The sequence below is a fragment of the Oncorhynchus nerka genome, linkage group LG23 (assembly GCF_034236695.1).
Source record: "Oncorhynchus nerka isolate Pitt River linkage group LG23, Oner_Uvic_2.0, whole genome shotgun sequence".
In the NCBI taxonomy this organism is placed as follows: Eukaryota; Metazoa; Chordata; class Actinopteri; order Salmoniformes; family Salmonidae; genus Oncorhynchus; species Oncorhynchus nerka.
The window spans coordinates 49,962,371-50,106,549 of NC_088418.1; the positions used below are offsets into that span (position 1 = coordinate 49,962,371).

Consider the following 144,179-nt stretch of genomic DNA (forward strand, 5'->3'; position numbering starts at 1 on the left):
TTTCACAGGAACTAAGGGGTCTAGCCCGAACCATGAAACAGCCCCAGACTATTAATCCTCCTCCACCAAACTTTACAGTTGGCACTATGCATTGGGGCAGGTGGCGTTCTCCTGGCATCCGCCAAACCCAGATTTGTCTGTTGGACTGCCAGATGGTGAAGCGTGATTCATCACTCCAGAGAACGTGTTTCCACTGCTCCAGATCCCAATGGCGGCGACCTTTACACCACTCCAGACGATGTTTGGTGTTGCGTATGGTGATCTTAGACTTGTGTGCGGCTGCTCGGCCATGGAAACCCATTTCATGAAGCTCCCGACTAACAGTTATTGTGCTGACATTGCTTCCAGAGGCAGTTTGGAACTCGGTAGTGAGTGTTGCAACCGAGGACTGACGATTTTTACACACTACTTGCTTCAGCACTCAGCGGTCCCATTCTATGAGCTTGTGTGGCCTACCACTTTGCGGCTGAGCCATTGCTGTGCTTAGACGTTTCCACTTCACTATAACAGCACAAACAGTTGACCCGGGGCAGCTCTAGCAGGGCAAAAACTTGACTAACTGACTTGATGTTAAGGTGGCATCCTATGACAGTGCCAAGTTGAAAGTCACTGAGCTCTTCAGTAAGGCCATTCTACTACCAATGTTTGTCTATGGAGATTGCATGGCTGTGTGCTTGATTTTATACACCTGTCAGCCACACGTGTGGCTGAAATAGCCGAATCCACTCATTTAAAAGGGGTTTCCACATACTTTTGTATATATATATATATATATATATATATATATATATATATATATATATATATATATATATAGCATGGATTGTTCTGCCTTGTGTAATTTAATGAGGACACTGCCACAACTGGAGGTCTGCTTGTTGGATTTTTATTTGTCCTGTGCACGAAGAGACAATGTACAAATTTGTTAGCCGTTGGCGGAGTCACAGCTCTCAGGCACCTGAGCGAGCACATCTCACTCAAACACTGTCCCAAGTAACCACAAGTTACAATAGGTACCCTAGCTAGCGAGCTCGTTAAAACTTTTGAACATACAATATGTCAAATATAAATATTGAACAAAACGTATGCAACCATAACAGCACATTGTGTAACATTACCACAGTTTTATATTGAAAAGTAGCAGAGCCAAGGGCAACATACCTCGCTAATTGAAGGTCAGGCAAGAGAGAACAATAGGAGGGTACGCAGAGCGTTTTGTGTGGATTAGACAATGTATTTATTGAACGCATTGACTGTTCACTCTATAAGTCAAATGCATCAAATTTTATGCGTTAATGGCTTGACAGAAGTGGTAGCAGAAGGTGAATGTTGAACTTTTGTTGCACACATATCCATATGGTGCTGCGTACCATTTTGCTCTTTGTACTGTAGGTGTGATCGAGGCGTTAGCATCTTAACGATTTCAAGGCATGCCTTGGAGCTCCTGTATCAAACGTAACATCACTACTTGTTTGATCGAATATGAGTTTCGCAATTATTAGGTTGTTACGAGTATACTGTTATAAATAGAGCACGTAACATCCCGGCAACTTTGCGAACAAATACTTTATATCGGAGTTGTGTCTGTTGTTCACACGCTTATCTGCCCTCTCATTGGCTAGAATGGTACGACCTGATCTTTCCCCCCTAGGTTTTTCTACCTGAAAATACGCGATACCGGAAAGTGTTGTGTATTCGCGAACCAAATTCAGGAGGAGCCTGAAGCGCGGGTGGCTTGACTGGGTTTTGCGAGTCTCGGCTCTCTTGACCGCAGTGGACGATATAGACTACTCAAATCGGTTAATAAGGTTCGAGTTGTCATAGTAATAGCAGGCAGGTTAAACAAATATACAGATTATGATATAATAGATATCAATCGAATGCATCTCTCTCATTTATTCCCAATGCAGAGTGTGGGGGCGTGGCTCCACCTAAAATAAGACTCTGCCTCCTTATGCAGATTGGCCAGACCTGCCCTCTCCTAGAACCGGGTAGTTCAGCGCTCCGGCGATTCTCAGTAGATGACTCTCCGTCTCTTCGCACATTGCACAAGAGGAGTAGACTGGCTAGTGTACGCCAGTTTGAGCCGTCCTCTATTCCAATATCTTTCGGAGCTGTTGTTGACATTCAACCAACACTGAAGGGAACTTGTCAAAAAAGTTAACATTTTGGATTGATCATAACGAGCGCATTTACCCAAACTTGTAGGTCCTCGTTAAAAACTGTCCTCACGGGATGTTCGACCTAACAAAGGAATGGAATCTGTCGTTCGCCGGCTGCGGGTTCCTGGGGATCTATCACATCGGAGTGGCCAGCTGCCTGTTGGAACAAGCGCCCTACCTTATCAAAGGTGCCACCAAGATCTACGGGGCTTCAGCTGGTTCCCTCTCCGCCTCGATGCTCGCCAGCCAGGCATCCATAGGTAGGCTACAGTACCCTACACTGGCCCCTTGATTTCACCGGTCCCTGTCATCAGTTGATTGCCTGGATGGAGACTTTTACGCACAAGGAGTAGTCCTCTCTTTCATGTGTTTAGGGCAACTTCAGATTAGCAGTCAAATTCACTTTAAAGAATAATAACTTGCGGTCTTGAGACATGGGGTGAAATTACTTTAACAATGCTGGAAACTTTGCTCCTATGTAATAGATAGGTTGAATTTAGAATTTTTAAAAAGGCTACACTTTTCTCATGTTAAAAACGGCAAATTATGTATAATTTGAGCCAAAATACATGCCTGTGTATAAATATGGTAGCCTTCCACTCATTGATCATGTCACACCATTGATGAAAGTCATCTGGGTCAGTTATAGTATTGACCTATTGGTCTTTTGGATCAGGGGCCTCCCAATGGTACTGATGGATCTCGCTGACTTGGGACACACACGCAATCACGATTAAGAGCAAATATAACCTTGCATCACATAGAACTGACTTAGAGAGTAGTTCTTAGCTGACTGTCGATACCTGGCCTTTTTCCCTCTCTTAATTTTGAACCCTAGAACCTTTATAGTCAAGAGACTAAGGAGTAGACTGCAAGGTTTCTTGGAATCAGTCCATACCTGTCCCAGTTGTATCATGTTTAAAAGAGAGCGTGTTAAAGAGGGTGAGAGATTGAAAGAAAGAGTAATAGAGGGAGACATTTCGCTACAACCGCAATAACATCTGCTAAACATGTGTATGTGACCAATACATTTATTTATTTATTTGACTTATAGAGTGAACAGTCAATATAGGGGTCATGAACCTTATACCACTGTGGGCTTAAACAGGGGTCCGCACAGAGCGTTTCCTGGTAGTCTTAAACAAATCTACTTTGAGACAAAAGTATACACATCACACATGGTTATGGGCTTAAATTGAAGAATACACCTGTACCATTTATGATATGGAGTTGAAATGTATTCCATTTTGAGATTGCATTCCAATATTACACTTTATATACACTATATCACAGAAGACTAAAATATAACAAAACGCCTGGTTTGTTCATTGAGCTGTACACTAAGGTGACTAGTCAAATATACTCAGCTGGTCACCCTCCAGTGATTCCCCAACATCTTGTCAACATGTGCCTGGAAAAATTATGCTGATATCTTATACCAATCTGACTGAATGTTTTTTTGTCCATACCCAGGCACCTCTCCAAAATGTAAAATTGTGTAAAATTTTTCTGCAGCAATTTTATGGAGAAAAATTACATTATTTGATGTAGAGATTACTTTTTTCATGTGTTCATGAATGTTTGTGTCTAGGCTCGGTGGCCAAAAAAACTCTCCAAATACATTTACGGTTTTAGACCTATTCACAAAATATCTTACAGATATCCTCCAGGCCCTTTCTCACTCTCTCTCATCATGTTACAAGCTGACAGGCACAGACCGTAAAAGCCTCAAGCTCACTCAACTACACCTCCCCTTCTCCAGCCTCGACCAGATAAGAATGTGGCTCCACTGAGTTGACCAATCAGCAGCGAGGAGACTTGACAGGCAATGCACTATTGTGACCCCATCAACGCCAACTTTTATATCACCGACAAGTACATCACCCCATCTAGTGGGGAGGTGTCAATTAAACAGGTCATGACAGTTGAGCTGTGTTGAACATGTAGCTGTACCGAACACAGGCCCACAGCCCATTTGAACTGTTTCAGCTTTACTCAGTTCAGGGGATGTACAGATATCTATAGATGTTTTTATGTGCATGCAAAGGGGAGCTCTGGTCAGGTACTCCGCTGAGGTGTGTAATAGTACTTAGTTTTGTGTAATCCGGGGAGAGGTTGTATCACAGAGATTCCTGTAAAGTGAAATACAATTATGTAAATGTCTAGTATTTTTGGTCTTGGATTTTAAAAAGCCCTGGATGGCCTAAAACACTATAAACAGGGGCCCTTATTGGGACCACAAATGCTTGGCAACATATTCAGGATTTCTTTCAAAAGTGAGTCAGTAGGCTATAACAATTGAATAAACTAGATATTCAAAATAGTGTTGTGCTTGCATAGGCTATAAAACGCTAACTCAGCCAGCCAAAAGTACCTGTGGTAGGTGAGGATGGAGGAAAGTGACTGGTGTGGATCAATTGATTCGTCCAGGAGAGAGGTTTCATATGAGCAGGGGTTTGAACATCATTCCTGAAATAAAATAGATGGCGCGGCAGCTCTTCTTCTTTGTTTGTTGTGTGTTATTTCCTACATAATTAGCCCAGAATGTTTTTTTGTGTTATTACATACAGCCGGAACTAACTTTTTGATATCAGATCGGCGGTAACTCACCAGCATTACGACCAGAATCAAATAACATTTTATTTGTCACAGCGTCACAGCAACCGGTGTAGACCTTACCGTGAAAGGCTTACTTACAAGCCCATAACCAATAATGCAGTTCAAGAAAAATTATTTACTAAATAAACTAAAGTAAAATATATAATAAAAAGTAACACAATAAAATAACAATACAGAGGCTATATACAGGGGGTACCGGTACTGAGTCAATGTGCGGGGGTACAGGTTAGTCGTGGTAATTTGTATATGTAGGTAAGGGTACGACTTTCCCAAATTACGACTTTCCCATAATAGATCCTTTGTTCGTACCCCCCAGGGCAAATGAACTTATCCCAGAGGCTGCTCCAAGACGCAGCCGGTGGAGAAGAGTTATTCGGAGTGGGCTTCTAGTCCGACTCAGGAAGTGTGCACACCATTCACCGCTTCCGAGTTTAATATTCAGTCCCTGGACAATAAAGTAGATGAGCTCAGGGCGAGGATCTCCTTCCAGAGAGACATCAGGGACTGTAAACATACTCTGTTTCACAGAATCATGGCTCTCTCCGGATATACTGTCCCCATCCATACATCCATCTGGGTTCTCAGTACATTGCGCAGACAGGAATAAAGAACTCTCTGGGAAAAAGAAAGGCGGTGGTGTATGTTTCATGATTTACCACTCATGGTGCGATTGTGATAACGTACAGGAACTCAAGTCCTTTTGTTCACCCAACCTAGAATAGCTCACAAATCAAATGTAGACCGTATTACCTCCCAAGAGAATTCTCTTCAGTTATAGTCATAGCCGTGTATATTCCCCCCCAAGCCAATACCACGACGGCCCTCAAGGAACTACACTGGACTTGTAAATCATGCAGTGCCTTGTGTCATCATCACAGATTTTAGAGAAACAAATGTCGGTACATATAAGTGTCTTATATCGTCTGAAATCTTAAATTCTTGTTAATATAACTGCACTGTCCAATTTACAGTAGCTATTACTGCCCAAAAATGCCATGCTATTGTTTGAGGAGAGCTCCTGACAAGAAAACACTATTGTCACCGCAATAGGTTTGATAAATTCATCTCTGAAGGTGAACTGTGTACTTACATTCTGAAATCTTGCTCTGATTTATCATCCAAAGGGTCCCAGAGATAAGATGAAGTGTAATTTTGTTAGATACAATCCTTTTTCATATTTCCACTTGTTCAATTTGCAAAGAAAGGAATCAGTGAAAATCTCACCCTAAACATTGTTTCAACCAGTCAAATTGTGTTCCTAGGTATTCCTCAGAGATCCTAGAACATAACGAGACTTCACTATATGTTACAGGAATTAAATTGCTCTATGTTTTAATACCCAATTCAAATTAAACACTCTGTCAATTCATAAGGATTTGTAAGACCCTTATTCTATAATAATGGACAGAGCCCAGTCTTAAAGTCAATCAGCAGAGTTTATTCATGAGAATACTGAACACGATACAGGTTACCACAGGTTATAAACTGAAAATGACGTCATTAGTTCCAGTACCAACCCATCTCTTCTCCCACCCTGGTACAAAGGCAGTATCTCAAGCCTTCCCACATCGTCTCCCTACCAATTCAATATAATTTATGACTGAGCCAAGGTCTTCCGGTGTAGATAAGCATTCTATTCAGTCTGAAGATTTAGTTAATTCATTTCTACTAAGGAACAGACCGTCATTGTTCTAATCCTTGATTAAATTTACACACATTATATTCAGTACTGGGATTAAGAAAGGAAATTCATACATATACAGTAACATAATAGTATTCTGATTAGTCAGTCCTGATTGAAATGTATACATAATTAGTCATTATTGGTAAGAATTCCCTTAACACTATATCATTAGGGGTGTAGTATATCCTATAGGACACCATATTTGGTCAGCGAGCGACGCCTTCATGGTACGCCGATGACGCGGGCGGTCTTCACTTGATCGACTCGAACTTTGTCAAATAAGCACCAATCGGGGTCAAAGCTAGCTAGATAGCCAATGAGCTGGGCTTTATGGGAGTATCCGAAAAAATGTAATATGAATGCAAATGTATACTTCACGATTTGCCCAAATGTACCTGGGTGACTCCACACTACATGTCATGGAGTTCGCTCATGCTTCAAGTTATCCGTCTGAAACTTTGCACATACACTGCTGCCATCTTGTGGACACCATTGGAATTACAACCAGTGATGGCTGGAACAGGGACCTTTCTGTTGCATTTCAAAGATGGTGGTAGAAAAGAAAGTGTTTATTTTTTCTTTGTATTTTCTTCTACCATATCTATTGTGTTATTCTCCTACATTCAATTCACATTTCCATAAACTTAAAACTGTGTCCTTTCAAATGGTACCAAGAATATACATATCCTTGGTTTAGGGCCTGAGCTGCAGGCAGATTTGGGTATGTCATTTAGGCTAAAATTGAAAAAAGGGGGGCTATCCTTAAGAAGTTTTAACAAAGCAAATTTGAGGAAAACGCTACCAAAGTTCTATCAACACATTACCTGAAGTCCCTGCACTTCAAAAACTCTCAACCATTGTTACTCTTCCTTCCGGAATGGTTACAAGGCCCTCCCCCACCCTCCCTTTGGCTAATCAGATCATGACTCCATTCTGCTCATCCCTTCCTATAGGCAGAAACTCAAACAGGAAGTACCCGTGCTAAAGTCTATTCAACTCTGGTCTGACCAATCGGAATCCATGCTTCAAGATTGTTTTGATCACGTGGACTGGGATATGTTCCGGGTTGCCTCTGAGAATTACATTGACATATGCACAGACACAGTGACTGAGTTCATCAGGAAGTGTTTAGGGGATGCTGTTATCACTGTGACTATTAAAACCTACCCAAACCAAAAACCGTGGATAGATGGCAGCATTTGCGCAAAACGGAAACAGCGAACCACCGCATTTAACCACAGCAAGGTGACTGGGAATATGTTAGAATACAAACAGTGTAGTTACTTCCTCCGTAAGGCAATCAAAAAGGCAAAACGTCAGTACAGAGACGTATTCTCAATTATATGATTCTCAATTAAATGGCTCAGACATGAGACATGTGGCAGGGTCTACAGACGATCACGGATTACAAAGGGAAAACCAGCCACGTCGCAGACACTGACGTCTTGCTCCTGGGCAAGCTGAACACCTTTTTTGCTCTCTTTGAGGATAACTATCGCACTGCACACTGCCATATCCCATCTGGACAAGAGGAATACCTATGTAAGAATGCTGTTCATTGACTATAGCTCAGCCTTCAACACCATAGTACCCTCCAAGCTCATCATTAAGCTTGGGGCCCTGGGTCTGAACCCTGGGTCCTGGACTTCCTGACCGGCCGCCCCCGGGTGGCAAAGGTAGGAAACAACACCTCCACTTCTCTGCTCTTCAACACAGGGGCCCCACAAGGGTGCATTCTCAGTCCCCTCCTGTACTCCCTGTTCACCCATGACTGCATGGCCACACACGCATCCAACTCAATCCTCAAGTTTGCAGACGACACAACAATAGTAGGCCTGATTACCAACAATGGCGAGACTCCTCCTCCATGTAGGCTGAGGGCCCTGGTGGAGTGGTGCCAGGAAAATAACCTCTCCCTCAACGTCAACAAAATGAAGGAGCTGATCGTGGACTTCAGGAGACAACAGAGGGAGCACGCCCCTATTCTTATCGACGGAGCCGCAGTGGAGAAGGTGAAAAGCTTCAAGTTCCTCGGCGTACACATCACTGACAATCTGAAATGGTCTACCCACACAGACAGTGTGGTGAAGAAGGTGCAACAGTGCCTCTTCAACCTCAGGAAGCTGAAGAAATTTGGCTTGGCCCCTAAAAACATCAAACTTTTACAGATGCACAATTGAGAGCATCCGGTTGACCTCTATCACCGTGTGGTATGGCAACTGCACTGCCCGCAACCGCAGGGCTCTCCAGAGGGTGGTGCAGTCTGCCCAACACATCACCGGGGGCACACTGCCTGCCCTCCAGGACACCTACAGCACCCGATGTCACATGAAGGCCAAAAGATCATCGAGGACGCTATCATCCAGAAGGCGAGGTCAGTAAAGGTGCATCAAAGTTGGGACTGAGAGCCTGAAAAACAACTTCTATCTCAAGGCCATCAGACTGTTAAATAGCCATCATTAGCCGTCCGACCACCAGGTTACTCAACACTGCACCTTAGAGGCTGCTGCCCTATGTACATAGACATAGAATCACTGGTCACTTTAATAATGGAACCATTTCATATGTATATATTGTATTCTACTGTATTTTAGTCAATGACACTGACATTGCTCCTCCTAATGTTTATCAATTTCTTAATTCCATTCTTTTACTTTTAGATTTCTGTGTATATTTGTGAGTTGTTATACATTACTGCACTGTTGGTGCTAGGAACAAAAGCATTTCGAAACACCCACAATAACATCTGCTAAACGTGTATGTGACCAATAAAATTGGATTTGAATTATTCAAAAAGCTAAAAATAAATAAAAAATGCATAAGGTCTACACAATATGTGCTTGGTAAAGCCCATGAATGTGTGGTAGCGTTAGCCTGCCAACTAAGACAGATAACATTACCATTAACAAGGCTTCCAATAAAAGATGCACCAAAATGGTTTTGCCGTTGAAGAATCCACGTTGAACAGCTGTTGATTTATGACCGTCAGTGGAGGCTGCTGAGGGGAGGACGGCTCATAATAATGGCTGGAAACCATGTGTTTGATGTATTTGATACCGTTCCACTGATTCCGCTCCAGCCGTTACCATAAGCCCATTCTCCCCAAATAAGGTGCCACCAACCTCCTGTGATGACTGTGTTTTCTGAGGGGAGAGAGGCTGATAAAGATCTCAACTGGTGATTTGGCTGGCTGAGGGACTGTTTGACATATATTAATTTGGGTTGGGCCCCCCAGATAGTATATGAATATGTCATAAGCCATGACATTTTTTTTATTACAGGAAATTTGCTTCACAGCTGCAAAATATTCTCTATGCCCCATGCACATTTGCACATAAAAAAAGGAAATGGGAACACAAAATATACGAGGCTATATAAAAGGAGTACCGGTACCGAGTCAATGTGCTGGGGTACGAGGTAGTTGAGGTGATTTAGGTGAAATGTACAAGTAGGTAGGGGTACAAGTGACTAGGCAATCATAATAGATAATAAATAGAGTAACAGCAGCGTGTGAAAGTGTGTGTGAGAGTGTGTGTGTGATTGTCGCTGTAGTATGTGTGAGTGTATGGGTGAGTCCAGTGAGTGTGCATAGAGCCAGTGCAAGAGAGTCCGTGCAAAAAAAGTCAGTCACTGCAGATAGTCTTGGTAGCCATTTGATGAACTATTAGACTACCTCAGTATTTTCTTATCACCAATAGATTTTCTTTACTAGAACACTGTGTATAACAGTCTTCAGATCCATTCCATCCAAGTATAGATAAGATGAACACACAACTAGCTCAGTACAGGTGCAGAGCAGTAAATAAGTTAAACCAGTGGAGAAATGTTTTGTGAGCTACAGATCACTGTTTAGTTCCCTTGAGAATTAATCTTCCTTTGAATAAAAAACAATTCCTCCCAGCGGAAGGCCCAAACACAACTAACACACTGTCTCTCCGTCTCTCCCCTCCTCTAGCTAAGTGCTGTGAGGATGTGATCGAGACAGTCAAGGAGGCCCGGAAGCGTAACCTGGGTCCCCTCCACCCCTCCTTCAACCCGGTCAAGATCATCAGGTCGGGCCTGGAGCGCGACCTGCCCGCCGACGCGCACACACTCGCCTCCGGGAGGCTGTGTGTGTCACTCACTCGTGTGTCTGATGGACAAAACGTCATCGTGTCCGAGTTCAAGTCCAAGGAGGAGCTCATCCAGGTCAGTGTACCCACTCAACCCACCTGGGCTGCTATTCACAAAACATATCCGAGTTGGAGTACTGATCTAGGATCAGTTTTGCCACTTAAATCATAATGGATTGGAGTTGGGACCTGATCGTAGATCAGCGCTCCTACTATGAAGCACATTGTGAATATGGGCCCTGAACACCCCTGAGCACTTGAGTTTTTCCATATCCCATACATATCCCATACATATTTGTCCTTTCACCTACTGGCCTTGCCATTGACTGTTTACATGAGTTGTATGTAATGTAAACTGGGTTGGACTGTGTAACGTCTCTCTCTCTCTCTCTCTGTGTCTACAGGCACTGCTGTGTAGCTGTTTCATCCCCATATACTGTGGCCTGATCCCTCCATCCTTCCAAGGAGTGGTAAGTGCCCAAGGCCCTAATGCCTCAACTGCTTTCTTACGTTTCTCTGAACACTGTTTCCTTGTTTTCCAAGAAAAAGCAGCAGATGTTAGACTGGGTTTATTATGGTCTCATCTCTAATGCCTTTATTGCTCAGGTCATAGTCATAAGGTGGCTAGGTTCAAGTGTAGCGCAATGTTGTGTTTTTCTGTTTGTGTGTCTGTCTGTCTGTCGGTCTGTGCATACACTCTGGTACTTGTTCATGTGTCAGTCTACCTTACTCTAGGAGCTAATCAGCCCGTGAACCATTTCCCTTGGCAGACCAGTGGTGTATTATATACTTCTAGACTGGTTTTTGGCCTCAGCAGATTGGGACCAGGAAGTCCAGGGTGGCTCCATTCTAAACTGAGTCACTAGGACATAGGAGCACAGTCCTCCAAAACATCAACTACAATATAACAATGACCTATCAAAGTATTCTCTTTCTCTCTCATACCATTCTGACTCAGGGGAAGAACTGGCTCAGAGCCAAGTCTACATTGTGACTGAGCATATTAAGACACAGATCTGTCTAATATGCTAACCACACCGCCCCTCGTTGCATGCATTGCAAAATAAATGTACACATGCATGTTGTTCAACCATTTAATCTAAACTTCTTGCACGCGTCAATGAGCGTCTGCGTAGCCAGGTTGGCTGCTAACCGCCATGTAAAGTCCACAGAAGAAGACTGAAGGAGGAGAGATTACTAGAAACGAACTCGGTTTCCCCTTTTTAAATGGTGGGAGTAGAGAGAACACGATTATATGTGGGACTCAAAATGGGTCAAAATTCTACTAAGATCCAGAAAAAAGGATCTATGTGCATTTCAGGTCAACTAACAACCCAATGTTTTTGCCAACCTCACTGCCAAATTGAGTCTTAATCTGGCTTTGGAACTGGCACTGATATCATTTTTTCCCTTAGATGTCCTAAGTGTCTTACACAAGAAAAATGTTAATTAATGCACAAATCTGTACTTGAAATGGAGCTGCATCGTGCAATTACATAAGACTGGCAAAATTGATTAATTCTCCGAATAGTACTGTCGGTCTGTTTGGTCATGATTTGGCAGTGTGGAGAAGCTGGCTTAGGGGAAATCTTGTGCTGACACACCACTCCTAATATGCCCACAAGGAAAATGTTTCCTTGAATATGTTGTATCGTATACATTCAATTTCAGTGATAACCGAGTTGGGTTAAGTGGCACTTTAAAAAAAAAATATTTAGCAGAAGATATTTATTATAGATTTTCCAAATACTATTATTTACTTCCTCTCTTCTCAAAATACCTAGCGGTCTCTGTCAGTGCTTAAGTGGCCTATGTGCTATATCTATTTCGGTCTCGGGCACAGGGCTGTTGAAAGAGAGCGACCCTCTACATATTCTACTGGTTCGTGACTCACTGACACCTCCCCCGGTTAGAGGGGAATAAAACAGCCCAGAGTTAACACACACAGGAACTTTAAATCATACACAGGAGAAGATGTACATGGGTATGGTTCTGTAATGGACTGAAATAGAGAGGGAGTAAATATGCTATACAGGAGACAAATGCACTGTCCTGGATAGATATGTTCAGAGTACGATAGAATGAGATATGGTATAGAACAACAAGGACTGTATCTAATAATGACTTAATAACCATGCATTACATAGTAACACCAGATTAATGACGAGCATGACAATAGCACAGTAAGAATGATGACAAGGACTGTATATTATACAAATAGTATCCTATTTCACAGCAACACACAAGAGCAAGGACTCTTTGCATACATTATCAGTAGTAACATAATAACAGGAATGAGAACTACATGGAATAGTGCTATTCTAGCACATACTACAATGACAACAGCGACATCAACTTACTTTGTAGTCACAAATCGAATGCACATCTGTTCACCCGCACTCCAGACTGGAATAACACAGTTTAGTTACAGGGCAATATTCACTCCCTTGGAGAGTGTGGGTCAGGCTGGCTAGCCAATCAGGGCCTGGAGAGACTGCATGGCTAGAGCGTGCACAGGGTTGAGACACATTGCTACTGTCTGATTGGCTGAAGCCATGAGCTGGAGGAGATATTGATATCTTAGGTGAGGGGGAGAAAGAGTGAGGATGGGTGAAATTCAGACAGCGTGGCTCTAGAAAGCGAATGAACAAATACTTACACAAAACAGTGAGATAGTGCCCTTGGAAGGGGCATGCTGTAACAGCTACAGTGGGCCAAAAAAATATTTTAGTCAGCCACCAATTGTGCAAGTTCTCCCACTTAAAAAGATGAGAGAGGCCTGTAATTTTCATCATAGGTACACTTCAACTATGACAGACAAAATGAGAAAAAAAAATCCAGAAAATCACATTGTATGAATTTATTTGCAAATTATGGTGGAAAATAAGTATTTGGTCAATAACAAAAGTTTATCTCAATACTTTGTTATATACCCTTTGTTGGCAATGACAGAGGTCAAACGTTTTCTGTAAGTCTTCACAAGGTTTTCACACACTGTTGCTGGTATTTTGGCCCATTCCTCCATGCAGATCTCCTCTAGAGCAGTGACGTTTTGGGGCTGTTGCTGGGCAACACAGACTTTCAACTCCCTCCAAAGATTTTCTATAGGGTTGAGATCTGGAGACTGGCTAGGCCACTCCAGGACCTTGAAATGCTTCTTACGAAGCCACTCCTTCGTTGCCCGGGCGGTGTGTTTGGGATCATTGCCATGCTGAAAGACCCAGCCACGTTTAATCTTCAATGGCCTTGCTGATGGAAGGAGGTTTTCACTCAAAATCTCACGATACTTGGCCCCATTCATTCTTTCCTTTACACGGATCAGTCGTCCTGGTCCCTTTGCAGAAAAACAGCCCCAAAGCGTGATGTTTCCACCCCCATGCTTCACAGTAGGTATGGTGTTCTTTGGATGCAACTCAGCATTCTTTGTCCTCCAAACACGACGAGTTGAGTTTTTACCAAAAAGTTATATTTTGGTTTCATCTGACCATATGACATTCTCCCAATCTTCTTCTGGATCATCCAAATGCTCTCTAGCAAACTTCAGACGGGCCTGGACATGTACTGGCTTAAGCAGGGGGACACGTCTGGCACTGCAGGATTTGAGTCCCTGGCGGCGTAGTGTGTTACTGATGGTAGGCTTTGTTACTTTGGTCCCAGGTCTCTGCAGGTCATTCACTAGGTTCCCCCGTGTGGTTCTGGGATTTTTGCTCACCGTTTTTGTGATCATTTTGACCCCACGGGGTGAGATCTTGCGTGGAGCCCCAGATCGAGGAAGATTATCAGTGGTCTTGTATGTCTTCCATTTCCTAATAATTTCTCCCACAGTTGATTTCTTCAAACCAAGCTGCTTACCTATTGCAGATTCAGTCTTCCCAGCCTGGTGCAGGTCTACAATTGTGTTTCTGGTATCCTTGACAGCTCTTTGGTCTTGGCCATAGTGGAGTTTGGAGTGTGACTGTTTGAGGTTGTGGCAGGTGTCTTTTATACTGATAACAAGTTCAAACAGGTGCCATTAATACAGGTAACGAGTGGAGGACAGAGGAGCCTCTTACAGGTCTGTGAGAGCCAGAAATCTTGGTTGTTTGTAGGTGACAAAATACTTATTTTCCACCATAATTTGCAAATAAATTCATTAAAAATCCTACAATGTGATTCTGGATTTTTTTCTCTCTCATTTTGTCTGTCATAGTTGAAGTGTACCTATGATGAAAATTACAAAGTGGGAGAACTTGCACAATTGGTGGCTGACTAAATACTTTTTTGCCCCACTGTATATTGATCTGTCTTACCCCTTGGAGAAGATTTGTCTGGCATTCATTTTAAGTTGATAGCCTTTATACAGTATAAGAGATGTAGAACAGTCATATCTGTCAGCCCTGAGACATCTTGACCACAGTATGCCTGGGGTCTTGTTCTGTGGAGAGGCTGTGGTCCTGATGTACGGAAATAGTGAAACAGGCTTGTTTAAATTTGTGCATGGGTCCAAAAACACCCAATTATTCTCACTTTCTCGCTCTCTTCCTCCTCCCTGTCTCCCCCTCTTCTCTCTGTAGCGTTACGTGGATGGGGGAATAAGTGACAACCTTCCTCAGTCGGAGCTGAAGAACACCATCAGCATCTCTCCGTTTTCGGGCGAAAGTGACATCTGTCCACGGGACACCTCCTTCAACTTCCACGAGCTTCGTCTCACCAACACCTCCATCCGGTTGAACCTGAGCAACATGTACCGCCTCAGCAAGGCCCTGTTCCCCCCAGAACCCAAGGTCCACACTTAGCACCTATTTTTCTATCTAGAACCTAGAAGGGATCTTCGGCTGTCCACATAGGACTCTCTGAAGAACCCTTTTTAGTTCCAAGTAGAACCTTTTTTGGTTCCATGTAGAACCCTTTCCACAGAGAGTTCGACCTGGAACCAAAAAGGGTTCTCCTAAGAACCACTCAGAGTGGTGGACGCCCGCTATGACTACTTACCAATGCGTTATTTATGGGTTATGAATGTGTTAGGAAGTCGTTATGTATGCCCTGTTGCCAAAGGTAGGATGGAGGATCAGGATCCTCCTTAGTCCCATTCATTAGACGTGGTTGTTTATGCCTGATTGTAAATGTCTTATATATGGGTTATGAATGTAATATTAAATGTTTGGGTTACGGTATGTAACCCAGGTTTCCTGAGGGAGACATCTCACTATGGGACACGCCTTCTTCGGCGGGTCATTGGTTGAAGCCTTATTCAATCACGCCTAACAGGCCAATCAGAGCTTTATGGGTGTATGCCTTGCATGTCTATATAACACCCTGTACTGCTCTGGTTTCCTCATTCTAAGAACTACCTCTTACACAAGTCATGCAAGAGGGGCAATCTGGTGAGATGTCTCCCTCATCGCCTACACTGAACTGGGCTTAAATACGGTAACCCAAAGTTTTCTTTCAGTCGACTCGGTTCGACATCTCACTATGGGATACTTGCAAAACACACTGATTGCCAGTAGTCAGTTTCCTGAGAAGCCTGTTTTGGTACATGTACCTGATCCATCCTACTCAGCTCCAGCACCAAGGACTGTGTGTGCCAGGGAGGGCACAGTAACGTCCAGGTGATAGAACCTCACTATCCACCACACAAATCTCCAAGACGGAGATGCCTCTGAACAGTGCCCATAACGTGGCAATTCCTATAGTGGAATGTGCTGTACGCCTTGGTGATTACCCAATGGGAGACGCGTTGTTTGGGCAAAGCCCTAACCCGAGCAGGGTTGGTGAAGCAAACAAACAGTTGATCACAACTCCAGAATGGCCTATTACTGTCAGACAGATGGTCGCTGCTCCATAGCAAGAGCTCTCTCACCAGAGAGTGAAGTTGAGAATGTTCCTCCTTGGCAGTTGATATATGCCACCGTAGACATATTGTCCGACCTGACCAGGACATTTTGGCCCTGTAAGAATGGACAGAAGTGCCTGAGGGCTAGTAACAGTGTAGAGCTCGAAAAAGTTGATATGGGCTGTACTCATAGAGTCTGACCATACGCTGTTCACTGTACGCCCTTTTTGGACTGCCCCCATCCCTGTAGTGATGCATCCATTGTCACTTCTTTACGCGTGAACACTCTCCCAGTAGGGCAGCCCCACGTCAATAGGGTTGGGTGTTTCCAGCATTGAAGTGCCGATATACACTTTGCAGAGAGAAGCACGCGCCTGTGCCGATGGAGAAACGGGTCCTGGTGAAGTGAGGTCACCCATTGCTGGAAGTCTCTCATGAGGAGACCAAGCGGAACTGCCACAATCATGGAGACCATGAGCCCAAGAAGCCTCAGACACATCCATTACGTGACTGATGTTGCTGGGCAAAACACAGAGGCAGTGGCAAAAATCCGTTGCTGTCTCCACGGTGAGGGCTGCTCAACAGGATACAGTCCAGAGACAATTGCTAAAATATTTCTGCTGGGTCAGGTAGAGTAAGATTTTGGCACGATTTATCCTGAAGCCTAGAGTGAGTAGGCACGATTTATCCTGAAGCCTAGTGAGTATGCACGACAACAGCAGGGCTGTGTGCTCCACTGCCTCCGCCCGAGTGTCCGCGCAGATCAACCTTTCAGATCAACCAGTCATTCGAAATCTGTAGACTTTCAGATGCTTGTTGAAGTGCTATGCTTGTTGAAGTGGGGGGGGTGCAAGAAATACCGTCTGAATAAGCCCAGGTGAGCTTCCTCCCTCAGCACCACGCATATGGCTCCCTTGGCCAACAGAGACTGTATCTTGTCCCTAAGGACTCGGGCAGCTTCCCCCTGTGCAGTGAACATGAAACGCTTTGTAGTCTGTACCCCTGGTCTACGGTGCGTGGAACCCAAGAGGAGACTGCACACGCATGCCACTGCTCTCTGTCAGAAGTAAGGGAACCCGCCTGTCCCCTGGGGGGGACGGGGAGCTCTGTGGCAGTCACCCCACTGGGGCACATCCGCAGGTTGATTGTTTTGCATGGGAACATTCTGAACCATCACCCTCGGACCGTGGGCCGGGATGTGATGGGAACTCTTTATTTGAGAACTATACTTGGGGAAGTGTAGTGTTGACCCACCCCAATGAGGGCTTATAGGTCTTGAGGGGGGCTCCTGTGCTACACCTATACCATGTGTAAACGAGCTTGTGGGACTTGACGCAGGACTCCTGAGAAGACTCTGGTCATTAAGGTCAAAGGAACTCTTCCAGATCTTCGAGCACTAGGTGTGCCGCTTCTTCCCCTTCCCTCCGGATGAAGCTGAGGGTGTCTCCGCTGCTCGTTGCTTGGAGTGACGCCTGTGCCCTGAGGCACTGCGTTGCTGGTGAGCATACTGTGTCTGTCCTTGGGTGGTAAATGCAGGAGAAGCCTGCTGAGGCTTCTTAGGGATCCTCCAGTTCTGGGAGGGAAGGCTCATGTTGACGACCTGGTCAAATGTGGGCTTCTGCGGTTTCAGGGATTGTTTCTGTGGTAACAGGGAGCCCAGTGCCTCAGTCTCCTTTTTCTTAGAGTCAAACCTGGCCTGTATCTCCTATAAGGCTGGTCCAAAAAGTCTGGTGGGATCAATCTGTCCATTGAGAATCTTTTCCTTCTCCCTCTGACACCCTTGCGTTGTTCAGCCAGAGGGCTCTCTGGCCGGCGGTCGCGTGCGCAGTACACTTGAGTGTGCTGGTGGTATGGTCGGCATGGTGACTTAGCTCAATTAGCTTTTCCCGGTCGTCGGTGCCACCGTTCGCCAGGGAGTTGCATAGCTCTCTAACCTGCACCACCATGTAGACGGATATGAGGGCAGCTGCGTTCACAGAGCGTCCCACATGAACTGCAGATCTGTAGATTCTCTCATACACAAATGCTGACCTTGACTTTGTTGTCCTTAAGCCATTTTGCCACAACTTTGGAAGTATGCTTGGGGTTTTCGCACCAAAGTATGTTCAACTCTAGGAGACTGAGCGGTATGACGGTTGCGTGGTCCCATGGTGTTTATACTTGCGTACTATTGTTTGTACAGATGAACGTGGGACCTTCATGCATTTGGAAATTGCTCCCAAGGATGAACCAGACTTGTGGAGGTCTACAATTGTTTTTCTGAGGTCTTGGCTGATTTCTTTAGATTTTCCCATGATGTCAAGCAAAGTGGCACTGAGTTTGAAGGTAGGCCTTGAAATAAATCCACAGATATACCTCCAATTGACTTCTGGATATCAGGACAGCGATCCCTCACCTCAGATTAGACACAGATTTCTTCAACAACAAGCAGGACTCACACGATATTCTCCAAACACCCCACAGGGCAGACATCCCAATTATTTGCAAAAGGAAGCGACGCAGAGGACGAAGAGCCAGATGCCTCATCCTGACCCGCAGAAGGCAACTAGGAAAGCTGCCGTTACCATCAATATTACTCGCCAACGTGCAATCATTGGACAATAAACTAGACGAGGTACGATCATGAATATCCGACCAACAGCACATCAAAAACTGTAATATCCTATGCTTCACGGAATCGTTGCTGAATGATGACATGGATATTCAGCTAGCGGGATACACGCTGTACCGGCAGGATAGAATGGCACACACTGGTAAGACGAGGGGGGGCGGTCTGTGCATATTTGGAAACAACAGCTGGTGCACGAAATCTAAAGAAGTCTCTAGATTTTGCTCGCCTGAAGTAGAGTATATTGTGATAAACTGCAGGCCACACTACTTGCCTAGAGAGTTCTCAGCTATACTTTTCGTGGCTGTTTATTTACCACCGCAGACAGATGCTGGCACTAAGACCGCACTCAGTCCGCTGTATAAGGAAATAAGCAAACAGGAAACCACTCACCCAGCGCTCCTAGTGGCCGGAGACTTTAATGCAGGGAAACCTAAATCAGTTCTACCAAATCTCTATCAACATGTTAAATGTGCAACCAGAGGGAAAAACATTTCTAGATCACCTGTACTCCACACACAGAGACACGCACAAAGCTCTCCCTCGCCCTCCATTTGGTAAATCTGACCACAACTCTATCCTCCTGATTCCTGCTTACAAGCAAAAATGAAAGCAGGAAGCACCAGTGACTCGGTCTATTAAAAAAGAAAATTCAGATGAAGCAGATGTTAAACTACAGGACTGCTTTGCTATCACAGACTGGAACATGTTCCGAGATTCTTCCGATGACATTGAGGAATACACCACATCAGTCACTGGCTTTATCAATAAGTGCATTGAGGACGTTGTCCCCACAGTGACTGTACGTACATACCCCAACCAGAAGCCATGGATTACAGGCAACATTCGCACTGAGCTAAAGGGTAGAGCTGCCGCTTTCAAGGTGCAGGACTCTAACCCGGAAGCTGACAAGAAATCCCGGAATGCCCTGCGATGAACCATCAAACAGGCAAAGAGTCAATACAGGGATAAGATTGAATCATACTACACCGGCTTCAACACTCGTCGGATGTGGCAGGTCTAGCAAACTATTACAGACTATAAAGGGAAGCACAGCTGCGAGCTGCCCAGTGACACGAGCCTACCAGATGAACTAAATCACTTCTATGCTCGCTTCGAGGCAAGCAACACTGAGGCATGCATGAGAGCATCAGCTGTTCCGGACGACTGTGTGATCACTCTCTCCGTAGCCGATGTGAGTAAGACCTTTAAACAGGTCAACATACACAAGGCTGCGGGGCCAGATGGATTACCAGGACGTGTGCTCCGGGCATGTGCTGACCAACTGGCAGGTGTCTTCACTGACATTTTCAGCATGTCCCTGATTGAGTCTGTAATACCAACATGCTTTAAGCAGACCACCATAGTCCCTGTGCCCAAGAACACAAAGGCAACCTGCCTAAATGACTACAGACCCGTAGCACTCACGTCCGTAGCCATGAAGTGCTTTGAAAGGCTGGTAATGGCTCACATCAACACCATTATCCCAGAAACCCTAGACCCACTCCAATTTACATACCGCCCAAACAGATCCACAGATGATGCAATCTCTATTGCACTCCACACTGCCCTTTCCCATCTGGACTAAAGGAACACCTATGTGAGAATGCTGTTCATTGACTACAGCTCAGCGTTCAACACCATAGTACCCTCAAAGCTCATCACTAAGCTAAGGAACCTGGGACTAAACACCTCCCTCTGCAACTGGATCCTGGACTTCCTGACAGGCCTCCCCCAGGTGGTGAGGGTAGGTAGCAACACATCTGCCACGCTGATCCTCAACACTGGAGCTCCCCAGGGGTGCGTGCTCAGTCCCCTCCTGTACTCCCTGTTCACCCACCACTGCATGGCCAGGCACGACTCCAACACCATCATTAAGTTTGCTGACGACACAACATTGGTAGGCCTGATCAACGACAAGACAGCCTATAGGGAGGAGGTCAGAGACCTGGCTGGGTGGTGCCAGAATAACAACCTATCCCTCAACGTAACCAAGACTAAGGAGATGATTGTGGGCTACAGGAAAAGGAGCACCGAGCACATCCCCATTCTCATCGACGGGGCTATATTGGAGCAGGTTGAGAGCGTCAAATTCCTTGGTGACCACATCAACAACAAACTAGATTAGTCCAAACACACCAAGACAGTCGTGAAGAGGGCACGACAAAGCCTATTCCCCCTCAGGTCCTGAGATCCTCAAAAGGTGCTACAGCTGCAACATCGAGAGCATCCTGACCAGTTGCATCACTGTCTGGTACGGCAATTGCTCGGCCTCCGACCGGAAGGCACTTCAGAGGGTAGTGAGTATGGCTCAGTACATCACTGGGGCAAAGCTGCCTGCCATCCAGGACCTCTACACGAGGCGGTGTCAGAGGAAGGCCCTAAAAATTGTCAAAGATCCCAGCCACCCCAGTCATAGACTGTTCTCACTACTACCACATGGGAAGCGGTACCGAAGTGCCAAGTCTAGGACAAAAAGGCTTCTCAACAGTTTTTACCCCAAGCCATAAGACTCCTGAACAGGTAAACAAATAGTTACCCAGACTATTTGCATTGTCCCCCCCCCCCCCCCCCAACCCCTCTTTTACGCTGCTGCTACCCTCTGTTTATCTTATATGCATAGTCACTTTAACTATACATTCATGTACATACTACCTAAATTGGCCCGACCAACCAGTATTGGCTAACCAGGCTATCTGCATTGTGTCCCACCACCCGCCAACCCCTCTTTTTACGCTTCTGCTACTCTCTGTTCATCATATATGCATAGTCACTTTAACGATACCTACATGTAAATACTACCTCAATAAGCCTGACTAACAGGTGTCTGTATATAGCCTTGCTACTCTTTTTTCAAATGTCTTTTTACTGTTGTTTTATTTCTTTACTACACACATACATACATACATACATACATACATACATACCTTTTTTAAACACCATTGGTTAGAGCCTGTAAGTAAGCATTTCACTGTAAGGTCTACACCTGTTGTATTCGGGGCACGTGACAAATAAACTTTGATTTGATTTGAAATTATGTCAATTAGCCTATCAGAAGCTTCTAAAGCCATGACATCATTTTCACAGTCAACTTAGTGTATGTAAACTTCTGACCCACTGGAATTGTGATACAGTGAAATAATCTGTAAACAATTGTTGAAAAAATTACTTGTGTCATGCACAAAGTAGAAGTCCTAACCAACTTACCAAAACTATAGTTTGTTAACAAGACATTTGTGGAGTGGTTGAAAAACTAGTTGTAATGACTCCAACCTAAGTGTATGTAAACTTCCGACTTCAACTGTATCGGTTGTTATATGATTAACAAAATCTCTGTCTTATGGGTATCTTGTGTCTCTTTTATATGAGCAGTATATTATTCAATCTACCTCTTGCATATGATCCCTTACCTCAATAGGTACGATCTATGTGTTTTCTTTGACAGGTCATGGCAGAGATATGTCAGAGTGGCTACAAGGATGCCCTTCGCTTTCTTGAGGAGAACCGTGAGTATAACTAGGTTGCCTTTGACAGTAGTAGTGGGCTGTGCTAAGATCATAAGCTAATGTGACATACATGCAGTGAGCATCAATGATGTCAATTGTACAGGGTTCAACATGAAGTATGGAGTAAACCAACGCTTATTTATGGTGTAATATTCGTATAGACAGACGGGTTGGCTGACAAGGTCACGAAAATGTGCGCGCATCGATGGTGGCGGAAGCCATGCTTTGTTATGATTCTGAACAGTCAGATAGCTAGCAACAATGACAATAAGCTGCCGTGTGGGGACTTGTAGGTGGCTTGTTTCAGCTAGTTTTATCTTGATTACCAGGTCTTGTTTTGAGGTGTTTAGACTGATTTCATGTCAATGCTAATATGGCTAGCTAGCTAACCAACAACTTTAACAATGTATTTAAGTGACAACAAATGCTCATTGTGCAATTGTATCTATGGTTTCAATAAACATTGAGACAAAATATAGTTTACATGTTGTCAACAACCTAAGCCAACCTTGTCTGTTTTGCCCCATAGTTGCCATGCGTCGGTTTAGTTGCTAAACAAACAACTTGTCTATGCTGCATTATAAAGCTTATGAATGTATTGTTTATGATGTCAGACCTGCTGAAGCTGGAGTGTCCGACTGCCGGCCCCAACCCCAACCTATCAGAAGCCGCCTGCTGCAAGCCCATCGCCATGGAAACAACAAAGAACTGGATGTTCTGGCGGCTCCGCCTCCTGAGGAAGCAACACTGGTGGTTGGATGAGCAGATTGTTGACAACCTGCCAACCCAAATCAAAAAAGGTAGATGGGTCAACCTAGACCAGGGATTGGCAACTGGCGTCCCGCGCCCTCCCACGTTTTTATATATATGATATTTTTTTACTCAGCCGGGGTCTCAACTTACTCTTGAGAGTTCGTATAGTAGAATACACAAGGTACAATTTCGTAAGATGGTTGTGCATCAGCGGTTTTTCTCTTGATATGTCAGTCACTAACCAGGTTTCCGTCAACCATTTAATGCAGTTGAATTACCTGAAGCATTAAAAAAGGTCACCACCAGGCTGATGAAAACATGAAATGCCAGTACAATTTTATAGATGCAGACATGGCAGGCACTAACTCATCACAACCAGCCTTTTATCCGCAAAAAGTCAGTTTGATGAAAACACATCTCTGGTGGGAAAATGTGCATATTGTTTTATGCAGATTTGATCATATTCACATGAAAATCTGTCGCAAATTGGATGGAAACTTAGCTACTCCGTCACTCAATTAGCCCATGTCAGCATTTTTTGGGGGGGATTGATAAATTCTAATTTAGCCAACTATCATGATCATGGTTGAATTACAGATCGGGGAGCCCCCAATGATTTTGTTAGTCACTCAGATATCATATTAAAAACTGCTAAATCTTCTCTCCGCCCCATGGCAAAATATGTAGAATTGTAGCAAACTTGGTTGAAAACTACAACATTGTCTCTACGCCCCATGGCAGAATGTGACGAATTGGAGGAACTAAACTCTTAAACTGTGTGGTTGTTCTGTGTATCTGAAAGTCATCTGAGGTTGTGCCCGTGTAAGCAAAGTGTGACATATTGTGTCTCTATGACTGTAGTGTTTTGTGAGGCGTGCCAGCAGAAGCCTGGTCTGTATGCTCAGGTGTCCGAGATGCTGCCGGTCAGAGTGTTCTCCTACATGCTCCTGCCCTGCACACTACCTGTGGTATCAGCCTACTCAGTGGGCAAGAGGTAAGTCTACATCCTATACCACTACTAGTGCTACCTACCACAAACTAACAAGCCCTCAATGAAGTCAATGCAGTCACAGTAGCTCAAACAGCAACCAATGACAACAGTAATGCAAACAAATCAGCTTTTAAAAAGCCCAGAAATATCCTTTAGCATAACTATCCTTTAACATACAGCAACCTCATTAGCCCACCACAGCAACCAAATATCTACCGTCTGTTCTGTTGGCGAACGTGCAATCACTGGAAAATAAACGGAATGAGCTCTGTTCGAGACTATCCTATCAATGTGATCTGAAGAACTGTAATATCCTATATTTCTCAGTTGTGGCAGAACAAGGACATGGTAAATATAAATGTATTTGGACAGAATGGTGGCGTCTGAGAAGCTCAGGGGAGGAGGTGTGTGTGTGTCTCTTTGTTAACAACAGCTGGTGTGCGATCGCTAATATTAAGAAAGTCTCTAGGTTCTGCATTCCTGAGTTGGAATAGCTCATGATAAGCTGTAGACCATACTATTTACCGATGCGACACTAAGACCACACTCAACGAGCTGTATAGGGCTATAAGCAAACAAGAAAATGCTCCTCGTGGCCGGTGACTTTAATGCAGGAAATCTGTTTCACCTCATTTCTACCAGCATGTCACCTGTGCAACTAGAGTCCAAAAAACTCTAGATCACCTTTACTCCACACACAGAGATGCATACAAAGTTCTCCCTCGACCTCCATTTGGCAATTCTGACCATAACTCTATCCTCCTGATTCCTGCTTACAAGCAAAAACTCAAACAGGAAGTACCAGTGACGGGCAAAATATGGAAGTTGTCTGATGACGCGGACAGCACTGTTTTGCTAGCACAGACTGGGATATGTTCCAGGATTCATCCGATGGCATTGAGGAGTTTACCACATCAGTCACCAGCTTCAATAATAAGTGCATCGACGCCGTCGTCCCCAAATTGACCGTACATACATATTTATTGTTGCCATGGATTGTAGGCAACATCCGCACTGGCCTAAAGGCTAGAACTGCCGCTTTCAAGGAGCAGGACACTAATGTGGATGCTTATAAGAAATCCCGATACTCCCTCCGACGAACCATCAAACAGAAAAAGCGTAAATACAGGACCAAAATCGAATCTTACTACTCTGGCTCAGAAGCTTGTCGCATGTGGTTGGGCTTGCAAACAATCATGGATTACAAAGGGAAACCCATCCGCAAGCTGTCCAGTGATGCGAGCCTACCAGACGAGCTAAATACCTTCTATGCTCACTTTGAGGCTAGCAACACTGAACCATGCATGAGAGTGCCAGCTGTTCCGGTTGAATGTGAGATCACGCTCTTGTTGCCGATGTGAGAAAGACCTATAAACAGGTTAACATTCACAAGGCCAGACGGATGACCAGGATGCGTACTCTGAGCATGCGCTGACCAGCTGGTAAGCGTCTTCACTGACATTTTCAACCTCTCCCTGATCCAATCTGTAATGCCTATATGTTTCAAGCAGACCACCATAATCCCTGTGACAAAGCACGCCAAGGTAACCTGTCTAAATGACTATCACAGCACTCACATCTGTAGCCATAAAATGTTTTGAAAGTCATGGCTTACATAAACACCATCATCCCAGACACCCTAGACCCACTCCCATTCACATAACTCCCCAAAAGATCCACAGTTTACGCAATCTCTATTACAATCCACACTGCCCTTTCCCACCTGGACAAAAGGAACACTTACGTGAGAATGCTGTTCATTGACTACAGCTCAGCGTTCAACACCGTAGTGCCCTCCAAGCTCATCACTAAACTAAGGACCCTGGGATTGAACACCTCCCTCTGCAACTGGATCCTGGACTTCCTGCCTGGCCATTCCAGGTGGTGAGGTTAGGCAACAACACATCCGCCACGCTGGCCCTCAACACTGGGGCCCCTGAGGGGTGCGTGCTTAGTCCTCTAGTGTACTCCCTGTACAACCACGACTGGCAGCGCACGACTCCAACACCATCATTAAGTTTGCCAACGATACGACGGTGGTAGCAGACCTGATCACCGATGACAATGAGATAGCCTATAGGGAGGAGGCCAGAGACCTGGCAGTGTGGTGCCAGGACAACAACCTCTCCCTCAACGCCAGCAAGACAAAACAGCTGATTGTGGACTACAGGAAGGGGAGGGCTGAGCATGCCCCCATCCACATCAACGGGGCTGAAGTGGAGCAGGTCGAGAGCTTCAAGTTCCTCGGTGTCCACATCACTAAGGAATGATCATGGTCCACATTACACCAACACAGTCGTGAAGAGGACATGATGCGTCTTCCCCCTCAGGAGCCTGAATAGATTCCTCAAAAAATTCTAAAGCTGCTCCTTTGAGAGCATCTTGACTGGTTTCATCACCGCTTGGTATGGTAGCTGCTTGGCATCCGACCACAAGGTGTTTACAGAGGGTAATGTGTACGGCACAGTACATCACTGGGGCCGAGCTCCCTGCCATCCGGGACCTCTATACCAGCCAGTGTCAGAGGAAGGCCCTAAAAATTGTGAGACTCCAGCCACCCAAGACATTGACCGTTCAGCTTCCACCCCTAAGCTATAAGACTGCTAAATAGTTAAATAATGAATCAATAGCTACCTGGAATATCTGCATTGACCCTTTTCGTACTAATCTCTTTTGATTTAACACATAGGCTGCTGTTACCGTTTAATCTATCCCATTGTCTAGTCATTTTATCACTACCTATATGTACATATCTACCTCAATTACCTCGTACCCCTGCACATCAACTCGGTACTGGTACCCTGTGTATTTTGCCAAGTTATCGTTACTCATTGTGTATTTATTCCTTGTGTTATTCTTTTTTTATTATTTGTCTTTTTTATCTCTGCATTGTTGGAAGCATGTGACAAATACAATTTAATAGGTTGAGGTTTCTTACTATACCCAATCAATTTGAATGTCCTGCACAGGGCCGCCACCTAGTGGACATTGTAACAAAATAGGCAAGTCAATCCACCACTGGTGGTACATCACAGTACATTGACTCTTCTTGTCCCTCTCCTGTACTCCAGGTTTGTGGAGTGGATCCCAGAGGTGCCTGCAGATATGCGTTGGCTAGCTGGGGTGGCTGGGGATGTAGCTGGGAGCGTGTACAGACAGACTCGGAGAGGAGCACCAGCAGACATAACCAGGTGAGAGACATGGAGTTTCTACTACTGGGTTATATTATAGATGGATGGAGTCTACATGTAGATTTGGATGTATGTCATACAGTATGAATAAAGTCTAATGGCCTTGTGTGTTTTTCTTTTTGCAGTGATGGTTCCCTGAGGAATTGCATGAGCCTGCCGCTACCCCTGGACAGTGACGGACCCAGGGAGAGAGACTGTCACCTCTCCGGGTTCGCTCGTTCTGTTCTCAACTTCCAAAGCCAATACTGGAACATCCCCGTCCCCCCCCCTTCCTACTGCTCCACCAGCCCCCACACGCCCAGCCCCTCCCCACGACAGATCTGCTTCAGTGTTCATTTTGGCACTCTTTTTTAGATTCATTCTAGTCTGGCATTTTGACTAAAATATCATTAAATCTTAGTCACATTATGTGATTTGAATAATGATTTAATCATTGTTAAAATGACAAAAACAGAGCCATTTTAGTCAACTGAATGCACTTTAATTTGAGTCATATTTTAGTCACATCACATTTGTATTGCCTCATTAGCCACAAATCACATGTCCATCCAGAGTTTTTATGGGAGTAAAGTCAAACCAAAGATTTTTATAACTAACCCAAGATGGACCATAACAACTGAGATGGTAGGCTATTCAAGAAATAAGTTGTTCTATCTAACGTCCAAGCAGGAAAGCATGATTCCAGATACAGTATTTTGATGTGCAACCTAATCCAGTGATTGTCAGGAATTGCGAGTTGATATATTTATGAATTGTGAGTTGTTATATTTTATTGTTAAAATAGGGCTCCAGAATTTTCTGATATTTTTTGTTCAATAGAGATGAATTTGACTATATCGTTATGTGCACTAATATCATAGACAAATTTATTTTGGGGCTTATACACCACATGAGAAAGTAAAAACTCAAAACACATTAGCTAGATCACTAATACTAAATATAATACCCACTGCTAGTAGCCAGGTATTCATCTAAAAGTAAATGTAATGTCCTTTTTTTGTTGCAGTTGTAGCCCTGCTACCCTATGCACTCGCAATAGCGCATTTCGCAGGCTTCGTATCTTAAAGCCATATCTAATATTTTGATTGTAAAATAGTTGCTATTTTTTTTTATTTAACTAGGCAGGTCCGCTAAGAACAAATTCTTATTTACAATGCCGGCCTACACCGGCCAAACCCAGATGACCAATTGTGCGCCGCCCTACGGGACTCCCAATCACTGCTAGTCATGATACAGCCTGGATTTGAACCAGGGTGTCTGTAGTGATGCCTCAACCACAGAGATGTAGTACTTTAGACCGCTGTGCCACTCAGGAGCTCAGTTGAGCTGAATATTATGTAAATGACAAATATAAAAGTATACCCACAGAAAGCTGAGCACAGTAGTTGCTTCTAAAGCTATGTATTTCCTGCAATTGGATTTTTAAATGTTATATTGAAATGCTATACAATCAAGAAGCCTTTTTTCTCTCTCCCGGAGTGCACACTGTGGCTCCAGCGAAACAAGCCAAGGGACTGGGCAGACACTTTCATTGCAGGAATCATGAGGATAATGCACTTTACTGTTTGACCAAATCATGGTCTTAGCCACCCAAAAAAATAGGACTTTTTTTTAAATTATTTTTTAAAAACTTTTGAGTGAGGTGAACATGTCATGAAAGTTCAGCTCGCACGGCACCCAATACAAATGTAACTCGCACAGCCAAGTCAAAGGGTTGCAAAACGCCATTAAATGGTTTCAGTCTAGAGCCTTGCCCCTTGACATACTGTAGCTATATTGTAATCAAAGTTGTGTCATAAGTAGTGGTCTGATACTGTAGGTTGCAGCAAACCACAAAGCTAGCACTATCAATCAGTTATTAACCTATTTGAGCGACAAAGGAGACTGGTGGGAGGAGCTATAGGAGGACGGGCCTTTTTGTCATGTCTGAAATGGAATAAATGGAACATATCAAACATATGGAAGCCACATGTACCAGCTAAAGTTCCCTCCCACGGGGCCTGTCTATAGTGTATAGGAACTGAAAGGTGGATTAGGATAGGCAAAAAATTGTCATGTGATCGAATAGCTTTGGGATCCAAAACTGTTAGACACACTATTGACTCAATCATGTATTTTGATCACTCCACCAATCATATTTTATTCTACAGTACACAATGTAAAACATTTAACCAGCTCACCACCTCTGCCAGTGAATTATTGTTTGGAAATGCACATTTTATAAATCACTTTGTCTAGTTTTACCAGATAACGTGTTATCACTACCTACGTACCTACAGTACCTACATGCCTACAGTACCTAACTACCTGTGTTCAGTCAAATGTAGCATTCATGCCTCCTTCCTAATGGACTGTTGACCTGAGTTGACGTTGACTTCCTTGACTAAGAGCTGTGTGTTTTCCTGACTACTATTAGACAGGACCCTTGAACTGAACTATGAACTACTGTGATGAGCTGTGATGTCAAGAAATTTGAATCACAATATCTCTCAATGTTGACCATTGCTTTTGAACAATAACTTTAGGTGCATAGGATTCACAATTTTAATGGCATAATCAAATGTCAAATTTAAGTTACCACACTGCCCTATTTATAGTAGGGTACATACTGTACTTGTATTTATAATGTGTGTAACACTGTGAAAACCTCTACCTACTTGTCCCTAAGATGGCAGATGGTTAAGATGTCCCTAAGATGGCCTAGTGGTTAGCGGTATATTCTTTAAATATACTTTACTGTTGTTATTTCACATTAAGGACCTTATCTTAATAACATAAAACACAACAATGTTTTTTATGATGTGACCTTTTGTGTTTAAATATACTGTAAGTATTAAAATCCTATTTTGGTGCCTCATCATTATGGAAACTGTGCAGAACAGGTAGGGGAGAGTGGGATAAGTTGAACCAAAGCGGTAAATTCAGCTTTGTTTATACACAAAATTCATAATTTGACCAAATATTTAGGAAGTCCATAATTTCATGGAGTTTGAAGGAATAAACCACATGGAAAAAGTGGTAAGCAAGTTAGGTAAAAAAAAAAAAAAATGTTTACCATGTCAAATTAATTTGTGTTCGAGGTTTCATGATGCTTGTATCTAAACCAACTTAGGTAGATCATTTTAAGATTGTTCTATACAACAGTTGGGGTCTCAATAACCTTCAAAATGAGATCCTAAACCTAGCATGAAAGTGCATCCTTGTAGCTGTGTGGGCTAATATAGTGAAGATGTTTGCCTTGGGGTAAGTTGAGACAATGACCATGGGGTAAGTTGAGACAATGGTTGAGCCAATTGCAAGTTGAGCAAATGTAAGTGTTTTCTTCCCAGGCTTAAACAGGGTCTGGCCTATGTTAAAAATGTTTTTAAAAGTACAAAGTGTTTGTTAGGGTTACTCCTACCCCCTACTTTTTCGAACATTCTGTTAAAAATCGCGCAACATTTCAGCGCCCTGCTACTCATGCCAGGAATATAGTATATGCATATGATTAGTATGTGTGGATAGAAAACACTCAGACGTTTATAAAACTGGTTAAATCACGGCTGTGACTATAACAGAACGTGCGTTTCATCGAAAAGTGCAGGAAAATCTGATCCCTGAAAATGGAAAAATATATCCATGCGCGACTTCAACCCATTGATAAAGGTGAACCACATTTAATGGGGCTGAGGTTGCAATACCTACAGCTTCCACACGATGTCTAGAGTCTTGTCATTTGCCTACTCTTTGTTTCTTGGTCAAACAGACGCAAGGCAGCGCAGTTCTTCCGGTCTCCGACCGGATATTTTGGTTGAGATTTACCCGGACATTATTTCCAGACATACAGCTATAGAATTTACTTCGTCTTGTGATTAATTTGATCGCTTATTAACGTTTACTAATACCTAAAGTTGCATTACAAAAGTATTTCGAAGTGTTCTGTGAAAGTTTATCGTCGACTTTTTTAATTTAAAAAAATGACGTTACGTTATAAGAGGCTATTTTTTTCCGTTTATCACACAGTCTTCATAGATCGATATCTAGGCTATATATGGACCGATTTAATCGAAAAAAAGACCCAATAGTGATTATGGGACATCTAGGAGTGCCAACAAAGAAGATGGTCAAAGGTAATGAATGTTTTATATTTTATTGTGCGGTTTGTGTAGCGCCGACTATGCTAATTATTTTGTTTACGTCCCCTGCGGGTCTTTTGGGGTGTTACATGCTATCAGATAATAGCTTATCATGCTTTCGCCGAAAAGCATTTTAAAAATCTGACTCGTTGCCTGGATTCACAACGAGTGTAGCTTTAATTCAATACCCTGCATGTGTATTTTAATGAACGTTTGAGTTTTAACTGGTACTATTAGCATTTAGCGTTGCGCATTTGCATTTCCAGATCTCTAGATGGGACGCCTGCGTGCCAGGTAGGAGCAAGAGGTGGCTGTGTTAAAATATGCTTAAAATGATACAAATATATATTGTGATTGTACTGAATTGTGTTTGGGAAATAAAGATAGATATGGTTTTATAAAGGTAGTGGTAATATTTAATTCAGTACATAAAAGTGTAGGTGGCTTAACCCAGGTAAAAGTTGTAAGTTGTGCAAACCACTTTTTTGGACAAGATATATTTTAAAAACTTTAATGTTTACATGAATTCTGATTATTTCCAGGGATACGCAACATCCTGAAATATATGTAGATATCTTTGTTAGAAAAAATACTACATTTCCCTTGACAGAGTGATGCTGAATGTAAAAAATGGCTCAACTTACACCACTCTCCCGTAGGTGTTTTCATTGTTGGGTACGTACACTGAGTGCACAAAACATACCCTTTCCATGACAGACTGACCAGGTAAAAGCTATGATCCCTTATTGATGTCACTTAAATCCACTTCAATCTGTGTAGATGAAGGGGAGGAGACGGGTTAAATAAGGATTTTTAAACCTTGAGATAATTGAGACATGGATTGTGTATGTCTGCCATTCAGAGGATGAATGGGAAAGACCAAATATTTAAGTGCCTTTGGACAGGGTATGGGAGTAGGTGCCAGGCACACCGCTTCGTGTGTTAAGCACTGCAACACTGCTGGGTTTTTTAATCTCAACAGTTTCCTGTGTGTAAAGAATAGTCCACCACCCAAAGGACATTGAGCCAAATTGACACAACTGTGGGAAGCATTGGAGTCAACATGGGCCAGCATCCATGCGGAACGCTTTTAGTCCGTGCCCGACGAATTGAGGCTGTTCTGAGGGCAAAAGGTAGTGCAGTTTTATTTTACTAGGCAAGTCAGTTAAGAACAAATTCTTATTTACAATGACGGCCTAGAAACAGTGGGTTAACTGCCTTGTTCAGGGGCAGAACAACAGATGTTTACCTTGTCAGCTCAGGATTTGGTTACCAGTCCAACGCTCTAACCACTAGGCTACCTACCTGCCACAGTATTAGGAAGGTGTTCCTGTTTTGTACACATCTGAAATATGTATTTTCCCAGATGTTGAAGTTAGGTTCATTTTTGGTTCTGAATTAAAGTTTTAATGACTCCAACCTAAGTGTATGTAAACTTCCGACTTCAACTGTGTATGTGTATATATATATATATATATATATAATAAAATCAGAAAACAAACTGCATTACCATCCCAATAAACGGGAGGCAACAGTCATATAATATAATTGGACCCTGTGTGTATTATTTAACATAACTATTAAAATAGTACTCACTCAAAGGAATGGGTAGTTGTTTACAAGTTGCTAGGTATCCCATAAAGCCATCACCAAAAAACACATTTTTAATCTTCTCGTGGTTTGGTAACTTGCTGTTCTTTTAAGGACTCTGGCTTGATTGAAGACTCAAATTTAGAAACATTATAAAGCAGCATCCGTGCATGACATCCAGCACAACATAACAGAGTGCTTATGGGCGTAGGCATGGGCTCGGGAGGTAAAAAATATATGTATATTATATATATAATAATAAATAAATGTAATACAAAAAAATATATAGTGCACTGGGCCTTTACTAGTTCTGTATTAGTGGAGTCTGTAGTGCAGGCAAAAAAGAACAATTCCCACTGCAGTATTGGAAGAGCTTGTACTACAAATGTATCAGTGAGGTTGGTAGCCTTATGGCTAGATAATGTTAGCTACAGCTCAGTATCAGATCAAATGCCTTTCTGAATGGTTTGCATATTTTACAGTTGGTTTAACGCAATTTTAAAGTTATTGTTCTGTACATGCAGTTTTAATTGTTTTTTTTTGTTGGTCATGTTGCTCTTATTATCTGGCTAGCCTACCTAGATCTGCCCTTGCTTTAGGTGCACGATGCAGGCGATGTGTTCGGCATCACTGCAGGTACAACAGGACGATAAAGAAGGAGATCAAGAGAGAATGCTAATCCTGGTGTCCAGTAGAGAGATACAAAAGAGTGACTGTGACAAGGGGGCCTGGCATGCAAGGCTTAGAGCCCACCAGGTGAGGGCGCAGTAGTCATAACAAATAACCACCTGTTGGATCTCAGACAAGTAACCAACTCAAGTCACCTACCCCCTCACTTCTTCATAGAGATATGCAGTTGAGCATTTCAAGAGCACAGAATGTCTTTATAAGTAGGCCTTGGTGTAAAACTATGGAAAGTATTGTACGAAGTGGGTTTTTTATACTTAAAAATGTTCTTACTCCCGGGTGGAGCAGTGTACTGCATCGCAGTACTAGCTGTGCCACCAGAGACCCTGGGTTCGAGGCTCTGTCCCAGCCGGCCGTGACCGGGAGGTCCATGGGGCGAAGCACAATTGGCCTAGTATCGTCCGGGTTAGAGAGGGTTTGGCCTGTAGGGATATCCTTGTCTCATCGCGCACTCCTGTGGCGGGCCGGGCGCAGTGCACGCTGACCAGGTCACCAGGTGCACGGTGTTTCCTCCGACACATTGGTGCGGCTGGCTTCCGGGTTGGATGCGCGCTATGTTAAGAAGCAGTGCGGCTTGATTGGGTTGTGTTTTGGAGGACGCATGGCCTTCGACCTTCGTCTCTCCCGAGCTCGTACAGGAGTTGTAGCGATGAGACAAGATAATAACTACTAACAATTGGATACCACGAAATTGGGGAGAAAAAGGGTCAAATTAAAATGTTCTTTCACATCCCACTACATCTCTTCTGCCTTCTAATGACTTTCTCTTCCATCTCCCTATCCTCTAATTCCAGTATCTTCCTGGTTGACTTTGCATGGACATAGAGCAGATTTATATTTAACTAGGCAAGTCAGTTAAGAACAAATTCTCATTTTCAATGAAAGCATAGAAACAGTGAGTTAACTGCCTTGTTCAGGGGCAGAACAACATATTTGTACCTTGTCTGCTCAGGGATTTGATCTGCCAACCCTTTTGGTTACAAGTCCAATGCTCTAACCACTAGACTACCTGCCGCCCCAGATCCCCAGCCTCCTGCCCAGGATGGCTTTCTTTATGAGGGTTGACTTCCATAGAGAGGACCCTGACACAGATGTTGTGGAGCTGGTGAACAAATGTGGAAGTACAACCAGACCTACCAGCTTGCCCAGGGTGTACAAGTTCTCTATCTCTCTCTAATAGGATAATAGAGGACAATACTGCCACTCTTATTTGCCACATTGAATTTAAGCCTATTAGAAAGTGTGTGCCCTCAGGCCTGGAGGGAAGCTAAAGTCATTCTGCTACCTAAGAATAGTTAAGTCTCCTTTACTGGCTCAAACAGCCGACCAATCAGCCTGTTACCAACCCTTAGTAAACTTTTGGAAAAAATGAGGTTTGACCAGATACAATGCTATTTCACAGTAAACAAATTGACAACAGACTTTCAGCACGCTTATAGGGAAGGACATTCAACAAGCACAGCACTTACACAAATGACTGATGATTGGCTGAGAGAAAATTATGATAAAAAGATTGTGGGGGCTGTTTTGTTAGACTTCAGTGCGGCTTTTAACATTATCGATAACAGTCTGCTGCTGGAAAAATGTACTCCCTACGATATTGTGGATAACGAGCTACCTGTCTCACAAAACACAGAGGGTGTTCTCTCCAGCATAATACAGATAGAATCAGGAATTCCCTAGGGCAGCTGTCTAAGCCCCTAGAGACTGCATCATCTGTGGATCTGTTGGTGCGGTATGCAAATGGAGTGGGTCTAGGGTTTCTGGGATAATGTTGTTGATGTGAGCCATGACCAGCCTTTCAAAGCACTTCATGACTACAGACATGAGTGATATGGGTCGGTAGTCATTTAGGCAGGTTACCTTAGTGTTTTTGGGCACAAGGACTATGGTGGTCTGCTTGAAACATGTTGGTATTACAGGATCAGACAGGGAGAGGTTGAAAATGTCAGTGAAGACTCTTGCCAGTTGGTCTGTGCATGCTCATAGTACACGTTCTGGTAATCCGTCTGGCCCATGGGCCTTGTGAATGCTGATCTGTTTAAAGGTCTTACTCCCATCGGCTGCGGAGAGCGTGATCTGGAACAGCTGTGTGAATGCTGATCTGTTTAAGGTTCTTACTCCCATCGGCTGCGGAGAGCGTGATCTGGAACAGCTGTGTGAATCCTGATCTGTTTAAGGTTCTTACTCCCATCGGCTGCGGAGAGCGTGATCTGGAACAGCTGTGTGAATGCTGATCTATTTAAGGTTCTTACTCCCATCGGCTGCGGAGAGCGTGATCTGGAACAGCTGTGTGAATCCTGATCTGTTTAAGGTTCTTACTCCCATCGGCTGCGGAGAGCGTGATCTGGAACAGCTGTGTGAATGCTGATCTATTTAAGGTTCTTACTCCCATCGGCTGCGGAGAGCATCGTCTGGAACAGCTGATGCTCTCATGCATGTTTCAGTGTTACTTGCCTCGAAGCGAGGATAGAAGTTATTTAGCTTGTCTGGTAGGCTCGTGTCACTGAGCAGGTTGTGGCTGTGCTTCCCTTTGTAGTCTGTAATAGTTTGCAGGCCCTGCCACATCCGACGAGCATCGAAGCCGGTGTAATATGATTCAATCTTTGTCCTGTATTGACACTTTGCCTGTTTGATGGCTTCTGGTTGGGGTAATTACGTACAGTCACTGTGGGGACGACGTCCTCAATGCACTTATTGATAAAGCCAGTGACAGATGTGGTGTACTCCTCAATGCCATCGGAAGAATCCCGGAACATGTTCCAGTCTGTGATAGCAAAACAGTCCTGTAGTTTAGCATCTGCTTCATCTGACCACTTTTTTTTAGACTGAGTCACTGGTGCTTCCTTTAATTTTTGTTTGTAAGCAGGAATCAGGAGGATAGAATTATGGTCAGATTTGCCAAATGGAGGTTGAGGGAGAGCTTTGTAGGCGTCTGTGTGTGGAGTAAAGGTGGTCTAGAATTTTTTTCCCTCTGGTTGCACATTTACCATGCTGATATAAATTATGTAAAACTGATTTAAGGTTCCCTGCATTAAAGTCCCCGGCCACTAGGAGCACCACCTCTGGATGAGCGTTTTCCTGTTTGCTTATGGCGGTATACAGCTCATTGAGTGCAGTTTTAGTGTTAGTACAAAGCTTACAATATAGTCTAATAATATAATATTTGGGTCCATGATAAACGCTATATAAAACCCAAACATTATTATTATTAGAGAGATGAGTTGTGTGTAGGGTGATATAGCCAAAATGTCATATCACAATATTTTTCTGACAGAGGGTACTACAGAACAGTAGTAATACTCAGTACTGTAGGCCTACCTGTATGATGTCTAGGCCAGACTGAGGGTACTACAGAACAGTAGTAATACTCAGTACTGTAGGCCTACCTGTATGATGTCTAGGCCAGACTGAGGGTACTACAGAACAGTAGTAATACTCAGTACTGTAGTCCTACCTGTATGATGTCTAGGCTGAGGGTACTATAGAACAGTAGTAATACTCAGTACTGTAGGCCTACCTGTATGATGTCTAGGCTGAGGGTACTCCAGAACAGTAGTAATACTCAGTACTGTAGTCCTACCTGTATGATGTCTAGGCTGAGGGTACTATAGAACAGTAGTAATACTCAGTACTGTAGGCCTACCTGTATGATGTCTAGGCTGAGGGTACTCCAGAACAGTAGTAATACTCAGTACTGTAGGCCTACCTGTATGATGTCTAGGCTGAGGGTACTCCAGAACAGTAGTAATACTCAGTACTGTAGTCCTACCTGTATGATGTCTAGGCTGAGGGTACTATAGAACAGTAGTAATACTCAGTACTGTAGGCCTACCTGTATGATGTCTAGGCCAGGCTGAGGGAACTCCAGAACAGTAGTAATACTCAGTACTGTAGTCCTACCTGTATGATGTCTAGGCTGAGGGTACTATAGAACAGTAGTAATACTCAGTACTGTAGCCCTACCTGTATGATGTCTAGGCTGAGGGTACTCCAGAACAGTAGTAATACTCAGTGCTGTAGGCCTACCTGTATGATGTCTAGGCCAGGCTGAGGGTACTCCAGAACAGTAGTAATACTCAGTACTGTAGGCCTACCTGTATGATGTCTAGGCCAGGCTGAGGGAGGTAGAGAGAATCAAGAGGAAAGGGTAATGGGTAGTTGAAATCTAGAGGAAAAGATAAATGGTTAGTCATTAGTTAAAATGGAATATGACATCAATGAGGGAAATATTCACAGCCCAAACTAAACCAGTATAGTGCTATGTCAGGCAAACATTTACCAAACTATATTTCTCTTTCCAAATCTGGTCTTTCTCAATGTGCAACTTGTCAGCTTTTAGCGTCTCCCACTGTCTGTGACAGAGACTTGCCCTACAGTAGCCTAGGACAAGAGATTTCACAGCTATGCCAACCTCACACCCCAAATTATGTAGTTGGCTTCCATGAACCCTCTCTTAAAGGGAAACAAACACTGTTACTGTGAAGTAGAGATCAGATACTAGACAGCCTGGTTACCGATCATTGGGCATATAAACTCCAGAGGCAATTACACACCACATTAAATCCCATAGAATCAGCAAGTCCCACAGAATCCATGCATCCAACACATTACAATTAACAATCATGTCTCTCAGTAGTTATGTCTTTCTGGAAACCAAGTCTCAAAACAGAGCCCAGTGGCACTGACCACAATCAAATAAAATAGGAATGTCAAGATAATCCAACAGTTAGCTTCACTAGAATTGGCTTCATGTGATCGAGGTTTATGAAGTAATGACAGGCCACATCATGTCCCGCAAAAGGAATGCCTGTCTGCCATAACCATGTCTAATACTGGCTTTCGGGACATCATGTTTTGAGCTTGCACTGGGGACAAGATGTACAAAGCTTACAATACAGAGTCTAATAACATCATATTTGGTTCCATGATGAATGCTATATAAAACCCAAGCATTATTGTTTTATTATTAAAGAGATGCGTTGTGTGTAGGGTGATATAGCCTAAATGTCATATCACAATATTTTTCTAATTGAATGTTTTAGCCGTAGCCTAGCGGTTAAGAGCGTTGGGCCAGTAACTGAAAGGTCACTGGTTTGAATCCCTGAGATGACTAGGTGGGAAATCTGTCTGTACCCTTGAGCAAGGCATTTAACCCTAATCACTATTGATAAGAGCGTCTGTTAAATGACTAAAATGTAAATGAGTAGTTGTTGAGGGGTTAGGTTAAATGCGGGGTGCACCACTACAGGACTCCAACTGTCAAAAGATGTCAAGCCCTTTCCCTCCATACCTGTTCCCACTCCCTAATCACCTCCCCTCTGCATTTGTCTCTCCTGTTTCCCCATATAAGCAGCATATCAATCCTACGTGCATGATATGATGATGTAAGTGCCTTTATATTATTACATAGTCGTGTAGATGTAAGTGTTATGTAATATATCTATGCCCCTCCGTTTATGCTAACGATTATGCTAATGCTCTGTTCTAGTTATGTTTAGTCCTGGCAGGCTCCTAAGTTTATCGATGCTATATGTCCCTTTCCTTTAGTCACCTGGCCCTACTTTATCATTTTGAGCACCTTTATGTTAACGTGCTCTTAATGTTTCCTTTTTGTATCTCCCTTCCAGACCACCACTTCCTTCTTACCACCACACGGCTCTATTCCCATGTTTACGGCTTGTTTACGGAAGCGTCTTTGAATGATCGTGTGAAACGGATGGACGGCAGAAAGTTGTTGAAACTGAGAAGTACTGTTGGCTGCAACTGTGTTAAAGGGAAATAAATAAAACAACGTCTACTTCATATCTATCATCTCCAGCACCACATCTATCATCTCCAGCACCATATCTATCATCTCCAGCACCACCCCCAACAATCTCAAATGCGATAAGGGTCTAAAATCACAAAGCCTTCTACTTTCATATCACATCAAATGCAAAATAATACATATTTCCAGTACAGTGTTTAAAAGAGACATTTTTTAAAAATCAACTGCATTATCTCCAGCCTAAATAGCCAGCATCAATCCAACATCAACATGAAAATTGCACGTTTCTATGTTTTGTAGTAAAAAATATAGAGGAAGATAACCAATTAGTAGGCAATACCTACTCATAATTGGTGAAAGTCACACAATGCACACTGATGTCATTGGAAACATCAACACTGTTGATTTTATGTGCATTTTACATTTACAGTACTTTACGCTGCATTTCTTGATGATGAAATGTTATACTCTGTATACATTCAGTGACACGATAAGAATATTCCTGGAAAATGTGGTGTAGATGCAACACAAGACAAACACATGACAAGGGTTTGAGTGAGAAGACTAACTGGTGTATCCAGTCAGACAAGTAACCACACACCTCTCCAAAGTGTGCACATTTAAACCATTTCAAAGCGCTTTCATGACTCAAAGAGTCTTAAACTCTGAGGTGCTTTTTTGAGCTCCTAGCTGTGTCATCGAGGAACTAGAGAAAGCACACTTTTGTAGTTGTTTTGCTTGGAACACAACCCTGCATCCGCACCAGCACACAATTACTGACTGTCAGTCAAAATCTGTATGGGTTTTGACTGACAGCCATTCTGAACTTGAGCACCTCATGCGACAGGAATTTGCCCCCGTCCCTCCTGCTAATTGGGAAAATTTTGCAAATCTTTTGTTGTCTGACTGAGGGAAATGCTGTAAGTTAAGAGGACTCATTGTATTTTGAAAGATGAGACGTTGAGGATTATAATAAATGCTGCTTTAATTGTCATACAAGCAAACCAAACAAGTCAAATGTGCACTTCACAATTCTATATCATAAAACACGCCAACGTTTATGATCACTATGTTTGACGTACAGTTAAGAGATGACATTGTGTCATACCCTGTGTTATTCTGAACACAATGAGCCTGTGTTTGTCTACTGTGAAGAAAATATGCCGCGGCACACACCTCATAATGACTCATGACTCCTATCCATGCGCACCAGAATTAGTTTCCCTGATTTGCTTTGGGAAAGCCTAACACTGTAATCTTGTATTTAACTTAGCTAGTCATGCTGACAATCGAACAGGCTTTCAAAGGATGCCCACCTGGCCCAGATTGCGATTTATAATGGACCGTTTTTGGATTGTGTAAACATCAACAGTAATTGTATACGGGTTGAAAACGGCTGATTTGGGCACTGATAAACACCAAAATTGGAACATTGTGGCTGAACAGTAACATGCTATACATGATGTCAGACCCCAGGCTCTGTCCTTCACAGCTCTGTATATGAGTGTAAAGGGCTACATGTAACAACAAAACATTATTTATAAAAATCCTTCTATTAATATGGTTTTGAACACTATAATTTGTTTACAAGCATGATTGCTGTACTTTTCTTTCATGGTTTATGCAGCTTGTTGGCCTTTAGCCAATGAGCGTTTCAAACGAGTTCAAGCACTTGAATAAATCCAACTGGTATTTACGACTTCACAACTGGTAAATTCCAACCTCCCATTTGGTTACGAACACAGTATTACAAGACCCAACTCCTAAACCAACCTCAATTCCAAGCCCTCCCCCCATGTGCCTGTTAGTTGGCATTGATAGGAGTGATGAGAAGAACCTTCTTCACCCACCTATCTGAAATTGGTCAGGTCATACAAAAACTACACAGTGGATCTTTAACCTCTCTGGGATATGTAGGACGGTAGCGTCGCCAACAGCCAGTGAGTCACGGTCTTTGGTTATGTTCAGTTCTAAAACATGTAGTTCTAAAACATGTGGGGATTGTGCAGAGCCACATCTATTTACAGAAATACTCATTATAAATGTTGATGAAAATACAACTGTTATACATGGAATTAGAGATGTACTTCTCCTTAATGAAACCGCTGTGTCAGATTTTTTTTAACTTTACGGAAAAAGCAAACCATGTAATAATCTGAGTACAGCATTCAGACAACAAAGCAGCAAAAAGATTTCCACCATATTGGGTGGTCGACATTAGTCAGAAATAGCATTATAAATATTCACTTACCTTTGATGATCTTCATCAGAATGCACTCCCAGGAATCGCAGTTCCACAATAAATGTTTGTTTTGTTTGATAATTACGTTACGTTCAGTAGTTCTAAAACATGCAGTGATTGTGCAGAGAGCCACATCTATTTACAGAAATACTCACTATAAATGTTACGTTCAGTAGTTCTAAAACATGCGGGGATTGTGCAGAGAGCCACATCTATTTACAGAAATACTCTTTATAAATGTTGATGAAAATACAACTGTTATACATGGTATTAGAGATGTACTTCTCCTTAATGAAACCGCTGTGTCAGATTTTTTTTAACTTTACGGAAAAAGCAAACCATGTAATAATCTGAGTACAGCATTCAGACAACAAAGCAGCAAAAAGATTTCCACCATATTGGGTGGTCGACATTAGTCAGAAATAGCATTATAAATATTCACTTACCTTTGATGATCTTCATCAGAATGCACTCCCAGGAATCGCAGTTCCACAATAAATGTTTGTTTTGTTTGATAATTACGTTACGTTCAGTAGTTCTAAAACATGCGGTGATTGTGCAGAGAGCCACATCTATTTACAGAAATACTCACTATAAATGTTACGTTCAGTAGTTCTAAAACATGCGGGGATTGTGCAGAGAGCCACATCTATTTACAGAAATACTCTTTATAAATGTTGATGAAAATACAACTGTTATACATGGAATTAGAGATATACTTCTCCTTAATGAAACCGCTGTGTCAATTTTTTTTTTAACTTTACAGAAAAAGCAAACCATGCAATAATCTGAGTACAGCGTTCAGACAACAAAGCAGCAAAAAGATATCCACCATATTGGGTGGTCGACATTAGTCAGAAATAGCATTATAAATATTCACTTACCTTTGATGATCTTCATCAGAATGCACTCCCAGGAATCGCAGTTCCACAATAAATGTTTGTTTTGTTTGATAATGTCCATCATTTATGTTCAAATAGCTTCTTTTGTTAGGGTGTTTGGTAAACAAATCCAAAAGGAGAATTCCTATGTCTGTAGAAAAGCAATGGAACGAGAGCTAACTCTCTCGTGACCGCGCCTCAGAGCCTGTGGCAATCTGCCAGACACCTGGCTCATTCCTCTCTCATTCTGTCCCACTTCACAGTAGAATCCTCAAACAAAGTTCTAACGTTTGTTGACATCTAGTGGAAGCCTTAGGAAGTGCAACATAACCAATATCCCACTGTATCTATCTACAATAGGGGCTGAGTTTTAAAAAACTACAAGCCTCAGATTTCCCACTTCCTGGTTGGATTTTTCTCAGGTTTTCACCTGCCATATGAGTTCTGTTATACTCACAGACATCATTCAAACAGTTTTAGAAACTTCAGAGTATTTTCTATCCAATAATACTCATAATATGCATATATTAGCATCTGGGACAGAGTAGCAGGCAGTTTACTCTGGGCACCTTATTCATCCAAGCTACTCAGTACTGTCCCCCTGTCACCAATACGTTTTTAAGGCACACTTACAGAGAAAAGAGTCAGGCTTGGCAGTTCAACTCTGCCATTGTGTCAGCATTTTTGTAGGGTTCACACAACAAACCTCACTGAAAAGTTAAGTTTGGGCAAAGATCACTGGGAAATATGCAAATACTGTGCAATGACAGGCTAGTTATTTTTGTCCACCAAATATGTTTCACATATTTCACTGGCCATTCTGAAGAATTTCTATTAGTGGTCTTCGGGAAAAGATCAAAATAACATCAACCTGAGCTGCTGCCACGGGACATTGTCTTCCTAAAGCAACTATAGACCTACACCAGTAGAGGTCATAGCTGTTTAAGATTAGGGAGGACAGTCATTCATATTCAATTCAACAAGCTCAATGTAACATCGATAGGTTTAGGCTACTACTCTAATTTCTCCTATACCCTTCATGAGGTTCCTACAGCATAGCCTACGAATGAAAGTTTGTAACGTAGGTGCACAGGCCGAGGTACAAGTTGGAGTAATTAAGGTGACAGACAGTGACACATTCACTTAACTCGTTGTATATTTCCTTCTCGCATCTATGTGCTCTCCTCCTCTCACCTTTTCCCTTTGCTCATAGAGTTCAGTGCAGAACACAACAGCTGTCTGTGGCCAAGCGAAAAAAAACTTTCCAAGCCAAACCTTCATACAGTACAATAACCGCTAACCATTACACACAGCCTACATCATTGTCACCATATTAGCTAATGTCATAGCTAACATAGCTACTAGAACTAAAACGTTTGTTAACCAGTTAAAATCACGCAGTACAGTGTACAGCAAGCAGTTTAGCAGTTACTGGCGGGACCCGATGGTAATAAATAAGTAAAACCGAAAGCTTACCTTGACTTGGAAGAGTTCCAGTGTTGGATAGCCTTAGCCAGCTAGCTAGCATAAATAGCATTCCTCTCGGTTTGAGCCGGGTATTTGAGTAGGCTAAATTAGCTAGCTGCATTAGCTATGTAAGCTATACTTCGGAATATAATCAGACCCCTTGACTTTTTCAACATTTTGTTACGTTACAGCCTTGTTCTAAAAAGGGATGAAATAAATAAAGAATCCTCATCAATCTCCACACAATACCCCATAATGACAAAGCAATGCATCGTAGCTCTCCCTCTGCTGCTTCTGTTCAAAACTGTTCAACTATTGTCTTTCTCTCTCTTTGAGTCAACTACTCACCACATTTTATGCACTGCAGTGCTAGCTAGCTTTAGATTAAGCTTTCTATACTAGATTAATTCTCTGATCCTTTGATTGGGTGGACAATATATCAGTTCATGTTGCAAGAGCTCTGATAGGTTGGAGGATGTCCTCCGGAAGTTGTCAAAATGAATGTGTCAATCTATGGAAGGTTGATGAGAACCATGAGCCTCCAAGGTTTTGTATGGAAGTGTGGAGTGTGGAAAATATCTGTTCTCCGGCTACACCATGGTGCTACCCCAGAGAGTGCTGTTGAGGCTACTGACCATTGCAAAACAGTGTGTTTTAATCAGTTTATGTGGTGATATCAATATTTGTAGTATAGTTTTATCTAAAAAGGATAACTTTTTAATTGTTCACTATTTTTATTACATTCACTGAGTAGGATGGTCCTCCCCTCCCTCCTCTGAGGAGCCTCCACTGATACACCTAAGACCCTGCATTCTCAAGCCTACAGCATGCTGCATCTCAGGGTAGTGAGGGTATTGTACTAACATATTGCATAGCATCAACACATGTCAATATTGTTAATCTGACTTGGGATACATAACAATCCATAAATCGCTACTTCTGAGGGAGAAGTTGGCGATCTCCTCCATCTTTCCTCTGCAGAAGGGTGAGAGCCGCACTCCATCAAACTTGAAGTATTTGCTCTCGAACTCTATCTGGGTGCTTAGCGTGTCTGCCTCCTCTCGGCCATCCTCCGCTCTCGGCCATCCTCAAAACGGGCACCAAACGAAAATATCTTCGTAATCAATTCAACGGTTATAATTAGATTTGTTTTGAGAGCGATAGTTTGTTTCCTCTTGAGTATGGATTGGCTAGGACGTGATAGTGCGTGAGCGAAGTACTCATTTGCCTCCAGGCTTCAGCTAATCACGTCGTTGCAACGTGATGGAATTGTATGCGATCATGTAATGCGAGCGCCTCCTCTTCAGCTTCAGCACCAGTTCGCTGTGGCGGGGTATGCGCGTGCTCACTAGTCTCTGTAGCCGGAAGAGGAACGCCTTCAAGCGTACGCGAAGCATTCAATATGATGCAGGTAGGCCTGTTGTTCTTGGAAGATCAAATCAACAGATTCGGTTTTTAAATATACGTGAATGGTATCATGAGCCTATGGAATGCTCCGGATGTTAGCCTATAGGCTGAACTCGGTTAATAATAAAGTTCGACATGTCACAGTAATAGCAGGCAGGTGAAACGAATATAGATTTGAATATAATATATTAGAATAGAATAGACATGAATGGATTGCATCGCTTTCATGTGTTACCGATGCAGAATGTGGGGGCGTGGCTCCACCTAAAATAAGGCTCAGCCTCCTTATGCGGATTGGCCAGACCTGCCCTGTTCTGGAACCGGGAAGTTTATGGCAAGTCAGCCCTCCAGCGATCAATACATAACTGTCTCTTTGTACGTTACACGAGAGGAGTAGACTGAGTAGTGTACGCTAGTTTGAGCCGTCCTCTCTCGGAACTGTTGTTGACATTCAGTAATGAAGGGAACTTGTCATAGACTCCAAGGGTAAAATTTGGGAGTCATTATTACAAGCGCATTTACCCAAACTTGTAGGTCCACGTCAAAGACTGTCCTCCCGGGATGTTCGACCTAACGAAGGAATGGAATCTGTCGTTCGCCGGCTGCGGGTTCCTGGGGATCTATCACATCGGAGTGTCCAGCTGCCTGTTGGAACAAGCGCCCTACCTTATCAAAGGTGCCACCAAGATTTACGGGGCTTCGGCCGGTGCCCTAACCGCCTCGGTGCTCGCCAGCCAGGCATCCATAGGTGAGCATCCAATACCCTACACTGGCCCCTTGAGTTCATCACACCCTGTCATCAGTGGAATGAATGCCTGCATGGTGACTTTTACGCAAAAATCGCAATTTTAGATTAGCAACTAAATTACCTTTAAAGAATAATCACTTGTGGCCTTGATATACGGGTGAAATTATTTCAGCAATGCTTAAAACTTTGCTCGTATGTAATAGATAGGTGGTTATACTGGGGCTCCTTTGTAGCTCAGTGTAGAACATGGCGCTTTTAACGCCAGGGTAGTGGGTTCAATTCCCGGGTCCACACAGACACAAAATGTATTCACACATGACTGTACATCTCTTTGGATAAAAGCATCTGCTAAATGGCATGTATTATTTTCATGTAATAAACTTCTAATTATTAAGAATTACATAATTACATGGTTAGAGCCAAAATGGCTGCCTGTATTTAAATATGGTAGCCTTCCACTCATTGATCATGTCACACCATTGATGAATGTCATCTGGGTCAGTTATAGGACTATTGACCTATTGGTCCTCTAGATCAGAGGCCTCCCCAATGGTACTGATAGATCTCGCTGACCGAGGGAAAACGCAATCATGATTAAGAGCAAACATGCCCCAGCTTGACATAGAACGTGACTCTTAGCTGAGTCTCGGTATGATCCCATGCCTCTTTCGCTGTCTTTTAAACCCAATAACCTTATAGTGAAGAGACGAAAGACTGGGGAACTTAGTAAGTGTCCCAGTTGTGTCCTATCTAAATGAGAGCGGGAGAGAGAGAGTTAAAGAGGGTGAGAGATCGGTCAGCGAGATCTTGGTGCTTGCCTACAGAGCTGTGAGGGGAACGGCACCTCAGTACCTCCAGGCTCTGATCAGGCCCTACACCCAAACAAGGGCACTGCGTTCATCCACCTCTGGCCTGCTCGCCTCCCTACCACTGAGGAAGTACAGTTCCCGCGCAGCCCAGTCAAAACTGTTTGCTGCTCTGGCCCCCCAATGGTGGAACAAACTCCCTCACGACGCCAGGACAGCGGAGTCAATCACCACCTTCCGGAGACACCTGAAACCCCACCTCTTTCATGAATACCTAGGATAGGATAAAGTAATCCTTCTCACCCCCCTAAAAGATTTAGATGCACTATTGTAAAGTGGCTGTTCCACTGGATGTCTTAAGGTGAACGCACCAATTTGTAAGTCGCTCTGGATAAGAGCGTCTGCTAAATGACTTAAATGTAGTAATAGAGAGATAACAATCGAGTGAACAGTCAATAAAGGCGTCATTAAGAGTCAAAAGAAAGTACTGGATTGTTGTGAAAATTGGCAGAAGGAAGATATAGGTTACCGTTCATGACCTCAGAGTTTCACTGTCACTCAGTGACTCCAATGTGTTCCACTGATAGTACAATTAACATCCTTATTTCAGCCAGATAAGACTACCTCAGTGTTTTTGTAATCACTTGATTTTCTTTACTGGAATTCTGTCTGTGTGTAAAACAGTCTTTAGATCCATTCCATCCAAGTGTGGACAAGATGAACACACATAACTAGCTCAGTACACATAACTAGCTCAGTACACATAACTAGCTCAGTACACATAACTAGCTCAGTACACATAACTAGCTCAGTTAAACCAGTGGAGAAATGTTTTGTGAGCTACAGATCACTGTTTAGTTCCCTTGAGAATTAATCTTCCTTTGAATAAAAAACATCCAATTCCTCCCAGCGGAAGGCCCAAACACAACTAACACACTGTCTCTCCGTCTCTCCCCTCCTCTAGCTAAGTGCTGTGAGGATGTGATCGAGACAGTCAAGGAGGCCCGGAAGCGTAACCTGGGTCCCCTCCACCCCTCCTTCAACCTGGTCAAGGTCATCAGGTCGGGCCTGGAGCGCGACCTGCCCGCCGACGCGCACACACTCGCCTCCGGGAGGCTGTGTGTGTCACTCACTCGCGTGTCTGATGGACAAAACGTCATCGTGTCCGAGTTCAAGTCCAAGGAGGAGCTCATCCAGGTCAGTGTACCCACTCAACCCACCTGGGCTGCTATTCACAAAACATATCCGAGTAGGAGTACTGATCTAGGATCAGTTGGATAAGGAGGTGGCACCTGATCGCAGATCAGTACTCATACTGTAAAACGCATTGTGAATATGGGCCCTGAACACCCCTGAGCACTTGAGTTTTTCCATATCCCATACATATCCCATACATATTTGTCCTTTCACCTACTGGCCTTGCCATTGACTGTTTACATGAGTTGTATGTAATGTAAACTGGGTTGGACTGTGTAACGTCTCTCTCTCTCTCTCTCTCTGTGTCTACAGGCACTGCTGTGTAGCTGTTTCATCCCCATATACTGTGGCCTGATCCCTCCATCCTTCCAAGGAGTGGTAAGTGCCCAAGGCCCTAATGCCTCAACTGCTTTCTTACGTTTCTCTGAACACTGTTTCCTTGTTTTCTAAGAAAAAGCAGCAGATGTTAGACTGGGTTTATTATGGTCTCGTCTCTAATGCCTTTATTGCTCAGGTCATAGTCATAAGGTGGCTAGGTTCAAGTGTAGCGCAATGTTGTGTTTTTCTGTTTGTGTGTCTGTCTGTCTGTCGGTCTGTGCATACACTCTGGTACTTGTTCATGTGTCAGTCTACCTTACTCTAGGAGCTAATCAGCCCGTGAACCATTTCCCTTGGCAGACCAGTGGTGTATTATATACTTCCAGACTGGTTTCTGGCCTCTGCAGATTGGGACCAGGAAGTCCAGGGTGGCTCCATTCTAAACTGAGTCACTAGGACATAGGAGCACAGTCCTCCAAAACATCAACTACCATATATCAATTACCTATTTATGCCACTTATTCTCTAGTATATTTCACTGCTATCTGCTCTTGTTATCATTGAGGGCATATAGCCTCTATCTGGGCATGTCCCTTGCTCAGTGCCAAATTATACATCCATGGAACACAGGCGGAACACACTAGATTGTTCAATAAATATAGGCTATAGTTAGTGTGTCCCATTGTCTGGTGTGTCAGGTTCACAGATAGCTATTTAGATATCCTGTTTAACCTCCTCCACCCCATCCAGCCGTCTCTTTCTATCTATCTATCTATATACACTGCTCAAAAAAATAAAGGGAACACTTAAACAACACAATGTAACTCCAAGTCTATCACACTTCTGGGAAATCAAACTGTCCACTTAGGAAGCAACACTGATTGACAATACATTTCACATGCTGTTGTGCAAATGGAATAGACAACAGGTGGAAATTATAGGCAATTAGCAAGACACCCCCAATAAAGGAGTGGTTCTGCAGTAGGTGACCACATACCACTTCTCAGTTCCTATGCTTCCTGGCTGATGTTTTGGTCACTTTTGAATGCTGGTGGTGCTTTCACTCTAGTGGTAGCATGAGACGGAGTCTACAACCCACACAAGTGGCTCAGGTAGTGCAGCTCATCCAGGATGGCACATCAATGTGAGTTGTGGCAAGAAGGTTTGCTGTGCCTGTCAGCGTAGTGTCCAGAGCATGGAGGCGCTTCCAGGAGACAGGCCGGTACATCAGGAGACGTGTAGGAGGCCGTAGGAGGGCAACAACCCAGCAGCAGGACCGCTACCTCCGCCTTTGTGCAAGGAGGAGCACTGCCAGAGCCCTGTAAAATGACCTCCAGCAGGCCACAAATGTGCATGTGTCTGCTCAAACGGTCAGAAACAGACTCCATGAGGGTGGTATGAGGGCCCGACGTCCACAGGTGGGGGTTGTGCTTACAGCCCAACACCGTGCAGGATGTTTGGCATTTGCCAGAGAACACCAAGATTGGCAAATTCGCCACTGGCGCCCTGTGCTCTTCACAGATGAAAGCAGGTTCACACTGAGCACATGTGACAGACGTGACAGAGTCTGGAGACGCCGTGGAGAACGTTCTGCTGCCTGCAACATCCTCCAGCATGACCGGTTTGGCGGTGGGTCAGTCGTGGGGTGGCATTTCTTTGGGGGGCCGCACAGCCCTCCATGTGCTCGCCAGAGGTAGCCTGACTGCCATTAGGTACCGAGATGAGATCCTCAGACCCCTTGTGAGACCATATGCTGGTGCGGTTGGCCCTGGGTTCCTCCTAATGCAAGACAATGCTAGACCTCATGTGGCTGGAGTGTGTCAGCAGTTCCTGCAAGAGGAAGGCATTGATGCTATGGACTGGCCCTCCCGTTCCCCAGACCTGAATCCAATTGAGCACATCTGGGACATCATGTCTCGCTCCATCCACCAACGCCATGTTGCACCACAGACTGTCCAGGAGTTGACAGATGCTTTAGTCCAGGTCTGGGAGGAGATCCCTCAGGAGACCATCCGCCACCTCATCAGGAGCATGCACAGGCATTGTAGGGAGGTCATACAGGCACGTGGAGGCCACACACACTACTGAGCCTCATTTTGACTTGTTTTAAGGACATTACATCAAAGTTGGATCAGCCTGTAGTGTGGTTTTCCACTTTCATTTAGAGTGTGACTCCAAATCCAGACCTCCATCGGTTGATAAATTTGATTTCCATTGATCATTTTTGTGTGATTTTGTTGTCAGCACATTCAACTATGTAAAGAAAAAAGTATTTAATAAGAATATTTCATTTATTCAGATCTAGGATGTGTTATTTTAGTGTTCCCTTTATTTTTTTGAGCAGTGTATATATATATATATATATATATATATGACCCATCTATCTATATAGATGTACAGTTGATGTCGGAAGTTTACATACACCTAGATTGGAGTCATTAAAACTATTTTTTCAACCACTCCACACATTTCTTGTTAACAAAACTGCAGTTTTGACAAGTCGGATAGGACATCTACAGTCGTGTCCAAATGTTTTGAGAATTGTCTTGCCCGGGCCATGGAGTGGCTTTTATTATCTATTTTGGTTAGGCCAGGATGTGACTAGGGTGGGCATCGTTTCTTTATTTTTATGTTTTCTGTTTTTCTGTTTTGGCCGGGTATGGTTCTCAATCATGGACAGCTGTCTATCATTGGCTCTGATTGGGAATCATACTTAGGCAGCCTTTTTTCCTTTATTTTGTGGGTAGTTATCTTTGTTAGTGGCACTATAGCCCTAGTAAGCTTCACGGTCGTTGCTTTGTTTCTTGTTTTGTTTGCGACATTTACATAAATAAAGGAAAATGTACGCTCACCACGTTGCACCTTGGTCCGGTCATTTCCACGACGACGTCCATGACAAGAATGACACAAATATACATTTTCACAAAGTTTGCCGCTTCAGTGTCTTTAGATATTTTTGGCAGATGTTACTATGGAACACTGAAGTATAATTACAAGCATTTCATAAGTGTCAAATGCTTTTATTGACAATTTCATAAAGTTGATGCAAAGAGTCAATATTTGCAGTGTTGATCCTTCTTTTTCAAGACCTCTGCAATCCGCCCTGGCATGCTGTCAATTAACTTCTGGGCCACATGGCACTGATGGCAGCCCATTCTTGCATAATCAATTCTTGGAGTTTGTCAGAATTTGTGGCTTTTGTTTGTCCACCCGCCTCTTGAGGATTGACCACAAGTTCTCAATGGGATTAAGGTCTGGGGAGTTTCCTGGCCATGGACCCAAAATATCGATGTTTTGTTCCCCGAGCCACTTAGTTATCAACTTTGCCTTATGGCAAGGTGCTCCATCATGCTGGAAAAGGCATCGTTCGTCACCAAACTGTTCCTGGATGGTTTGGAGAAGTTGCTCTCGGAGGATGTGTTGGTACCATTCTTTATTCATGGCTGTGTTCTTAGGCAAAATTGTGAGTGAGCCCACTCCCTTGGCTGAGAAGCAACCCCACACATAAATGGTCTCAGGATGCTTTACTGTTGGCATGACACAGGACTGGTTGTAGTGCTCACCTTGTCTTCTCCTTCCTGGAGAGAAGTGGCTTCTTTGCTGCCCTTCTTGATACCAGGCCATCCTCCCAAAGTCTTCGCCTCTGTCACGTTCGTCATATTGATGAGACCAAGGCACAGCGTGGTAAGCGTACATAACTCTTTAATGAAAGAGAGAACACTGAACAAAACGTACCATGAAGCTATATGGCTAGTGCAGAACAGGCAACTAAACATAGAATAACAACCCAGAAAATAACCAAGGAATATGGCTACCTAAATATGGTTCCCAATCAGAGACAATGATAAACAGCTGCCTCTGATTGAGAACCAATCTTGGCAACCATAGACATATAAACACCTAGACTAGAAAAACCCCTAGACATACAAAACCCCCTAGACAATACAAAAACTAAACAAACCACCCTTGTCACACCCTGACCTAACCAAATATTAAAGATAACTAAGGTCAGGGCGTGACAGCCTCACTGTGTGTGCAGATGCACTCACACCTGCCTGCTGCCATTCCTGAGAAACCTCTGTACTTGTTTGGGGCCCTGACCCCGCAGCTGAATCAACTTTAGGAGACGGTCCTGTCGCTTTCTTTACTTTCTTAGGCGCCCTGAAGCCTTCTTCACAACAATTGAACCGCTCTCCTTGAAGTTCTTGACGATCCGATAAATGGTTGATTTATGTGCAATCTTACTGGCAGCAATATCCTTGCCTTTGAAGCCCTTTTTGTGCAAAGCAATGATGACGGCCCGTGTTTCTTTGGAGAAAACCATGGTTGACAGAGGAAGAACAATGATTCCAAGCACCACCCTCCTTTTGAAGCTTCCAGTCTGTTATTCAAACTCAATCAGCATGACAGAGGGATCTCCTGCCTTGTCCTCATCAACACTCACACCTGTGTTAACGAGAGAATCACTGGCATGATGTCAGCTGGTCCTTTTGTGTCAGGGCTGAAATGCAGTAGAAATGTTTTTGGGGGATTCAGTTCATTTGCATGGCAAAGAGGGACTTTTGATTCTGAAGTAAATGCAAATTGCCATCATACAAACTGAGGCAGCAGACTTTGTGAAAATTAATATTTGTGTCATTCTCAAAACTTTTGGCCACGACTATACTTTGTGCATGACACAAGTAATATTTCCAACAATTGTTTACAGACATATTATTTCACTTATAATTCACTGTATCACAATTCCAGTGGGTCAGAAGTTCACATACACTAAGTTGACTGTGCCAGAAAAAAAAACAGAAAATTATAGGCTAATTGACATCATTTGAGTCAATTGGAGGTGTACCTGTGGATATATTTCAAGGCCTACCTCATCATGGGAAAATCAAAAGAAATCAGCCAAGACCTCAGAAAAAAATGTGGACCTCCACAAGTCTGATTCATCCATGGGAGCAATTTCCAAAAGCCTGAAGGTACCACGTTTCATCTGTACAAACATAGTACGCAAGTATAAACACCATGGGACCACGCAGCCGTCATACCGCTCAGGAAGGAGACACGTTCTGTCTCCTAGCAAGTATAAACACCATGGGACCACGCAGCCGTCATACCGCTCAGGAAGGAGACACGTTCTGTCTCCTAGCAAGTATAAACACCATGGGACCACGCAGCCGTCATACCGCTCAGGAATGCAGACTGTGTCGAAGTTACAATGTTTATTACAAGAACAGGGGCAAAGGTACAGGATGGCAGGCAGGCTCAGAGTCACATCAGGTCAGGCAGAGCTTGGTCATCCAGAGTTGTGGGGCAAAGGGTCGGGAGAGGCAGGCAGGCTCGGGGTCGGGAGAGGCTGGCAGGGTCGGGAGAGGCAGGCAGGGTCGGGAGAGGCAGGCAGGCTCAGGGTCGGGAGAGGCAGGCAGGCTCAGGGTCGGGAGAGGCAGGCAGGCTCGGGGTCGGGAGAGGCTGGCAGGGTCGGGAGAGGCAGGCAGGCTCAGAGTCGGGAGAGGCAGGCAGGCTCAGAGTCACATCAGGTCAGGTCAGGCAGAGCTTGGTCATCCAGAGTTGTGGGGCAAAGGGTTGGGAGAGGCAGAAGGGGCAAAGCCGGGAAACAAATAGAAAACAGGAAGACAAGACTAAGACAGGAGCGAGGGGAAAAACACTGGTAGGTTCTACGAACAAAACAAACTGGCAACAGACAAACAGAGAACACAGGTGTAAATACACAAGGGATAATGGGGAAGATGGGCGACACCTGGGGGGTGTAGTAAAGCACAAAGACAGGTGAAACAGATCAGGGTGTGACACCATGTCTCTATATAGATGTTTGCCCCATCTCTCTATATAGATATATGCCCCATACTAGGTCTATTATGACAAATATATAGAACAGTAATAAATGACTTATAAACAGCATATCTGAGGGCATGAAGTTGAACTATCTGTCAGTTGACGGAGCATGTACTTTTTCAGAAGAATGTGCATACTACTTATTTAAGTTTCTTGTGAAAGTGATGAAGTTTCATTTAAACTAGATTTCATCACTGGACTCAGTTGGCTTTGACACTCTGAACAAGGAAATATAGTGCATTCTTTGTCCTCAGCCCTGAACTCTCTTTGCTAAACTCACTGCCACGTTGAGTCTTGATCATGCTTTGGAGCTGGCACTGCGATCCTTTTTTCCCCTGAGATGTTCTCAGCGTTTTACACTGGAAAACGATTAATTCGTGTTGAAATGTTAGAGGGTCGCATCTGAACTTGGAATGGAGCTGCATCGGATAATTACATGAGACTGGTGTAAAAATTGATAAATTCTCCAAATAGTAATGTGAGATTGTTTGGTCATGAGTTGGCAGTGTGGAGAAGCTGGCTAAGGGGAAATCTGACATGCCTAATATGCCCTCAAGAGGGGAATGTTTCCTTGAATGTGTTAGATTTCAGTGATAACCGAGTTGGGTTAAAAGTTACATATTTTTTTAGCAGAAGATAGGCAGAGGAAGTCAACAACAAATATTTATAATATATAAATAGAGATTTAGAACAGTCATCTATGTCAGCCCTGAGACGTCCGGACTACAGTATGCCTGGGGTGTTGTTATGTAAAGGCTGTGGCCCTGTGGTCAAACAAATACGGCTTGTTTATAGTTGTGCATGGGTCCAAAAACACCCAATTATTCTCACTTTCTCGCTCTCTTCCTCCTCCCTGTCTCCCCCTCTTCTCTGTGTAGCGTTACGTGGATGGGGGAATCAGTGACAACCTTCCTCAGTCAGAGCTGAAGAACACCATCAGCATCTCTCCGTTCTCCGGCGAGAGCGACATCTGTCCCCGGGACACCTCCTTCAACTTCCACGAGCTGCGCTTCACCAACACCTCCATCCAGATGAACCTGGACAATATGTACCGCCTCAGCAATGCCCTGTTCCCCCCAGAACCCAAGGTAGGTAGACCGCTATGACTGCTTACCAATGCGTTATGCATGGCCCTGGGAAGAGGTTTGTAGTCCTTATGTCGGCCCTATTCCCAAAGGTAGGATGGAGGATCAGGATGCTCCTTAGTCCAATTCATCAGATGGGTTGTTTATGACTACTTGTAAATAGAAGCCTTATGTATGGGTTTTGTGTTATGAAATCCTTATAAAGGTACCCTTGAAATAGTCTAAACATTCTATACATTTTTGTAGGAGAGCGTAGTAGTCTGGTATGGGAGACTGGGCCCCTGACCTTCCACTATCCTATTCCCTGATTATATAACCCCAACTCCCGCATTTCACCCCTTATCCTGTCTCCTCTTTGGACTCCTATCCTTATCCCCCCATACTTCCTATCTGAACTTTGTCCTCCCCTGTTCCTCCCTAACTCCACAGTGATCAATACTGGCAGGACGTTATTGGCTTCTGTCCTTGTTGAATTACATTTCCTGTATTGCACATACTTCTTCACTGTCTGGATAATAACATGGGAGTCAACTTTTAGCGTCAGGTGAACTTTGCCCTCTGAGGTTGGTCTTTGTCTCTTGGTTCAGTTTTTGCCAAGATCTGCCACCGTCTTTTCCCTTCATGTGTGCCTGGAATGTTGTAACTGGAATTTGGGGATTATGCCAAATCCCACCGACAAAGCCATGTGCAGAGGCCCTACTTAGAAAAGGAAGTTTCACTTCACTCTGCCACCTTTGACATATTGTTTACACATGACATTCACAGACACACACACATAGAAGAGTCCACCCTACCTTTTCCTTCACGTGTAATAGTGTTCAACCTACCCTGACTAAATTCACACATATGTCGTGCCACTGTGAAGTTATCTGTCCAGATACCTCTCTCCCTGTTGCTTTGTTGTTGTAGGAACACAGAATAAGGAGTAGCCAGAGAACAGAACTCTGCCACGTTGACCTTTAACCCCTAGTCAAACACTGTTTGGTTCCGGCTGATATTAGTCATTCCCCTCTGTTTTATGTGGTTATAAACAGCTGTACTTGTTTAACACGGTTGTTAACTGTCAGCGATAACATGATTGCTAAATCAGTCAGCGGTAGTGATAGTTATAACCAATCACATAATGTGAGATCATGCTCTGTATCGTGTGTGGGTGGGTATATCTGAGTCCTAATGATCCTGTGATATGATTATTATATTTATTCAATCTACCTCTTGCATATGATCCCTTACCGCAATAGGTATGATCTATGTGTTTTCTTTGACAGGTTATGGCAGAGATATGTCAGAGTGGCTACAAGGACACCCTTCGCTTTCTTGAGGAGAACCGTGAGTATGACTATGTTGCCTTTGACAGTAGTAGTGGGCTGTGCTAAGATCATAAGCTAAAGTGAAATACAGTACATGCAGTGGGCATCAATGATGTACAGGGTTCAACATGAAGTATGGAGTTAACCTGCACTTATTTATGGGGTAATATTGTTATGCTGTGTTACAAAGATGATGAATGTATTGTTTATGATGTCAGATCTGCTGAAGCTGGAGTGTCCGACTGCCGGCCCCAGCCTATCAGAAGCCACACACACCTGCTGCTGCAAGCCCATCGCCACGGAAACCACTAAGGACTGGATGCTCCGCCGGCTCCGCCTCCTGAGGAAGCGGCACTGGTGGCTGGACGAGCAGATTGTTGACAACCTGCCAACCCAAATCAAAAAAGGTAGATGGGAGGTTAACCTAGACTCAGATGTTTTCTGCTCAAAGCTGTTAGAAACTGTTGTTATCTAGTTACAACACTGACATTAACATTGTGTTGTTATCATGCTCTTGTCAGTGACGTGTGGTTGTTGTGTGTATCTGAAAGTCCTCTGAGGCTGTGCCCGTGTCAGCGAAGTGTGACATATTGTGTCTCTATGACTGTAGTGTTTTGTGAGGCGTGCCAGCAGAAGCCTGGTCTGTATGCTCAGGTGTCCGAGATGCTGCCGGTCAGAGTGGCCTCCTACATGCTCCTGCCCTGCACACTACCTGTGGTATCGGCCTACTCAGTGGGCAAGAGGTAAGTCTACATCCTATACCACTACTAGTGCTACCTACCACAAACTAACAAGCCCTCAATGAACTCAATGCAGTCACAGTAGCTCAAACAGCAACCAATGACAACAGTAATGCAAACAAATCAGCTTTTAAAAAGCCCAGAAATACCCTTTAGCATAACTATACTTTAGCATAACTAGCCTTTAGCATACAGCAGCCAATTCCTTCAAACTAGCCCTGACAGCAACCACTGACAACAAAGTAGTCTTTAAAGTAGTCATTAGCCCACCACAGCAAACAAATAACACTGTGAACACAAACGAACTAGGAATAAAAACAGGTTTCCTACTAAACGCAATACATTTGAATGTGCTGCACAGGGACTCCACCTAGTTGGCAAGTCAATCCACCACAGGAATTGTTGAGGTCCCCCCCACCCACACACACACTTGGTGGTACATCACAGTACATTGACTCTTCTTGTCCCTCTCCTGTACTCCAGGTTTGTGGAGTGGATCCCAGAGGTGCCTGCAGATATGCGTTGGCTAGCTGGGGTGGCTGGGGATGTAGCTGGGAGCGTGTACAGACAGACTCGGAGAGGAGCACCAGCAGACATAACCAGGTGAGAGACATGGAGTTTCTACTACTGGGTATATGGATGGATGGATGGAGTCTACGTGTAGATTTGGATGTATGTCATACAGTATGAATAAAGTCTAATGGCCTTGTGTGTTTTTCTTTTTGCAGTGATGGTTCCCTGAGGAATTGCATGAGCCTGCCCCTACCCCTGGACAGTGACGGACCCAGGGAGAGAGACTGTCACCTCTCCGGGTTCGCTCTCTCTGCTCTTGACCTCCAAAGTCAATACTGGAACATCCCCACCGCCCCCTCTTCCCGCCGCCCCACCAGCCCCCTCATGCCCAGCCCCTCCCCACGACAGATCTGCTTCTTTGTTGGCTCGCAGGACGAGACTGACTGACAGTCCCATCCACCAATGAGAGGACACTTTGACTTTGTTTTAAAAGATGATAGGATGACAGTCCAGCTCAAGATCCCTCCCACAGGGCCTGTCTATAGGCTATAGGAACTGGGATGGACAAATGATGATCATGTGATTGAATAGCTTTGGGATCCAGAACTGTTGCTATAGACACACTAATCATGTATTTTGATCAGTCTAACAATCATATTTTATTCTACAGTTAACATTGTAGAACAATTTACCAGCTCACCACCAAAGGCCTCTGCAAGTGAATTCTTTTTTGAAATTATACATTTTATAAATAACTGTCTAGTGTTTCCAGATTACTTGTTGTCACCACCTTCCGGAGACACCTGAAACCCCACCTCTTTCAGGAATACCTAGGATAGGATAAAGTAATCCTTCTCACCCCCTCCCCCCTTAAAAGATTTAGATGCACTATTGTAAAGTGGCTGTTCCACTGGATGTCTTAAGGTGAACGCACCAATTTGTAAGTCGCTCTGGATAAGAGCGTCTGCTAAATGACTTAAATGTAAAATGTAAAATGTCACTACAACTATACCTACCTACTTACAGTACCTACCTACCAGAGGAGGCTGGTGGAAGGAGCTATAGGATGACTGGCTCATGGCTGGAATAGGATAAATGGAACGGTATCAACCACATCAAACAGGGGCGGCAGGTAGCCTAGTGGTTAGAATGTTGGGCCAGTAACCGAAAGGTTGCTGGATTGAATCCCTGAGCTGACAAGGTCAAAATCTGTCGTTCTGCCCATGAAAAAGGCAGTTAACCCACTGTTCCCCGGTAGGCTGTCATTGTAAATAATAATATTTTCTTAACTGACTTTCCTAGTTAAAATAAAAAAACATATGGAAACTACATGTTTGACTCTGTTCCATTAATTCCATTCCAGCCAATACAATGAGCCTGTCCTCCTATAGCTCCTCCCACCAGCCTCCTCTGCTACCTACCTACAGTACACAGGAGGTTTGTAGCACCTTAATTGGGGGGATGGGCTCGTGGTAATGGCGGTAGTGGAATGGTATCAAACACATGGTTCCCATGTGTTTTCTGTTCCAGACGTTATTATGACCTGTCCTCCCCTCAGCAGCCTCCTTTGCAACAGTACCTACCTACGTGTGTTCAATTAAATGTAGTATTCATTCCTAATGGACTGTTGACCTGAGTTAAAGTTGACTTCCTTGACTATGAGCTGTGCGTTTTCCTGACTACTATTAGACAGGACCCTTGAACTGAACTATGAACTACTGTGATGAGCTGTGATGTCAAGAAATTTGAATCACAATGTTCTTGAATGTTCCTTTCAGAACTTCTCTTAATGTTGACCGTTGCTTTTGCACAATAACTTGATAGGATTCACAATTTTTACATGGCATCTCAAATGGGTCAATTTCATGAAACCAGTTTTAAAATGTATGTAGAAAACTGAGTTAAAAAACCATGATGCATCTGCAAAATCAACTATCATTCGGGACTAAGGACTAAGATGTCTAGTTTTTTGGAAAGTGTCTTATTTTAAATACATTTGACATTTTTGCCAGAATTTTGTATTTTTTTTTACCCCAAATTCTCTTTACTGAAATGCTTTCGGATTAAATTCTCAAGTCATTTTATATATATTTTTTATTTAGGACAACCTAATTTCATATGAATAAGACACAAAATATGATTCTGTAATTTGTCCATAAATCATACAAATGGTATACTAGTTGACTATAATAATATTTATGCTTCAGAGTTCAAGTAACCGAAACATCTCAACATCAACTGTTCAGAGGAGACTGCATGAATCAGGCCTTCATGGTTGAATTGCTGAAAAGAAATCACTACTAAAGGACACAAATAATAAGAAGAGACTTGCTTGGGCCAAGAAACACGAGCAATGGACATTAGACCGGTGGAAATCTGTCCTTTGGTCTGATGAGTCCAAATTAGACATTTTTGGTTCCAATCCTGTGTTTTTGTGAGACGCAGAGTAGGTGAATAGATTATCTCTGCATGTGTGGTTCCCACCGTGAAGCATGGAGGAGGAGGTGTGATGGTGTGGGGGTGCTTTGCTGGTGCCACTCTGTGATTTATTTAGAATTCAAGGCACATTTAACTAGTATTGCTACCACAGAATTCTGCAGCTATACGCCATCCCATCTGGTTCGCACTTAGTGGGACTATCATTTGTTTTTCAACAGGACAATGACCCAAAACACACCTCCAGGCTGTGTAAAGGCTATTTGACCAAGAAGGAGTGAATGAGTTCTGCATCAGATGACCTGGCCTCCACAATCACCCAACCTCAACCCAATTGAGATGGTTTGGTATGAGTTGGACCGCAAAGTGAAGTAAAAGCAGCCATCGAGTGCTTAGCATATGTATGAACTCCTTCAAGACTGTTGGAAAAGCATTCCAGGTGACAACCTCGTGAAGCTGGTTGAGAGAATGCCAAGAGTGTGCAAAGCTGTCATCAAGGCAAAGGGTGGCTACATTGAAGAATCAAATATAAAATATATTTAGATTTGTTTAACACTTTTTTGGTTACTACATGATTCCATATGTGTTAATTCATAGTTTTGATGTCTTCGCTATTATTGTACAATGAAGAATATCGCAAAAATAAAGAAAAACCCTTGAATGAGTAGATGTGTCCAAACCTTTGACTGGTACTGTATGTGTTACACTGAAAACCTCTGCCTACTTGTTCCTTTTATCCTTTATTGTTGTTATTGCACAGTTGGCCCTTACCTTAATAACATGAAGCACAACAAAAAATGTTATGATGTGTAAGGCGTCTAGGTGTAGCAGGTAAGGCGGAGTCAGGTGCAGGACACGGAGATGAGTAATTCACGTAACTTTACTAAAAACAACAAATATTCCAAGAAGGAAAATAATAAAGTTCACAAATACAGACCAACTTACAACGAACAAACACGCACAAAACTATGGGGGAACCAGTGGGTTAAATAAGGAAATATATAATTATGGGAATGGAAACCAGGTGTGTACATTCGTAAGTCGTGACATTCTGTGTTTAAATATACTGTAACTTTTAAAATCCTATTGCGGTGCCTCATCATTATGGAAACTGTGTATACGTGTTTTTAATATTGCCGCAGTATGTACTGTATATTGTTGTACTTTCTTTGTGCAAGTGAAAACTGAAAACATTGGGTCAATTGCAACTCTCATTAAACCAACTATGGTCCGGTTTCACAGACAAGGCTTAAGCCTAGTTAGTCCAAGACTAAAATGCCTGTTTGAGCTGTCTTAACTCAAAGCGACATGCACAGATTTATCTTAAAATAGTCGTAGATTTAGCCTGTTCTGGATTAAACAAAGCCGATTGCAAGATGGAGGATTAGAGCTACTCTAAGGACTAAATTGAAGTTTAAATGAATCCTTCAAAGAGGCATGTTTAACTTCTGCTTAGTACCTTTTGTGAGGGAACATAGACTATTTGGAATATCTAAATGTAGACCAACATGCACTACAGAGGCCAGCCAGATGAGGATTTGTGGATAGGAGTAATCCATTAAATTACTTTGATGAAATAGCTTTTTGAGACCGCCTTCGTATGTACAAAGAACATGCATTGGAGATAATATCTTTGCTTGAGCCTAGACTTTCCTTTCTGTCTCAAAGAGGAAGGCCTTTTCCCAATTCTCTCCAAGTTCTGATCACTTTGGGGTTTCTGGCATCTGGAATATTTCATTGTGAAACTGGTGATTTGTGTGGTGCCAGTGAAGCAACTGTGTGTAGAATAGTTCAAAGTCTGCAGGGCCATTTGTGAACTGAGGAGTCTTTACATCAAGTTTCCTGATACTACTGGCCAAGCCAACTATAATGTGCTATTCTATGAATATGGGCACTTCCCAGGAGTGATTGACAGTATAAATGGATGTCATGTTCCCATCAAGTGTCCATCAACTCTTGATGCTGACTGAGGAGTACAGAAACCGTAAGAACTGGTTTTCCATCAATGTTCAGGGTCTTAATTTAGAGTTTCCAAACACTGTTGCCCGTTGGAAAGGCGCAACTCATGATTCAAGGATTTTTCTCAACTCTTCATTGCATGCTCAGTTTCAGAGAGGACAACATAGTGGACATACTACCTGGTGACAGTGGATATGGTAACTTTTCATTCACACCATACATAAATCCCACAGCAGGTGAGCAGCAAAGATTACAACAGAGCTCATATCTGTTGTATGTTTGGAGTATGGAAAAATCGATTCCAATGTTCACGCAATACACTTCGTTTCAAGTGTTGGGGTAGGTTCCTTGTTCGTTGTCAAATATTTGCTTATTGGTGAAATCAGCAATCAGAAAATATCTTTAATTAAATCAATCAAAAACCCTTATTAATGCAATTGCAGACAGAAGTTGACAACGGGAACATAGCACGCATGTTTCCGAGTAAGTTCTGCAAAATAGGAAAGGTTCCAAGTTGCTTTAATATGCTTGCAGTCAACCCCTAGTGATGTAACTGCCTACATCAAGGCCTTCTACTCATGAGACCAAGCCCATGCATATACAGTTATACAACCTTGCAGGAGAGACAATAGTTCCAGTGTTTTCTAAGGGCTCAGCAGTCATTTTCCACTCCCCAAGTTGCTTTATAGTGGTATGTCTGACTTGTCTCTTATCTCTTTCACTCCCCTGCAGGGTTCTGTGTCTATCAATCTCTTTTAGAAGCGAAAGAAACGCACACCTATTTAGGCAAGGTGCTGGCTAGCGGAGTAGAACACTTTTAAAAAATAAAGGAGAGCCGCACTCTAGGAGCCCAGATGCAAAAATGTTTATGTGCAACGTTTCGACAGACAAGCTGTCTTCATCAGGGCATAATGACAAACACTGCAGGGTGACTCATTTATATAGTGTCAAAAGACACACACACAGGTGTCTGTAATCATGGCCACGTATGGCCTGATATCATTGGCCAATTCTCATATATTAAAATAGCATACTAAAAACATAAATGGAGAGCGTACGATAATATATATATAATTTGGCTACATAAGCCTACAAACATTTACAATAGCAAAATCACAATAATCACAAGAATGGCTTCAGATCAAAGTCTACGTTGAGACTGAAGGGAGCAAGGTCTTTAAATTAAAGATCCAGGCAGCCTCTTGTTTTAACAATAAATTGTCGAGGTCACCCCCTCTCCTAGGGAGGGTGACATGTTCGATGCCAATATAACGTAGAGACGAAATCGAGTACTGAGTAAGTCGAGTTTTTGCACCTAAATGTGCTATGACGCTCCGAGATTCGTACTTTTAATTCGCGCTTTGTTTTACCCACAAACTTTTTACCACAAGGCCACGTTCTAAGATAAATAGCTGCCTTAGTGGAGCCTAGTGGTTAGAGTGTTGGACTAGTAACCGAAAGGTTGCAAGTTCGAATCCCTGAGCTGACAAGGTACAAATCTGTCATTCTGCCCCTGAACAGGCAGTTAACCCACTGTTCCTAGGCCGTCATTGAAAATAATAATTTGTTCTTAACTGACTTGCCTTGTAAAATAAAGGTAAAAAAAAGGAATAACACCTTTGATTGGGATCTGTTTCCCTGTTTGTGGGTGTTTGAAGGATCTACATTTATAAGTGCCATTGCATTGAGCACAGCCGTTACATTTGTAGTTTCCATCCAGTTGGGGAGCAAATAGACGTTGTTCAGAGATATCTTGGGGTGATAAATCAGAGGTTTCTGCCCTGCGAGAATACGACCAAGGGAAGGTCCAAAAACATATTACCGATACTTTTCATCGGATCTTAGAATGTGCCAATATTTGTGAACGATTCCCTTAGTTTGTTCAGAGCACTTTGAATAGCAGGCAGTTAGAACGCAAGACTGCTTATCTTTGTTTTGTTCTGAATTTTCTGAATGGCAGCATCAATCTGACCATTTTTGTACCCCCTCTCCTTCAATTGTCTTTGCGTCTCAGCCATATTTCTGTCGAAATCGGATTGTTTTTTTTACAAATGATTTTGATTCGACAGATTTGGCTGTAGGGCAAACTGTTTTTCAAGGGAAGTGGGTGACAACTGTCAGCCCTCAACAAACTGTTACGATCAGTAGGTTTCCTGTAAAGATCAGTGTATAGAACATTATCTTCACACAAGATCAGAAGATCAAGAAAACTGATTCGACGTGTATCAGATTGCATAGTAGATCTCAGATGCTCAGAACAGGAGTTAATAAAAGCATGGAACGCCTGGAGCTGTTTTGCATCACCCCTCCACAGAACAAGAATATCATCAATGTACCGTTTCCAAATAATGATGTTAGGCAAGAAAACATTTTTGAGAGGATTGAAAATAGACTATTTCTCCATGTAACCCACATACAAATAAGCATAGTTATGAGCCTTGGGGGATCCCATAGCAGTACCCTTTGTCTGAATAAAGAAATCATTTAGAAACATTAAGTAGTTGTGTGTGAGTATTATTTCAGCCAATGTTACAATGCAGCACTGGAAGGTAGTTCATTAGGGTCACGTTGCAGAAGAAAATGTTCCATAACTTCAATACCGCCCTTGTGTGGAATATTTGTGTATAACGACTCAACATCAAAAGTAACTAACAAAGTATTCTCAGGGAGAGGATCAAGATGATAGAGATCATACTGCTGGTGTCCTTTACAAAGGAGGGGAGCTGTTCTGAGATCATACTGACAAGGAGGGGAGCTGTTCTGAGATCATACTGCTGGTGTCCTTTACAAAGGAGGGGAGCTGTTCTGAGATCATACTGCTGGTGTCCTTTACAAAGGAGGGGAGCTGTTCTGCGAGTGGTCTAATAAAAAAGTAAACGAAGGTTGATAGAGGAGCCATTACCGCATCAATGCCTGCTACAATAGGGTGCCCTGGAGGTTTTGTAACATTCTTGTGTAATTATGGCAGAACAGTCCTGTGGTCTCCCTTCTCCTAATAGGTTGTGTCTCACTACCTCTCTTTATAAAGTATAAAAACCCACATTCAAGGCCTCCCGGGTGGAGCAGTGGTCTAAGGCACTGTGCCACCAGAGATTCTGGGTTCGAGCCCAGGCTGTGTCGCAGCCGGCTGCGACTGGGAGGCCCATAGGGAGGGTTTGGCAGGCAGGGATATCCTTGTCTCATCGCGCACTAGTGACTCCTGTGGCAGGCTGGGTGCAGTGCATGCTGACCAGGTTGCTAGGTGTACGGTGTTTCCTCCGACACATTGGTGTGGCTGGCTTCCGGGTTGGGTGTGTGTTGTGTCAAGAAGCAGTGCGGCTTGGATTGGTTGTGTTTTGGAGGATGCATGGCTCTCGACCTTCGCCTCTCCCGAGTCCGTACGGGAGTTGCAGCGATGAGACAAGACAGTAACTACTACGAAATTAGGGAGAAGGAAAAAAAACACATTCAAACCTCGGCCGTCTCATAGGCTCAACCTGACTCCCGAACAGCTCAGTGGTTATAGAACCTGAGTGTGAAATGATGTTTCCTTCTTCTGCTCGTTGGCTACAGCCTTCTTCTTCATCTTTCTTTCCGGACGTTTGTTCTGGGCCCTCTGCTTCTGTCCTTTGGCTCGAAACCTTCTTCCTCCTTCAGATGTTCTCGGGGCCCTGCTCTCCCTCCAGTCACTCATCCATGGCTTCCACTCTGGGAGAGTCTTGCAGTGGGAGAGATGATGCCAGCCGGACCTCTCCGCTACCTGGATTGCAATCGGTGTTGCCATGGTTACCTGGAAGGGTCCCATCCATCTTGGCTGGTTCCATTTTCTTTTATGGACTCATAGTTTCACCCAGACTTCCATGCAGATGGTCAGAGCATCTGGATCCTCACCTGGGACTGGTTCTGCTGCTTTCCTAGTGTGAGAGTGGAGAAAACTGCCAATAGAAGTTAGTTCTTTCATGTACTCAATGTGATTACACTGTGCCTCAGTTATGTCTGTCGGACAGTCATAGGTCTCACTCCTGGGGTGTTCATTGGTCGTCTTGTTAACATCTCGTAAGGTGTACACCCAATACCTTTGTTAAGGCTGGTGCGCATTTTCATGAGGACAAGGGGCAATCCCTCTACCCATGTCATTCCTGTGGAATGGCAGTTTGGCAAGGGAGCCTTTCAGGGTCTGATTAGCCCTCTCAGTAACTCCCGTTACTCCGCGGGTGATAGATGGACACAAACTTCTGGTCAACACCCATAATTTTGGCCATTTGGGCAACCGCATCTCCTATGAGATGGGTCCCATTGTCTGCAGACAAAACCTCAGGCACTTTGAACCTGAGTATAATTTCTCTGACTAGCAATTTTGCAACTGTTCGTGCATCGTAGTTGGTGGTGGGAAATGCTTCCACCCACTTGTTAAACCTGTCAATTATCACCAGGCAGCATCTCTTTCTTTCTTTTTGCTCTACCATGTCTATGAAATCCATAGCAAGGTGGATAAAAGATCATTTTGGAGTGGGGAACTTCCCTGGTTGCAGTGGAGTTCCCTTGTCTATATTATATAATAAATAATAAATATGTTTCGCAACGATAAATGAACTGTTTTACATGCTGATTCAAATTTGTGCAAGGAGGGAAATAAGAGCTGTTGGTGTTCTGATTTCCCATCGGCCATGGCTGTCCTCTGTCATTAACTTGTCCTCCTTGTCTATAGGGCATAGGTGGCCCCTGGGGAGCATTTTCAGCTCCGGGCAAGTGGTACTGTGGCTGAGGAGCATATTGTTGCCATGTTGCCATATTTTCCTCTTCCTCTGCAAGGCCCAACGTTTCCTCTGCCCCTGTTGTAACCTCTTCCTCTTCCATTTCCCCCACACTGCAAACTCACATGCCCCAACTGCCCACAGGTCCAGCATTGTTCTAGTCACCTCTTCCTCTTCCATTTCCCCCACACTGCAAACTCACATGCCCCAACTGCCCACAGGTCCAGCATTGTTCTAGTCACCTCTTCCTCTTCCATTTCCCCCACACTGCAAACTCACATGCCCCAACTGCCCACAGGTCCAGCATTGTTCTAGTCACCTCTTCCTCTTCCATTTCCCCCACACTGCAATCTCACATGCCCCAACTGCCCACAGGTCCAGCATTGTTCTAGTCACCTCTTCCTCTTCCATTTCCCCCACACTGCAAACTCACATGCCCCAACTGCCCACAGGTCCAGCATTGTTCTAGTCACCTCTTCCTCTTCCATTTCCCCCACACTGCAAACTCACATGCCCCAACTGCCCACAGGTCCAGCATTGTTCTAGTCACCTCTTCCTCTTCCATTTCCCCCACACTGCAAACTCACATGCCCCAACTGCCCACAGGTCCAGCATTGTTCTAGTCACCTCTTCCTCTTCCATTTCCCCCACACTGCAAACTCACATGCCCCAACTGCCCACAGGTCCAGCATTGTTCTAGTCACCTCTTCCTCTTCCATTTCCCCCACACTGCAAACTCACATGCCCCAACTGCCCACAGGTCCAACATTGTTCTAGTCACCTCTTCCTCTTCCATTTCCCCACACTGCAAACTCACATGCCCCAACTGCCCACAGGTCCAGCATTGTTCTAGTCACCTCTTCCTCTTCCATTTCCCCCACACTGCAAACTCACATGCCCCAACTGCCCACAGGTCCAGCATTGAGTGTTGTTCCAGTCACGAGGGGCTCTGGCGGGCCCACCTCCTCTTCCAGTCCATGTTTTTGGGTCACCATAATGCTGAGTGGTGAAAAGCACATACCCTGCAGGCACTGGGTTCACGGGTATGACTGATGTGACTGTGGGGGAGGTGCAGACTGTGGATGTGGTGAGCCTGTGGAAACAACTTGAGCCGCCATCATATTGTGAGTAAAATCATCAGTTCCTGTCTCGATCTGTGCAAGCTGGGCCTTCTTCAGTGCAGTGTCGTGTCCTCCTTTCACACTCTTCTATCTCCCTCTGGAATTGTCTTACCATATCCGTGGCTTGTCTGACCTCCTCTTTTAGCTTTTTACTTTTGTCCACATCATCTGTGTCCATTGTCTCTTTAATCTTATCAGCAATTAGCACCTGCAGATCTTCTTTCAACTTTCTCTTCTCTTTTCACAGTGTATACAACTTATCGTTTCCCAGTCTTCCTTCTTCTCTCTTCATTTCTTCCATTTCTCTCTGGTCTCTGAATAGGTCACCCATGGATGGTAACACTGTTCTTTTACTTCTTTAATTGTTAGTTTCTTTTCTACAGACGGCCATATGTCTAGGGTCTGCCAGTATGTTTCTTTTTGTGGAGTGAGTTGGGGTGTCGAAGGATACTCCCTCCAGGAACTGTGCCTCCTTTTCCCCCATCCAATTCTATTGTTCTCATGCCGCTTGTTGCTGCTGTTGTGTCATTCACCTCCTTCATCAGAGTCCCCGTGAGGACAGTTGTGGTTGCTTGTCCATTTTCTTCTGTCAGTGGTGTGAGAGGGTAGATCTGTGTACAGTCACCCGGGGTGTCCTCTGGGTTGAGTCTCATACGGCGGTGGGGAGTATTCCTGTTCTGCCTCTGTCCTGACTCATTTCTTTCTTCCCGCACTCTATTGTTCTCTCCAGCTTTAGTTTGGTCGCGGTAGCCTTGTTCAGAAAGATCTGTCCTTTCAGCATCATCTTTCGTATCACAGTTTCTGATACGAGGGTACTCTTCTTCATCACTTTCTTTTTGTCAATTTTTCTTGTCTGAATGATCTCCTTGACTAAATCCAACCCAGTCTTGTACAGGCTTCCTTGCTCCTATCTCCTCATTCTGGTTCCACTGTGCCATGGTGCTCCGGCTTTTTATTTAGCTAGTCTGCGTGTAATGTATTGTTTCATTCCTATAGGGTTATCCTAAAGTGGGCGTAATATGTAGCAGTATGCCTATATACATGATTCTCGATCTCCTTTTAATGTGTGTTAAACAACAGTGGATGATACTGTAATCCTATTTGTACTCTCACTTAATCCAGGCTATAGTAAATGGTTCTACTAAACGCAAATATATTTCACACATGGGCCTCACAGAGACAACCGCATGATATACTTCAATTCCTAATATTATATCTTAAGGGTGCAGAGTAACAGTAATACGTTATACACCAGTGCCCCCTGGTGATAGCGTCACAAAGTAATTTTCGATTAAAATCTCTACAGAACACAACTTCCTTGTAATAATTTTACTGGTATACTAAGGGTTGTACATTTCATATGGTAGAAAAAAGTCACTAACAAATATGTTCAACCTTCTATTCAAATAACTTCTGTCCTACTCCTAACTTTTTATTCCACCATTGGGCCATTACCCAATAAACCCCACCATAATCCACAGACAAACAAACAAATGAAACATACAACGCACTATTCATAAACAGCTCATTCACTGGGTAATTTTCACAGAATTACCTCTACAAAAATAAACCACCATCCCATAGGTCAAGGTGGACTGGGTAATTCTCGTTGACTTACCCCTACAAAATAAAAAATAACTAGTATCCAGAGCGACTTTGTGAGTGCATATATTTTCGTACTTTGTAATAGTACTATAAAATGACAACAAAGTGTACTTCCATATGCTAAAATTACCACACTTAAAGTGTAGCCCACTAGTAAGACATGATTCAACCCTATGGATTAATCAACCCTATGGATTAAGGGATGATCACCTAATTCCATCCAGGTCATCGGGAGGGATCAGCCAATGAATTATACCGTGTGAGGAAACATTCCGTAACTGAAAGTGGAAGTAAATCGTCAACCTTGGCTTTATAGTATGTATGTTTTCCAACTCAAAGAAGTAGTAGAGGAAGAAAATGGACTACTTCAAAATGGAGATGGCCTCAATGGCGCTCATGGTCTCGTTACCACAGCCACAAAGTCCTGAACCCCGCCTATTTCTACAATTTATCTAATTAAAATGTGATTTTAAACCTAACCTTAACCACACTGCCATAATCATGCCTAACCTTTAATTAAGACTAAAAATGATTATTTTGTTTTCATAAATGTTTACGATACTGCCAATTTTGACTTTGTGGCTGTGCTAGTGGAAACCGCTGTAAATGCTCTATTTTATTTATATATATTTATTTTATTTAACCTTTATTTAACTAGGCAAGTCAGTGTAGGAGCAAAAACACATGTGTCAATGATTGTAGTTCTAGTTTTTAGACTGGCCACTCTGAAGCCTTAGGACAGATGAACATATATAACGATGGACAAAACTAGATAAACATAGAGTTGAACATTAGACTACAGTGAAAACATAATGTCAGCAGAAAATACATTTGGAAACCCTCACCAGACATGTAGACATTGCATGTCAGCAGGAAGAGGTACACGAAGCTAAAAACCAGACATATAGAAACAGAATGTCAGCAGAAAATGCAACAAAACAAACAATGGTTGTACTGGAAACACATGTATGTAATAAATGTATTCTTTTTTTGTATCACAGCCACCATTATAATCTAGACTGTAGCAGATGTGGGCGTTAACAATAACTGAGACTGGAAGATAATAGTGGCGGAGGGGCAAGGGGAGTTATTATCCATATAGAAGGACGTAGCTCTTTATGCTATGCAAAGAAGGAAGGCTATAAAAACAGAGGTCCAGGGCAGGAGAAGTCAGTCGTTCCATGGAATTGTTCGGCTCTGTTACTTTGTGTTACTCTGTAATAAAGTCTAAACTTTTACAAGTTCCATGTTCCGGTATCGGTGCAAATATTTGACTTAATATTTCCACAACTTCAGTTAAGATCAAATTCTTCTTTACAATGACGGCCTACACGGGCCAAACCCGGACGACGCTGGGCCAATTGTGTGCCGCCCTATAGGAGTCCCAATCATGGCCGGTTGTGATGCAGGCTGGATTCGGCCCAGGGTGTCTGTAGTGACACCTCCAGCACTGAGATGCAGTGCCTTAGACCGCTGACCACTCGGGTGCTCTAACACAGGGGTTCCCAAACGTTTTCCCTCAGGGCCCTCCTTCCAGCATTGGGGAACATCCCGTGCGCACCACATCTATGTCTATGGGCACAAGCACTGTTCATGACAAACTGTTCACAACTCTCCTGCTGGTGGAGAGAATTTTACAGGTTTATTTCCTGAAATTATACACATTTTGTCATGGGGTGAAAATAACATTTAGCAGTTTTAAAGCAAATTTTCTTGCAATTCTATCATTTTGCCATGTCTAATGTGATATTTGAGTGACAAAAAAACCGGTATCTGACATGGGCTAGTTGAAGGTATGCAATGACTAACATGACAAGAATAACTTATGATTCACTAACCAATTTCGAAATTGCACCTTGTGCATTCTACTATTACAACTTTAAACTAGGGGGCGCGCCCCACCGTTTGGAAACCACTGCTCTAACAGACGCAATAATGGGACAAATACAATGACGACATGTCTATCCAAGTCTATGGTTCCTTCCAGAAATCTCCCATAATGCACCGCCAGTATACTCCGGTACTACCCGGTAGTTCGGTACACGTTCTTATTTACCTCATGCGATTCACGCATAACGTTAAAGATGGAGCAGCCAAACACGGAATCTAACACAAACGTTATGAATGGCGAGGAGGAACATTTCAATACCTTCTTGTCTTTGCACTCCGCTGCACTACAGTCCTCAAGAATCCCTTCGCTGTATTGGAAGAGCTTGTACTACAAACTTATCAACGAGGTCGGTAGCGTAATGGCTGAAGCTAGATGTAGCCCTTGATCATGACTCTGTTCAATTACATTACGCGTAACGTTAAGTCATTGGACGAAGGGGAGATATTTGTTAAGATCCTGGGCGCTCGGTCTGAACACATGCAAAGCTTGAGGTAAGGTTTTGCAAACATAAGGATCTTTGAAATCAGTGAGAAAGAATTGTCAAAAAACAAAAGGTTAGATTAAATTGATATACACGTTTTATGGCGGTGTAGGAACAGTAACCTCTACATTTTTTACCGCGCGTTTATTTACGGAAAACAAGACAAAAGGAGACGACCACCTGTGGTAATTAGCTATGTAGCACCTACACTATCTACAAAAGTATGTGGACACCCCTTCAAATGAGTGGATTCGGCTGTTTCAGTCACACCAGTTGCTGACAGATGTATACAATCGAGCACACAGCCTTACAATCTCCATATACAAGCATTGGTAGTAGAATGGCCTTACTGAAGCACTCAGTGACTTTCAATATGGCGCCGTCATAGGATGCCACCTTTCCAACAACTCAGTCAAATTTCTGCCTTGTTAGAGTTTGGCAGATGCCAGGAGGATGCTACCTTCCCGAATGCATAGTGCCAACTGTGGGGTTTGGTGGAGTAGGAATAATGGGCTGGTGCTGTTTTTCATGGTTTGTGCTTAGGCCCCTTATTTCCAGTGAAGGGAAATCTCAATGCTACAGCCATCAATGACTTTCTAGACGATTCTGTGCTTCCAACTTTTTTGGGTCAAGACCTTCACTGTTTCAGCATGACAATGCCCATGTGCACAAACGGTGGTCCATACAGAAATGGTTTGTCGAGATTGCCGTGGAAGAACTTGCCTGGCCTGCACAGAACCCTGACCTCAACCCCATCGAACACTTTTGGGATGAATTGAAATGCCAACTGTGAGCCAGGCCTGATCGCCCAACATCAACTCCATATTAATGCCCATGGTTTTGAAATGAGATATGCGATGAGCAGGTGGCCACATACTTTTGCTCATGTAGTGTATGTGTAAAAGTAACTCAGGAAGTGTCGTTTCGTATGGATCCATGGTTATATGGATCTGTGCAAAACTGCTACAGTAATTGTTTTTTAAATATTGTATGTTAAGTATTCTTTCTCGCTGATGAAAGAGAGAATATGTTTCAAAGCCATACCGAAAGTGATCATTATTGATGTTTCTAAAAGATGTGTATAATAAAATTGAAAATCCTTGATGACAGGACAGGGGCTGCTGTATTGAACCCACTGCACAGCCATCTTGATACTTGATATGTTTTGGAAGCTATAGAAATGCATTTATTAAGATTTACATTAGTTAATTCTATTACAGGCACCTTAATGTACACTTTTAATTTATATTATGTGAGCTAAACGTTCTGTGCATGCTGTTGTATACACAATTGGGCTTTATGGTTGTCTGGCTAGCCTATCTAAATCTGCCCTTGCTCTTCGGATCTAGGTGTACGATGCAGGAGAAGTGTTTGGCGTCATGCAGGTAGAACAGGACGATGAAGAGGAAGAGGGAAAGAAGGCTTATCCTAGTGTAGAGATTAGGTGTAAAGTGGTTGTGACCAGGGGGACTGGCATGCAAGCCTCGGACCCCACCAGGTGAGGGCGCTTTAGTCTTAATAAATAACCACCTGTTTACCATCTCATGCAAGTCACCAGTGCATGTCACCTCACTTTTTCATGGAGATCTATTGTTTTTCTTTATTTTCTCAAGGTCAAGTGCAGTGTTTTCATAAGTAGGTGTAAAACTACAGATAGTATTATATAAAGTGGGTACACTTATTTTCTTACGCTTTGGTGGGCCTACCCATTTTTTTTTTAAAGACAACCCACATACTAGCATTTCACCTCTGTCTACATCTCTTCTATTCTTTGTCTGTCCTGCCTCATCACTTTCACTTCCCTATCCTGTATCTCTTTTACCTCATATCCTCTAATTCCTACATCCTCCAGTATCTTCCTGGTTGACCATGCATGGACGTACCGTGTGGAGAGCTCTAGGCAGCAGCTGGAGCAGATCCCCGGACTCCTACCCAGGATGGCTTCCCTCATGGGGGTGGACTTCCACGGAGAGGCCCCTGACCCAGACGTTGTGGAGCTGGTGCTGGAACAAATGTGGAAGTACAACCAGACCTACCAGCTGGCCCAGGGGGTATGAGCACATACTCTCTCTTTTTCACGCACACTATTTCTTTCTCTCGCTCTCTAACACCCCCCCCCCCTCTCCTGTGTGTGTCCAGTCAGCAGAGGAAAAAGTGCCCGTCTGGTACATCATGGATGAGTTTGGCTCCCAGGTGCAGCACTCTGACCAGCCTAGCTGTTGCATGGCCCCCTTCTTCTACACACAGGGCCAGCTGGCCTACACTGTGCTCTGGCCTCTCGCAGACCTGCAGGAGGGAGGTATAGACACTCATGTGCATATACACACAACACAACACACACATTCACAGTGGAGGGTTCTGAGTCTTGATGAATCCCGAGAACAAAATGACAGAAACACTTCAATTCAAGGTTTTATAAATGAGCCATGACGAGTTGTACACATGCAGCATACAAACTTCCAACACACATGGATCTCAATCACCACTTGATCTACATTAGAGAGAGGGACGTTTCCTCAACCTGTAGAATCCATGCAATACTAATCATAATGTGATTATGACAGAAGGAAACTACTGGAAAAAAATAACCGCAACATCCAAGAATTTCATAGATTTTACTAAGTTACAGTTCATATAAGGAAATCAATCGAAATAATTTCATTTGGGCCTAATCTATTTATTTTCACATGACTGGGAATACAGATATGCATCTGTTGGTGACAAACGTTGAAAAAAAATAGGGGTGTGGATCAGAAAACCAGTCCGTATCTGATGTGACCACAATTTGCCTCATGTAGCGCAAGACATCTCCTTTGCATAGTTGATCAGGCTGTTGATTGTGGCCTGTGGAATGTTGTCCCACTCCTCTTCAATGGATGTGCGAAGTTGCTGGATATTGGTGGGAACTGAAACACTCTGTCGATCCATAGCATCCCAAACATGCTCAATGGGTGACATAAAAATAACATGGCTGGAAACAGAATAACATGGCTATATATAGGGAGTACCAAGTCAATGTGCACGGGTATGAGGTAATTGAGCTAGCAATGTGCTGTACATATAGGTAGGAGTAAAGTAACTAGGCAACAGAATAGATAAGACTGTGCCAGCAGTGTGTGTGTGTTTCCAGTATGCATGTTATGTGTATGTTGTGAGTGTTGTGCCTTGAGAAAGTATTCACGCCCCTTGACTTTTTCTGTATTTTGTTGTTACAACCTGAACATTAAAGTTCTTAGATTGAGATTGAGTCTCGGGCATACACACAATACCCCATCATTTCCATGTGGAATTATGTTTTTCCTTTTCTTTTTTATAATAAAATGAAAAGCAGAGATGTCAGTCCCTTTTGTTATGGCCTAAATAAATTCAGGAGTACAACATTGCTTAACAAGTCACACAGTAAGTTGCATGGACTCACTCGGTGTGCAAAGCATTACAGCATTAGTTATTAATTACACTTCAGATGGTGTATCAGTACACCCAGTCACTAAAAATATGCATGTGTCCTTCCTAACTTATTTGCTGGAGAGGAAAGAAACTGCTCAGGGTTGTCACCATATGGCCAATGGTGACTTTAAAACTTAGTTTAATGGCTGTGATAGGAGAATTGAGGATGGACAAACAGCATTGAAGTTACTCCACATTACTAACCTAAATGACAGAGTGAAAAGAAGGAAGTCTGTACATAATACAAATATTACGAAACATGCATCCTGTTTGCAAGGCACAACCGTTGTTGCGGTAGGGGATTTGGCTGTAGGACCGTTAAGGTACCCCCGTCGAGAGTGATACAAGTCGTCTCACTAAAGATCTTATGTCACCCGGCTAACAGGTGACTCACAGGTCCGCCGGACTGGCCTGGTTATGTATCCTGCCCTTTATTCAGAGATTAGCCTTGTGTGATGCTGTTCGGCTTGTTTTGGGATCTTAGATAATATCAATCATACTTAGAGTACCTTACTTTCCCTTTGTCCGTCGACTAATACTACTTGAGTATTAATATAGAGGATAACTGTTACAATAAAATGATTATTCTGCCCAAACCATTATATTTTCTTTAGTGTAGAAACTAGACTTGTTTCCCTAGATTGGGAGTGTCAGAGGTGTCCTCTCCCCTAGGGTTTTGGGTCTAGTTTCTACTTTTTATTCAATGTTTGCAATTCACACAGTTGTACACGTTATTCCAGTTTATTTTTTGTCCTTAATCTATAACATCAACAATCATCAAAACACTTACTACTATTAATGCCTTATGTATTACAAGAAGCGGTTAATTACCTTAGCGTAGGTTGACCTGGTTGGTCCCCAAAGAGTATTTTTTTTTATTTAACTTTTATTTAACTAGGCAAGTCAGTTATTGAAAATAAGAATTTGTTCTTAACGGCAAATCTGTCGTGCTGCCCCTGAACAGGCAGTTAACCCACTGTTCCTAGGCCGTCATTGAAAATAAGAATTTGTTCTTAACGGCAAATCTGTCGTGCTGCCCCTGAACAGGCAGTTAACTCACTGTTCCTAGGCCGTCATTGAAAATAAGAATTTGTTCTTATGTCTTGCTCCCAGGCAGACTAAATAACTTTTTTGCCCGCTTTGAGGACAATACAGTGCCACTGACACTGCCCGCAACTAAAACATGCGGACTCTCCTTCACTGCAGCTGACGTGAGGAAAACATTTAAACGTGTCAACCCTCGCAAGGCTAGAGGCCCAGGCGGCATCCTCAGCCGCTCCCTCAGAGCATGCGCAGACCAGCTGGCTGGTGTGTTTACGGACATATTCAATCAATCCCTATCCCAGTCTGTTGTTCCCACATGCTTCAAGAGGGCCACCATTGTTCCTGTTCCCAAGAAAGCTAAGGTAACTGAGCTAAACGACTACCGCCCCGTAGCACTCACTTCCGTCATCATGAAGTGCTTTGAGAGACTAGTCAAGGACCATATCACCTCCACCCTACCTGACACCCTAGACCCACTCCAATTTGCTTACCGCCCAAATAGGTCCACAGACGATGCAATCTCAACCACACTGCACACTGCCCTAACCCATCTGGACAAGAGGAATACCTATGTGAGAATGCTGTTCATCGACTACAGCTCGGCTACAGCTTAACACCATAGTGCCCTCCAAGCTCGTCATCAAGTTCGAGACCCTGGGTCTCGACCCCGCCCTGTGCAACTGGGTACTGGACTTCCTGACGGGCCGCCCCCAGGTGGTGAGGGTAGGCAACAACATCTCCACCCCGCTGATCCTCAACACTGGGGCCCCACAAGGGTGCGTTCTGAGCCCTCTCCTGTACTCCCTGTTCACCCACGACTGCGTAGCCACGCACGCCTCCAACTCAATCATCAAGTTTGCGGACGACACAACAGTGGTAGGCTTGATTACCAACAACGACGAGATGGCCTACAGGGAGGAGGTGAGGGCCCTCGGAGTGTGGTGTCAGGAAAATAACCTCACACTCAACGTCAACAAAACCAAGGAGATGATTGTGGACTTCAGGAAACAGCAGAGGGAACACCCCCCCTATCCACATCGATGGAACAGTAGTGGAGAGGGTAGTAAGTTTTAAGTTCCTCTGCATACACATCACAGACAAACTGAATTGGTCCACTCACACAGACAGCATCGTGAAGAAGGCGCAGCAGCGCCTCTTCAACCACAGGAGGCTGAAGAAATTCGGCTTGTCACCAAAAGCACACAAACTTCTACAGATGCACAATCGAGAGCATCCTGTCGGGCTGTATCACCGCCTGGTACGGCAACTGCTCCGCCCACAACCGTAAGGCTTTCCAGAGGGTAGTGAGGTCTGCACAACGCATCACCGGGGGCAAACTACCTGCCCTCCAGGACACCTACACCACCCGATGTCACAGGAAGGCCATAAAGAGCATCAAGGAGAACAACCACCCAGCCACTGCCTGTTCACCCCGCTATCATCCAGAAGGCGAGGTCAGTACAGGTGCATCAAAGCTGGGACAGAGGGACAGAAGCTGTTTTTCAATCTCAAGGCCATCAGACTGTTAAACAGCCACCACTAACATTGATTGAGTGGCTGCTGCCAACACACTGACTCAACTCCAGCCACTTTAATAATGGGAAATGATGTAAAATATATCACTAGCCACTTTAAACAATGCTACCTAATATAATGTTTACATACCCTACATTATTCATCTCATATGTATACGTATATACTGTACTCTATATCATCTACTGCATCCTTATGTAATACATGTATCACTAGCCACTTTAACTATGCCACTTTGTTTACATACTCATCTCATATGTATATACTGCACTCAATACCATCTACTGTATCTTGCCTATGCCGCTCTGTACCATCACTCATCCATATATCTTTATGTACATATTCTTTATCCCCTTACACTTGTGTCTATAAGGTAGTAGTTTTGGAATTGTTAGCTAGATTATTTGTTGGTTATTACTGCATTGTCGGAACTAGAAGCACAAGCATTTCGCTACACTCGCACTAACATCTGCTAACCATGTGTATGTGACAAATAAAATTTGATTTGATTTGAATTCACCCGTATCAGTGACCGCAACAATGTTATTCCCTTTTCCCCTGGGCTCTTATCCACCCTCCATTGACCCCACCATATACATTCTTTATACATGTAACCGTATGACGAATGTATACTTCTAGTATAGCAAGTATTTCAAACTAGAACCCAACAACACACTGCTTAAAAATGGTCCACGTAATCTATAGGCTAGGTGTGATGAACCGGTCAGTGCATCTCTTTCTCACATGTGTGTTCCCCCTATGTCCCCAAAACCCTTTTTCCCCCAGTGTGTCTCTCTTAACTAAGTTTCTCCTCCCAGAGGAAGTGACACGGGACTATGCTTATGGCGAGAGCAACCCTCTGGTGAGGAGATGTCGACTGTTGCCATGGGTACCAGCTGACTTGGAAGGGGTCAGCACTCTGACCCCTGAACCCTCTGATATCTACTATGAGGTAGGGAGACCAGAAACATGTTTCTAGTGTCAATACAGTCAGCCAAAGAATGACTCACACCATGTCTTGAGGAAGTTCATAAGTGAAAAGTCTACACATGAAACCTGCAGAGGTCAAATTAATGAAATGTTTAGCTACAGTTAAATATATCCTCTAGTGAATTATGTAAAAAAATTAAAATAAATTAATAACCTGTTGAAAAGCGATATCCCAAGTATAAGTACAGTAAAGTACACACACTAAAGGGTTATTTTTTTTAACAAAAGTGTTTATTTACACAACTGCAAACCTGCATGGAGTAGGGAATTCAAGGAGTTGATCTGATGGAGATCTGTTGCTTGAGGAGCAATAGAAAACAAATAAGTAAAGCCCCCCCCCCCACTCGTGCCATGTCATGACTTACCTGGACGAGTTATTGAGATGTGCCTTTTGTTAAATGGAGGGAAAAGCAGACTGGAGTGCCATTTTAAACTGCCAACCCCTCTTTCTCCCCCTGCCTTTCTCTCCTCAGACCATTTCACAGGAGAACAAGGAGATTCTTCCTCTGGACATTCGACCCCATACTGTCCCCAAAGACAAAGTGCTCAAGTCAGTCCAAGTCCATTTTGATTTCATTACCGAGATGTGACATAATCATGCTCACACACCTCTTTGCGTGCATGCCTTGCAGGGTGTTCACAGACATGGGACAAGTTCTAAACAATCTCCATCACCCCCGGTTCACCTTCACCGAGACTGAAGAGGAGGCGGATATTCTTTGGACCTTCTCCCACATCAGAGACTACAGGTGAACAAACACACACTCTTTCGACATGTACCCAAAACATCCATCATGTAATCACACTGGCGCCCGATGAGAATCTACCCGACGTATCAAACGCCTGCATTATTTCAGAAATGATACTGTTCACTTCTACAACTAATGTGGGGTTTTCACTAGATGTGGTCTTTTTGGTGTGCTCTCTGAGAATGTTGCTTTTGGTTTTGGCTGACACCGCACTGTCGTCTTAGTAAGATCAGGGCTCACTTCACCACAACCCATATCTTATGTCAACCACCGACATCACAGGTGCATATGTACCGCTGGTGGCCTTCCAAGTGTGAGTACCTTTTTAGTAAGAAGTGTTAGGTGACATGTAAATGATGAGATGATGAGTTATTTTATAGTGCTTTGGGACAGAGATGGCTGCTCTCTGTCCCAATGACACACACCACAGACACTTTAACCAAAGCCTCCAGGCTGTTTGGGTGGTGAGATAAGATTGAGGCCAGAGCCCTGGAGACTTATCTGTCTTTTAGGACACCATTAATGAGAGTACAAGTGATTTATTGATAATTTACTCATCTAGGATCTCTCAATCCTAGCCTTGATGTGAACAATACCAAACTAACATAATAATCCTAATCTGACTCACTCTCCCTCAAACACGGAGTCTGTCTGTGTCTCCACAGGAAGTTAAGCGAGGAGCGTCCTCACGTTATGACTAATCAGTTTCCCTGTGAGACGGTTGTCACAGTGAAGGACTGCATCTCCGCCGTGTCGCGGAGGGCCCGGGGAGGCCAGGGGGCCGAGTGGCTGCCAGAGACATTCAACCTGCAGACCGAGCTGCCTCAGTTTGTCAGACATTACCAACAAAGACAAGGGAGGTGAGCTCAGATAATCAGATGTCTCCCTTCATATAGGACATAACTTGCTACCTTGATATGTTTTCATCAAAGTCATTGTGGGTGTGTGTCTGCTCCAGGGGAGAAGACAATCATTGGATCTGTAAGCCTTGGAACCTGGCTCGGGGGCTGGACACACACATCACCAACAACCTAGACTACATCATCAGACAGAGAGAGAGCACACCCAAGGTAACACACACACACACATCACCAACAATCTAGACTACATCATCAGACAGAGAGAGAGCACGCCCAAGGTAACACACACACACCACCAACAATCTAGACTACATCATCAGACAGAGAGAGAGCACACCCAAGGTAACACACACACACATCACCAACAATCTAGACTACATCATCAGACAGAGAGAGAGCACGCCCAAGGTAACACACACACACCACCAACAATCTAGACTACATCATCAGAGAGAGAGCACGCCCAAGGTAACACACACACACCACCAACAATCTAGACTACATCATCAGAGAGAGCACGCCCAAGGTAACACACACACACCACCAACAATCTAGACTACATCATCAGAGAGAGAGAGAGCACGCCCAAGGTAAAACACCACCAACAATCTAGACTACATCATCAGACAGAGAGAGAGCACGCCCAAGGTAACACACACACACACACCACCACCAATCTAGACTACATCATCAGACATAGAGAGAGCACGCCCAAGGTAACACACACACACCACCAACAATCTAGACTACATCATCAGAGAGGGAGCACGCCCAAGGTAACAAACACACACCACCAACAATCTAGACTACATCATCAGAGAGAGAGCACGCCCAAGGTAAAACACCACCAACAATCTAGACTACATCATCCGACAGACAGACAGAGAGAGAGCACGCCCAAGGTAACACACACACCATGGTCATATGGAAAAGCATGCTAATTTAACCCCCAGCAGTTGTATCTATTTACATCAGACTTTTAAATATGAATACCACCAGTCTCCTCTGTCTAAGGCCTGGAGTTTTGTGTCCCCTGTGGTCCCATCTTAAACCCCTCTGAGACCCGGTCCAGATGGCCTCATGAATTTCTGCAAAAAAATCATCTAGTCTCTTCTTTTGGTTAGGATTTCCACCACAGGTGTAAGCCAAAGGCAAGCCTCAGAGAGAACCATAATGCCTATACACATCCAGTCAAAACATCACATTATGAAGTGAACACAGCAATTAGATGTTGCCTGATAAATTAAGTTGTTGACTAGCCTATTTGTTGAAGGTGTGTGTGTGTCTCCCAGGTGGTGTGTAAGTACCTGGAGGATCCGGTGCTGTTTGAGAGGGAGGAGGTGGGGCTGGTGAAGTTTGATATCCGCTACATGCTGCTGCTGCGCTCCGTTCAGCCTCTACGCCTCTACTCCTACAACGTGTTCTGGCTGCGCTTCGCCAACAGGTTAGAGACACTTCCCATCAACTGCTACAGGAGGTGGAGATTCCTTGCAACACTTGTTTGTCCATGTTTGTTATGCTGGCGTTCACCACAAAATGCTGGTCTATACTGGGTTTCTTTCCAGTAGGAAAGATGTGGATTCTTTCCCAACGATGTGGAGGAAAAAAATAATACAAAATAAAATATGCACACAAATGGAGCTACATACAGAGAGTCCCAGTACCAGATCAATGGTACTGACTAGGCATCAGGATATATGATGATAATAATAAGGTATTTGAGGTAGATATGTACATGAAGGGAGGGTAAAGTGACTAGGTATCAGGATAGATAATAAGGTATTTGAGGTAGATATGTACATGAAGGCAGGGTAAAGTGACTAGGCATCAGGATTGATAATAGGAGTAAAATGAAATGAGTTAATGCAGCAATGAGTGAGTGTGTGGGAGTGGCTGTGTGGGGTCAGTGCACATATTGTCTCTGGTACCGTTTGCTGGACGGTAGCAGACTGAACACTCAATGGCTTGGGTGGCAGGAGTCTTTGGCAATTACACCGCCTGATATAGAAGTCTTGGATGGCAGGAAGCTTGGCTCCAGTGATGTACTGGGCTGTCCACACCACTCTTTCTGGCATTTAGCTCGTTTGGCAGTTCTGCATTGCTGTGCAGCTCAGGGCTGGGTTTCCTTTTGTAATCTGTTATAGTCTGCAAGCCCTGCCACTGTTGTGGAAAATTGTCCTCAAGTTTCCTTCAAAAGAGCGAAGCATCTCCAAGTTTGTGGAATCAAGATGGACTTTATTACAAAAGCGATAGAGCCGAGCTGGTCTGCAGAGCAACTGATTTTCCAGTCTCGGGACATTTCTTTTATACAGTTTCATCCTTGCATCATATTCATAGCCGTTCCCTCTTGTGTAAATGATCTATACCCCTTGGCTTCTCACAACCATTATCTTCGTCTCCTTCCATTATGTTTACTCCCATCTTAATCTGCTCCCCTTGTTGGTCCATGTTTAGATTATATTGGTGGCGTAACCTTGACAATATCTGATTACCCCTCTTCCTGGCCTTAGTTTCCAAGCATCAATTATATTGGTGGCGAAACCACAGTGTTAATGCAAAAATAGTTTGGACGCACACTCCTAATGTAGGTCTGTGTCCACTGGTGCCCATATAGTTGGTCAATGGCTCCCAAGCACAGATCTAATGGCCTCTTGGGATTAAGCAATGACTTTCAACCAGGTAACCCTTCCTCTAGTCCAGTGACCATGACACACACACACACAACTTCCAACCTAGTAACCCTTTCTCTAGTCCAGTGAACATGACACACACACACACACACACGCACACACAACTTCCAACCTAGTAACCCTTCCTCTAGTCCAGTGACCATGACACACACATACATTATAATGGACTCTTTGGACTAGGTAATGACTTTCAGCCTAGGAACCTTGTCCTCTACATGTGGTAAAACCCTGTAAGATGCATACAGTGAAGCTTATAAAAACATAACACGTATACTGGAATTTTCTCCAATAACACCTTCCTTCTAAATTGTCCTTTTGCATGTTTGATGTCTGGTCGGAGGTCGTAGTGGGATTTCTTGTATGCGTCTGTGTCCTGTTACTTGTCAGCGGTAGCTCTAGCCTTTAGCACAGTGCAGATGTTGCCTGTAATCCAAGGTTTTTGGTTTTCATACATTCTTAGTCACTGTGGGGATGACATCTATGCACTTGACTGTTGTGGTTAACCCCTCAATTTTTATCAGATGAGTCCCAGAACATGTCTGTACTAGCAAAACAGTCTTGTAGCCTCGTGTCTGCTTCATCCGACCACATCCGTATTAAGCGCGTCACTGGTACTTCCTGTTTTTAGCTAGAAACCTGCTGCCTTGCTAACCACAGCTTCCCCCTTTATCGACATGCTCCACTCAAGACTGCATATAGGTCCTCTGTTCGTCGCTCATCTTTTAGAATGTGTGGGGGAGGGGTGTGAGGCTCATATGATTTAAGCGAAGGCAGAATTTGAAAGTCAAATGCTGCAACCCATAAATCAAATGTATTTATATAGCCCTTCGTACATCCGCTGATATCTCAAAGTGCTGTACAGAAACCCAGCCTAAAACCCCAAACAGCAAGCAATGCAGGTGTAGAAGCACGGTGGCTAGGAAAAACTCCCAAGAAAGGCCAAAACCTAGAGGGGAACCAGGCTATGTGGGGTGGCCAGTCCTCCTCTGGCTGTGCCGGGTGGAGATTATAACAGAACATGGCCAAGATGTTCAAATGTTCATAAATGACCAGCATGGTCAAATAATAATAATCACAGTAGTTGTCGGGTGCAGCAAGTCAGCACCTCAGGAGTAAATATCAGTTGGCTTTTCATAGCCGATCATTAAGAGTATCTCTACCGCTCCTGCCGTCTCCAGAGAGTTGAAACAGCAGGTCTGGGACAGGTAGCACGTCCGGTGAACAGGTCAGGATTCCATAGCCGCAGGCAGAACAACTGGAACTGGAGCAGCAGCACGGCCAGGTGGACTGGGGACAGCAAGGAGTCATCATGCCAGGTGGTCCTGAGACATGGTCCTAGGGCTCAGGTCCTCCGAGAGAGAATTAGAGAGAGCATACTTAAATTCACACAGGAGACAGGAGAAGTACTCCAGATATAACAAACTGACCCTAGCCCCCCCGACACAAACTACTGCAGCATAAATACTGGAGGCTGAGACAGGAGGGGTCAGGAGACACTGTGGCCCCATCCGATGATACCCCTGGACAGGGCCAAACAGGAAGGATATAACCCCACCCACTTTACCAAACGCACAGCCCCCACACCACTAGAGGGATATCTTCAACCACCAACTTACCATCCTGAGAAAAGGCTGAGTATAGCCCACAAAGATCTCCGCCACGGCACAACCCGGGGGGGGGGGGATTCTTGTTTGCATAAAATAGACGGAGACCAGTCTTATAGGTAACATAATTTATTCTCGGAGCGCGCTCCCACGTTACCACAAGCAACAGTTTATATACAATAACATGACATCATTTCATTGCTCCTAAAATGAATCCCCTCCTCCCGACCTAGAATCGAGTGAGGTTAAAAGTTCATTCTAACTCACTAACACACTCACAGGTCACACAACATAACTGAATTAACTTTTGACCCCTCAACATTATCGATCACCACTTAGCTGACAGTTCTAATTAACAGAACCTAGGAATGCACTCACAGCCTTATCTAAAACACCCCAGAGCTCAGTTTCGTCGGTTCAACCATAGGTTAACTACCTTATCTGCTTACTTAATCCACAACCCATTCGTTTCTGCCTAGTTGGAATGGTGTTCATTAACTTTAATTACTCCTTGTCCGTGTCACACAATCCCTTCTTATGAACTCATATTGTTAATCAGATATAATAAAACAGAGTATACGTTTACTTACAGTTCCATTTAAAATGATTTGTTCAGTCATTTAATCATAAACTTCCAGAATGAGAGTGCTGATCTAGGATCTGTTTTGCCTCATAGAGGAACCTGATCCGAGATCAGCACTGCTATTCTGAGACGCTTTGTGAATACAGGCTTGGAGCTTTATGCTGGTCTCATCTCTGTTCCACACAGGCCTTTCTCTCTGGACCACTTTGATGACTACCAGAAGCACTTCACTGTCATGAACTATGCAGAGGGGGTCCAGCTCAAACAGGTAATGATGACAAAGCAAACCCCCACATTCATCAAAAGCAGACGAAGCCAACCGACGTCAAAGGACACACACATCCACACACACACTCAGAAAAGTAAACAAACACTTGTCAAAGAAAACGCGCGCACACACACACACACACACACAAGGCAGCAACACAAAAACATACACACAGCTACAATAAACACACACCACCTGAATGTATTTCCTAAATCTGATACTCTGTGTGCCCCAGGTTCACTACGACGAATTCATACCAATGTTTGAAAAGCAGTATCCTCAGTATCCATGGAAAGAGGTTGAGGTAAACACACACTTTTAATCTTTCGCTTGTGTCTGTGTGTGTGAGTTAAGACGGGTGGACACTACGTGACTTTCAACATCCTAACATCACTGAGCCTCACAACCGTCTTTCCTGTGTTTTTGTTGGGGTGTTACCAACGTAGTGGTTCTCACACTAAACGATGTGTCACAGAAGGGGGGGGTCACACACTACAAGATTCTTCACTTGGTCGTGAGGATTGTTTTTGCGAGACAGCGTGGTATCGACACTGATTTATCGTCGCTACAACGAGCTGTGGCTCAAAGCAGCCTCATAAACGTTTTCAGTCAGACATTCAGTTGAAATATCTAGGCAACATTTTTAATATTTGCTTGTGAACTTCAGAGCTGTAACGATCGGACACTTTGTGTGTTATGTAAAGAGGGATAACTCAAATAAACAGGGCTCTATGATAAAGTCGCTTCTTCCATGGAATTGCTCGGCTCTGTTACGTTGTTATAATAAAGTCTAACTGAATTTACAAGTTCCGGTATTGGTGCTAATATTTGATTCAATATTTCCACAACACCTTTAAGCAGAGTCACCTCCCTCTATATGGAGAATAATAAGTCCCCTTGACTTCGCCACCATTATCTTCCAGTCTCAGTTCTTGCTTGTTAACGCCCACATCTGCTTTGGTCTAGATTATAACGGTTGCGGGGTTTCCTTGTTACTATAAAAAAATAATACTTGTGTTTCCTGTATAGGTTCTGTATTTTCTGCTGCCATTCAGTTTCTTCATGTCTAGTTATCAGGTCCATATACCTTTCCTGCTGACATTCAGTTTCTACATGTCTAGTTATCAGGTCCATATACCTTTCCTGCTGACATTCAGTTTCTACATGTCTAGTTATCAGGTCCATATACCTTTCCTGCTGACATTCTATTTCTTCATGTCTAGTTATCAGGTCCATATACCTTTCCTGCTGACATTCAGTTTCTTCATGTCTAGTTATCAGGTCCATATACCTTTCCTGCTGACATTCAGTTTATTCATGTCTAGTTATCAGGTCCATATACCTTTCCTGCTGACATTCAGTTTCTTCATGTCTAGTTATCAGGTCCATATACCTTTCCTGCTGACATTCAGTTTATTCATGTCTAGTTATCAGGTCCATATACCTTTCCTGCTGACATTCAGTTTCTTCATGTCTAGTTATCAGGTCCATATACCTTTCCTGCTGACATTCAGTTTCTTCATGTCTAGTTATCAGGTCCATATACCTTTCCTGCTGACATTCAGTTTCTTCATGTCTAGTTATCAGGTCCATATACCTTTCCTGCTGACATTCAGTTTCTTCATGTCTAGTTATCAGGTCCATATACCTTTCCTGCTGACATTCAGTTTCTTCATGTCTAGTTATCAGGTCCATATACCTTTCCTGCTGACATTCAGTTTCTTCATGTCTAGTTATCGGGTCCATATACCTTTCCTGCTGACATTCAGTTTCTTCATGTCTAGTTATCGGGTCCATATACCTTTCCTGCTGACATTCAGTTTCTTCATGTCTAGTTATCGGGTCCATATACCTTTCCTGCTGACATTATTTTTGACTGTAGTCCAATGCTTAACTCTTTTTTTAAAAATGTTTTATCTAGCTCTGCCCATTTACCTAAGCAGATATTCAGCTCACATATGTTTTTATCCCTTATACATGTGTTTCTGTCTCAATACCTCAGTGGTCAGTCCTAAATCTGGAAGTGTAATCATTGTCATGAGTTTTGCTCCTACAAAGGCAAGTACAAACGCATGCTAGTAGTAGTCATGGCTCCTGCCCCAGAGTCGACACATTCTGGGTGATGTCTTCTCTGGTGAGCTCTCATTGGCTATTGCTGATCATCGTTCTCAAAAATTGTCACACTACAAGAGCGTTGCAGATTTTGTGCAGATAAAATCAAAAATGTTTGAGCAGTCCCAGACGTCCCGATATTGTCAAAGACTAGATCGGTAACCCTCACATTGCGTCTTTGACCCGCTCACATTAACTGAGCGTCGGTGGTCGGCCGCGCACCCCGAATAGGTAACAACATTGGCATATTGTCTCCGATCTCAAAAATGTGTCTAGGACTGATGAATCGTGTAGCGTACACTCAGCTTTACTCGAACTCTGTTACATAATCAGTGTTGAGATTAGTTAGTTGGGAAAGTAATATATGACCAATTTGCGTTTAACACAGTAACGTTACTTTGCAATATGACTTTTTGTCGGAACTAACGAGTTATTACTTTTCACTCATGAAAAGAAATCTGAATCTCACCGGTGTTACTGTCAGAACAAGGCAACACGCGCATGTTCTACCAAAGATGAGCTACTTAATCAAATGTTATTTGTCACATGCTTCATAGACAACGTGTGAACTAACAGTACATTTCTTATTTACGGGTCCTTTTTCAACAAAGATAAAATAATATAAATGGTGACACAAGGAAGAAATAAAGTGAATAACAAGTTAAAATAACATGGCTATATACCGCGAGTACTAGTACTGAGACGATGTCCAGAGGCACGAGGTAACTGAGCTAGCTAGGTTTCTATAGTAACTGAGCAACAGGATAGATAATACACACTGCTGCTACTGTCTATGTGTGGTGTCACTAGGCAGAACTACTAACTCAGGTTTGACGATCACTAGTTTCCCCTTTCATCTGTGGCGCTGCTTTCCTGTGCTAGTCTACAAGTGCTGCGCTGTATATGGGATGCTTAATTAGCCATATATACTGATTTGTATATAATTACTTTAGTGTGATTTAAGTTTAAGTGCAATTAGGCTTTAAACCTTTGGGATGTTTTGATGTATAAAGTGAGAAGAGAAAAGGGTTGCTGCATGTTTGGGGAAGTGTCTGTGTGACCGAAGACCCCAGATATGCAATCTGGCACAACAGCAAGTCAGTATTTTTCACTGCGAATCCAAAATGTTTATTACCTAAACTTAATGAAGGTATATTAAACAACGTTGTTTACTGTTAGGTTCTACTCCAGGTACAGACCAGACAGACACTGATAAAAGCTCAAACCAGATTTATTCACCTGTTTAGGTTCTGAACAAAAAGAGAAACTCACGGATGACTAGAAAAACCTCAAACCGAGTTTATTCAACCCACTGGGTCATACAGTTGCAAAGTCAACATAGATGTCACACAAACACAGCTTTTGTACATTCCAACTAGCTGGAGTCACCTCCTTGCAGGTCTAAGATAACCAATCATTCTTTGGTTTTAGGCAGAAAAGCCGTAGGTTCCTCTTACTGGTATTGTCATGGCCCTGCCTAACTCTAGGACCCTGATGGGAGTGTGTATGTGAGAGAGGACTGTAATCAGATGTTCTTTGATGTGGCCCCCCTTTGTCATAGAAATATTTGCTCAATAATATTTCTCAGATACCGGAACTTGTGAATTCAAATAGACTTTATTACAAAGTAACAAGCCGAGCTGGTCCATGGACCAGCTGTCTTCCCAGCCTCGGCACACACTTTTATGTCTAATGGTGCTTAAGTAATACACACCTATGCTCCTAATGCAGGTAGATGTCTTCTGGAGCCTATAAATGATTAACTAATGTGTATGGCCTTCACAAGACCAGGCATGGCCCAGAATGGTTTTGCCTGTTCTGATCCAACTTTGCACATTCACATGGATTCTGCTTACTACTCTAAGATGCATAACACATGTACTGGAATATTCCCAATACCTTCCAGCAGATTGTGCTTTTTCCAAGGACGTCTGTTCGGAGAAGTGTATTCCCTGTGACCTAAAGACCCCAGCGGTGTCATTTATCAATCATGCTTGAGCACAAATCTATGTGTAAACCATGCAGTGGATTTCCACACAAAGTGATGTTATCAATATGAGTGTTTGCTTGAGTGTGTGAAAATGTATGCACAGCCATGACCTTGCGTATGCACAGTGCCAAGTGGTGGAATAAGGGAACTGCTTGTCAAGTGTAGTAGAATGGGGAAAATGTATGTTGAAATAGCAAGTAATTATTAAATCGATCTCAGAAGCGATCAATGGCAAAGATTGGAGGTGCCTCTTCATTTCCATGGACAGCAGCTGTCATGACGTTCCTCCAAACAGCCTTTCTCTGCTCGCTAGAGAACTAAATGAGGGAACCAGTTGAGCTCGGATCATGGAAACACTCCCGGTAGAGAGATGATTCTGAAAGTAACATGCGTGTTGTTTGACAAAGTAACTCGTATTACCTCATTTGAGAAAATGATTTTAACTCCATTAATCATAAAACGAATTCAACACCTGCCCCCACCCCTTCCCCAAAACAAGTGTAAATATTGGACTATAAATTGTGCCTTCCTGTATTATACTTTATTCTAAAATGTTTGTTCTATTCTACTGACATTGACTTTATGTTCGTACTCTTTTATTTCTTATCATTGTATTGTCAAGAAGGAACCTGCAAGTAAAAGCATTTAGTTGGACGGTGTCGACAATGTGTATCCTGTACAAACGACTAATAAAACTGGAAACTTTAATGTGTTACCCCCAACACTGTAGGTAATACAGCTGTTACTGTTCTCTCTTCACCCCCCTCTATCTCTGTCTCTTCCTTATGTCTGCCTCTTTCTCAGCTTTCTACCTCCCTTCCCTTGTTTATTTCAATTGAAGGGCTTTATTGGCATGGGAAACATGTTAACATTGCCAAAGAGAGTGAAATGGGTAATAAACAGAAGTAATATGAACAGTAAACATTACACTCAAAGTTCTAAAGGAATAGACATTTTAATGTCAGGTCTATATACAGTGTTACGGTGTGCAAATAGTCAAAGTACAGAAAGAAAAATAAATAAACATCAATATAGGTTGTATTTACAATAGTGTTTGTTCTTCACTTGTTGCCGTTGTTGGCAACAGGTCACAAATCTTGCTGCTGTGCGCTCTCTCTCTCTACCCCCTTCTCACACTTCACCCCTCCCCTCTCTCCTCTTTCTCAGAGAGAGGCGTTCAAGGCATTTGCAGAGCTCTTCCAGGCAGCCTCATCTAGGCCGGCCCCCTACGGTTTCTGTGCCTACCCCTCCTCCCGGGCCATCTACGCTGTAGACCTTATGCTCAAGTGGGGCACTGGGGACAGAGGTGAGGCCTGGCAGTATTCATGTGTCCTTATCATGCGTATGTTTCTGTACCTCCAAGTGTGTCTACGTGTGAGAGCGCTACATTCCTCACTGAGTTCTTCACACATTCACAAGATGAGCTGTGTACACTGTGGGAACAGGAGGACAGCTAGTCTGGCCATGAACTGGCTACAGTCTCAAACAATAGATAAGCTAACTGTTATTGTCCACGTTCTCATTAATAATTTTCCACTGTGAGTGGCAGTGATCCCACGCGTGGGTTACACACAGCAGCAGCAGCAGCAGCAGCTGCATACATTTTTTGTGTAAAGTAACACATTCATTGGCATAAGGTTGTTACTCTGTATACGTTGTGTTCCTACATTTACAGACCTAAAACTGTATGGCTACTGGGGCTTGTTGGGAACAATACATTTTTTCAAGGTGTAGAAAATGCTGGATAAAAATATAGTGAACACGTTTTAGTATTTTAAAAGGTTTAATAGACACACATGCATATGGGGAGACATGTTCCTTTGAAGGTCTGTACTTATCTACTGAAGAACTGAAGGACAAACCACTCATCTTATGGTTCCGACCTTGAATATGTGGACATCTATAAGTACCTAGGTGTCTGGCTAGACTGCAAACTCTCCTTCCAGACTCATATCAAACATCTCCAATCGAAAATCAAATCAAGAGTCGGCTTTCTATTCCGCAACAAAGCCTCCTTCACTCACGCCGCCAAGCTTACCCTAGTAAAACTGACTATCCTACCGATCCTCGACTTCGGCGATGTCATCTACAAAATGGCTTCCAACACTCTACTCAGCAAATTGGATGCAGTCTATCACAGTGCCATCCGTTTTGTTACTAAAGCACCTTATACCACCCACCACTGCGACTTGTATGCTCTAGTCGGCTGGCCCTCGCTACATATTCGTCGCCAGACCCACTGGCTCCAGGTCATTTACAAGTCCATGCTAGGTAAAGCTCCGCCTTATCTCAGTTCACTGGTCACGTTGGCAACACCCATCCGTAGCACGCGCTCCAGCAGGTGTATCTCACTGATCATCCCTAAAGCCAACACCTCATTTGGCCGCCTTTCGTTCCAGTACTCTGCTGCCTGTGACTGGAACGAACTGCAAAAATTGCTGAAGTTGGAGACTTTTATCTCCCTCTCCAACTTCAAACATCAGCTATCTGAGCAGCTAACCGATCGCTGCAGCTGTACATAGTCTATTGGTAAATAGCCCACCCATTTTCACCTACCTCATTCCCATACTGTTTTTATTTATTTACTTTTCTGCTCTTTTGCACACCAATATCTCTACCTGTACATGACCATCTGATCATTTATCACTCCAGTGTTAATCTGCAAAATTGTAATTATTCGCCTACCTCCTCATGCCTTTTGCACACATTGTATATAGACTCTCTTTTTTCTACTGTGTTATTGACTTGTTAATTGTTTACTCCATGTGTAACTCTGTGTTGTCTGTTCACACTGCTATGCTTTATCTTGGCCAGGTCGCAGTTGCAAATGAGAACTTGTTCTCAACTAGCCTACCTGGTTAAATAAAGGTGAAATAAAATAAATAAAAAATTCTCTGTTTGCTCTCCGAGTGCCTAGAGGTCATCATGAGACCTGAGTGACAGGGCACTAAATGGTCAAAACATCTCCACCTTCTGGGTCAGAGTAAACTCTATCATTTGAATGTGCCTATAGCTGAGTTACAGCTATCTGCCTTAGCCTCAGGAAGGTCACCTAGGATACCAAGTTCTGCTTTATGGCGATGAGGTCACCCAGATGCTACAACTTAATTTAGTGGGCATGAATAATTTAGGATCCAACAGGCTAGGAGGGTGAGTGTAGATGATAAGTCTTCTGTTATTTAAAATGTGGTCCTGTGTGGCTGTTGGTAGAGCATGGCGCTTGGAATGGCAAGGGTCATAGGTTCGACCTCCGCTGGGGCCACCCATAGGTAAAAGGTATGCACACATGACTGGTCCAGCATCTCAGTGCAAGAGGCGTCACTACAGACCCTGTTTGGATTCCAGGCTGTATCACATCTGGCCGCGATTGGGAGTCCCATAGTGCGGTGCACAATTGGCCCAGCGTTGTCCGGGTAGGCCGTCATTGTAAATCAGAATTTGTTCTTAACGGACTTGCCTAGTTAAATAAAATGACTTAGTCGCTTTGGATAAAAGTATCTGCTAAATAACATGCATTACTCACTCAGATCTGTCAGGGGTAGATTGGATGGTTTAACAGTTGATTAGTGATGTATAACACATACTGATTCCGACAAGAGGTTTAGTTTCACACCTCAGCGTGTAGGAAAACTGCTATGTATCTTAGTGGGAGTTTCCCGTAGTGATAGTTTCCACCCAGGAGGATGGGTACAATGGCACTGTTCATCTATAAATATCATCTGTTCATCTATAAATAGTTATACCATTGTGGAGTATTACCAGTATAGACCATTGTACACTACATACCATATACTTTAATCAAATTTCTCACACTTAATTTGTATTTCTTTATAAAACTCATATTTTAGTTATATAATAAAAGTTCCATTGAAATGTAATCCATTATTATCCCCTGCTAATAATATTCAGTGTATGATCTAACCCTATTTGATCTGTTCCTGGATCAGGTGAACGTGTGATGAAGCCTCAGATCCTGGAGGTGAACTTCAGTCCAGACTGTGCCCGGGCTTGCCTCCATCACCCTGGTTTCTACGACCACATGTTTCAAACACTCTTCCTGGATGAGGCTGATCAGTGCCCTGTCACTCAGGTCTCATGATGACCTCTAACCCCTGATCTTGAACCCATATTACACACTTGAAAAGGTCCATTTGGACAATTTGTGTTTCTAGTAGGAATTGATCACGAGTAATGGTCTGGACCAGCGGTGCTACTGAGGTCCAGAGGATCGCACTTCAAATGTATTATATTTCCTATTCATTAAAATTAGTTAGGACATTGTTTTTAAATAACTTCTGGACTTTTCTATGCTCCCAGACTGTCTAGATTTTGTTTCGATGACTGTTAGCAAACTGGAAAGAGACTGTAAATGTAGGTTCATTATCATTTCTACACAGTTTGGATTTGGCTTCAGTCATATTTAAATGTCAAATGAGTTTCTCTCCGAATGTTTTAATTGTATTTATTTTTAGCATTATTCGCGGGATGGATCTGGGCCGCGAGCTGAATATTTGACATCCCTGGTCTGGACTGATACACAATGATCACACACACACACACCCAGTAAAATGGTAAGGGGGGCCTGATGTGGGGAAAGAGTGGGAACAAGCTAGAGGTTGGGAAAGTGATCTAGAAAGGAGGGCAAGGGGAAAGGCAAGTTTTTCTCTCCGCTCCAGTACAAATCTGGAGGTCGACCACTGCACTTCCTCCTGAAGAGGACTGCTGAGCAGGCAAAGTAAGGGCATTGCACTGTTATGCGCTGTGGTTTCTCTCTAGATCCTCCAACTTCCAAGGAACACTGGTTTATTTTGTAAATGTTCTGATCGGTATTAAACCTCATGAAAATGTTAAATGAACTCTGAGTGGTGTATTACTATTAATTTGTGTGAAGAGGTGTTCATAAGTATGGTGATTGATGGGTTACAGTGTTGTAGAAACATTTGCTCTTGTAGTTGAACAAACTGTTAAGCATTCACACAGGGTTTATTCAATAGTGACCTGCGCTGGGAATACCGTTTTCTGGACAGACACATCAATGTTTAGCTTATATAGGCAAGGAACATCGGGTTTAAATAAGTATTCTCTTGTCTGCTGGGTTTTCTTGGCAAACTTAACAATTAGATACGGCCACGTTTCATACTACCTTCTCTCAAATCCAGATTTGTCTGGTTCTAGTTCAACTTGGATAATAGCTTTAAAGCACACAGTACAGTTGTCATTAAGCTTAACGTTTTCTTTCTGTGAGCATTTCTCATTCTATGACAACGTTCTCCGGACTTCACATGCTTTCGGCAATTGATGGTATTTCACAATTTGAATATGCTTTCTAAATAGCTGCAGATCTATAGTCAGTTCTTCCATATCACTAAGCATTAGTTCAGTAATAAATCAGACAACTGGTTATTGTTTTGAGCTTGATCAACGGTCAATTTATAGCAGGAATAGAAAAAATGTATAAATTATAGCAAAAACCTAAAACCGCAGAGATATATAACGTATTTCTGTAGATTAATTTGTCTTGTTGTAATATTGGTTTTATGTTTTTTTGTCATTTGCTTTGAAATAGTTAGAGAATACTGCGGATCAGTTGCGAAGAAAACTCTGGGGGCGTGGAACTTGAATCTAATAGTACCAGCCACGGGCGCTCCCACATATACATTTGAAGAAGTTCTAACAGAAGACAGGAGTGTTTTTGCCAATAATGCACTATAACGTTGGATGCTGATAAACCCCACCCCAGAAGAAGAAGAGTGCGAGTTGTTGATTGATAGATATCGGTTGATATCCATGTGTTCAGCTGATCTGCCGTATGTGAAAGAGAGAGGAGCGGGGCACACTTTCTGTAAGTATCCTAGGAACATCCAATGGTTGACATGAACAGCAATGCTATCTATGTTGAACAGTGTTATATTTGTGCAAAAAAAGCAGCAGATTTACGTATGGGTATTCATTCCCCAAGAGATATCCAAGCAAATGCATGGATGACCGTTTCAAGGTGTTTGCGCAATCATTACTAAGCTCTTCACCCCACAAAACACATTATGGGCGCACTTCGTTATTTCTCAAAGTTTGTATGGAAAACAAGAGAGAAAGTTATCGCTATTTGCGTTTCATGACGATTGAGCTCAGTCAGCACCTGTGGGTAGCTTGAATCCATTCGAAAACGGCGGTGAGTTGCTGAGGAGTGGGACTGACAAGTCAGTGTCTGATAGCTTATCACCTGCCGCCCAGACGCTGAGTGATCTAAAAGAAAATGCCGAAAAAAGATCCGTTAAACCACGAAGCGCACAGACATCTCCCTCCCACTCGCAAAGCTGTCAGACTGAGCAGAGGCACCGCTGCTAAAGCAGAGAGCGCAGATGCACTTGGCCAAATCAATTCAGGAATTGATAAAATAATTATACATTTCCTCTGACACATCGCGACCCGATCCATACTTTGAGATACGCTGCTCTAGGGAAGTTGTTTAGATAGCTAAGAATGAATAGGCTCCATTGTTATGTTAACCGTTTAACCAGTGTGATTCATGCACTTCAAGGTTGCGTCTCTGCATCACTTCAAGGCTGGAGACCGTTGTGTGGTTAATCGTTATAATACTGATTAGCCTGAGACAAATTACCTTAGTTTAAGCCCGGGAAAGGGCCTTGGATATCAACAATGCCGATATTATATACCAAACAGATGTGGATGGATCAACACCCTCTCTGATTCCTCTGGGGGGTCAACCTGATCTGAGGTGGAACTCTACTCCTGCTCAGACTGCTATGTGTGGGGCACAGGCTCCTCCTATATGAGCGTGTACTATATTGATTGTGTTACTTGATTGTGATCTGCACTCTAACTAACTTTCAGCCCATAATGTCAACTGGCAGTCATATATCATAAACATGTTGCAGTGTATTTTAGAAAAATCAATAACTTGGTTGATGGATAACCATTGCTTAGTTTTCACAATAGTTTCTCTTTTTTTATACTTGAAATCCTACCCAGTTCAATGTGCTGGGACAGATAGAACTGACACAACATGGATAACGCCTGTGAAAATGCCAGATCAAGAGAATGGAGCTATGGTGATGGATACAGCCGCCATAATGTGGCTCAGTGGCAAAGTGCTCCCCCTGCTGGTGAAAGACAGTACCTCATCCAACAGGAAAGGGAACGCCAGTGGCTGAACCACGAGAAAGAAGCTGCCATAAGGGCCCACTACAACTCCCTTAGACAAAACTCTCCAATGGACTTCCGTGGACATGGGGCACAAGAGACCCAGCCGCCGCATCTGTATCATCAGGACCATCACAGAAGGGCTCCGAGTCAGAACATAAGGGATTGGCCAAATCTCTATGGACCCCTGAGAGGCCAGGCATCCCCTAATGTAACCTTACACTGCAGTGGAGAGAGAGCCCATGTTTCTGTTAAGCATGAACCCCACTTCCCCAGCTATGAGTTTTTGCCCCCCCTCATTGTCGAAAAAGGGCATGAGGATATAACCCATCACTATAAAACTGACCGGGATTATATGGTTGGTCTGATAGTGAATCATAACAATCTCCATTACTTGGAAAGCAAATGGCAGATGTTAGATGCCACCCATTCCAATGGACATGCTAGAGGACATTTTAATGAACATTCAAGGGGACATTCTAATTCCTATTCCAGGGTTCATTCTACTGAATGCTCAAAGGGAAGTTCTAGGGGTGGGTCTAGTGGATGTTCTAGGGGTGGGTCTAGTGCACGTTCTAGGGGTGGGTCTAGTGCACGTCGTAGGGGTGGCTCTACTGCATGTTCTAGGGCTGACTCTAGTGGATGTTCTAAGGGTGGCTCTAGTGCACGTTCTAGGGGTGGCTCTAGTGGACGTTCTAGGGGTGGCTCTAGTGGACGTTCTAGGAGTGGCTCTAGTGGACGTTCTAGGGGTGGCCCTAGTGGACGTTCTAGGGGTGGCTCTAGTGGACGTTCTAGGGGTGGCTCTAGTGGAAGTTCTAGCGTCCATTCCAGCAGGTCTCCCAGGCTGGACTTCCAGGCTAAGCATGTCAACCCTTTTCAAACTATGACCAACAGTTCTCCAGACATTCAGAACGCCAACATCACTCCAACTGTTCCTATGGTCAACAACAAACACAGTGAAACAACATCAGGACATACAACTGGTCCTGCGAGATATTCTACATCACTTGTTTTTACGGATTTCCCTTCCACGGGAGGTACAGAATCTGGTGTTGTTGACCTAAAAGCAGCCCAGGTAACAAATGCAGACACCCATGGTATACTAGGACCTAGTGTTCCTTCCCAAGCCATAACACAACATACAGATCATCTTCCTGGCAATGCTGCTCTGGTTTCTCACACACAGACCTCTACCACCCCTGAACAGCAACATGCTTCCTCTCCTTCTCTCACTGACACCCCTCAGGAAAAACCTCATAAACATAAGATCTCACTCAAGGAAATACAGCACTGGCCCCAGAGTGTTTTAAGATCTAAAAATGGACCTGTAAATGGGAATAACTCAACACAAGACCCCTCTCAGTCCCAACAATCTAGCACAGAGAAGATGGATGTTTTACAAGCAGGCAAAACACAACTACATCTAAACACCAAAGACTACCAGGCGAGCCCCCCTGAGAGGTTTAGTAATGAGGACTCCACTATACGGCTGGAGATGAAGTCCACCCCCAGGTACATGACCCTGACGGCAGTCGCCACCGCTCAACCCCCCCCAGTGGCTATCGTCCCGCCAATGGGTCCACAGCAGTCCCCAGAGCCTATGGAGACAGAGAATGCAGGCAATGAGCTGCCATTTAAGATTTTACAGACCTGGTCCATCAATGAAAAACAGGCGGAAAACCTGTGGGAAAGAGCTAAAGATGATGCAAGTTCTCTCTCTGTCCTAAATGAGATGGTTCAAGTTGAGAGTCTTCTGGAGTGTGATAAACCTGTAGATGCATCTGCAACAAGTTCAATGGCATCTACAGGAGAGGACAATGATGAGGTCCTTCAGGTCATCACACAAATGGACAAGAGATCACCTTCACCATTTATCCACACCAACCCTCAGGCAACTGATATTGTATGCATCGGTGGTGCCCAGATAATCATGGAAGGTAGCTCTAATGTTGCAGATGAGAGCACTCTTGATTTGTCCACAATTGCTGAAGTTCAGTTCAAGTTATGTGCGCTGCAGCAACTGGATACTTATCTGGAGAGTGCGACAACAGTCACAGAGGCAAAGGATGGTTGTCTCGGGGCCATATTGGAGTTGTATCGGGGAGGGGATACCTCTGACCTGGTAGAAGCTTTAAAAGATCAAATGGATGAGAAAATCATGCAGGATGTGTCTGCCTGGGCCGCAGAGGATGAGAAGGCCGTGGTTTTCTTTGCAGTCAGTGGTATATCACTAGGGGAAGTGCTCGAGAAGTTTCCCATTCCAGTACATGTTGACACCTCTTCCCAAGTGGGTTACAGGTCATCATGGTTAAATGTCAACGAGAAGCCGAATGACATTGACAAAGATTCTGGAAGAGCTTGGTCTCTGTGGTTCATACCAGATAAAGCAGAGGACAGTTCCAAAGTGGTTGGGGGTGTCCAGATGGATGACACCTTCCACAGCAAGATGGAGACTGTGGAATTGCCTGCAGAAGCAACAGACTCAGACCTCACAACAAACACAGACCTTACGATGGACGTAGACCCCCCAACAAACACAGACCTCCCAACAAATGCAGACTTAGAGGCAGAACCCCGTTCCCCAATGATTTTGACCGTCCTCACACCAGAGGATGCTGTGAAACTGCTTGCTGAAACAGAGGCACCAGACACAGACCTCAAAACGGTCGTAGACCTCACAACAGACTCGGACACAGAACCCCTTTCCCCAATGAATTTGACCATCTTGACATCTGAGGATGCCATGAGACTGTTTTGCCAGATCGAGAATGGCTCTGACCTCCAATTCGCGTCCCCTGAATCCTGCTCTAAAGACAAAGATAAGACACAGACAAAGCAACTAGAGAATATAGAAAGTGGCAGCTTAGATAAGTCCTGCTACTGTCCTTGTGGTATTGAAACTGACAATGGGTTTGAAATGGGCCTATGCTCCAGTTGTCAGAGAGAGAAAGGATTGCAGCAAGATACAAGATGCATAACAATCGCTCACTGCTTTACCATGTCATGTACAAATGATCAGGAGACAGAGGTCCCCAAGGACTCTGGGGGGAAGGTGACTGTTGACAGTCAATGCAGGGACAAGAAGCAGATACATTCAACTGAAGAAGAGGGTGATGACAATAAATCCAGTGACAATAAGACACAGGGTGAAATGCAGCAATGGACAGGCGTCATACCGATCATTGACTTTTTTTTCTGGTCAGATACAAGTGAGGATTCCGATCAGGAGACAGAGGAGAGCTATAATGAGCAACATGCTCAGATTGAGGCTCATGCTTCTAATGTGAAAAGGACAGAGCCTGAAACTGATGCCAAAGCACTATGTGAGTCAGCCCAAGAACGTACGACCCAAAGCAAAGTCAGTCCTGGTTCTGAGGATAGATGGCAAGAGAAGGACCAAGACTGCAGGACGAGTACATTACCACTTCCCAAGGTTGAAAACCCCTCTACGTTAAGAGCTAACATCATAGCAGACAACTGGTGTTCACCTATAGAGGACTGTGGTTCACCTGTAGAAAAGTATGACAAAGTTGCTGACTTTGTCACTCAATACAAAACCTGCAAGTCAAAGAAAAAAGTACATCAAAAAATGGAAAAGGAGAAGACCCTCCATCCAACGTCATCTGACAGGCAACGTTACAAGAAAAGCCATGGGAGAGCAGAGAGGGGAAGGACACCATCCCAAACCACTAAGTGCTCTGGGTTGAAGGCAACGATGAATGATCAATGCAGGGACACGAAGCCACATGCATCACACAAGAAGAGACATTCAACTGAGAGTGATGAAAATCGATGTAAAGACAAGAAGAGGGGATCATCAACTGTGAAAGAGCGTGAAGGCTGTCAATCCAGGGACAAGAAGCCACCGAAGAGGAGACATTCAACTGAGAAAGAGAGAGAGGACAATCAAAGTAGAGACAAGATGTCACAGAAGAGGAGAAATTCAACTGAAACTGACGGCAGGAACTCAGACTCCAAAGAGTTACAGTGCCAGTTGGTGGACATAGAGAGGAGCAGTGGAAACTCACTCCCGTGCCCTGGGGTGAAAACCCTCCATGTGCAGGGATCCTCAACCACCACCATTCCTCTCAAAATCTCCATAAACATCGCCAAAAAGCCTTCCATAAACGCCTCACCCTCAAAACATGCAGAGGAAATCCTCAAAATCCCGAAGACTAAAGCCCAGAACGAAACTAACAGACACTGCTCCCTTACAAAGTCGGTGTCTCCTGTTGTCAAAGAGAGGCAGAGGAATGGCGGCAAACAAAAGCAAACAATTCAATGCTTAAAAATCAGATTGGAAAAGCTGTCCTTACCCCAAAATCTTGTCAGGAAAGGTTGTCCACCAAGCCGGAAGAGGGAGGAAGGTTCTCCACCAAGGCAGAAGAGGGTGGCAGATAGAGGAGAGCCTGAGGGTTTGGGGGTGAAGGTTTCTAAGCATCCTGACTTGTCCAAGAAACTAAAACGTAAGGCACAGAGCGACTTGAAATCCCAACAGAATTTGACAAAGATTCCGAAGGTGTTGAATGGAATGTTTTCAAAAAGTGAGTGTAAGAATGATTCGCCGCCAAGGATTCTGAAGCTTCCGAGTACTCCAGAGGTTTCAAAGGATTGGCATGAGAGAGAGAACAGGAAAAAGCCATCTCCCAGTGCTTCACCTGAATCACAAATGCTGGACAAACCTGCAAGAGTGGCACACAAGCCCAAATCTTTTATCAAACTTGCCAGTCCCAGTGGTTACAGCCCAGGTGGTCATACTTGCCCTAATACGGCCATGGTGTCACCGTCACATGGCAACGTAGATTTTGGGGAAAAGTCTCTGCGAGGCAACAGGTGTTCTCAGATTGGGAGAGCAGCTTTGTCCCGACTCCAACCCCCCGGACTCGCAGGCGATCAGGGTGTCCTCCAGAGGAAGTGGAAGGTTCACAGGCCAGTCCCAGGTCCAGCTCGGAGACCAGGATCATCCGACCCATTCTAAAACGTGTCGATGCTCCGCCGAAACCCAAGCGGAACATCAGCTTTCCTTTGAATCCAAGGAAAGTGCACTACTTCAAGCCCTGTGAATATGAAAATTACGCCATGTTCAACAGGTCTTACACAGATCCTGAAGATGCACAGTGTTCTGAAGATGCTCCTGTGAACTGCCAGAACACGGAGGAACAGTCCCCCGTTATGGAAGAGAAGCTGCGAGATATAGGGGAGCTGAAGCCTGGACCAAGTGTTTTTTGTGAAAAGAGCTTCAAAAGGAAGTGGCAAATGCAGGATCCTGCTGCCATTTTGATGAAGAGTATTTGTCAGGCAAAGCATTGGACGAAGTCTCTCCATCGTGAACCTCCGAAAGACTTCAGACACTCAGGTAAGGACACTAATCACAAGCCACTGGCAAAAGAAAATGGTATGTATTCCCTCAAAGTCTTTGTGTAATATGTATAGCTAGCATGGGACATGAAAAACGAACACACAGAATAACACACAACAGGTCAATATTTAGATACATTTTGGGGAATTTCCAGTCATTGACAAGTTCTTCTGGTTACAGCAAAAATAACTGGAGTTGGTTACAAGTGGTCTGAGAAGCAGAAGAAGAGGCCAAATTAAATTGAAGGTAAGTTGCAGGCTATGCTAGCCTCACATCGTAGGCTACTTTTACAATTGCACCAATGATTTCCCAGTATTTCAAACTGTTGTATGTCTTTTTCCTTTTAGAAAAATCTCAGACCTAGACTGACTGACTGTTGGGTTCTGATTGGAATCATCTAGATGAAAGGGTATTATGTTATTTATAGGAGCTGAGTAGTGAATGCAAATGTATCATGCTATTTTACACAGGCCTGTGAGTCTGGGTCAATATGACCTAAGCAATCTTGGGAGTCAAAGTGAGAGGGGTGACAGAGAATAGGGGTGAACAGACTGGTGTATTTCCCAACTCTCACAGGATGTGACTTATTACGTTACCATATGTAATTGATAAGCGTCATTCCATTTGATTTCAATCGAGTTTTGACCGGTCAAACATGTGTGGAAAGATTTGTTCAAATCAAGAGGGGTGCAGTCAAAAGGGGATTGAAATCAAATGGAACGACCCATAAAGTAAAGAGAAAGCTTGGGGGAAAAGTTGATGTACTTGTTCAAAGTGTACAAAAACTTCACTAGAAAATCAGCCTTATCGATGAGAACATCAATACCAACTTGTTAGGTAACTGAAGCCTATGTACAGTGGGGCAAAAAAAGTATTTAGTCAGCCACCAATTGTGCAAGTTCTCCCACTTAAAAAGATGAGAGAGGCCTGTGATTTGCATCATAGGTACACTTCAACTATGACAGACAAAATGAGAAAAAAAAATCCAGAAAATCACATTGTAGGATTTTTAATGAATGTATTTGCAAATTATGGTGGAAAATAAGTATTTGGTCAATAACAAAAGTTTATCTCAATACTTTGTTATATACCCTTGATGACAGAGTTCAAACGTTTTCTGTAAGTCTTCACAAGGTTTTCACACACTGTTGCTGGTATTTTGGCCCATTCCTCCATGCAGATCTCCTCTAGAGCAGTGATGTTTTGGGGCTGTTGCTGGGCAACACGGACTTTGAACTCCCTCCAAAGATTTTCCATGGGGTTGAGATCTGGAGACTGGTTAGGCCACTCCAGGACCTTGAAATGCTTCTTACGAAGCCACTCCTTCGTTGCCCGGGCGGTGTGTTTGGGATCATTGTCATGCTGAAAGACCCTGCCACGTTTCATATTCAATGCCCTTGCTGATGGAAGGAGGTTTTCACTCAAAATCTCACGATACTTGGCCCCATTCATTCTTTCCTTTACACGGATCAGTCGTCCTGGTCCCTTTGCAGAAAAACAGCCCCAAAGCGTGATGTTTCCACCCCCATGCTTCACAGTAGGTATGGTGTTATTTGGATGCAACTCAGCATTCTTTGTCCTTCAAAAAAAGTTATATTTTGGTTTCATCTGACCATATGACATTCTCCCAATCTTCTTCTGGATCATCCAAATGCTCTCTAGCAAACTTCAGACGGGCCTGGACATGTACTGGCTTAAGCAGGGGGACACGTCTGGCACTGCAGGATTTGAGTCCCTGGCGGCGTAGTGTGTTACTGTTGGTAGGCTTTGTTACTTTGGTCCCAGCTCTCTGCAGGTCATTCACTACGTCCCCCCGTGTGGTTCTGGGATTTTTGCTCACCGTTCTTGTGATCATTTTGACACCACAGGGTGAGATCTTGCGTGGAGACCCAGATCGAGGGAGATTATCAGTGGTCTTGTATGTCTTCCATTTCCTAATAATTGCTCCCACAGTTGATTTCTTCAAACCAAGATGCTTACTATTGCAAATGCAGTCTTCCCAGCCTGGTGCAGGTCTACAATTCTGTTTCTGGTGTCCTTTGACAGCTCTTTGGTCTTGGCCATAGTGGAGTTTGGAGTGTGACTGTTTGAGGTTGTGGACAGGTGTCTTTTATACTGATAACAAGTTCAAACAGGTGCCATTAATACAGGTAACGAGTGGAGGACAGAGGAGCCTCTTAAAGAACAAGTTACAGGTCTGTGAGAGCCAGAAATCGTGCTTGTTTGTAGGTGACCAAATACTTATTATCCACCATGATCTGCAAATAAATTCATTAAAAATCCTACAATGTGATTTTCTGGATTTTCTTTCTAATTTTGTCTGTCATAGTTGAAGTGTACCTATGATGACAATTACAGGCCTCTCATCTTTTTAAGTGTGAGAACTTGCACAATTGGTGGCTGACTAAATACTTTTTTTGCCCCACTGTAAGTGTGACTTCTGTTGACCGGGTTGCAACATGTTCTGTTCATGCTCTTGAGTATATTCTGAGGCAGTGTTCTCAGGATCCTGTATACGTTCAATAGATTTTTGAACTGAAAAGTTGCCTTACTGATCCTTCATCTCCACTTGGAAAGACAGTAGCTGGGTGACGGCTATTTCCTACAGTGCTAATGTGAATATTTCTCACCTTCTCACTTATGCTTGCCTCTTAGGTTCCTCTCTGAATGCAAGCCCCCTTCACGGTCACCATCCAGGTTCCTCTCAGAATGCAAGTCACGGTCACCATCCAGGTTCCTCTCAGAATGTAAGTCCCCGTCACGGTCACTGTCCACGTTCCTCTCAGAATGTAAGCCCCGTCGTGGTCACCATTCATCCTCCAGCCAGGGGAGAAGAGTTGAGCCAACAGCCAGGCACCATAGCTCTCCCATGGATGAATGGAACAAGCGGTGGTCAGGAGAGATGTGATTCGTAAGCATATCAGTCGGACATGACAGGATACACCAGACAGAACAGTAGTTGATGTCAACCTGCAAAGACAATACTTTTACCTCAAACCTGACATCGTGCCTATGCTGTTCTTAAAAAAAAAAACTTGAAACCCTACATATTTAGGCTACATTATGCAGTTTACTTTTCATCTGTTTTTAAATGAATAAATGTCTGATTTCTCTCCCTAATTAATAGGGTCGGTTAGCTGTGGTTGAAGTCAGCAGTGTGTATTATATAGTATGTACATGTGTTATTGTTACTCTGGACACCTAACGGTGATTGGTGTTTGGTTACCTGTATTCCTATAGTATTGTTTGCCTACATTGTTAGGACACCATCATAGTGATGGTATTGGACATTGTTTGTTTACAGTGTTTTCTATTGCAACCAGAACCAAAACTTAAGGGAAGAAAAACCCTTTTTTAACGCTGGTGGTAAAGTGGATAAATGTATCATGGATATCGACATTAAATGATGTTTGAAAGCCATTATGTCGCTTTTTTAAAATTAGATTTCTTGCACTGGTTTATAGTTTTGTGGCCATAGATGACTTTTTGGGTTTTGAGGAATGTATGTAGTTTACAGGTCACTGGTTTTATACTACGCCTTAAAGTTGTCAATCCCATGTTTTGTTTTTAATATGGGTCCATTTTTGTACGTTTTGATGCTGTATTGTTTATTTTTATGTACACCTCTGTTTACTGTATTGTTATGGTACTGAAATGATATAAATATAGAAAATATGTTTTTGTTGATTGATACCGGTCTTCTCAGACTACCCAGCATCCAATGAAGGTAATTGTAGTATTATTTACCTTCACCACCAGGCGAAGACCACAATTAAGACACATACAGTTACACCACCAGAGGGAAGCAAAGTACAATATTAATGTTCCTTTCATTTCAGTCACTCGCTTGTGCAAGGCGTCTCCAATGTGTTGAGACATATCTAGAGGGATAAGAAATGCACACCTATTTAGGTGAGGTGCTGGCTAACGGAGTAGAAAACTTGAAAACAAAGGAGAGCCGCACACTAAGATCTCAGATGCAAAAATTTAATGTCCGACGTTTCAACAGACAAGCTGTCTTCGTCAGGGTATAATCACAAACACTGCAGGGTGACTCGTTTATATAGTGTATAAAGACACACACGTGTCTGTAATCATGGCCAAGTATGGTCTAATATCATTGGTTAATTCTCAAATATTAAAGGACATATAAAGAACAACATACAAAAAACAAATGGATAGCATACGATCATAGCTTCAATTTAGTCTACATAAGCCTACAAACAATTACAATGGCAAAGTCACAATAATTATAAGAATGCTTCAGATCAAAGTCTATGTTGAGACCGAAGGGAACAAGGTATTGGAGTGGCCATCACAAAGCCCTGACCTCAACCCTATAGAAAATTTGTGGGCAGAACTGGAAAAGCATGTGGAGCAAGGAGGCCTACAAACCTGACTCAGTTACACCAGCTCTTTCAGGAGGAATGGGCCAAAATTCACCCAACTTATTGTGGGAAGCTTGTGGAAGGCTACCCAAAACCTTTGACCCAAGTTAAACAATTTGAAGGCAATGCTACCAAATACTAATTGAGTGTATGTAAACTTCTGACCCACTGGGAATGTGATGAAAGAAATACAATACAAATTCTGACATTCCACATTCTTAAAACAAAGTGGTGATCCTAACTGACCTAAAACAGGGACATTTTTTAAAACCACGATTAAATGTCAGGAATGGTAAAAAAAACGCAGTTAAATGTGTTTGGCTAAGGTGTATGTAAACTTCTGACTTCAACTGTGCATGTTTATATGTCATTATTCTTTCATTCCTTTCCAAGAGAAAAAAGGCCTGTGGAATGATCCATGGTAAACCGACACCTCCATCAATCTGTAAATCACCACCGTCAAGATGTGACTGGTTCAGACATGGTCTCTTCCAATACGTTTCTCCAGAGCCATCCAGGTTTCGTTTCATGTACATTTCCCAACCCTTTCAAATGCTCAAACACATTCCACAGTTCAACAACGTCACTACACATCAATCACCAGGACAGCTTTATTGCAAACACATGGTTTACCCAAAACAGTTGCACTATCAGGTTACATAAGCACTCACTCCATAGCGTGAGAACATCCGGACAGGATGTACATAAATGGGCATAACCACGTGATACATAAAATAGGTCATCAATCACTTTCGGACACATGCCGTCTACTGTATTCTCTCTCTGCCCCAGGTTCACTACGATGAATTCATACCTATGTTTGAAAAGCAGTATCCTCAGTATCCATGGAAAGAGGTTGAGATAAACACACACTTTTAATCTTTCGCTTGTGTCTGTGTGTGTGAGTTAAGACGGGTGGACACTTTACGACTTTCAACATTAAACGACCGTCTTCCCTGTGTTTTTGTTGGGGTGTTACCAACGTAGTGGTTCTCACACTAAACGACGTGGTACAGAAGGGGGGGGGGTCACACACTACAAGATACTTCACTTGGTCGTGAGGATTGTTGATACCACGCTGTCTCGCGAAAACAATGATGTGATTTAATGTAGCTACAACGAGCTGTGGCTCAAAGCAGCCTCATAAACGTTTTCAGTCAGACATTCAGTTGAAATATCTAGTCAGCATTTTGAATTGAGTAACATTTGCTTGTGAACTTCAGAGCTGTAACGATTTGACGCTTTGGCTAAAGGCGAGTACAAACACACTACTAGTAGTAGTCATGGCTCCTGCCCCAGAGTCGACACATTCTGGGTGATGTGAAACAAGTCATCTCCATGGCTTCTTCTCTGGCGAGCTCCCATTTGCTATTGCTGATCATCGTTCTCAAACATTGTCGTTGCACATCTCGCACTGCAAGAGCATTGCAGATTTTGTGCAGGTAAAATGAAACATGTTTGAACGTGTTGGGACTTCTGGGACTGCTCAAAGACTAGAATGGTAACCCTTAGATTGTGTCTTTGACCCGCTCACATTAAATGAGCGTCGGGGACGGCCGCGCACCCCGAGTAGGCAACATGGGCATATTGTCTCTGATCTCAAACTTGTCTAGGACAGGTATATCGTGGCCAAAATTGTGTAGGGTACACCCGGCTTTTCTCTGTAACTCTTTTACATAATCAGAGATGAGTTACTTGGAAAGGTAATATATAGTGATCAAATCAAATCAAATCAAATTTATTTATATAGCCCTTCGTACATCAGCTGATATCTCAAAGTGCTGTACAGAAACCGAGCCTAAAACCCCAAATAGCAAGCAATGCAGGTGTAGAAGCACGTTGAACAAAGTAACCCGCTACTTTGCAATATTACTTTGTGTGGATAGTAAATGCGTTATATTACTTTCATGAGAAAAATCTAAATCTCACTCATTTGTTTGACTGTCAGAGATACGCTACCAGAGACAGGATACTTACTCAAATCAAATGTTATTTGTCACATGCTTTGTAGACCACGTGTAGACTAACAGTGAAATTCTTACCTGCGTGTCCTTTTCCAACAATGCAGAGTTAAAGATAAGATCAAATAAAAATATATAAATAGTGACAAGAAAGATATAAACAGTGAATAACTAATAGAAATGAGTAAAAATAACATGGCTATATACAAGGAGCACCAGTTTCGAGTCGATGTACTGTACATACCATAGCCATCGGAAAGTATTCAGACCCTCTGACTTTTTCCACATTTTGTGACGTTACAGCCTTATTCTAAAATTGATTTAATAGTTTTTTCCCCCTCATCAATCTACACACAATACCCCATAACGACAAAGCAGAAACATGTTTATCGCAATCTTTGCTAATGTATTATAAATAAAAAACAGAAATATAAATAACTATTCAGACCCTTTGCTCAGTACTTTGTGGAAGCGCCTTCGTTAGCGATTACAGCATTGAGTCTTCTATGACGCTACAAGCTTGGCACACATGTATTTGGGGAGTTTCTTCCATTCTTCTCTACAGATTCACTCTGTCAGGTTGGATGGGGAGCATTGTTGCACAGCTAGTACAAGTGTCTCCAGAGATGTTTGATCAGGTTCAAGTCTGGGCTCTGGTTGGGCCACTCAAGGACTTTCAGACACTTGTCCCGAAGACACTCCTGCATTGTCTTGGCTCTGGAGCAAGGATCTCTCTGTACTTTGCTCCGTTCATCTTTGCCTCAATCCTGACTAGTCTCCCAGTCCCTCAGCTGAAAAACATCCCCACAGCATGATGATGCCGCCTTTTACTAAGAAGTGGCTTCGTCTGGCCACTCTACCATAAAGTCCCGAGTTGGTGGAGTGTGTCGAGGAAATTCATACTGAGAGAGTCTTTGTCATTTCTTTAAAAAAAATCATCTTTATTTAATATCAAATAAATTATTGCAATAATGAGACAAGGCAACCCAACATTCTCGAGTAGACTACACTTCACAGACAATGCACAGTTTTACACTAAAGATGCTTAGTCATGGCTGGTTCCACCCATCTCATGCAGATTGAGAGTGCACCATAAGCCACTATGGGTTTATCCATCTGCCTCTTATTGTAGACACAATAAGGATTATATTCTACTCCCCAGGCTTATCCTCATCTTGGTTACACCCACCACATCTTATCTACAGAATGCCAGCTGTAGGATTTTAGGATTCTCTCAGTTCACACAGACATTTAATAGAACATAAATGTCTTACGATTAGTTAAGTATATAATCGTTAACTATCAATATCAAACAAATCAGGTAAATATGTAATTTTCCTATCACATGTGCTGCAGAGATGGTTGTCCTTCTGGAAGTTTATCCCATCTCCACAGAGGTACTCCAGAGCTCTGTCAGAGTGACCACCGGGTTCTTACTCACCTCCCTGACCAAAGCCCTTCTCCCCCGATTGTATGGAATGGGTCACAAGGTAAGACTTGATGTATAAGAAAGGAGTATCCCCAAGCCAGATAGCATTTGCTATGAAGACTGTTCTTATTGTACAGCGTTTGGCCCCTAAGACAAGGCTCTTATCTCGTCCCTGGTACCTCACAGCACAGAAACACCAACTCATTCTATGGCATAAATCAATTGTCAGCTCCAGATACTCCTTTGTCACGTAAAACCGATGTCTTGACCACATACCTAGACTAGCTGCAGGAAGCAGGAGTATAACCCATCCCTTTGCAAAAACACAGCCTTAGTAGAACAGAAATGTTTTACTATATGTTAAGTATATATAATTGTTAACTATTAATATTAAACAAATCAGGTAAATACCAGATATTTCTCTCACAGAGCTCACTGAGGGGAGTGAGCCTCTGGTTTATTGTCCCAGTGCAACATCAGAGATGACATACAATGGTTCCAGACACTACCCCACACATCCTGTCTCAGACCTTACACCCCCCCCGCCTCTGGTTTATTGTCCCAGTGCAACATCAGAGATGACATACAATGGTTCCAGACACTACCCCACACATCCTGTCTCAGACCTTACACCCCCCGCCTCTGGTTTATTGTCCCAGTGCAACATCAGAGATGACATACAATGGTTCCAGACACTACCCCACACATCCTGTCTCAGACCTTACACCCCCCGCCTCTGGTTTATTGTCCCAGTGCAACATCAGAGATGACATACAATGGTTCCAGACACTACCCCACACATCCTGTCTCAGACCTTACACCCCCCGCCTCTGGTTTATTGTCCCAGTGCAACATCAGAGATGACATACAATGGTTCCAGACACTACCCCACACATCCTGTCTCAGACCTTACACCCCCCCGCCTCTGGTTTATTGTCCCAGTGCAACATCAGAGATGACATACAATGGTTCCAGACACTACCCCACACATCCTGTCTCAGACCTTACACCCCCCCGCCTCTGGTTTATTGTCCCAGTGCAACATCAGAGATGACATACAATGGTTCCAGACACTACCCCACACATCCTGTCTCAGACCTTACACCCCCCATTGTCCCCCCACCCCACCCCACACCTTACACCAAGACCAAAGGAGGGAGTGACTGGCGCGGGGCTGAGTGCAGGGAAAACGGTCACATATGGCAGTACTGATAAGGAGAGGAACCGTTTATTGCCCATATCACTTAGCTTCCAGCCTAGCAATACACATGCACTTTTTAGCTATAAGGAGGAGACTCCATCCAAAGTGGGGTATGTATACTACCACGGGTGGAGCCATGTCTTTGTCTGTTCAGCTGTTCGATCCTTTGGGAAGAATAAACTTGGTTTAAGATTTCATAGTGTCCTTCGAGTTCTTACCCTGATATATTAGAACCTAATAGAAGGGATACATTCTAATTACAATTGTTCAACAGTTCAATCATATATGCATTTTATGCAGATAAGACATCTTAATTATCTATGTTACCGAGCTAATTCTGATTCTTCCGCCACAGGGTCTGATTACTTTCCGAAGGCATTGTAATAGGTAAAGTAACGAGGCAACAGGATAGATAATAGACAGTAGCAGCAGTGTGCATGTGTGGTGTCACTATGCAGAACTACTAACTCAGGTTTGACGATCACTAGTTTCCCCTTTCATCTGTGGCGCTGCTTTCCTGTGCTAGTCTACAAGTGCTGCGCTGTATATGGGATGCTTAATTAGCCATATATACTGATTTGTAAATAATTACTTTAGTGTGATTTAAGTTTAAGTGCAATTAGGCTTTAAACCTTTGGGATGTTTTGATGTATAAAGTGAGAAGAGAAAAGGGTTGCTGCATGTTTGGGGAAGTGTCTGTGTGACCGAAGACCCCAGATATGCAATCTGGCACAACAGCAAGTCAGTATTTTTCACTGCGAATCCAAAATGTTTATTACCTAAACTTAATGAATGTATATTAAACAACGTTTACTGTTAGGTTCTACTCCAGGTCCAGATCAGACAGACACTGATAAAAGCACAAACCAGATTTATTCACTCAACTGGATGCTTCAGCTGAATAGCGTAAGTCACACAAGCATATACACTGCGCGTACAAAACATTAAGAACACCTGCTCTTTCCATGACATAGACTGACATGGTGAATCCAGATGAAAGCTATGATCCCTTATTGATGTCACTTGTTAAATCCACTTCAAATCAGTGTAGATGAATGGGAGGAGACTAGTTAAGAGGCCGGTTAAAGAAGGATTATTAAGCCTTGAGACAATTAAGATGGATTGTTTATGTGAGCCATTCAGAGGGTGAATGGGCAAGTCAAAAGATTTAAGTGCCTTTGAACGGGGTATGGTAGTAGGTTCCAGGAGCACCAGTTTGAGTGTGTCAATAACTGCGACACTGCTGGGTTTTTCACTCTCAACAGCTTCCCGTGTTTATCAAGAATAGTCCACCATCCAAAGGACATCCAGTCAACTTGACACAACTGTGGGAAGCATTGGAGTCAACATGGGCCAGCATCCCTGTGGAACGCTTTCGACACTTTGTAGAGTCGTATCATACTTATGCTAAAATGTTTGTTCTATTCTACTGCCATTTACTTTGTTTGTACTCTTTTATTATTTCTTATTGTTGTATTGTCAAGAAGGAACCTGCAAGTAAGCATTTAGTTGGACGGTGTCGACAATGTGTATCCTGTACAAACGACTAATAAAACTGGAAACTTTAATGCGTTACCCCCAACACTGTGGGTAATACAGCTGTTACTGTTCTCTCTCTACTCCCATCCTCTCTCTTTCCCTCTGTCCTTATCTTCACCTCTCATCTTTCTCTGTCTACCCTCCCCCCCTTGTTTTTTCTCTCTCTACCCCCTTCTCACACTTCACCCTTCCCTCTCTCCTCTTTCTCAGAGAGAGGCATTCAAGGCATTTGCAGAGCTCTTCCAGGCAGCCTCATCCAGGCCGGCCCCCTACGGTTTCTGTGCCTACCCCTCCTCCCGGGCCATCTACGCTGTAGACCTTATGCTCAAGTGGGGCACTGGGGACAGAGGTGAGGCCTGGCAGTATTCATGTGTCCTTATCATGCGTATGTTTCTGTACCTCCAAGTGTGTGTATTGTGGGAGCAAATACTCAATGATTACTGATCACCATTATAATCTAGACCAAAGCAGATGTGAGCGTTAACAAGCAAGAACTGAGACTGGAAGATAATGGTGGCGAAGTCAAGGGGACTTATTATTCTCCATATAGAGGGAGGTGACTCTGTGTGGTATGTAAAGAGGGAAAACTATAATAGACAGGGCTCTGTGATGAGGAAGTTAGTTGTTCCATGGAATTGCTCGGCTCAGTTACTTTGTGATAAAGTCTAACTGAATTTACAAGTTCCAGTATTGGTGCAAGTATTTGACTCAATATTTCCACAACAGTATGAATGAGAGTGTCAGGTTGTGCGCTACTGGTAAGAAGTCAGGTGCAGGAGAGCGGAGAGTTGTGATCAGGCGCACACTTTAATTGGCAGAAGTAACAACAGACGGATGCAACTGCATCAAAAACCTCCAGCCAAATGGCAAAAGTGCAAAGCGTGACAGCAGTCACAAATACAGTATGCATATGTTTAACAATTAAACACACTCGGGTTCAACACGGTACCGGGGAAAAACCAGCCTGGCACATAACACGAAACATGTAACAAAACAAATCCACACAAAGACATGGGGGGAAACAGAGGGAATATATATGTAGTGTGATTAGGGAATGTAAACCAGGTGTGCGGGGTAACAAGACAAAACAAATGGGACAATGACAAGTGGAGCGGCGATGGCTAAAAGACCGGTGCCTTCGACCGACGAACGCCGCCCGAACAAGGAGAGGAGCCAACTTCGGCAGAAGTCGTGACAGAGAGCTCTACATTCCTCACTGAGTTCTTCACACATTCACAAGATGAGCTAACTGTGTACACTGTGGGAACAGGAGGGACAGCTAGTCTGGCCTTGAACTGGCTACAGTTTAAAACAATAGAAAAGCTAACTGTTATTGTCCACGTTCTTATTGATAATCTCCCACTTTGAGTGGAAATGATCCCATGCTTGGTTTACACACAGGTTTGTGATGGATGGTACTGTGATGGATGGTACTGTGATGGATCATACTGTGATGGATGGTACTGTGATGGATGGTACTGTGATGGATGGTACTGTGATGGATGGTACTGTGATGGATGGTACTGTGATGGATGGTACTGTGATGGATGGTACTGTGATGGATGGCACTGTGATGGATGGTACTGTGATGGGTGGTACTGTGATGGATGGTACTGTGATGGATGGTACTGTGATGGATGGTAGTGTGATGGATCATCCTGTGATGGATGGTACTGTGATGGATGGTACTGTGATGGATGGTACTGTGATGGGTGGTACTGTGATGGATGGTACTGTGATGGATGGTACTGGGATGGATGGTACTGTGATGGATGGTACTGTGATGGATGGTACTGTGATGGATGGTACTGTGATGGGTGGTACTGTGATGGATGGTACTGTGATGGATGGTACTGTGATGGATGGTACTGTGATGGATGGTACTGTGAAGGATGGTACTGTGATGGATGGTAATGTGATGGATGGTACTGGGATGGATGGCACTGTGATGGATGGTACTGTGATGGATGGTACTGTGATGGATGGTACTGTGATGGATGGTACTGTGAAGGATGGTACTGTGATGGATGGTACTGTGATGGATGGTACTGTGATGGATGGTACTGTGAAGGATGGTACTGTGATGGATGGTACTGTGATGGATGGTACTGTGAAGGATGGTACTGTGATGGATGGTACTGTGATGGATGGTACTGTGATGGATGGTACTGTGAAGGATGGTACTGTGATGGATGGTAGCGCCATTGTAAGGAAAGGAGGGGGAGCAGCGGAGGACCAGCAGCAGCTGCATAATTTGTTTTGTGTAAAGTAACACATTCATTGGCATAAGGTTGTTACTCTGTATACGTTGTGTTCCTACATTTACAGACCTAAAACTGTATGGCTACTGGGGCTTGTTGGAAACAATACATTTTTTCAAGGTGTAGAAAAGGCTAGATAAAAATATAGTGAACACGTTTTAGTATTTTAAAAGGTTTAATAGACACACATGCATATGGGGAGACACATGTTCCTCGGAAGGTCTGTACTTATCTACTGAAGAACTGAAGGACAAACCACTCATCTTATCTCTGTTTGCTCTCCAAGTGCCTAGAGGTCATCATGAGATCTGAGTGATAGGGCACTAAATGGTCAAAACATCTCCACCTTCTGGGTCAGAGTAAACTCTATCATTTGAATGTGCCTATAGCTGAGTTACAGCTATCTGCCTTAGCCTCAGGAAGGTCACCTAGGATACCACGTTCTGCTTTATGGCGATGAGGTCACCCAGATGCTACAACTTAATTTAGTGGGCATGAATAATTTAGGATCCAACAGGCTAGGAGGGTGAGAGTAGATGATAAGTATTCTGTTATTTGAAATGTGGTCCTGTGTGGCTCAGTTGGTAGAGCATGGTGCTTGGAATGCCAAGGGTCATGGGTTCGATCTCTGCTGGGTTTAACAATTCATTTGTGATTTATAACAGATATGGATCCCTACAGAGGTTTAGTTTCACTAAACTGCGAACAGCATATAGGAAAATGGCTATACTGTATATGATTGAATCAAATTTTATTGGTTATTGCAAGGGTAGCGAAATGCTTGTGATTCTAGATCTGACTGAAGTATAATCTAACATGTAATCTAACAATTCCACAACAACTACCGAATACACACAAATCCTAGTAAAGGGATGGAATAAGAATATGTACATATAAATATATGGATGATTGATGACCGTACGGCATAGGCAAGATGCAATAAATGGTATAAAAATACAGTATATACATATGGGAGGAGTAATGCAAGATATGTAAACATTATTAAAGTGGCATTATTAAAGTGACTAGTGATCTATTTTTTAAAGTGGCCAATGATTTCAGGTATGTATGGAGGCAGCAGCCTCTCTGTGTTAGTGACGGCTGTTTAACAGTCTGATCTTGCATTCTGGATGGTAGCGGGGTGAACGGGCAGTGGCTCAGGTAGTTGTTCTCCTTGATGATCTTTTTGGCCTTCCTGTAACAACGGGTGGTCTAGGTGTCCTGGAGGGCAGGTAGTTTGCCCCCAGTGATGCGTTGTGCAGATCGCACCACCCTCTGGAGAGCCCTGTGGTTGTGGGCTGTGCAGTTGACGTACTAGGCGGTGATACAGCCCAACAGGAGGCTCTCAATTGTGTATCTGTAAAAGTTTGAGGATTTTAGGTGACAACCCTTAGTGGGAGTTTCCCCGTAGTGATAGTTTCCACCCAGGGGGATAGGTACAATGGCACTGTTCATCTATAAATCAATAGTTATACCATTGAGGAGTATACCGTTGTAGACCATTGTATACTAAATCCCATATACTTAATCAAATTTCTTACACATAATTTGTATTTCATAATTTGTGTGAAGAGTGTGGTGGAAAATGGTCTTAGAAATATGACACTTACAAGAACTTGTGAATTAAATAAAGGCCTTTAATACAAGGGTATCACAGGCCGTGCTGGTCCGCGGAACAACCGTTTTCCTTGTGCACTGGCCCTGCTTTTATACACATACAGCATATGAGTCCATCCCACATGCAAATTAAGTTCCTTCCCTCAGTCCTTCTGCCACCATTATCTTTTGGCTTAAGTTTCTTGCTTGTTCACGCCCAATAACGCCCATATCTGCTTTCAGTTAGGTTATAAAGGTGGCAGGACTCTTTCATGCCCTAAAAGAAATTCTGGTATTGATCTGTCCCTCTGTCCTAAGTGCTTATGGCTTTGGCCTTTGCACTTATGTTCAGCTTAATGTGCACCGCCCGATGGGACTCCCAGTCACCACTGGTTGTGATACAGCCTGGATTCAAACCACGGTATCTGTAGTGACGCCTCAAGCACAGAGTTTTCTTGCCAAGCTATCTATTAGACATACATGTGGGGTTGCCACTTTTCATACTCCCCTTTCTGAAATCCTGATTTGTCTCCTTCTACTTGGATAACCTCTTTAAAGCACACCGTACAGTTGTCTAATACAGTTGACATGCAGGACAATTTCAATTTCACCATTGAATATGTTTTCTAAATAGCTGCAGATCTATAGTCATTTCTTCCATATCACTAAGCATTAGTTCAGTAATAAATCAGACAACTGGTTATTGTTTTGAGCTTGATCAACGGTCAATTTATAGCAGGAATAGAAAAAATGTATAAATTATAGCAAAAACCTAAAACCGCAGAGATATTATAACGTATTTCTGTAGATTAATTTGTCTTGTTGTAATATTGGTTTTATGTTTTTTTGTCATTTGCTTTGAAATAGTTAGAGAATACTGCGGATCAGTTGCGAAGAAAACTCTGGGGGCGTGGAACTTGAATCTAATAGTACCAGCCACGGGCGCTCCCACATATACATTTGAAGAAGTTCTAACAGAAGACAGGAGTGTTTTTGCCAATAATGCACTATAACGTTGGATGCTGATAAACCCCACCCCAGAAGAAGAAGAGTGCGAGTTGTTGATTGATAGATATCGGTTGATATCCATGTGTTCAGCTGATCTGCCGTATGTGAAAGAGAGAGGAGCGGGGCACACTTTCTGTAAGTATCCTAGGAACATCCAATGGTTGACATGAACAACAATGCTATCTATGTTGAACAGTGTTATATTTATGCAAAAAAAAGCAGCAGATTTACGTATGGGTATTCATTCCCCAAGAGATATCCAAGCAAATGCATGGATGACCGTTTCAAGGTGTTTGCGCGTCACTTTGTAACACATTTTTAGCGCAATCATGGTTGACATGAACAACAATGCTATCTATGTTGAACAGTAGTTCATATTTGTGCCCCCAAAAAAGCATCGGATTTACGCATGGGTATTCATAATCCAGGAGCTATCCAAGTAAGTACATGGACGACCGTTTAATATGTTTGTTCGTCACTTTGTAAATAAAAGAGAGCCGCACACTCTAGGAGCTCATATGCAAAAATGTAATTACCAACGTTTCGACAGCCAAGCTGTCTTCATCAGGGTATAATCACAAACACTGCGGGATGACTCGTTTATATAGTGTCAAAAGACACAAGTGTCTGTAATCATGGCCAAGAGTGGCCTAATATCATTGGTTAATAATCAAATATTAAAATGTCATACATACAACAAATGGATAGCATACGATCATAGATTAATTTGACTACACAAGTTTACAAACAATTACAATGGCAAAGTCACAATAATCACAAGAATGGCTTCAGATCAAAGTCTACGTTGAGACCGAAGTGCGCAAGGGTCTTTAAATTAAAGATCCAGGCAGCCTCTCGTTTTAACAATAAATGATCAAGGTCACCCCCTCTCCTAGGGATGGTGACATGTTCGATGTCAATATAACGCAGAGACGAAATCGAGTGGCTTGCCTCCAAGAAGTGGGCCGCAACTGGATAAGTAGTTTTTACACCTAATGGTGCTACGATGCTCTGAGATACGTACATTTAATTCGCGCTTTGTTTTACCTACATACTTTTTTTACCACAAGGACAAGTTATAAGATAAATAACTGCCTTAGTGGAGCACGTAATAACACCTTTTTTGGGGATCGATTTCCCTGTTTGTGGGTGTTTGAAGGATCTACATTTATAAGTGCCATTGCATTGAGCACAGCCATTACATTTGTAATTTCCATCCAGTAGGGGCGCAAATAGACCTTGTTCAGGAATATCTTGGGGTGGTTCGTCACTTTCTAACACATCATAAAGCGGCAATCAGCAGAGGAAACAATAACGAAGTGATGAACACATTTATGAAGATTTTACACTATTGTGGAGAGATGTACTGTTTGGATTCTTTACATACAATATAAATAAGCGCAATCATTTTTACGTAATTAATTTCATTATACTTTTGGCCAAATTTCATATACAGAAATGTAAATTTACAAACAGAAAACCACATTTTCGTACCCTACAAAAAGAAATTGAACTGTATTTTAAGACGGTTAAATGCTCTACTAACAAAAAAGCTGTTAGAATTGTAAGTATATGCATGTCCCTTAAGGTCTTTGTGTAATTGTAATGTGATATTGTACCCCCTAGCTCGATTGTCCATTGTTTGTAATCTATGTATGCTTGTGTTCCCTCATGTGCTTTATATATTGATTTGATATTAATTAAAAAATATATTTAAAAAATAATCATTAAAAAAAAACAATAACGAAGTGAATCCCTGCCACTGTTTCTATAAAAAGCTGAGGGATGGGGTTGGAAAAATGTAGCTACTCTAAAATTCATATACATCGCTGTGGATGCAAAGACTGACCATCCATGATATCAAAAATTATAGCTTTAACCACGTTGAGGCTATATAGTCAGTGGCGATTTTAGCATGTAAATGTTGGTGGGGCAAACAAGTAGAATTTTTTTAATGCACGACAGCAAAGACACAGCACTTAGCAATACATTAATTGCACTATAACAGTGACAAACGGTGCCCAGGAACTGTTAGGGCCTACATTAACCTGTCCCAACAGCAGAGCTTTCTTTTCAGCAACATGGGTTGAATCCTTACAACTGCTACACAAGTGTATTCAGCTTAATTTACTAACTGATATGGCTGACTTGCTTAAACAACTGTGGTTTTTTGGTTACTACTGACAATTGAGATGTACAAACTATGGAACAATGAGAAGATAAGAGGCCATCCATACATTTTATTAAGAAATTGATGAGCGAGCTAAGACAGTCAACATAAATATTTGTTCAGCACTTTTGAAATGTACATCAATTCAAATCATGGGCTGTTCTTACAGTATTCTTCCTGTACACCAAGTCAGAACCATAGGAAAAATAAAGGGGGCATATAAGCAGACAATAAAAGCTCTTACAATATTCGATGAAGACATTTCACCACCAAGTCATAACAGTGGGCTTAGTTACGAGGGGTAAAGGGATCAAATTATTAGGGTGAGGCACATGGGTAACTAACAGCTTACTACACAACATACACTTAGTATTACTTTCTTAGCCCGTAGTATAAATATCTCCAGGGGCACAACTTTGGTTTTTAGAAGTGAGGGGGACATTATTATTATTATTATTAGTGATGCACCAATATTGTCAGAGACTCCAGTCACCCAAGTTCTAGACTGTTTTCTCTGCTACCGCACAACAAGTGGTACCGGAGCGCCAAGTTGGGGACCAAAATGACCTTCAACCGCTTCTACCCCCAAGCCATTAGACTGCTGAACAATTAATAAAAATTGCTACTGGACTATTTACATTGTACACTTCTGCTACTCGCTGTTTGTTTGTTACCTATGCATAGTCACTTCGCCCCCACCTACATGTACAGATTACCTCAACTAGCCTGTATCCCTGCACACTGACTCGGACGCAGCAGTCTAAGGCACTGCATCTCAGTGCAAGAGGCATCACTACAGTCCCTGGTTCGAATCCAGGCTGTACCACAACCAGCCGTGATAGGGGGTCCCATATGGCGTGCGCAATATTGGCCCAGCGTCGTCCGGGTGTGGTCGGTGTAGGCCATCATTGTAAATAAGAATTTGTTCTTAACTGACTTGCTTAGTTTAATATAGGTTACATAAAATGTATTACATACATACAACCTTAAAAGTTTCTGAACAAACAGAGTAAAAACTCAAACGGACGACTAGAAAAAGTGCAAACCAAGTTTAATCACCCACTAGGTCAAATAGCTGCAAAAGACGAGCACAAATATTTATATCCTCCTACTAGGGGGAGTCAACCCCCTGCACACCTAGACAGCCAATAAATCTCTGTTGCTAGTCAGGAACTGTTACTGTAATTTAATTATACCAATATGTATTCATTAATTGAATTCCCTTAATCTATTTTATGAGAATTTGTAAGATTCTTGTTTGCATAAAATAGACAGAGAACAGTCTTTTCAATAATAGGTAACAGAATTTATTGTCGGAGCGCGCTGCCACTTTACATTTACATTTAAGTCATTTAGCAGACACTCTTATCCAGACGCTCTTTACCACGAGCAACAGTTTATATGCAATAACATGACGTCATTTCATTGCTTAACAGAATCCCCTCCTCTCGACCGGGACAAAGGGAACTTTAAAAGTTCATTCTGACCACCCTAGAACATACACAGAACACACAACACAACTGAATTAACTTTTGACCCCTCAACATTATCGATCACCACTTAGCTGACAGTTCTAATTAACAGAAAACCTAATGCACTCACTGTCTTATCTAAAACACCCCAGAGCTCAGTTTCGTCGGTTCAACCATAGGTTAACTACCTTATCTGTTTACTTAATCCACAACCCATTTCTTTTTTCCTAGTTGGAATGGTGTTCATTAACTTTAATTACTCCTTGTCCGTGTCACACAATCCCTTCTTATCCCTTCTTGTTAATCATATATAATAAAACAGAGTATAAGTTTACTTAGTTACAGTTCCATTTAAAATGATTTGTTCAGTCATTTAATCATAATTTTCCTAACAGGAACTTGACTGGTTCTTCTCACTGGTGTAGTCATGGCCCTGCCGGATGCTATAACCTGTGTTGGCGTGGAAGGATATGTGTGTGGGATAGGACTGTTTTTTTTTCTCTCACTTCATCAGTTTACTTGACCTTGGGCTGAATTCCTCGCTCCTCCCTGTCCTACCATTATCAGTGACTAAAACCAGATTATTTTGCTTTGCCTCTCTCCTTAGGAGCCTTGATATTCAACCATAACATTTTTGACAGAATGTAAACTTTCTGTACTCCACTTGTCTCACTCATTAACTTTCCATATGCCACATTCTTATTACCCCCTTCATTGACCCCAACCTTCCTTAGACATGTAATCAATAAGATATGGTAACCTTAATAAGTCTATTTTAAGCTAGAATCCAACAATACACACTACATACTACACATATACATATTTATTTAGATACTGGGGCAGCAGGTAGCCAAGAGTGTTGGGCCATTAAACGAAAGGTCGCTGGTTTGAATCCCCGAGCCGACTAGGTGAAAAATGTGTCTATGCCCTTGAGCAAGGCAGTTAACCCTAATCGCTCCTGTAAGTCTCTCTGGATAAAAGCCTCTGCTAAATGACAACAAAACAGATATTCTTGCCATAACTCACTCTAATATATAATTCTGATTATATCTTGTGTAAATTCATCCGGTGTATATACATATAGATTGCATTTAGACTGCTGTTACAGCCCTATTTGGATTGTGAATTTGATTCATTACGACATTTTATTATAAAACATTACTTTGTACTTGTTTGACATTTTACTGCATTCTTAGGAGCTAGTAACATAAGCATTTCAGCTAACTTTTTTAGAAAGCTACATTTTTAATGGGCATGGTCTAATAGATTCAACAAACAAAACACATATCTCATATCTTCTTTTTATGAACCAGAAAATCAATAGTTGTATCTGGTTGCTTATTAAAGTTAGCTGGCTTAATTGATTGTGATCGTAGTATACCACTCTGGTCCAAACCTAGAGGGGCCAATAGCTTGAAACCTGGTGTGACTAGGGAAGTTGTCTACATAGCTAAGAATGAATAGGCTCCATTGTTATGTTAACCGATTAACCAGTGTGATTCATTCACTTCTCCGCATCACTTCAAGGCTGGAGAAAGTTGTTGTGTGGTCAATTGTTATAATAATGATTAGCCTGAGACAAGTTACCTTGGTTTAACCCTGAGAAAGGGCCTTGGATATCAACAATGCCGATATTATATACCAAATAGATGTGGAGGGATCAACACCCTCTCTGATTCCTCTGGAGGGCGAACCTGATCTGAGGTGGAACTCTACTTCTGCCCAGACTGCTATGAGTGGGGCAAAGGCTCCTCCTATATGAGCGTGTACTATATTGATGGTGTCACTTGATTGTGATCTGCACTCTAACTAACTTTCAGCCCATAATGTCAACTGGCAGTCATATATCATAAACATGTTGCAGTGTATTTTAGAAAAATCAATAACTTGGTTGATGGATAACCATTGCATAGTTTTCACAATAGTTTCTCTTTTTTCTCTCTCCAGAATTGACCTATCACAATTGAACTTTTGAGTATGGTGCCCCATATGCTTGTAATACCGCCCAACTCAATGTGCTGGGACGGATAGAACTGACACAACATGGATAACGCCTGTGAAAATGCCAAAGCAAGAGAATGGAATAATGGTGATGGATACAGCCGCCATAATATGGCTCAGTGGCAAAGTGCTCCCCCTGCTGGTGAAAGACAGTACCTCACCCAACAGGAAAGGGAATGCCAGTGGCTGAACCATGAGAAAGAAGCTGCCATATGGGCCCACTACAACTCCCTTAGACAAAACTCTCCAATGGACTTCCGTGGACATGGGGCACAAGAGTCCCAGCCGCCGCATCTGTATCATCAGGACCATCACAGAAGGGCTCCGAGTCAGAACATAAGGGATTGGCCAATCCTCTATGGACCCCTGAGAGGCCAGGCATCCCCTAATGTAACCTTACATTTACATTTACATTTAAGTCATTTAGCAGACGCTCTTATCCAGAGCGACTTACAAAATTACATCGCAGTGGAGAGATAACAGAAACATGGGCTAAGCATGAACCCCACTTCCCCAGCTATGAGTTTTTGCCCCCGCTCATTGTCGAAAGAGGGCATGAGGATATAACCCATCACCATAAAACTGACCGGGATTATATGGTTGGTCGGATAGTGAATCATAACAATCTCCATTACTTTGAAAGCAAATGGCAGATGTTAGATCCCACCCATTCCAATGGACATGCTATAGGACATTTTAATGAACATTCAAGGGGACATTCTAATTCCTATTCCAGGGTTCATTCTACTGAATGCTCAAAGGGAAGTTCTAGGGTTGGGTCTAGTGGACGTTCTAGGGGTGGGTCTAGTGCACGTCGTAGGGGTGGCTCTACTGCATGTTCTAGGGCTGACTCTAGTGGATGTTCTAGGGGTGGCTCTAGTGGACGTTCTAGGGGTGGCTCTAGTGAACGTTCTAGGGGTGGCTCTAGTGGACGTTCTAGGAGTGGCTCTAGTGGACGTTCTAGGGGTGGCTCTAGTGGACGTTCTAGGGGTGGCTCTAGTGGAAGTTCTAGCATCCATTCCATCAGGTCTCCCAGGCTGGACTTCCAGGCTAAGCATGTCAACCCTTTTCAAACTATGACCAACAGTTCTCCAGACATTCAGAATGCCAACATCACTCCAACTGTTCCTATGGTCAACAACAAACACAGTGAAACAACATCAGGACATACAACTGGTCCTGCGATATATTCTACATCACTTGTGCAGACCTTTACTACGACTGCACAGCAGTGTGTTTTTACGGATTTCCCTTCCACGGGAGGTACAGAATCTGGTGTTGTTGACCTAAAAGCAGCCCAGGTAACAAATGCAGACACCCATGGTATACTAGGACCTAGTGTTCCTTCCCAAGCCATAACACAACATACAGATCATCTTCCTGGCAATGCTGCTCTGGTTTCTCACACACAGACCTCTACCACCCCTGAACAGCAACATGCTTCCTCTCCTTCTCTCACTGACACCCCTCAGGAAAAACCTCATAAACATAAGATCTCACTCAAGGAAATACAGCACTGGCCCCAGAGTGTTTTAAGATCTAAAAATGGACCTGTAAATGGGAATAACTCAACACAAGACCCCTCTCAGTCCCAACAATCTAGCACAGAGAAGATGGATGTTTTACAAGCAGGCAAAACACAACTACATCTAAACACCAAAGACTACCAGGCGAGCCCCCCTGAGAGGTTTAGTAATGAGGACTCCACTATACGGCTGGAGATGAAGTCCACCCCCAGGTACATGACCCTGACGGCAGTCGCCACCGCTCAACCCCCCCCAGTGGCTATCGTCCCGCCAATGGGTCCACAGCAGTCCCCAGAGCCTATGGAGACAGAGAATGCAGGCAATGAGCTGCCATTTAAGATTTTACAGACCTGGTCCATCAATGAAAAACAGGCGGAAAACCTGTGGGAAAGAGCTAAAGATGATGCAAGTTCTCTCTCTGTCCTAAATGAGATGGTTCAAGTTGAGAGTCTTCTGGAGTGTGATAAACCTGTAGATGCATCTGCAACAAGTTCAATGGCATCTACAGGAGAGGACAATGATGAGGTCCTTCAGGTCATCACACAAATGGACAAGAGATCACCTTCACCATTTATCCACACCAACCCTCAGGCAACTGATATTGTATGCATCGGTGGTGCCCAGATAATCATGGAAGGTAGCTCTAATGTTGCAGATGAGAGCACTCTTGATTTGTCCACAATTGCTGAAGTTCAGTTCAAGTTATGTGCGCTGCAGAGACTGGTTACTTATCTGGAGAGTGCGACAACAGTCACAGAGGCAAAGGATGGTTGTCTCGGGGCCATATTGGAGTTGTATTGGGGAGGGGATACCTCTAACCTGTTAGAAGCTTTAAAAGATCAAATGGATGAGAAAATCATGCAGGATGTGTCTGCCTGGGCCGCAGAGGATGAGAAGGCCGTGGTTTTCTTTGCAGTCAGTGGTATATCACTAGGGGAAGTGCTTGAGAAGATTCCCATTCCAGTACATGTTGACACCTCTTCCCAAGTGGGTTATAGGTCATCATGGTTAAATGTCAACGAGAAGCTGAATGACATTGACAAAGATTCTGGAAGAGCTTGGTCTCTGTGGTTCATACCAGACCTCACAACAAACACAGACCTTACGATGGATGCAGAGCCCCCAACAAACACAGACCTCACGATGGACGTAGACCCTCCAACAAACACAGACCTCCCAACAAACGCAGACTTAGAGGCAGAACCCCGTTCCCCAATGATTTTGACCGTCCTCACACCAGAGGATGCTGTGAAACTGCTTGCTGAAACAGAGGCACCAGACACAGACCTCAAAACGGTCGTAGACCTCACAACAGACTCGGACACAGAACCCCTTTCCCCAATGAATTTGACCATCTTGACATCTGAGGATGCCACGAGACTGTTTTGCCAGATCGAGAATGGCTCTGACCTCCAATTCGTGTCCCCTGAATCCTGCTCTAAAGACAAAGATAAGACACAGACAAAGCAACTAGAGAATATAGAAAGTGGCAGCTTAGATAAGTCCTGCTACTGTCCTTGTGGTATTGAAACTGACAATGGGTTTGAAATGGGCCTATGCTCCAGTTGTCAGAGAGAGAAAGGATTGCAGCAAGATACAAGATGCATAACAATCGCTCACTGCTTTACCATGTCATGTACAAATGATCAGGAGACAGAGGTCCCCAAGGACTCTGGGGGGAAGGTGACTGTTGACAGTCAATGCAGGGACAAGAAGCAGATACATTCAACTGAAGAAGAGGGTGATGACAATAAATCCAGTGACAATAAGACACAGGGTGAAATGCAGCAATGGACAGGCGTCATACCGATCATTGACTTTTTTTTCTGGTCAGATACAAGTGAGGATTCCGATCAGGAGACAGAGGAGAGCTATAATGAGCAACATGCTCAGATTGAGGCTCATGCTTCTAATGTGAAAAGGACAGAGCCTGAAACTGATGCCAAAGCACTATGTGAGTCAGCCCAAGAACGTACGACCCAAAGCAAAGTCAGTCCTGGTTCTGAGGATAGATGGCAAGAGAAGGACCAAGACTGCAGGACGAGTACATTACCACTTCCCAAGGTTGAAAACCCCTCTACGTTAAGAGCTAACATCAAAGCAGACAACTGGTGTTCACCTGTAGAAAAGTATGACAAAGTTGCTGACTTTGTCACTCAATACAAAACCTGCAAGTCAAAGAAAAAAGTACATAAAAAAATGGAAAAGGAGAAGACCCTCCATCCAACGTCATCTGACAGGCAACGTTACAAGAAAAGCCATGGGAGAGCAGAGCGGGGAAGGACACCATCCCAAACCACTAAGTGCTCTGGGTTGAAGGCAACTATGAATGATCAATGCAGGGACACAAAGCCACATGCATCACACAAGAAGAGACATTCAAATGAGAGTGATGAAAATCGATGTAAAGACAAGAAGAGGGGATCATCAACTGTGAAAGAGCGTGAAGGCTGTCAATCCAGGGACAAGAAGCCACCAAAGAGGAGACATTCAACTGAGAAAGAGAGAGAGGACAATCAAAGTAGGGACAAGATGTCACAGAAGAGGAGAAATTCAACTGAAACTGACGGCAGGAACTCAGACTCCAAAGAGTTACAGTGCCAGTTGGTGGACATAGAGAGGGCCAGTGGAAACTCACTCCCGTGCCCTGGGGTGAAAACCCTCCATGTGCAGGGATCCTCAACCACCACCATTCCTCTCAAAATCTCCATAAACATCCCCAAAAAGCCTTCCATAAACGCCTCACCCTCAAAACATACTGAAGTCCCCAGAATGCCAAAGACTAAAGCCCAGAACAAAACTAACAGACACAATTCCCCTGCAAAGTCAATGTCTCCTGTTGTCAAAGAGCGGCAGAGGAACGACATCAAACACAAGCAAAAAATTCAATGCCAAAAAGTCAGATTGAAAAAGCTGTCCTTACCCAAACATCTTGTCAGGAAAGGTTCTCCACCAAGCCGGGAGAGCGAGGTAGATTCTCCACCAAGTCTGAAGAGAGAGAAAGGTTCCCCACCAAGGCAGAAGAGGGTGGCGGATAGAGGAGAGTCTGGGGGTTTAGGGATAATGGTCTCTAAGATTCCTGACTCGTCCAAGAAACTAAAACCTACGGCAGAGAGTGACTTGACATCCCAACAGAAATTGACACAGATTCCGAAGGTGTTGAAAAATAATGAGAAAGGAAGGTTGTCAGAAAGTGAGTGTGAGTACGACTCGCTGCCCCCCAAGCCAAAGCTGCCAAGGATTCCGAAGCTTCTGAGGACTCCAGAGGTTTCAAAGGATTGGTGTGAGAGAGAGAACAGAGAAGAGACATCTCCCAGTGCTTCACCTGAATCACAAACGCTGAACAAATCTGCAAGAGTGGCACACAAGCCCAAACCTTTTATCAAGCCTGCCAGGCCCAAAGGTTATAGCCCAGGTAGTCATGCTTGCCCTAATCCGGCCAGGTTATCACCGGAACATGACAACCGCCATTTTGGGGCAAAAGTCTCTGCGAGGCAGCAGGTGTTCTCAAATTGGGAGAGCAGCTTTGTCCCGACTCCAATCCCCCGGACTCGCAGGCGATCAGGGTGTCCTCCAGAGGAAGTGGAAGGTTCACAGGCCAGTCCCAGGTCCAGCTCGGAGACCAGGATCATCCGACCCATTCTAAAACGTGTCGATGCTCCGCCGAAACCCAAGCGGAACATCAGCTTTCCTTTGAATCCAAGGAACGTGCACTACTTCAAGCCCTGTGAATATGAAAATTACGTCATGTTCAACAGGTCTTACAAAGATCCGGAAGATGCAGAGCGCTCTGATGATGAAGAGGAAGATGCTTCTGTGAACTGCCAGAACAAGAAGAAACAGCCCCCCGTTATGGAAGCGAAGCAGCAAGATATAGGGGAGCTGAAGCCTGGACAAAGCGGTTTATGTGAAAAGCGCTTCAAAAGGAAGTGGGAAATGCAGGAGCCTGCTGTCATTTTGATGAAGGAGAGCATTGTTCAGGCAAAGCATTGGACGAAGTCTCTCCATCGTGATCCTCCAAAAGAATTCAGACACTCAGGTAAGGACACTAATCACAAGTCACTGGCAAAAGAAAATGGCATGTATTCCCTCAAAGTTTTTGTGTAATATGTATAGCTAGCATGGGACATGAGAAACGAACACACAGAATAACACACAACAGGTCAATATTTAGATACATTTTGGGGAATTTCCAGTCATTGACAATTTCTTCTGGTTACAGCAAAAATAACTGGAGTTGGTTACAAGTGGTCTGAGAAGCAGAAGAAGAGGCCAAATTAAATTGAAGGTAAGTCGCAGGCTATGCTAGCCTCATATCATAGGCTACTTTTACAATTGCACCAATGATTTCCCAGTATTTCAAACTGTTGTATATGTATTTTTACTTTTATAAAAATGTCAGATCTAGACAGTTCGATGTTGGGTTCTGATTGGAATCATCTAGATCAGTAGTTCCCAAACGTTTTATCTTCCCTTACCCTTCAAACATTCAACCTCCAGCTGCGTACCCCCTCTAGCACCAGGGTCAGTGCACTCACAAATGTTGTTTTTTGCCATCATTGTAAGCCTGCCACAAACTCAACATGCGTTACATTTATTAAACATACGAATGAGTGTGAGTTTGTCACAACCCGGCTCGTGGGAAGTGACAAAGAGCTCTTAAAGGACCAGGCCACAAATAATAATAATCAATCATTTTTCTCTTTATTTAGCCATCTTACATATAAAACCTTATTTGTTCATCCAAAATTGTGAATAACTCACCACAGGTTAATGAGAAGGGTGTGCTTGAAGGGATGCGCATAAATCTGCAATGTTGGGTTGCATTGGAGAGAGTCTCTGTCTTAAATCGTTTCCCACAGACCGTCTGTGCCTGTATTTAGTTTTCATGCTAGTGAGGACCGAGAATCCACAATCACATAGGTACGTGGTTGCAAAGGACATCAGTGTCTTAACAGCACGATTTGCTAAGGCAAGAAACTCTGAGCGCAGCCCTATCCAGAAATCGTCCCCACAGTGAGTGTACGTATATACCCCAACCAGAAGCCATGGATTACAGGCAATATTTGTACTGAGCTAAAGGGTGTAGAGCTGCCGCTTTCAAGAAGCGGGACTATAACCCGGAAGCTTATAAGAAATCCCGCTATGCCCTTTTACGAACCATCAAACAGGCAAAGCGTCAATACAGAACTAAGATCGAATCGTACTACACTGGCTCTGATGCTTGTCGGATGTGGCAGGGCTTGCAAACTATTACAGACTACAAAGGAAGGCACAGCCGAGAGCAGTCCAGTGACACAAGCCTACCAGATGAGCTAAATAACTTCTATGCTCGCTTCGAAGTAAGTAACACTGAAACATGCATGAGAGCATCAGCTGTTCCGGGCGACTGTGTGATCTCGCTCTCCACAGCTGATTTGAGTAAGATATTTAAACAGGTCAACATTCACAAGGCCGCAGGGCCAGACGATTTACCAGTGTGTGTACTCCGAGCATGCGCTGAGCAACTGGCAAGTGTCTTCACTGACATTTCAACCTCTTCCTGTCTGAGTCTGTCATGCCAACATGTTTCAAGCAGATCACCATAGTCCCTCTGCCCAAGACCACTAAGTTAACCTGCATAAATGACTACCGACCCGTAGCTCTCACGTCGATAGCCATGAAATGCTTTGAAAGGCTGATCATGGTTCACATCAAAACCATTATCCCAGAAACTCTATACCCACTCCAATTTACATACCGCACCAACAGATCCACAGATGATGCAATCTCTGTTGCACTCCACACTGCCCTTTCCCACCTGGACAAAAGGAACACCTATGTGAGAATGCTATTCATTGACTACAGCTCAGCGTTCACCACCATAGTGCCCTCAAAGCGCCCTGGGACTAAACAAATCGCTCTGCAACTAGATTCGGGACTTCCTGACGGCCGCCCCCAGGTGGTAAGGGTAGTTAACAACACATCTGCAAAGCTGATCCTCAACATGGGGGCCCCTCGGGTGCATGCTCAGTCCCCTAATGTACCCAGTGTTCACTCATGACTATACTGCCAGGCACGAATCCAACACTATCATTAAGTTTACTGATGACACAACAGTGGTAAGCCTGATCACTGACAACGATGAGACAGCCTATAGGGATGAGGTCAGAGAATGTGTGGTGCAAGGACAACAACCTCTCCCTCAATGTGATCAAGACAAAGGAGATGATTGTGGACTATAGGAAAAGGAGAACCGAGCACGCCCTCATTCTCATCGACGGGGATGTAGTGGAGCAGGTTGAGAGCATCAAGTTCCTTGGCGTTCACTTCACCAACAAACTAACATGGTCCAAGCACACCAAGACAGTCGTGACGAAGGAATGACAAAACCTATTCCTGTAGATTCCATTGAACCTATTTCCTTGGGAGACTGAAAAGATTTGGTATGGGTCCTCAGATCCTCAAAAGATTGTACAGCTGCACCATCGAGAGCATCCTGACGGGTTGCATCACTGCCTGGTATGGCAACTGCTCGACCTCCGACCGCAAGGCACTACAGAGGGTAGTGCGTACGGCCCAGTACATCACCTGTGCCAAACTTCCTGCCATCCAGGACCTCTATATCAGGCAGTGTGAGAGGAAGGCCCTAAAAATGGTCAAAGACTCCAGCCACCTAAATCATTGACTGTTCTCTCTGCTACCACATGGCAAGCGTTACCAGAGTGCCAAGTCTAGGTCCAAAAGGCTCCTAAATAGCTTCTACCCACAAGCCATAAGACTCCTGAACAGCTAATTAAATGGCTGAAAGACCTGTGTGTTGTTTTTGTTAATACAGACAGAAAATATAGTTGCGGAGAGTCCCTGTAATCCTAGACTCGAATCATTCAGGTGAGAAAAAACATCAACCAGATAGGCCAGTCGTGTGAGAAACTCGTCATCATGCAAGCGGTCAGACAAGTGAAAATGGTCAGTAAAGAAAACTTTAAGCTCGTCTCTCAATTTAAAAAAATGTGTCAATACTTTGCCCCTTGATAACCAGCGCACTTCTGTATGTTGTAAAAGCGTTACATGGTCGCTGACCATATCATTGCATAATGCAGAAAATACACGAGAGTTCAGGAGCCTTGCTTTAACAGAAGTTAATCATTTAAACTGTAGTGTCCAAAATGTATTTTGGAATTTTGTTGCATTACAACCTGTAATTTAAATGTATTTTTGTTTGTTTTTCATGTAATGGACAAACACAAAATAGTCAAAATTGATGAAATGAAAATAATAACATAAGCATATGTATTCACCCCCTTTGCTATGAATCCCCTAAATAAGATCTGGTGCAACCAATTACCTTCAGAAGTCACATAATTAGATGGTCTTAGGTGGACTTTATTTAACTGTCACATGATCTGTCACATGATCTCAGTGTATATATACACCTGTTCTGAAAGGTCCCAGATAATGCAACACCACAAAGCAAGTGGCACAATGAAGACCAAGGAACTCTCCAAACAGGTCAGGGACAAAGTTGTGGAGAACAGATCAGGGTTGGGTTATAAAAAAAAGATAAACATTTGGAACAATGGAGCACCATTTTAAATCCATTATTAAAAAATGGAAAGAATATGGCACCACAACAAACCTGCCAAGAGAGGGCCGCCCACCAAAACTCACAGACCAGGCAAAGAGGGCATTAATCAGAGAGGCAACAAAGGGACCAAAGATAACCCTGAAGGAGCTGCAAAGCTCCACAGCGGAGATTGGATTATCTGTCCATAGGACCACTTTTTAAGCCGTACACTCCAAAGAGCTGGCCTTTACGGAGAGTGGCCAGAAAAAAAGCCATTGCTTAAAGAAAGAAATAAGCAAACACATTTGGTGTTCGCCAAAAGGCATGCGGGAGACTCTCCAAACATATGGAAGAAGGTACTCTGGTCAGATGAGAGTAAAATTGAGCTATTTGACCAAGGAAAACGCTATGTCTGGCGCAAACCCAACACCTCTCATCATCCCGAGAACACCATCCACACAGTGAAGCATGGTGGTGGCAGCATCATGCTGTGGGGATGATTTTCATCGGCAGGGACTGGGAAACTGGTCAGAATTGAAGGAATGATGGATGGTGCTAAATACAGGGAAATTCTTGAGGGAAACCTGTTTCAGTCTTCCAGAGATTTGAGACTGGAACGGAGGTTCACCTTCCAGCAGGACAATGACCCTAAGCATACTGCTAAAGCACCACTTGGGTGGTTTAAGGGAAAACATTTAAATGTCTTTGAATGGCCTCGTGAATTTGTGGTATAACTTAAAGATTGCTTTACACCAGCGGAACCCATCCAACTTGAAGGAGCTGAAGCAGTTTTGCCTTGAAGAATGGGCAAAAATCCCAGTGGCTAAATGTGCCACTGCCAAGCTTATAGAGACATGCCCCAAAAGACTTGCAGCTGTAATTGCTGCAAAAGGTGGCACTACAAAGTATTGACTTTGAGGGGTGAATAGTTATGCATGCTCAAGTTCAGTTTTTTTGTCTTATTACTTGTTTGTTTCACAATAAAAAGATATTCTGCATTTTCAAAGTGGTAGGCATGTTGTGTAAATTAAATGATACAAACCCCCCAAAAATCTATTTTAATTCCAGGTTGTAAGGCTACAAAATAGGAAAAATGCCAAGGGGGGGAATACTTTCGCAAGCAACTGTACCTGGCAGCTTCATTAAATACTCGCAAAACACCACTCTCAATGTCAACAGTGAAGAGGCGACTCCGGGATGCTGGCCTTCTAGGCAGAGTTGCAAAGAAAACGCCATATCTCAGAATGGCCAATAAAAATAAAAGATTAAGATGGGCAAAAGAACACAGACACTGGACAGATGAATTCTGACTAGAAGACCAGCATCCCAGAGTTGCCTGTTCACTGTTGATGTTGAGACTGGTATTTTGTGGGTACTATTTAATGAAGCTGCCAGTGAGGCATCTGTTTCTCAAACTAGACACTCTAATGTACTTGTCCTCTTGCTCAGTTGTGCACCAGGGCCTCTCACTCCTCTTTATATTCTGGTTAGAGCCATTTTGAGCTGTTCTGTGAAGGGAGTAGCACACAGCGGCGTACGAGATCTTCAGTTTCTTGGCAATTTCGTTGCATGGTATAACCTTCATTTCTCAGAACAATAATAGACTGACGAATTTCGAACCCACAAATGCTGATGCTCCAGATACTCAACTAGTCTAAAGACGGACCGTTTTATTGCTTCTTTAATCAGAACAACAGTTTTCAGCTGTGCTAACATAATTGCAAAAGGGTTTTCTAATGATCAATTAGCCTTTTTAAAATGACAATCTTGGATTAGCTAACACAATGTGCCTTTGGAACACAGGAGTGATGGTTGCTGATAATGGGCCTCTACGCCTATGTAGATATTCCATAAGAATAATCAGCTACAATAGTCATTTACAACATTAACAATGTCTATACTGTATTTCTTATCAATTTGATGTTATTTTAAAGGAGAAAGAAAGTGTGCTTTTCTTTCAAAAACAAGGACATTTCTAAGTGACCCCAAACGTTTGAACGGGTGTGTGTGTGTGTATGTGTGTGTGTGTGTGTTCACATGTTTTTGAGTATCTTGAATGGGATATGCAAAATGGGTTTTACATTGACCTCTGACTCCTAAAAGTGTTGACCTTCAGGTCCAAAAATACACTTTCTGACCACTTGCATGTATGGAAAGTTTTGTTCAAATCAAGAAGGGTGCAGTCAAAAAGTGATTGCAATCAAATGGAACGACCCATAAAGTAAAGAGAAAGCTCGGGGGAAAAAGTTGATGTACTTGTTCAGAGTGATCTTGTGTACATTCAAAAGACCTTTGAACTGAAAAGTCACCTTACTGGTCCTTCATCTGCACTTGGAAAGCCAGTAGCTGGGGGTCGGCTATTTCTCACCTGCTTGCTTATGCTTGCCTCTTAGGTTCCTCTCGGAATTCAAGTCCCCTTCACGGTCACCATCCAGCTTCCTCTCAGAATGCAAGTCCCCTTCACGGTAACCATCCTACTGACTCTCTGCATGCAAGTCCCCGTCACGGTCATCATTCAGGTTCTTCTCAGATTGTAAGCCCCCCTCGTGGTCACCATTCATCCTCCAGCCAAGGGAAAAGAATTGAGGCAACGGCTAGGCACCATGGCTTTCCGGTGGACGAATGGAACGAGTGGTGGTCAGAAGACAGACGTGATTCGTAAGCCAATCAGCCGGCCATGACAGGATATACCAGACAGTACAATAGTTGATGCAACCTGCAAAGACAATGCCATCGTGCCTATGCTGTTTAAAAAAACTTGAAACACTACAGACAGTAACTAAATTTAGGCTACATTATGCAGTTTACTTTTCTACATGTTTTTAAATTAATAAATGTCTTATTTCTCTCCCTATAATAAGGTCGGTTATCTGCGGTTGAAACAGTCAGAAGTGTGTATTATATACTATGTACATTGTTACTCTTGACACCTAACATGCTGACCAAACCGCCCGCTTGCGTGGGTACGCCATCGCGTGCAAGTTGATTTTGTTCACCCACACCAGAAGCGATCAGGACACGCAGGTTGAAATATCAAAACAAACTCTGATTAGATTAATTTGTGGACAGGTCAAAAAGCATTAAACATTTATGGCAATGTAGATAGCTAGCTTGCTGTTGCTAGCTAATTTGTCCTGGTTCAGTGGGGCAAAAAAGTATTTAGTCAGCCACCAATTGTGCAAGTTTTCCCACTCAAAAATATGAGAGAGGCCTGTAATGTTCATCATAGGTACACTTCAACTATGACAGACAAAATGAGAAAAAAAATCCAGGAAATCACATTGAATTTATTTGCAAATTATGGTGGAAAATAAGTCACCTAAAAACAAGCAAGATTTCTGGCTCTCGCAGACCTGTAACTTCTTCTTTAAGAGGCTCTGTCCTCCACTCGTTACCTGTATTAATGGCACCTGTTTGAACTTGTTATCAGTATAGAATACACCTGTCCACAACCTCAAACAGTCACACTCCAAACTCCACTATGGCCAAGAACAAAGTGCTGTCAAAGGACACCAGAAACAAAATTGTAGACCTGCACCAGGCTGGGAAGACTGAATCTGCAATAGGTAAGCAGCTTGGTTTGAAGAAATCAACTGTGGGAGCAATTATTAGAAAATGGAAGACATACAAGACCACTGATAATCTCCCTCGATCTGGGGCTCCACGCAAGATCTCACCCCGTGGGGTCAAAATTATCACAAAAACGGTGAGCAAAAATCCCAGAACCACACGGGGGGACCTAGTGAATGACCTGCAGAGAGCTGGGACCAAAGTAACAAATCCTACCATCAGTAACACACTACGCCGCCAGGGACTTAAATCCTGCAGTGCCAGACGTGTCCCCCTGCTTAAGCCAGTACATGTCCAGGCCCGTCTGAAGTTTGCTAGAGAGCATTTGGATGATCCAGAAGAAGATTGTGAGAAGGTCATATGGTCAGATGAAACCAAAATATAACTTTTTGGTAAAAACTCAACTCGTCGTGTTTGGAGGACAAAGAATGCTGAGTTGCATCCAAATAACACCATACCTACTGTGAAGCATGGGGGTGGAAACATCATGCTTTGGGGCTGTTTTTCTGCGAAGGGACCAGGACGACTGATCCGTGTAAAGGAAATAATGAATGGGGCCATGTACCGTGAGATTTTGAGTGAAAACCTCCTTCCATCAATACGGGCATTGAAGATGAAACGTGGCTGGGTCTTTCAGCATGACAATGATCCCAAACACACCGCCCGGGCAACGAAGGAGTGGCTTCGTAAGAAGCATTTCAAGGTCCTGGAGTGGCCTAGCCAGTCTCAAGATCTCAACCCCATAGAAAATCTTTTGAGGGAGTTGAAAGTCCGTGTTGCCCAGCAACAGCCCCAAAACATCACTGCTTTAGAGGAGATTTGCATGGAGGAATGGGCCAAAATACCAGCAACAGTGTGTGAAAACCATGTGAAGACTTACAGAAAACGTTTGACCTCTGTTATATGCCCTTTGTTGGCAATGACAAAGTATTGAGATAAACTTTTGTTATTGACCAAATACTTATTTTCCACCATAATTTGCAAATAAATTCATTAAAAGTCCTACAATGTGATTTTCTGGATTTTTTTTCTCATTTTGTCTGTCATAGTTGAAGTGTATGTTATGCAGGTGAGTGAGGACCCAAAAGCGGTTTAACAGAAACAGAGTCTTTTAATGTCCAAACACAGGGAAGACATAAATCCTCTTCAGATGTATCGGTTGACAAAATAGACAACCCGCAGAGAGGGCGACAAATAAATCATAAAGTCCTCTGATCTTTACAGGAGAGTCCCCTTCTAGCAGCAGAGGAGAATAGCAGGGTTAGCGGCAACAGACTGCTGGTCTCTCCGGGTAGGCGCGGGTTGTAGAGGACAGAGGTACCTGATCACACGTAGCATCTGATGAAGAGGCAGATTACGACAGGACGGGACAAGGGTGAAGCAAACGAGAATCTGACAAAGACAGAAGCAGAAACAGAGAGAGAAATAGAGACCTAATCAGAGGGAAAAAAGGGAACAGGTGGGAGAGAGTAAACGAGGTAGTTAGAGGAGATGAGGAACAGCTGGGGGAAGGAAAGGGAGAGAAGGTAACCTAATACGACCAGCAGGGGGAAACGAAGTGAAGAGAAAGAACAGGAACAAGACATAACATGACAATACATGACAGTGTACCTATGATGAAAATGACAGGCCTCTCTCATATTTTTAAGTGGGAGAACTTGCACAATTGGTGGCTGACTAAATACTTTTTTGCCCCACTGTATATAAACATTGGGTTGTTACTTTACCTGAAATGCACAAGGTCCTCTACTCTGACAATTAATCCACAGATAAAATGGTAAACCGAATTCGTTTCTCGTCATCTCTCCTTCAGGCTTCTTTTTCTTCTTTGGACTTTATATGGCGGTTGGCAACCAACATTACAGCATTACTACAACCGACCAGAGTGTGGATATAAGTTCATCTTTCAATACCCCAGGTGGGTATATGCTCCTAAAAACCAATGAGGAGATGGGAGAGGCCGGACTTGCAGCACGTTGAGTGTCACAAATAAAACCAATTCCTATTTTAGCTCCTGGCCGCGCAGGTGCTCGCTGACGCACAATGATTGATTAACATGTATGTTTACATTTATTTTGCAACGCTCGCGCATGCGACGAATGCGGTGTGGTCAGCATGTAAGGGTGATTGGCGTTTGGTTATCCGTATTCCTACAGTATTGTTTGCCTGCATTGTTAGGGCATCATCATAATGATGGTATTGGAAATTGTATTTTGTTTGTTTACAGTATTTTTTGACTCTACCTATTGCAGCCAGAACCAAAGCTAAAGGGGAGAAACCAGACGAGTTTCTGTTGTCCCATACACAAAACATGTCAATTGTAACAGGTGTTTTTTTAACACTGGTGATAAATGTATCATATATGTCTGACATCAAATGATATTTGAAAGCTGTTGTCATTTGTTTAATGTGGTTCCTTGCACTGGGTTTATAGTTATCTGTGGCTATAGATTATGTTTGTAGTTAAATTCAACTGATGCTGCTGATGTTTCGGGTTTTGAGGAATGTGTGTAGTTTACACGTCACTGGTTTCATACTACGTCTTAAAGTTGTCAATCCCATGTTTTGTTTTTAATATTTGTCCGTTCTGATGCTGTATTGTTTTATATATGCTCCTCTGATGTTTACTGTATTGTTATGGTACTGAACTAATATAAATATAGAAAATATGTTGTTGTTACCTATCCTCTCAGGCTACCCAGCATCCAATGAAGGTAATTGTAGTATTATTTACCTTCACCACCAGTCAAAGACCACTTTTGAGACACACACAGTTACACCACCAGAGGGAAGCAAAGTACAATGTTCCTTTCATTTCAGTCACTCACTTGTGCAAGGCTTCTTTCTCGGGTTCTCCTATGTGTTGAGACTTGAAAGACTCAGATAGGTGAATGGATCAGAACAGATAAAAGAGGGGAATCTTCAGTCATATTTTCTGTTTCTACACAACACTTATTGTATATTTATTGGAGAAAGCCAAACAGAAACTGCTGCCTACAAGGACAAGAGTGGTGGAGGCCTGTTGAGAATGTACACTACCGGTCAAAAGTTTTAGAAAACCAAATGATTCAAGAGTTTTTCTTTATTTTTTACTATTTTCTACATTGTAGAATAATAGTTAATACATCAAAACTATGAAATAACACATGGAATCAAGTGGTAACCAAAAAAGTGTTAAACAAATCAAAATATGTTTTGAAATAGTCACCCTTTGCCTTGATGACAGCTTTGTACACTCTTGGCATTCTCTCAACCAGCTTCATGATGTAGTCACCTGGAATGAATTTCAATTCAACACTTTTTTGGTTACGACACGATTCCATGTGTTATTTCATAGTTTTGATGTCTTCACTATTATTCCAGTGTACAAAATAGTAAAAATAAAGAAAAACCCTTGAATGAGTAGTTGTTATAAAACGTTTGACTGGTAGTGTATAGTTAAGCAATAAGGCATGGGATATGGTCCACGTTGTGTCGTACGTAAGAACAGCCCTTAGTCATGGTATATTGGCCATATACCACAAATCCCCGAGATACCTTATTGCTATTATAAATTGGTTACTGATGTAATTGGGCTCCCGAGTGGCTCAGTGGTCTAAGGTACTGCATCATAGCGCTAGAGGTGTCACTACAGACTCTAGTTTGATTCCAGGCTGTATCTCAACCGGCAGTGATTTGGAGTCCCATAGGGTGGTGCACAATTGCCGTCATTGTAAACTGACTTGCCTAGTTAAATAAAGGTTTTTTAAATTATGATTTGAAAAGTAAAAATAAATGTTTTGTCATACTGGTGATATATGATCTGATATATCACGGCTGTCAGCCAAACCACCCAGTTTATAATACAAGATGTATCTCTTCAGGAGTTGAAAATACCTAACCTTACATACAGTACCTAGCCTGTTATTTCCCTGATATTCCTATCCCATGTAACAGACACAATGGACTTCCTCAGGTTAATGACTGGTGAGGTGAGGAGAATGAACATGAGAGTTTTAGCACTGTGTTGGGAAGGGCCTTTTCCTCCACAGCCCAGCGCCTCTCATCTGACACCTGCTGAGATCAAAACACACACAGCTAATTTACAGCCATTCAGAGGACAGTGGGATATTATGACCCCTTGTGAGAACCTATCTTCCTGTCACATAGTCTGAGGAATAAGAGGGGAGAACAGGGAGGAGGATAGAGGAGAAAAGCTATTATTACATTGGCTAACTCCATAATTCTCTGTCATGGATTGTGTGAACACTGGCTGGATTTAACCCTCCGATCCCCCAGGCAAGGTCAGCCATGTACAGAATCATGTAGCCTGGCTCTTCCCAAACTGGGGTAGCAATGCCGTCCGGGGTATGCCTAAAAAAAATGTGAGTCACATTTTCAAACAATCCATTTCGACTTTTCAACAGGGCTATACATTTGGGTGATGTTTTTTTCTTGCCTGAGTAGCCTCGTTTCACTACCAAAAATAAAATTAAACCATCTAGTGTTCAGCGAAATAACCATTTTCAGCATTATGCAATGATATGCGCGGCGACCATTTAACGCTTTTACAACATACAGAATAAGTGCGCTGGTTATCAAGGGGGAAAGTATTGACACGGTTTTTTTTTATTGAGAGATGAGCTTAAAGTTGTCTTTACTGACCATACTTTTCACCTATCTGACCGCTTGCACGATGACGAGTTTCTCACACGAATGGTTTATCTGGGCGATGTTTTTTCTCGCCTGAATGATCTGAATCTAGGATTACAGGGACTCTCCGCAACTATATTCAATGTGCGGGACAAAATTGACGCTATGGTTAAATTGGAGTTCTTCTCTGTCTGCATTAACAAGGACAACACACAAGTATTTCCATCATTGTATGATTTTTTGCAAAGGAACTCAAGTTTACGGACAATGTCAAATGTGATATAGCGAAGCACCTGAGTGAGCTGGGTGCGCAATTACGCAGGCACATTCCCGGAACGGACGACACAAACAACTGGATTTGTTATCCCTTTGATGCCCTGCATCCACTCCACTTACCGATATCTGAACAAGAGAGCCTCATCGAAATTGCAACAAGCGGTTCTGTGAAAATGTAATTTAATCAGAAGCCACTGCTAAATTTCTGGATAGTGCTGCGCTCAGAATATGCTGCCTTGGCAAATGGTGCTGTTAAGACACTGATGCCCTTTGCAACCACGTACCAATGTGAAGGTGGATTCTCGGCCCTCACTGGCATGAAAACTAAATACAGGCACAGACTGTGTGTGGAAAATGATTTAAGATACACTCTCCAATACAACCCATCATTGTAGTTATGTGCATCCTTTCAAGCACACCGTTCTCATTAACCTGTGGTGAGTTATTCACAATTTTGGATGAACAAATAAGGTTTTATATGTAAGATGGCTAAATAAAGGACATTGATTGGACAATAATTGATTATTATTATTATTTGTGCCCTGGTCCTATAAGAGCTCTTTGTCACTTCCCATGAGCCGGGTTGTGACAAAAACTCACACTCATTCTTATGTTTAATGAATGTATTGTATAGTGTGTGTGTGGCAGGCTTACAATGATGCCAAAAACATTTGAGAGCGCGCTGACCCTGGTGCTAGAGGGGGTACGCAGCTGGAGATTGAATGTTTGAAGGGGTGCGGGACTATAAAAAGTTTGGGAACCACTGTTGTAGCCTATTAGGTAAAAAACTGGAGTTGAGGAAAACGATAACAGAAAGAAAATCAAGCTGACCTAATGTATGTTAGGCCCATCTCATGAGATAATGTCCATATAACGTTTTTTTAAATTAACAATCAATTCAGAGAAAAACATAGGCTTTAGCATGCAATATATTGATTAATATGTAGACCACATACAGTGCACATTTTGCACCTAATTGACCTAATATATGCATCAGATTTGATTTAAATGTCCCGCCCTGCGACGCCTGCCACGCGTCCGCCCTTGCGAGGCAGTAAAACAAGCGCACACGCACACAGACACAGACACAGACACAGCTAGCGTTTCCAACTCGGTTCGGTCAGTATTGTCAGTGCGACCGAGAGCTGACAACCAGCAAGTATTCCCTTCGATATTTCAGTCAATTTAAATATATCTTTGATGAACAGAAAACGAATTTAATCGCGCGTCGGAACTATCATTCTGCCATTTACAAAGTCTAAAGAATAGTTTCAAAACTAGTTTTATTCTCGCTATGTAGATGTCTCGGTTGGAGTACTAGAAACCGGAGCACGCTGATCTGTGATCCAAGATGAGTGGGACCAACGCGGCTTCTGGAGCGGCGCCTTGCCGTTTTGCTCACTACTTTGTGATATGCGGAATAGACACCGAAACTGGGCTGGAACCGGACGAATTAGCCGGTAAGATGACTTTATTTATATTTTTATGAACCTTTTCCCTATGAGGTAACTATGCAAAACAAAGATCGTTTTTAGAAAAAAAATCGATTTGATTTTAAACTAATACACTTGAATCTTAGTGACACTGTCAATGCATATCATTTATTTGGAACACATTTTACAGTCTGAAGGTAATACATTATGTGCTGTATTTAAAGACAACAACATAAGGACAATGGCTAGAGTTGCAGGCTGATATCACCTTGTTTACATTCGTGTAGTCTCTGGTAAACTGGGTTAAAGGTATTTGAAAGTATTGGGGACATTTCTTCACATGTTTGTCAGACCTGTCCAGGCTGTTTTTGTGGACTAAAGAGAGCACAAAAAAGCAATGGCTATAATGTCATTATTTCAATGATAAAACTCCAACACTTCTTATGATGATGGTGTTTCAGTGAAGCACAGTGAAGGATGCAAAAGTGGAGGCTTTTAGGATGTTTTTGTTTACAAAGGCTGCTACTGAGGATAAACATCGTTATTTTACTAATAAAATAGTTAAAACCCCATGTACCCTTCCTCAGTTACGAAGAACTGAGATTATATCTCTGCACATATTTTAGGTTCAATCAGCGTTGGACTCCGGTCCTCTCTCTGTTTGTGTTTGGCGAGGCTGTGTGTTTGTTCAGTGCGATAGCAAGCTCTAAGTACTCTGTGTTAACCATGCAGGTCCAGTATTGATTTCAGGGTCACCCCTCCCGTTTTGCATCAGTGACTGAACAAAGTGCACAGCCCGCTAAGAACAAAAGCAGAGGCCCTCCATCGATCGCCAGCCTCCACTTGGCTACGTTCAGGGGCCAACTGAGCTGCGTTCAGAGTCACTGGAACACTGCCAAAGAGCAGTATTCTGGTGTTGCTGCATGTTTTTAATTAGTTTGCATCCTGTTCAAATTGAATTACCTGGCAGATTCAGACTCGTCTTCTCCTGTTGTGTTCAAATATTTCCTCTCTGACATAGTCCTTCTTTAGAAAGGGAGCTTTCTTTGACATTGAGTGCTTTGCACGTGGTTCTGTTGGAGTAGACAATGTTCCTGTATGGTCCCGTCATGCTGTTGTTGCAGATGATATCACGTCTCTATATAACTAGAAGTTCAGAATTACTCAACGGTCTGAGCGTGTTGATGGAACAGCCTTACCTGAAGTGAGTGAGCTGTGATTGCTTCTGATGTGAATCCTTTGTCCTTCTGGAAACAGCTCTTCTAGTACTTTCCAAGCACAAGACTCTAGAATGGAAAGATTCAGGATTCCTTTAGTTGCGTGTTTAATCAGACACATTTAGCCTCTCTATGGGGGGGCAGGATTTTGGGACAATCCGAGTGCTGATCGG

At 43.2% G+C, this 144,179-nt stretch overlaps 6 protein-coding genes and 1 long non-coding RNA gene across 12 annotated transcripts in view; 6 read left to right on the forward strand and 1 right to left on the reverse strand.

Annotated features, from left to right (window-relative positions):
• The first annotated feature begins 1,784 nt into the window (after positions 1-1,784).
• On the forward strand, positions 1,785-30,301 carry LOC115106996 (patatin-like phospholipase domain-containing protein 2). The gene is made up of 9 exons (XM_029630283.2): positions 1,785-2,422; positions 10,421-10,653; positions 10,982-11,047; positions 15,131-15,340; positions 22,446-22,506; positions 23,121-23,306; positions 24,121-24,253; positions 27,322-27,441; positions 27,567-30,301. Exons 1-9 carry the CDS (start codon positions 2,236-2,238, stop codon positions 27,793-27,795), a joined length of 1,425 nt encoding a protein of 474 aa, XP_029486143.1. The 5' UTR covers positions 1,785-2,235; the 3' UTR covers positions 27,796-30,301.
• A 15,613-nt stretch (positions 30,302-45,914) lies between these two features.
• Positions 45,915-61,265, forward strand: LOC115106995 (patatin-like phospholipase domain-containing protein 2). Its single transcript, XM_029630282.2, has 9 exons — positions 45,915-46,348; positions 48,119-48,351; positions 48,664-48,729; positions 55,395-55,604; positions 56,870-56,930; positions 57,130-57,318; positions 57,522-57,654; positions 58,135-58,254; positions 58,380-61,265. Exons 1-9 carry the CDS (start codon positions 46,162-46,164, stop codon positions 58,609-58,611), a joined length of 1,431 nt encoding a protein of 476 aa, XP_029486142.1. The 5' UTR covers positions 45,915-46,161; the 3' UTR covers positions 58,612-61,265.
• Positions 57,046-74,358, reverse strand: LOC115106998 (uncharacterized). The gene is made up of 2 exons (XR_003860145.2): positions 74,274-74,358; positions 57,046-57,296 (listed from the first exon to the last, which is right to left on the reverse strand). It is a non-coding gene; the product is annotated as an uncharacterized LOC115106998 (long non-coding RNA).
• On the forward strand, positions 72,011-95,112 carry ttll12 (tubulin tyrosine ligase-like family, member 12). Of its 4 annotated transcripts, none has more exons than XM_029630279.2 (14): positions 72,011-72,255; positions 73,740-73,888; positions 74,243-74,441; positions 74,530-74,689; positions 79,233-79,366; positions 79,878-79,954; positions 80,037-80,153; positions 80,819-81,013; positions 81,112-81,223; positions 82,306-82,457; positions 86,077-86,158; positions 86,394-86,462; positions 91,065-91,152; positions 91,428-91,560. In XM_029630279.2, exons 1-14 carry the CDS (start codon positions 72,103-72,105, stop codon positions 91,475-91,477), a joined length of 1,737 nt encoding a protein of 578 aa, XP_029486139.1. In that variant the 5' UTR covers positions 72,011-72,102; the 3' UTR covers positions 91,478-91,560. The 4 variants fall into 4 exon arrangements, with proteins under 4 accessions (XP_029486139.1, XP_029486138.1, XP_029486141.1 ...); XM_029630278.2 differs by lacking the exon at positions 91,065-91,152 and adding an exon at positions 94,208-95,112 and having other exon boundaries at positions 72,014-72,255; positions 91,428-91,566; XM_029630280.2 differs by lacking the exons at positions 72,011-72,255; positions 91,065-91,152 and adding exons at positions 72,312-72,400; positions 94,208-95,112 and having other exon boundaries at positions 91,428-91,566.
• Positions 95,113-95,895: 783 nt separating this feature from the next.
• Positions 95,896-106,455, forward strand: LOC115106992 (uncharacterized). 2 transcript variants are annotated; one of them, XM_065008195.1, is made up of 5 exons: positions 95,896-96,102; positions 97,251-102,777; positions 102,961-103,026; positions 103,128-103,189; positions 105,436-106,455. In XM_065008195.1, the coding sequence occupies exon 2, from the start codon at positions 97,285-97,287 to the stop codon at positions 102,397-102,399; it is 5,115 nt and encodes a 1,704-aa protein (XP_064864267.1). In that variant the 5' UTR covers positions 95,896-96,102; positions 97,251-97,284; the 3' UTR covers positions 102,400-102,777; positions 102,961-103,026; positions 103,128-103,189; positions 105,436-106,455. The 2 variants fall into 2 exon arrangements, with proteins under 2 accessions (XP_064864267.1, XP_029486131.2); XM_029630271.2 differs by lacking the exon at positions 103,128-103,189.
• A 17,800-nt stretch (positions 106,456-124,255) lies between these two features.
• LOC135559547 (uncharacterized) lies at positions 124,256-140,198 on the forward strand. Of its 2 annotated transcripts, XR_010460731.1 has the most exons (4): positions 124,256-129,371; positions 129,555-129,620; positions 135,272-135,343; positions 138,262-140,198. XR_010460731.1 is itself a non-coding variant. In XM_065008197.1 (3 exons), exons 1-2 carry the CDS (start codon positions 124,403-124,405, stop codon positions 129,611-129,613), a joined length of 5,028 nt encoding a protein of 1,675 aa, XP_064864269.1. In that variant the 5' UTR covers positions 124,256-124,402; the 3' UTR covers positions 129,614-129,620; positions 135,272-140,198. The 2 variants fall into 2 exon arrangements, 1 of the variants encoding a protein (XP_064864269.1); XM_065008197.1 differs by having other exon boundaries at positions 135,272-140,198.
• A 2,223-nt stretch (positions 140,199-142,421) lies between these two features.
• The window catches only part of LOC115106999 (DENN domain-containing protein 5B-like), a 77,989-nt gene continuing 76,231 nt past the window's right edge, over positions 142,422-144,179 (forward strand). Inside the window, 1 exon segment of the mRNA XM_029630288.2 lies at positions 142,422-142,816. Coding sequence (XP_029486148.2) covers positions 142,708-142,816 — 109 coding nt within the window. The 5' untranslated portion in view covers positions 142,422-142,707.

Bases quoted from the DNA above. Each gene is read 5' to 3' on its own strand.
- LOC115106996 (XM_029630283.2), top strand. From the start codon at position 2,236: ATGTTCGACCTAACAAAGGAATGGAATCTGTCGTTCGCCGGCTGCGGG. The intron at 11,048-15,130 runs GTAAGTGCCCAA...TTCTCTCTGTAG, and splicing joins CTCCATCCTTCCAAGGAGTG to CGTTACGTGGATGGGGGAAT. The intron at 15,341-22,445 runs GTCCACACTTAG...TTTCTTTGACAG, and splicing joins TGTTCCCCCCAGAACCCAAG to GTCATGGCAGAGATATGTCA.
- LOC115106995 (XM_029630282.2), top strand. From the start codon at position 46,162: ATGTTCGACCTAACGAAGGAATGGAATCTGTCGTTCGCCGGCTGCGGG. The intron at 46,349-48,118 runs GTGAGCATCCAA...CCCCTCCTCTAG, and splicing joins CGCCAGCCAGGCATCCATAG to CTAAGTGCTGTGAGGATGTG. The intron at 48,352-48,663 runs GTCAGTGTACCC...CTGTGTCTACAG, and splicing joins CCAAGGAGGAGCTCATCCAG to GCACTGCTGTGTAGCTGTTT.
- LOC135559547 (XM_065008197.1), top strand. From the start codon at position 124,403: ATGGTTGGTCGGATAGTGAATCATAACAATCTCCATTACTTTGAAAGC. The intron at 129,372-129,554 runs GTAAGGACACTA...TTCTGGTTACAG, and splicing joins AAAAGAATTCAGACACTCAG to CAAAAATAACTGGAGTTGGT.
- ttll12 (XM_029630278.2), top strand. From the start codon at position 72,103: ATGGAGCAGCCAAACACGGAATCTAACACAAACGTTATGAATGGCGAG. The intron at 73,889-74,242 runs GTGAGGGCGCTT...TACATCCTCCAG, and splicing joins CAAGCCTCGGACCCCACCAG to TATCTTCCTGGTTGACCATG. The intron at 74,442-74,529 runs GTATGAGCACAT...GTGTGTGTCCAG, and splicing joins CCTACCAGCTGGCCCAGGGG to TCAGCAGAGGAAAAAGTGCC.
- LOC115106992 (XM_065008195.1), top strand. From the start codon at position 97,285: ATGGATAACGCCTGTGAAAATGCCAGATCAAGAGAATGGAGCTATGGT.